The 144,179-nt window shown below is 42.6% G+C and overlaps 2 protein-coding genes and 1 long non-coding RNA gene across 3 annotated transcripts; 2 read left to right on the top strand and 1 right to left on the bottom strand.

Annotated features, from left to right (window-relative positions):
• Positions 1–12,431: 12,431 nt before the first annotated feature.
• Positions 12,432–14,038, bottom strand: LOC106612805 (uncharacterized). Its single transcript, XR_001330372.3, has 3 exons — positions 13,145–14,038; positions 12,974–13,047; positions 12,432–12,822 (listed from the first exon to the last, which is right to left on the bottom strand). It is a non-coding gene; the product is annotated as an uncharacterized LOC106612805 (long non-coding RNA).
• Positions 14,039–24,701: 10,663 nt separating this feature from the next.
• LOC106612804 (diablo IAP-binding mitochondrial protein) lies at positions 24,702–29,063 on the top strand. The gene is made up of 6 exons (XM_014214319.3): positions 24,702–24,828; positions 24,983–25,115; positions 26,909–27,034; positions 27,210–27,320; positions 27,631–27,727; positions 28,367–29,063. Exons 1-6 carry the CDS (start codon positions 24,734–24,736, stop codon positions 28,564–28,566), a joined length of 762 nt encoding a protein of 253 aa, XP_014069794.3. The 5' UTR covers positions 24,702–24,733; the 3' UTR covers positions 28,567–29,063.
• A 15,819-nt stretch (positions 29,064–44,882) lies between these two features.
• On the top strand, positions 44,883–124,883 carry LOC106612808 (nectin-3-like protein). Its single transcript, XM_014214320.3, has 7 exons — positions 44,883–45,101; positions 100,087–100,434; positions 108,983–109,167; positions 111,139–111,253; positions 112,703–112,820; positions 113,039–113,190; positions 121,858–124,883. The coding sequence occupies exons 1-7, from the start codon at positions 45,008–45,010 to the stop codon at positions 122,508–122,510; spliced, it is 1,665 nt and encodes a 554-aa protein (XP_014069795.1). The 5' UTR covers positions 44,883–45,007; the 3' UTR covers positions 122,511–124,883.
• The last annotated feature ends 19,296 nt before the right edge of the window (positions 124,884–144,179 follow it).

Below are 144,179 nucleotides of genomic sequence, written 5' to 3'. Positions count from 1 at the left end.
AGTTGACTGTGCCTTTAAACAGCATGGAAAAATCCAGATAATTATGTCATGACTTTAGAAGCTTCTGAATGGCTAATTGACATCATTTGAGTCAATTGGAGGTGTACCTGTGGATGTATTTCAAGGCCTACCATCAAACTCAGTGCCTCTTTGCTTGGCATCATGGGAAAATCAAAAGAAATCAGCCAAAACCTCAGAAAAAAATTGTAGACCTCCACAAGTCTGGTTCATCCTTGGGAGCAATTTCCAAAGGCCTGGAGGTACCAAGTTCATCTGTACAAACAATAGTACGCAAGTATAAACACCATGGGACCACGCAGCCGTCATACCGCTCAGGAAGGAGACGCGTTCTGTCTCCTAGAGATGAACGTACTTTGGTGCAAAAAGTGCAAATCAATCCCAGAACAACAGCAAAGGACCTTGTGAAGATGCTGTAGGAAACAGGTACAAAAGTATCTATATCTGTCGCGGAGCCTGTAGTGTCCCCAGTCCGGAGCCTCCAGCGACGGTCCGCAGTCCGGAGTCTCTAGCGACGGTCCGCAGTCCGGAGCCTCCAGCGACGGTCCGCAGTCCGGAGCCTCCAGCGACGGCCGGGCAGTCCGGAGCCTCCAGCGACGGCCGGCAGTCCGGAGCCTCCAGCGACGGTCGGCAGTCCGGAGCCTCCAGCGACGGTCGGCAGTCCGGAGCCTCCAGCGACGGTCGGCAGTCCAGTGCCTCCAGCGGGTGTTCCCAGTCCAGTGCCTCCAGCGGGTGTTCCCAGTCCAGAGCCCCGGCGATGATCTACGGTACGGTTCCTCCGGCAACGATCCAGGGTCCGGAGCCTCCGGCGACGATCCACGGTCCGGTTCCACGAAAGTGGGGGGAGCCCCAAGCGGAGGGGGATCTGCGTCCCGCACTGGAGCCTCCACCAAGAGGAGATGCCCACCTGGACCCTCCCCTATAGTTTCAGGTTTGCGGCCAGAGTCCGCACCTTTGGTGGGGGGGGTACTGTCACGCCCTGACCATAGAGATCCTTATTATTCTCTATGTTTGGTTAGGTCAGCGTCTGACTCGGGTGGGAAAATCTATGTTTTCTGTTTCTTTGTTTTTGGGCCGAGTGTGGTTCCCAATCAGAGGCAGCTGTCTATCGGTGTCTCTGATTGGGAATCATACTTATGCAGCCTGTTTTCGTCCTGTGTTTGTGGGAGGTTGTTTTCTGTTTCGCCTCTGTTGCCTGACAGACTACGGTTTGCAACTGCACATGGGGACAAAGATAGTACTTTTTGGAGAAATGTCCTCTGGTCTGATGAAACAAAAATAGAACTGTTTGACCATAATGACCATTGTTATGTTTGGAGGAAAAAGGGGGAGGCTTGCAAGCCGAAGAACACCATCCCGAACGTGAAGCACAGGGGTGGCAGCATCATGTTGTGGGGTGCTTTGCTGCAGGAGGGACTGGTGCACTTCACAAAATAGATGGCATCATGAGGTAGGAAAATGATGTGGATATATTGAAGCAACATCTCAAGACATCAGTCAGGAAGTTAAAGCTTGGTCGCAAATGGGTCTTCCAAATGGACAATGGCCCCAAGCATACCTCCAAAGGTGTGGCAAAATGGGTTAAGGACAACAAAGTCAAGGTATTGGAGTGGCTATCACAAAGCCCTGACCTCAATCCTATAGAAAATGTGTGGGCAGAACTGAAAAAGCGTGTGCGAGCAAGGAGGCCTATAAACCTGACTCAGTTACACCAGCTCTGTCAAGAGGAATGGGCCAAAATCCCCCCAACTTATTGTGGGAAGGTTATGGAAGGCTACCCGAACCGTTTGACCCAAGTTAAACAATTTAAAGGCAATGCTACCAAATACTAATTGAGTGTATGTAAACTTCTGTGATTTAAGAAATAAAAGCTGAAATAAATCATTCTCTCTAATATTATTCTGACATTTCACATTCTTAAAATAAAGTGGTGATCCTAACTGACCTAAAACAGGACATTTTTACTAGGATTAAATGTCAGGAATTGTGAAAAACTGAGTTTAAATGTATTTGGCAAAGGTGTATATAAACGTTCGACTTCAACTGTAGATGGGTCCGACCACCATTAGTCAAATAAGAACTGTCTTATAAATTACGGTTATTTTAGATGATGACACCTAGCTATATAGTTAGCTAGCTAGCACTATATAGCTACTGAAACAGATTGTCGTTTTGCTATGTTTTTTGGGAAGAACGGTATCCATGGGCTAAAAATGTCAGGAATTGTGAAAAACTGAGTTTAAATGTATTTGTCTAAGGTGTATGTAAACTTCCGACTTCAACTGCACTACTATACCTTGTTCAAAGGCACTTCACATTTTGTCTTGCCCCTTCACCATCTGAATGGCACACATACACAATCCATGTCGTTATTTCCCCACTATGGCCTATTTATTGCCTCACCTCCCTTATCTTACCTCATTTGCACACACTGTACATAGACTTTTTTTCTATTGTGTTATTGACTGTATGTTTGTTTATTCCATGTGTAACTCTGTGTTGTTGTTTGTGTCGCACTGCTTTGCTTTATCTTGGCCAGGTCGTAGTAGTAAATGAGAACTTGTTCTCAACTAGCCTACCTGGTTAAATAAAAGTGAAATAAAAAATAAAAATAATAATGGTCACAATTGTCTCAAGGCATCTTTAACCTGTCTCCTCCCCTTCATCTACAGTGATTGAAGTGGATTTAACAAGTAACATCAATAGCTTTCACCTGGATTCAAGTCAGTCTATGTCATGGAAAGAGCAAGTGTTCTTAATGTTTTGTACACTCAGTGTGGCATTTCGGCAACTTTGAAAAAAACTACTTTATATTGGAGTTGTGCCTGTTGTCATAGAGATAGAGGACTCATTATGGATATAACCAGTTTTAGCATGGACATTGGCATTGAGGGCTTCCACCATTTTAAAGTAGTCAACTGGGTGGGAATTCCTATGAATTGGGAGCAATCAGCCAATGAAGAAGAAGGAAATTGCCTACTTTAAAATGGAGATAGCCTCAATAGCACTGCCCATGCTGTCACAGACGCTATAATGACACAGATACAAAGAGGAGTCTTCCATATATCTCTATGGCCTGTTGTTCACATGCGTATCTGCCCTCTCATTGGCTAGAATGGGCCCACCTGATCTCGCCTCCTCCTGCCTGCCTTCCTTCTTTGAGGACATGTATTTCCATTGTTAGAGCAATTTTTGTTATTGACAAAAAAAATGGCCTACCAAAATGTCGGAAATTCTAACAATAAACAATGTATTACGCATTACAGGGCAATTTCTATCGTCCTATTTGCGTGTTAGGGATGGGTGCCGGCCTCAGATTTTCACTTAATCACATATAGTTGGGCGGTTGCAGACGGGTTATTAGCAGTTGCGGGCGTGTGCGGGTGTCAAACAGCTGGCCTGCGCATCACTAGTAGATAGCCCTTTGGGCCTCAATTGGGGGTTCTTATTCCTCAGACACATACAAACACAGAGGCAAGTTCTCTTCACTCACATGCAGCGTGTTCTGGATTTATGGTGCAAACTATCATGCTCTATAATAGTCAAAACAGGGAAAATAAACAATACATTCTGAATGCACTTTAAAAACTTTGTTTTGTTTCTTGCTGAGGCCTACTCCACTTCTGAATGGACTGCTATATGACTGCCTTGAGGGAATGTTATTTGGAGAATACACGTGTTAAAAGGCGTATGATGTCATTCTCAGGAACTGAACCTGCACAGTTTGTTGAGGTCACAACGAGCATGGCTGTGTGATCACCTGCAGCACAGATTCACAAGGCAGATTCTCTTGCCTTGTGCTCACTTTCCCAGAAAACAGTTTCAATGCTATAAACCAGAAGTCACCAAACTTGGTCCTGGAGAGCAATAGGGTGTGCATATTTTTGCTCTAACCCAGCAATAAAACACCTTAGGCTGGTCATATACACTACAGGTCAAAAGTTTTAGAACACCTCCTCATTCAAGGGTTTTTCTTTATTTTGACTATTTTCTACATTGTAGAATAATAGTGAAGACATCAAAACTATTAAATAACACATATGGAATCATGTAGTAGCCAAAAAAGTCTTAAACAAAACAAAATATATTTTATATTTGAGATTCTTCAAATGGCCACCCTTTGCCTTGATGACAGCTTTGCACACTCTTGGCATTCTCTCAACCAGGTTCATGAGGTAGTCACCTGGAATGCATTTCAATTAACAGGTGTGCCTTGTTAAAAGTCAATTTGTGGAATTTCTTTCCTTAATACATTTAAGCCAGTCAGGTTAAGCCCCCCCACACACATACACACAAGGTGTGTGTATGTGTGTGTGTGTGTGTGTGTGTGTGTGTGTGTTGGGGGCGGGGGGGGGGGGGGGGGGGGGTGTATAGAGAAGATAGCCCTATTTGAGGATAAGTTCATCAGAGTTACCAGCCTCAGAAATTACAGCCTAAGAAATAAATTCTTGGGCCAAGAAATACGAGCAATAGACACTAGACCAGTGGAGATTTGTCCTTTGATCTTCAGTCCAAATTTGAGATTTTTGGTTCCAACCGCAGTGTCTTTGTGAGACGCAGAGTAGGTGAACAGATGATCTCAGCATGTGTATTTCCCACCGTAAAGCATGGAGGAGGAGGTGTTATGGTGTGGGGGTGTTTTGCTGGTGACACTGTCTGTGATTTATTCAAAATTCAAGGTACACTTAACCAGCAGGGCTACCACAGCAGTCTGCAGCGACACACCATCCCATCTGGTTTGGGCTTAATGGGACTATCATTTGTTTTTCAACAGGACAATGACCCAACACACCTCCAGGCTGTGTAAGGGCTATTTTACCAAGGAGAGTGATGGAGTGCTGCATCAGATGACCTGGCCTCCACAATCCCCTGACCTCAACCAAATTGGGATGGTTTGGGATGAGTCAGACCGCAGAGTGAAGGAAAAGCAGCCACCAAGTGATCAGCATATGTGGGAACTCCTTCAAGACTATTGGAAAAGCATTCCAGGTGAAGCTGGTTGGGAGAATGCCAAGAGTGTGCAAAGCTGTCATCAAGGCAAAGGGTGGCTATTTGAAGAATCTCAAATATAAAATATATTTTGATTTGTTTAAGACTTTTTTGGTTACTACATGATTCCATATGTGTTATTTCATAGCTTTGATGTCTTCAATATTATTCTACAATGTAGAAAATAGTAAAAATAAAGAAAAACCCTTGAATGAGTAGGTGTTCTAAAACTTTTGACCGGTAGTGTAGCTTTGACCATGGGTTGATTAGTTGTTTTGGTCTTTGGCTGCTGCAACACAATGTCTGTACCATGCTGCTCTGGGACCAAGTTCGGTGACAACTCCTCTGCACATGTTGTTGATTATCATTTCTAATACACAGCTAGATGGTTTCCCATCCATCTTCCCATCAGCCAGCTGGGAAGACAACCGGCAAAACAACCTCTGACCAAAACATAGCCTGCTGTACCTGACTGTTAGTAGCTAATAGGCAGACATCATACTGTGACTGACCAAAACCTAGCCAAAACATATCCTCTCTGGGCCTGACTTTTGTTATCTTCACTGTTGATCTGTTTTTCTCCATGCTGGTCCCTCATAATGAGAATGGTGATGAAATACTTGCTAGAACTCCTTTGTGGCTAATTAGCTCTTTTTGAAAGTCATTAAAAATTAACATGAATTATTCATCATTCTGCAGTGCCTTATGATCATTGTTTGTTTTGAAAAGCAACAACAATCCGTTGCTGTACAGGGAGAGCCGGGGCTCAGTATTTGCTCTCTAATATAAGGTTTAATTAGGCGAAAAGTAGAGAGAGATCTGAGTTGTCCTAATGAGCCCCTCAGCCCCCAACCAGCTGGTGGTGATGATGCTCAATGGCCACACGTCTGACGCTCCTTCTCAGACAATAAGTCTCATAATGATATACTGTATATCTCTATAAAAAAATGTATCAACAACTACTAGGCCACTACTGTACATCCTATAATATGACCTCATACCATAGAGGTCAAGTTGCATTGCTCTTTTATGTATCGCCCATGTATTGTAAGCAAAATTACATTGAAAAAACACCTTATCCAGATGAACTTAGGCTCATTTTAGGTTCTGAATTAAAAGGTGAAAAGATGTATTTTCCGAACGTTTAACATACGTATTTTTGGACATTGAAAATACATATTTTCCAGATGTTTCAAATAAATAGTTTCCGGACGTTGAAATTAGGTTAATTTTCAGTTCTGAAGGAAAGTTAAAAATACGTATTTTCCCGACGTTGAAAATACATATTCTCCGGACATTGAAATCAGGCTCATTTTCAGTTCCTAATGAAAGTTGAAAAGACGTCATTTACAGACATTGAAAATACAAAATGTTTTGGTCATTGATTTTATGTCCACATTTCAACTGCACATGCATTCTCAATGAAGTAAGCTTCATATCACAATAATATTATTTTATCCATTTAATATAGGAAAGAGGAGCCAACAGAAGATCGCAACATAGAATATTTATTAGTGTTCCCAATGTCACAGGCACTTATGTTAGCTTTTTCAAATGCTTTAAAGGGGCAATCTGCAGTTTGAACTATAACAATGAGGCACCCGCCATTGATTTTGTAAACAGTTGAGGAATGGGCCTGGAAAAATGTAACCACTCTCAAAATCATGGACAGAAATATGGATACAAGGACTGACCATCCATATAAAATTATAGTTTTAACCATGTTTGAAGCAAGCAGTATTTGTTTCTATTTGCATTGTTTACAAACAACGGAGTAAAACAAGCTTATGTTTTGGGTTCTGAAGGGGAAGAAAGTTGAAGTAAGCTCCTGTGGCATTTATAAGTTATATTCTTCAAGAATCAATAGGTAATTATAATTAATTTAAAAGTCTTAAAATGGATGAAGAAAGTGAACATTTCCTCCCTTTAAAACTAGCAGTGATGACACCCAAAGTAGTACAATTTATAGAATAAACCAACAGACCACTTCAACTACAATGTTTTCAGTAATGGTTACAAAAATATTTTTTTCTTGCTGTGACTGTGATATGTTGTTGTTTATCTACTCTATGTAAGGACAGACGCTGGAGACGAGAAGCAAGTACAGGGACTGAACATTTAGTGGAAAACGGACATAAAATAAAACGCGGACAGCGTCTGGACAGGGGGAACAAAACGACATTACGACAATAATGCTGACACAGGGAACAAAACTGAGAAACAGACAGATATAATAGGGGGCAGGGGCAAAAATCTGATATCAACTTTGGAGGGGACAATTACATGACATTTTCTCAAGAGCAATTCCTGAGGGGGACACCAAAAGTAGTGCTGTAACACATAGCCTACATTGTAATATGGTAAATATATATTGAGGAACCAAAGAAATAAGGTGTTTGCCGTACTCCTAACTACCGGTACCCAAAACTACACAACTAATCACAACAGCAATACCATTGCCTTTAACAAATCTTAGTTCAGTCACCAGTTTAAGTTGAGAGTGGGGGTATCCATGGCATTTTCCAATTATGTTCCTATTTTACAAGTAAAAAAAATTGAGAACCTTTCATAATGTTGCCAAACAAAGACTCAACAAACTTACCTGAGACTCCCTGTCTCTGCCAGTCTGTCCCTGCATATCTGTACCCAACTCTGCTGTCTGTGTGCCATCTGTTGGCTGCTCTGCCTAATGACATCATTGTGAAACATTTCCATTAGAATTTAATTTCTTTCTTATGAACATTTTATCAACTAGTCTTTGAGATATTAGGCTACTAGGGTTCTTACTTTACGTTTTGGTGTACTGAAAAATACTCTGATGTCTGTCTTTTATTTTTATGCCATTTTTCTACCTGGCTGGCTGGCTACACACACACACAGTGTGTAGGTTATTTACAGTAGGAGATGGGCTTCTATCTTATCTTTTATCATTCTATTTGGGCTTCGATCTAAAAGATAGCTAGCAAATGTGAAACGGATTAAAATGACAAGAGTTGACAGCTGTATGAGTTCACCATTTACACAACATATGCTGCAACCTTTTGTAATTTTAATAGTTTGTTTCATATTGGCTGGCTTCCAACAATAGCTGAATTTGCAAAGCTAGCGAGCACCAATTCCGTTTCAGTGGTGTTTACTATAGTCTTTGCTACCCGGGTTAAATAAAGGTGAAATAAAATAAATAAATAAAAGTTCCCTTGCGACAATTTAGCTTTTGCAACGAGACCATTAAATATATTTAAGACAACGGTAGAAGAGAGTGTAGTTCTGTTCAGTTTGGACTTCAGTTTATCGCTAACCTTATCACAGGGACTTTGAAGCACTAACTTACATCATCTGCATGCTGATCTTGGAATAAATTGACGATAGCAAAGATTTCATCTTTGACGAGGCCACATAAATGGAATAGGTACTAACTAGCTTAATAGTTCATATTTGCGCGCTAGCTCTGCTAGTGTGTGTGCGCGATTGACTGGATTAACCTCACGTCAGTTACGTTCATTGAGTGCCTTTCAGACAGTGGATACGACCCCTCTGTTACCTTGCCAACTAAGGAACTGGCAGTGGATCAAACCATTGTGAGGCAAAGGGTTGGGGGGGTCGCAATCTTTTGAAACTTAAAAACACGCTATTAAGTGTCTATAATCAGCACAATTGCTTTCATTGCGTATTATTAATATTATTTAAATTACATAGTTATGTTTCAGTGATATATTGGGGGGGACAAATCATATTTTTCCCAGGATGGGGGGGTCGTGTCCCCCCCGTCCCCCCCGGGATTTCCGCCCCTGATAGGGGGCAATCAACAACGTGAAGGAGTCCAGGTGAGTCCAATGAGCGCAGATGCGCGTAATGATGGTGACAGGTGTGCGTAAAGAAGGGCAGTCTGGTGCCCTCGAGCTCCAGAGAGGGGAAGCAGGCGTGACAGTACCCCTCCCACTAGGGGCGTCACCCGGCGTCCCACCTGGGCGAGCCTGATGGGCCCGGCCGATGCATGGGCGCTGGACTAGCTGGCTGATGCGTGGGAGCCTGACAATCCGGCTGAGGCGTGAGAGCCTGACGAGCCGGCTGTGGCGTGGGAGCCTGACGAGCCAGCTGAGGCGTGGGAGCCTAACGAGCCGGCTGAGGCGTGGGAGCCTGACGGACTGGCCGAGGCATGACATGGGATGGGAGCCTGATGAGTCAGCTGAGGCGTAGGAGCCCGACGAGCTGGCTGAGGAATGACATGGGATGGCATACTATTCTACAATGTAGAAAATACCTCATAATGTCAAAGTAATGTCAAAGTAATGTCATAATGTCAAAGTGGAATTATGTTTTTAGATTTCTTTTAACAAATTAATAAAAAATGAAAAGCTGAAATGTTTTTGAAAGAAAAGTACTACGCGCAAAACACCAGTCTCAACGTCAACAGTGAAGAGGCGACTCCGGGATGCTGGACTTCTAGGCAGAGTTGCAAAGAAAAAGCCATATCTCAGACTGGCCAATAAAAATAAAAGATTAAGATGGGCAAAAGAACACAGACACTGGACAGAGGAACTCTGCCTAGAAGGCCAGCATCCCGGAGTCGCCTCTTCACTGTTGACGTTGAGACTGGTGTTTTGCGCGTACTACTTTTCTTTCAAAAACATTTCAGCTTTTCATTTTTTATTAATTTGTTAAAAGAAATCTAAAAACATAATTCCACTTTGACATTATGAGGTATTGTCTGCAGGTCAGTGACACACAATCTCAATTGAATCCATTTAAAATTCAGGGTGTAACACAACTAAATGTGAAAAAAGTAAAGGGGTGTGAATACTTTCTGAATCCACGATATGGTAGAGGCTGAAAAGCCATGACACATACATTTTTTCAACAACAGGTTATGGTAAATAATATCATAGGCTGCACTGAAATCTAACAGAATTTCATTCAACACATCATAAGTCATTTGTGTCAGTGCAGTACATGTTGAGTGCCCTTGTCTATAAGCATGCTGAAAGTCTGTTGTTAATTTGTTAACAGAGAAATCACATTGTATTTGGTCAAACACCATTTTTTCCAACATTTTGCTAAGAGATGGCAGCAAGCTGATAGGTCTGCTGTAAAGGCTGCTTTACCATTCTTGGGTAGTGGAATGACTTTGGCTTCCATCCCAGGCTGTGTCGTGACTGGGAGTCCCATAGTGAGGCTCATCCGGGTTAGGGGACGGTTTGACCAGGGGGGCTTTACTTGGCTCATAGCACTCTAGGGACTCCTTATGGCGGGTGGGGCGACTGCAGGCTGCCCACAGTTGTCAGTTGAAGAGTGTTTCCTCCCACACATTGGTGCAATTGGCTTCCGGGTTAAGCGGGCTGGTGTTAAGAAGCGCGGTTTGGGTTTCGTGATGACGTGGCAGGTGGCAGCGTGGTAGGCACAGCTTGTCCCATGAATGAATCACAAAAATTGAGGATTAGCTGATAACTACGAAACAAACATTCTGGATAATATAGAGAATCTGGAACAACTTATTGATCAGCATTTTGATATGCTCGAAAAATAAACATATATCGAAGAGAACAAGAGAATACCTTTCCTCAGGTTCTGGAGCGAAACGGGAGGGAAGCCGCCGTCTAAAATATCAAATTTAACATTGAAGGGGGACGTTTTTATAACTTTGTCTCCAGAAGATAGAGCATTGCTTACAAGCATGAGCGAGCAGTTAAAAAAAACTGGATCTATTGCCTGGGCTACTGGGGGAGGTTGAGGCCTTAAAAACAGGAATGGATTACAGTAATAAAATGATGGTAGAAAAATGAGCAGAAAATAATATATTGAAAACTACCGTGGACTCCTTAAAAGACACTACAGAGGCGCTACGGTATGATAATAAAAAAAATAAAAGCCAAATTACTTGATCTAAAGTGCAGAAGAATGAAAAATAATATTGTTATAATGGGAATAAAGGAGGATGAAAATGAAAACTATCAGTCAACGGAGGAAATAGTCAAGGTGTTCATGAAACGTAATCTCACGATGACAGACACACAGGACTGAGGTAAAGACAGTTTCAAGTAGGATATTCAACGGATATTAGCGCTTTCAAACCTCAATAGCTTTCAAAACACTTGAGCCACAGACTCATGTGTCATGTGTCACAAATAATGTTGTTGTGTTGAAGGGAGGACCAATACGCAGCAGGAATGTGGATACTCATCTTTTTTAATAAAACACGCGCAAAGCATCCACAGGAAAGAAAAAAAAAACAATAACCAATACTCCCGCCATGAACAGTGTAGCAGGCTAAACAAAAGCAGTGCTCACAAACAACTAACCACAAAGAAAAACACACACCTGTTTATAGGACTCCCAATCAGAGGCAACTAGAAACACCTGCCTCCAATTGAGAGTCCAGCACCCAACCTAAACATAGAAAACCTACCTAGAACCTACACACAACACAAACCCTCTGCCACGTCATGACCAAAACTAATACAATTACTCCCTCTGCTGGTCAGGACGTGACATCATGATGTTGGAAAAATTGCACACAACATTGCACAGGTCTTATTTTCACCATTTGGACATTAATTCACTTTCCAAAGCTAATAAACATGTGGAAATGTGAGCAGCATTTTGTATTCCTAGTTGAATTAGTTAGGGAGCATAAACAAGTACAAACCTTTTTTATATTCGAATTTCAATAGCTCCTTGGTCATGTGACCTACTTGACTCAAACAAGGTTCAGAATGTCCACTGACTACCCTTCTGTATTGCACACACTTTAGTTTCTCAATTTTCATCTCACACATTTTTACATTCATTTTTCAAACTTTCAAATTTCAATAGATCCTTGGCCATGTGACCTACTGACTTCAAACAAGGTTCAGAATGTACACTCAGTGGGCCTACACATTGCACACCCTTTAGTTTGTCCATTTTCATCTCACACGTTTTGCATTCATTTTTAAAACTTTCAAATTTCAATAGCTCCTTTGTCATGTGACCTACTGACTTCAAACAAGGTTCAGAATGTCTACTGACTTCCCTTCGATATTGCACACACTCTTGTTTGTGTACTGTAAAATCCCGTGGTGTAACGTACATTTTTCATAGTTTTACATTTCAATAGCTCCTTGGTCATGTCAATTACACACCTAAGAAGCGTGCCGTGGATATACACCCATATTGCATAACCTCTAGTCATGTATCTTCTATATTGTTGTACATTAATATTAGTTTGACAATTAGGGGGTTCAGTCCAGTGTTGTGTTAATCCTTTTCTTTAATATTTATCTATAATAATTGGTAGTTCTAAGTACTTATTTCCCTGTTTTTTATTTTTCCACAGAACTTAACAGCGGTACACAATAGGGGGAGACAGATATCTCCTTTCATCGTTAATATCAACCATAAAGGAAAATGACAAAGTACTAGAGTCATGTTATTAATTGTCCAAAGCAGGGATGGAGAGTGAGCTAGTGAGGTAGGCTGCAGTGGGTTTGCTGGTGAATACATATACTGAACATGTAACCACAGTAATGGTGGCCAGTAAATCAATGAATAAAAATGTAATATTGACAAATTAAACAGAAATTGTAGACCTTTAATCTTTTCCAACTTGTCAACAGACACTTTATTTCAAATAAGTACGAAACGTTTCACAGTGTTAACTTTCTCTTTATCCCTGGTTGATGTACATTTCAGAACCTCTTCAGTGTGGATGGGGTATAGCATACATTTTCAACAACAAAGACTGCACTTCCAGTTCATGTTCTTTACTCTGTTGAACTAGTTTGTCTTCATTCCTAGGCACAGCACATGGAACCACCGTTGGCATGCAAAACATTCAATCTAAAACAAAACAAAGAGTAACACTTTATAAATAATATCAAATATCAATGCAGTATGACGAATCAGACATCCATTGTGTTATATCATAAATTGTCTTACATGCTGTCACTGTTGTCAAAAGATTATAAACATGTTAAATAAAGTTACTAACCCAGTCAGTCTTTGGGCCACATCCAGGTTCTTTATCAGTGGCACACATGGAGCAGTTGTTGACTTTGTTGAACTCTGAAATCATAGGCATGAACTGAGTAAATGGCTGTCCCACAAAACTACATACAAATAAATAATTTACATTTACTTTGAATTAAATGTCATTACATACCAGCCATTTTTAGTATATCCTCAGCCATTTATTTTCGCAGTTGCTCCATGTGTTTTTGTAAAGGTTCTATATCAATTTGAGAGGGGATTTTGGGGAAGTTCTGTGCAATTTCCTTGGCCATCTACACCAAAAAATAAAATAGAGTTTTTGACCTAATTGTCACATTACAGCTAACCATTCATTATTGAAAATATAACTATCAAACCTGCATTACAAAGACCCCGCAGTTGAAGGTGTCCTGCTGCATGGTGTGAGTTATTTCCCCTCCTTTCCACTTTATATCCACCCAGTCGTCTTTTCCGTGGCATGAGCTTTTCATTTTGAAATATTCTCTTTTTTATGTAAACATAATGGAATTCTAATTAGTTATAGGCAAAATAATACACAGGCCAAAATTGTTTTCCTTATCACTATAATCTAGTAATTTCCTTTATGCCCCATTCTACACACAGCCTAAATTATAGGCACTGAACCATTTACACGACAATAATAAAAGTAGCATATAGGATCCAACCCTATCACAGAGTGAATACATTTAGAGCGTTTATAGACTTTAAGAAAAAAATATTAAGTGACAGTTTCATCAGTACGTGCTTTTAGAAAGTCATATCACAAAGATCACAGATGACAGTGCCCACCAAATCTATGACAATAGAGAATGTATTGTAAGCACCAAAGTGTGTTAAAGTGTGTTTGTCAAAATAATATCTGAAAATGTCAGTTGTTGAACAAATTGCAATAGCATTTCATGATATATGCAGTTATGGAATATTCCATGTACCAACACTACATGTAGGACGGACATTCCCACTTACAGTATACACATACATAGAGGCATTTTTCAGATATGATTTTACCACTCAGAATCCAGAATGGATATGACAATGTGGCCAGCACAGGACATAACAACAACAATCTACTTTTTGATCTTCTTATCTGGTAAACTGCTACTGTTTGTCAAGAAAAGAGCCCCAATTAGGGGTTAGTGTACTCCAGTAAAAAAAGGGCTGGTTTAGATTAAAAACTATTGCCCTGTGTCCTCGTTCATAGGGGCATGAGAGACTAGTCAGTGGTAGAATTGAGTTGGCACTTTATTGGCCCAAACACCAACAAGGTTGAGGTTACTCATGGACAGTAATTAGTAATTATTTTTTGTTGTTGCATTGATGCACTGTCCAAAAATAGGATCCAAAGTGTTAGGAAATATTTGTTCCCATAAATACAAAGGAGGATGTCTCTCCTCATACCTCTGGCACTTTAGTCAGACTGCCAGAATGTGTAAAAAATGTATGATGGGGCCGGCAACAGAGTTCCCATTCACTAAGCACCACAGAGCCAATCAGGAGAGAATACACAGGTCAAGGGTGCCAATTGAAAGTCAAGGGGTGTGCCTGTGCCTTTTGGATTACTCTCTCTTTACAGAGAACCCCTGCGGTTCAAGTCAAGAGCTACCCTTCCCCTTTCAGTCTGCTCTGCGCATGTCTGAAAGTGTCAATGGTGGGTGTAGCTGGTGCCTGGAAGTCAGGCGCAGCAGAGCAGAGATGAGTGGACAAAGCACTTTGCTTTGGCAATGATATGAACAGAACGTAACCGCGTCACAAAACAAATGCCCAAAGAACAAGTAAGGCAGCACAAAGTACAAAACCCAAGTATCGGCTGCCACAAAGCACGGGTATAAAACAAAACCCGGCGCAAACCAGCCGGAAGCGTGCCAACCTTGACAATAAACAATACCCCACACAGACATGGAGGGAACAGAGTCTGTTTTCTGCCTGAGCTGCCTGTTTTCTGTTTTGGAGTTGTTTCTGAACACACCCTGTCTGGTTGCCGGGCGACGAAGCTAGGCGGGTGATGTCTCGATTACCCGCAGCTGCATCTCATCAGCCATCTGCACACCTGGTCCTGATCATCACCTCTTCTCTTCATAAGCTCTGACCTGACATCCATTCCCTGCCGGATCGTTAGCAATGAACAGTATGTTGTGTCAGCGTATCAGCCTCATGTTACCAGAGTTCGTTTTGTTGTTCTGTACTTTTTGCTGGTTACTCACACCCGTTTACTCTGTCTACAGTCATCCTCCCGGAACATTCACCCCCCTTGCCTGGTCGGCTCTGGTTTCAGTGACATCATTGGATCTGCCTACTCACTCTCATCAACTCACCTCCGCTGCCGCTCCGTCTCCTGGATTATTCTATTTTCACCTCGAGTCTGTAAATAAATACTCACCTTCATTTTACTCACCTTGTCCTGGTCTGCTTCTGGGTTCAGCTTTAGAGAATCGTGACAGTAATGGTGATGAGATGAAAACCAGGTGTGCAGGAAAACAAGACAAAACAAATGGAAAATGAAGGTGGAGCGGCGATGGCTAGAAGACCGGTGACGTCGAACGCCGAATGCCGCCGAACAAGGAGAGGGACCGACTTCGGCAGAAGTCGTGAAAGAAAGTGACAGAGCCAGCAGCCAAGAGAGTTTTTCACAGTATGTCATAAAGTTTTTCACAGTACAAAAAAAAGATGCATGAAATGAAATGTATGCATTCACTACTGTAAGTCGCTCTGGATAAGGGCGTCTGCTAAATGACTAAAATGTAAAATGTAAAAAATAAATAATTATTACACTTATGAATGTATGTAAAATGCTAATATGTATTAGATCCAGTACAACGGAATAAATAAGACCTGAATTTGAATGCAGCGTATTCCCGATTCCTGCTTCTCTTTCTGTCCAGCAGGGTCAACCAAAAACACTTGGCCTGATGGTTCATGCAGATACTGGGGAAGCAATATAGAAATGAATTGATCCCTTAAATGATTTTACTATTAAATGACCCATATCACAACCCTCATACCCCTTCACAAAAATGTACCTAAATTAATTTTGGAAAAAGGATTTTACTCACAATGAACTTCCAGTGGTTCTGGTTCACATTGAAGAAACTCATGACAGCATTGTAGTTACTGAAGTTCACCTGAAATAAATAATTTCAAATGCTTGCCACTAAGCCAAAATGCAATTTTCGACCAAGCTTTAACTTCCTGACTGATGTCTTGAGATGTTGCTTCAATATATCCACATCATTTTCCTACCTCATGATGCCATCTATTTTGTGAAGTGCACCAGTACCTCCTGCAGTAAAGCACCCCCACAACATGATGCTGCCCACCCGGGTGCTTCACGGTTGGGATGGTGTTCTTTGGCTTGCAAGCTTCCCCCTTTTTCCTCCAAACATAACGATGGTCATTATGGCCAAACAGTTATATTTTTGTTTCATCAGACCAGAGGACATTTCTCCAAAAAGTACAATCTTTGTCCCCATGTGCAGTTGCAAACCATAGTCTGGCCTTTTTTAATGGAGGTTTTGGAGCGGTGGCTTTTTCCATGCTGAGCGGCCTTTCAGGTTATGTCGATATAGGACTTGTTTTACTGTGGATATAGATACTTTTGTACCTCTTTCCTACAGCATCTTCACAAGGTCCTTTGCTGTTGTTCTGGGATTGATTTGCACTTTTCGCACCAAAGTACATTCATCTCTAGGAGACAGAACGCGTCTCCTTCCTGAGCGGTATGACAGCTGCGTGGTCCCATGGTGTTTATACTTGCGTACTATTGTTTGTACAGATGAAAGTGGTACCTTCAGGCGTTTGGAATTGCTCCCAAGGATGAACCAGACTTGTGGAGGTCTACAATATTTTTTATGAGGTCTTGGCTGATTTCTTCTGATTTTCCCATGATGTCACGCAAAGAGGCACTGAGTTTGAGGTAGGCCTTTAAATACATCCACAGGTACACCTCCAATTGACTCAAATTATGTCAATTAGCCTATCAGAAGCTTCTAAAGCATGACATCTTTTTCTGGAATTTTCCAAGCTGTTTAAAGGCACAGTCAACTTAGTGTATGTAAACTTCTGGATCACTGGAATTGTGATATAGTGAATTATAAGTGAAATAATCTGTCTGTAAACAATTGTTGGAAAATTTCATTGTGTCATGCACAAAGTAGATGTCCTAACCGACTTGCCAAAACTATAGTTTGTTAACAGGAAATTTGTGGAGTGGTTGAAAAATGAGTTTTAATCACCTAAGTGTATGTAAACTTCTGACTTCAACTGTGTGTAAACAACCAAATGTTCGAGGTTTCAAAGATTACAACATGGCTGTGAGTGTCACAGTTGTCGTCTGGAAAGGACCAAAACGCAGCGGGTTGTATACTCATCTTCTTTTAATAGGAGAAAGAAGGAAAACGTATACAAAAATCAAAAAAATGATGAACGACGAAATACAGTCTTGTCAGGCATAGACAGCTAAACAAGCACAACCTCCCACAAATCACAAACACACCCTAATATATAGGACTCTCAATCAAAGGCAACTAGACAACCCCTGCCTCCAATTGAGAGTCCACACCCCAATTAACTAAACATAGAAACAGACAAACTAGAAAGAACATAGAAATAGAGCAGTGACCAAAAAACCCGGAAATAATAAATCAAACACCCTACTACATAAACCATCACCCCGAAACACATAAACAAAATGCCCTCTGCCACATCCTGACCAAACTACAATAGCAAATAATCTTATTACTGGTCAGGACGTGACAGTACCCCCCCCCCCTAAAGGTGCAGACCCCGGATGCACCTCATAAATAAAAAAAATAAAAAAACAACAACCAAAAAGAAAAATTCCCCCTAAACTAAAGGGAGGGAAGGGAGGGTGGCTGCCGTCAACGACGGCACATGTGCTACACCCCCCCTCCCCAACCCACCTATACTGGAGGTGGTTCTGGCTCCGGCCTACTGTCCTCCAGAATGCAGACAGACTTTATCAGTTTCGGGCCGTAGGCAGACTCCCCTCGTTCCGGATCATCGGCAGACCTCTTCCGTTCCATACTGAAGGCAGACTCATTCGATATACAGTTAATCATATCTAGTTCCGAATCGTCAGACTTACTCAGTTCCGGGTTGCTGATAGACTCCCTTGGTTCCGGGTCATAGGCAGACTCCCTCGGTTCCGGGTCGCAGGCAGACTCCCTCGGTTCCGGGTAGCAGGCAGACTCCCTCGGTTCCGGGTCGCAGGCAGACTCCCTCGGTTCCGGATCGCAGGCAGACTCCCTTGGTTCCGGACTAGACACTGTTGCCGGATACTCTGGACTGCACACCGTTGCCGGATACTCTGGACCGCACACCGGTGCCGGATACTCTGGACCGCACACCGGTGCCGGATACTCTGGACCGCACACCGGTGCCGGATACTCTGGACCGCACACCGGTGCCGGATACTCTGGACCGCACACCGGTGCCGGATACTCTGGACCGCACACCGTTGCCGGATACTCTGGACCGCACACCGTTGCCGGATACTCTGGACCGCACACCGTTGCCGGATACTCTGGACCGCACACTGTTGCCGGATACTCTGGACTGCACACTATTGCCGAACTCTCGAGGCTGGGCTGACGCACTGGAAGCCTGATGCGTGGTACTGGATGTGCCAGTCTGGGGACACGCACCTCAGGGCTAGTGCGGGGAGCGGGAACAGGACGAGTCGGACTGGGCTGACGCACTGGAAGCCTGATGCGTGGTGCTGGTACTGGAGGTATCAGCCTGGGAACACGCACCTCAGGGCTAGTGCGGGGAGCGGGAACAGGACGAGTCGGGCTGGGCTGACGCACTGGACCGTAGAGGCGTACTGGCGGTCTCGAGCGCAGAACTGGCATCGTTCTAACTGGCTGGATGCCCACTTCCTCCTGGCAAATGCGGGGCGCTGGTATTGCGCGAACCGGCCTAAAAATACTTGGCCTCGCCACAGTACCCATTACCCCGAAGCACGGGACCTGTCCATTCACTGGTTGCCCAGAAAAGGTACGGGGATTTGGCCTGGGGCTCAAACCTCGCCCAGCCAAACTACCCATGTGCCCCCCCAAAAAAAAATATTGGGGCTGCCTCTCGGGCTTAAACGCCAGTTGTGTTCCCCGGTAGCGTTCCCGGCCCTCACCAGACTTCCTCCATGGGCCCTCTCCGGCCAGAATCTGCTCCCACGTCCATTTCTCCCGACAGTCCATATTGAATTCCCCTTGCTCCTTACTCCGCTGCTTGGTCCATTTGTGGTGGGAGGTTCTATCACAGTTGTCATCTGGAAAGGACCAAAACGCAGCGGGTTGTATACTCATCTTCTTTGAATAGGAGAAAGAAGGAAAACCAAACAAACACGTATACAAAAATCACAAAAATGATGAACGACGAAATACAGTCTTGTCAGGCATAGACAGCTAAACAAGCACAACCTCCCACAAATCACAAACACACCCTAATATATAGGACTCTCAATAAAAGGCAACTAGACAACCCCTGCCTCCAATTGAGAGTCCACACCCCAATTAACTAAACATAGAAACAGACTAACTAGAAAGAACATAGAAATAGACTAACATAGCGCAGTGACCAAAAAAAACAGAAATAATAAATCAAACACCCTACTACATAAACCATCACCCCGAAACACATAAACAAAATACCCTCTGCCATGTCCTGACCAAACTACAATAGCAAATAATCTTATTACTAGTCAGGACGTGACAGTGAGTGATAGCTACCTCCTGTTGAAGTAGTCCCCGACACATATTTGCACAGCATCACACTATACAAATATGGATTAATTTCTTTTTTCCAAAACAAAATTTTGCCTGAACAACTTTTTTCATGTGGTATGGAACCATGGACTATGTGGACTTAAAATAAGGTTGGACTGATGGTAATGCAGAATGGGTATGATGAACTTATCCTTTTTCTATTTAGGCAATATGGAACTTTGGACTATATGGACGTAATATCAGGTTTTGAATTAGGGGAAGGAAATGATGGGTAAGGCTCACTTTTTTTTCCTTTATGATTTTTTATGTATTTAATTAGAAGATTGTACATTAGAAATACCAAGGTCGTTTTTTTTATGTTTACTATGATAGGGCCTAATTGTAGAGGTTGGGTATATTATGACTTAAAAGCTGTTATATAGTGCGGTCCCTGCTCGCCGATGTGAATCGGAAGGATTAGCTTTTAAGATAAAACTTAATAAATATGAATAGATTTATTATAGGGCTAAGATAAAGGATTATATAATTAAAAACCTGCCTAGGTTCTCTTTTGGAATAGGCCTATACGATCCTAAAATAAATCTCAATATGAAAAATGTAAAGGATGATTATTCTTCCGATACACACGGGTGAATGGATGGATTAGATATTGTCAACAGGGTTGTTGTCTCTAGTGTGTGTGGGCTGGTTAACACTGGGATAAAGTGATTCAAGTTAACGGTAGAACTAATACAATAATTGGCTTATGGAAGTACTTCTCAAAGCGAGAGAAAGGTATAGTATATATTTCTATATAAGCCGGCTCTGGCACAGCCATGGCACAAAACAACAGGATATAATGTGATACCTAAGACAAATTTTTAGTTAGTCATTAGCGGCTGTTAGAATCTTTCTTCCTTTTTATGTCGGAATACAACAGGATACAATGAGGACTACATGAAATATGTCTTGCATGTAATGTACATAACAAAGGACTGGTCTTACGATATATTTAGGTTGTTTTCTCTTCATCATTACAATTTTTTTTAACAATTGAATCCAATGAACTGTGCAGGCTGGACTGACATGCTTATAGACTTGCTAGGCCTTTCTAAATATGAGCATGCATTTATAAGATTGTGCTGTTATTATTTCTATTAATATGATCTATTATTGTTACTATTTATTTTTTCTGACTGTTTTCCATGTTATTTGGTTAGTTCTCTTAAGCATCCTCATGGATATTTATGTTATCATGGGACTGCTCATATTTGTCACATGCTCCGAATACAACAAGTGTAGACCTTACCGTGAAATGCTTACTTACAAGCAAAGGTGCGTCATGAGTCAGGGAGATGATCTGATAGTCTTAGTGACAACAGACCTAGATATGGGGGGAGGTTTTAGTGGGTGGAATATTAGGACAATTGGAGGTTTACAAAGTTGCAGCTATAGTATGCTTTACAGTGTAAATTATTATGGTACAACTACATGGACAATTAATAATCATGGTGCTTTTTAATGGTAAGTTTACAAACATTGGTTGTGGTAAGTATAATTGAAACTTGGGTATTATTATGGAAAGTGGGGAAATAAGTACATAGGTACAGCAGATCCCCTTATTGTATGGGACACTTTCAAATGTACTTTTAGAGGCCATTCAATACAATACTCATAATTAAAACAAAAGCAGTTTATCTCAAAAGAGATTAGACTAATAAAGGAAATAGAGGAAGTAACAGAGCAGGTAGATGGTAATGGAAACTGTACTATAGAGGCACAAAAAAGGATAGAGGAAAAACAAAAATAATTGGAGGTACTTATTCAAGAACGATCAAGTGTAATGTATTACAAAAATAAAGCGAATTTGATGGGATATGGTGAAAAATGCAGCATTTTTCTTGAATCTTCATAGAAATTCTACCAAAAAGAATTTACAGAAACTTGTTACAAATAATCAAGTTATCCATGATTCACCAAATTATATTTTGAAAGAGGAAGCAAAATATTTTAAGCATATGTCTCCTCCATTTCCACTGAATGATGTCAACTGTAAGGATTTCTTTCCTGATAATAATAATGTAAAATTAACAAATTTACAGAAAGACCTGTGTGAAGGCCAACTTACAGAAGAGGAACTTTGAGGCAATCAAATATTTTCAGTCTGGAAAAACACCAGGGCTTGATGGTATACCCGTAGAGGTATATCAGACCTTTTTGATGTACTCAAAGACCATTATTAGCATGTTTTAATTACTCTTATACAAATGGTAGACTTTCAGGTACTCAACAAGAACGTTTGATTTCATTAGTACTAAAACAGGACCCAGGTGGTAGTTATACAGATCCAGTCCATTTAAAAAACTAGAGGCCTCTAACATTTCAATGATGTGATGTGAAAATCCTGGCAAAATGCATAGCACATAGAATAAAAAAGGTTTTTAACAGATATTGTTCATCCTGATCAGACAGGTTTTTTACATGGACGATATATTGGAGATAAGATACAACAATTACTTGAAACAATTGAACATTATGAAACATCAAAGATACGAGGCCTGGTCTTCATAGCAGATTTTGAAAAGGCGATTGATAAAGTACGACTAGAATTTATATATAATATATAATATAATATTACTTTAATTTTGGTGAATCTCTTATACAATGGGTTAAAGTTATGTACAGCAACCCCAGATGTAAAATAGTAAATAATGGATACTTCTCAGAAAGTATTGAGCTTTTAAGAGGAGTAAAACAAGGCTGTCCATTGTCTCCACATCTATTTATTATGGCCATTGAAATACTAGCTATTAAAATTAGATCCAACAAGAACATCAAGGGGTTAGAAATCCAGGGGATAAAAACAAAAGTGTCAATGTATACCGATGACTCTAGTTTTTAAGTCCGCAATCTGGATCCCTGCACAGTCTAATTGAAGATCTTGATAACTTTTCTAGCCTCTCTGGATTAAAACCTAATTATGAAAAGTGTACCATATTACGTATTGGATGGTTACAAAAATAGTGTTTACACTACCTTGTAGTTTACCATTAAAATGGGTGGATGGTTAAGTAGATATACTTGGTATTCACATCTCAAAAAATATAAATGAACTTACCACAATTAATTTCAATAGAAAGTTAGCAAAAATAGATAAGATTCTACAACCATGGAGAGGTAAATACTTGTCTATTTATGGAAAGTCTTTGGTCTTATCACAGTTTACTTACTTACTAATGGAACTGCCTACTCCAGATGACCTGTTTTTTAAATCATATGAGCAAAGAATATTTCATTTTATTTGGAATGATAAACCAGACACAATTAAACCTGCCTATTTATATAATGAATATGAGGGGCCTAAATTATTCAATATTGAAGCTTTAAACCTCTCACTAAAAGCTTCACTCATACATAAATTATTCTTAAACCCAAAATGGTTCTCCAGTAGATTATTATGAAAGGCTCATATGTAAAACGTATATGTAAAAAGTATTTATATGTAGTAAAAAAGCTGTAAAAAAAAACCCTAAGATATTTGTCCTCCGAAGAAGGGGGGTGGTGGAGGGGTTAAAAAATTAAAAAGAAGCGTGGTTTGGCGGTCATGTTTCGGAGGACCCATTACTCGACCTTCTCCTCTCCCGAGCCTGTTGGGGAGTTGCAGGGATGAGACAAGATCGTAATTGGATCGCAATTGGATATCACTAAATTGGAGAGAAAAATGGGATAAAAAAAATAGATATAAAAAATAGATATGACAGGTAGGAATATGATGGCTCACTGTTCGTTGATGGCATTTCCTGCCTAAGTTTGCCAACTTTGTCAATGAAGAAATCATTAAAATAATTGGCAACATCAAATGGTTCTGTGATGAATAAGCCGTCTGATTTGATGAAAGATGGAGTTGAGTTTGTCTTTCTGCCCATAATTTCCTTTAAAGTACAAAAAAAAAATGTTTTCCATCATTATTTATATCATTGATCTTAGCTTCATAATACAGAAACTCATAATACAGTTTCTTATTATTATTGTTGAGTTGATTATTATTGTTGAGTCACATCATTTATCAATAGTTTGATCTACGATGTGTGTAGATCAAACTACTGAGAAATTATGACCAGAATAAGACCAAAAACACATTCCAATTTAATTTAGCAAATTAGAAAATATCTCAAACACAAACAAGATGACTCTCCTTATAGTATTCCAGCCTATATGTTTAACCATTATCTCTGGCTTTTGAAAACCAGTATAATGTTCATTGTCACTACATACCAAATCAATTTGGCCACACATAATGGTTGAGGTCAGGATCAGCCTGAAGTTGGGAGCACCATTTTGTGGATATGTATAGATCAAACCACCATTAAAAAATCAAATTACCATTTATTTGTGTCTGACATATTGTATAGATAGATCTACACAACAGATGTAGTGGGGGAACATGGACTCTTCTCAACATTAGATCACTTTTGATGTGAATGTCTAATACATTTTGGGGTGAACTGCCTGTCACTAATATTAATTGGAGGGACACTGATTCATCAGTAAATGAATCAGTAAAGTAACTCGAGGATGATATTGAAATATTTGTTTTGCCAGAAAAAAACTCTGTGTGGACGGATGAGTTCAATTTACATAACCTTGTGCTTGGGCCCCCTCCTTGAACTTCAGGCAATGTCTAGTTGGCACATTTCAGGAGACAGTAAACAAATCAGTACAACTGTGTGGTGGGAGGCTGCTTGTTCTGTGGCCTTAAAAATACCCCTGGGACTCTACAGGATTCAGTAAGCACAGTTGGGCAAAGGAATACAAGACTACAGCAGAAACACAGCATACAAATTTGAGTCTATTTTTTACCACTAGGTGACGACAGAGACTTACTTTTTGTCGTAAAGAATTCTGGTAAAGTTTAAAATTATTTATTGAGACTTTAATACATAACAAAAGTAACCTCATATAATTTATTTTAGTTGATGGGTAATAAACGACATTACAAGTAAAATGCAAGCTATTAGACAATGCTCTGTTTGTGCTACTGGGGGGCGGACTTCCTTTTGCTCCTGGCCAATATGGCCGCGCTCAGAAGAAGCATTGCATGTCTCAATTTCTTCAGGTAAATATCTTTATAATAACAACTGCATCATTGCACCCTAATGCATTGTATTCGTACGCAAACAGAACAGTTTCGTCTTAGATAAATATCGAATTGCTGTAATCACTATAGCTTGCTAATATCAGTGTTGTTGTTTACTCTCATTACCTTGCAGGAGCACAGCAGAGAGTGTCCTCAACAGTAGGAAACCCTTGCGCCAGAGGCTCGTGCGTTGCAGAGCTGTTACCAGAACGAGCTTGGTCTCTTTGAGTGTTGGCAGTGGACTGAGCGCTGTCCCCTTCATGCAGGTAAAGGACCATTTTCTCTCTCTTGCGCCCACGCGCAGGTCAGTCATCATTTTATATTAGTGTCATGGAATAATGCTGAACAACTTGAATAAGGCTGACATCATATAAAATGCATTCGGAAAGTATTTAGACCCCTTGACTTTTTCCACGTTTTGTTACTTTATAGCCTTATTCTAAAATGTATTAAATAAATACAAATCCTCATCAATCTCCACTCAAAAAGCTATAATGACGAAGCCAAAAGAGATTGTTTGATATTTTTGCAAATGTACAAAAAATAAAAACAGAAATACCTTATTTACACAAGTATTCAGACCCTTTGCTGAGACTCGAAATTGAACTCGGATGCATCCGGTTTCCATTGATCATCCTTGTGATGTTTCTACAACTTGATTGGAGTCCACCTGTGGTACATTTTATTGATTAGACATGATTTGGAAAGGCGCACACCGGTCTATAAAAGGTCCCACAGTTGACAGTGCATGTCAGATCAAAAACCAAGCCATGAGGTTGAAGGAATTGTTTGTAGAGCTCCAAGACAGGATTGTGTCGAGGCACAGATCTAGGGAAGGGTACCAAAACATTTCTGCAGCCTTGATGGTCCCCAAGAACACAGTGGCTTCCTTCATTCTTAAATGGAAGAAGTTTGGAACCACCAAGACTTCCTAGAGCTGGCCTCCCAGCCGAACTGAGCAATCGATGAAAAAGGGCCTTGGTCAGGGAGGTGACCAAGAACCTGATGGTCACTCTGACAGAGCTCCAGAGTTCCTCTGTGGAGATGGGAGAACCTTCCAGAAGGACAACCGTCTCTGCAGCACTCCACCAATCAGGCCTTTATGGTAGAGTGGCCAGACGGAAGCCACTCCTCAGTAAAATGCACATGACAGCCTGCTTGGTTTGCCAAAAGGCACCTAAAGGACTCTGACCATGAGAAACAAGATTCTCTGGTCTGATGAAACCAAGATTGAACTCCTTGGCCTGAATGCCAAGCGTCACGTCTGGAGGAAACCTGGCACCATCCCTACGGTGAAGCATGGTGGTGGCAGCATCATGGTGTGGGGATATTGTTCATTGGCAGAGACTTGGAGACTAGTCAGGATCGAGGGAAAGATAAACGGAGCAAAGTACAGAGAGATCCTTGATGAAAACCTGCTCCAAAGCGCCTAGGACCACAGACTGGGGTGAAGGTTCACCTTCCAACAGAACATCGACCCTAAACACACAGCCACGACAACGCAGGAGTGGCTTCGGGACAAGTCTCTGAATGTTCTTGAATGGCCCAGCCAGAGCCCAGATTTGAACTCGATTGAACATCTCTGGAGAGACCTGAAAATATCTGTGCAGCGACACTTCCCATCCAACCTGACAGAGCTTGAGAGGATCTGCAGAGAAGAATGGGAGAAACTCCCCAAAAACAGGTGTGCCAAGCTTGTAGCGTCATAATCAAGAAGACTCAAGGCTGTAATCCCTGCCAAAGGTGCTTCAACGGAGTGCTCAGTAAGGGTCTGAATACTTATGTAAATGTAATATTTCAGTTATTATTATTATAATTTTTTTTATAATAATAATCTCAAAACCTGTTTTTCCTTTGTCATTATGGGGTATTGTGTATGGATTGATGAGGGGAAAAAACAGTTTCATCCATTTTAGAATCAGGCTGTAACATAACAAAATGTGGAAAAAGTCAGGGGGTCTGAATACTTTTCGAATGCACTGTACATGAATGACTTAATTGTAAAAAAAAACCCTTTCAGCTCATATATTAAACTTTTTCTGTTTCCTTCCCTATCCAGCAAGTGGAGAACCTCTCTCATGAATCCCTGATCCGAAGCGCATCCTCTATGGTTACAGACAGTGCAAACACTTACCTCTCCCAGACCACTCAGGCTCTCGTAGACTCCATCACACAATATGCCAAAGTAAGTACCTGAAGGGGTCATAGTGGATTTTTGTTATCATGTATGCTAAGATGTACAGTGTGATAATTATATCCATAAATATCAAATGTGAATTTAACCAGTAAGGCAATGGCATCATGCTACCTAAATGACCCTTCATGTTTTTGACCGTTTGTTTTGTTTGCATTGTCCTCAGGCTCTCCATACCCTCATCTCTCTTCAGAGGAGATATCTGGCTTCACTGGAAAAACTCTCCACTGCTGAGGAGGATGCCATTTGGCAAGTGATCATTGCCCAGCGTGTTGAAGTAGGTGTATGAATTGTGTAATCAAAATAAACCAAAAATACACTGTTGTCTTAAGTCATCTTTCAGAAAAAATATCTGTTCCTGTATTTTTGTATCCAGCCATCTGGAAAAGCTATGTCTTTAGGGTGTCTTGTTTGTTTCCAAAGAACTTTTAACTTGATTTACAATCTAAAATAGTAAACGCTTTAGTCACTCCTGTTTGCCTTTCAATGTTTGTCATTGATGTTCTTAAAGTAAATATGGTTTGAGTTCTATAAACTTCTCAAGAAAGTAATGAAATGTTCTGATGGGTTTCTCTCTGTTCTGTCAGGTTGGTGACAGACTAGATGAATGCAACCGCTTCGAGTCAAACTGGATTAATGCCGTCAACCTTTGTGAAATGGCAGCTGAGGCAGCGTACAACACAGGTATGTTTATTACCAGTGACATTACTGAAAAGGTTGTGTTAAACACGTGTGTGACTGTCCATCAGTATTTTGTTACTTGTCATGTTTTTGTTTGGACCCGAGGAAGAATAGCTTCTGCTTCGGCAAAAGACAATGGGGTTCGAATAAACCAATACAACCTGTTTATCACTAAATTGAGGAACTTAACGACAACCTGATGCTCCTTGCTCCCCATGACAGTTAGCATTCCTCAGTCATTACTGTTATTCTCACACAGACGTTAACCTGTCAGTGCAGTAATAAACCTACGAGCTCTAATAGAGGCCCCCATAATGTTTGTTTTTCTCCGTCTCACTACTTTCTAGTTTGCTGTTTGTGCCCCCTCTTTTTCAAGAGCTGTCAGTCTCACACTTTGGCCAATGTATGGATCAGTAGCTGTTAGTGAATACAGCTTTGTGATGGTAAAGAAGAATAAAACCTCCAGGTCACCATGTACTCTAATTCCCATGATGCAGCACAATAGAGAAATGATGGACAAGGGCACCTGCTCAGTGTCACCCGTTATCATCATGGATTGAAGGTTTCATCTTTGGCCCCTTTCTCTGTTATGGTCAAACTGTTAAGTTTGACTAAGACCACCGTCTTATGTTTGTTTCCCAGGAGCTGAGCATGCATCCGTCACAGCCAAGACCAATTTGCAGGTGGCCAAGGTTCAGGTGGAGGAGGTCCGGCAGATATCTGTGGATGCTGAGAGGAAGCTGACTGAGACCCAGGCCGAGGAGATCCAGAGGATGGCGGAGTATGCCTTCATAGAGAGTGGCGGTGATGACGTGCATGAGGCTTACCTCAGAGAGGACTAAGACTAATCCTGAGAGTAAAACAAGTTTGAGTAATTTATTGTGGTTTAAATCCTCAACAAGTAGACAGTACACAGTCCATCATTTGAGAAGCTCAAGAGTTTTGAGTCATTGGGGTTGTTGTTTATATAAAATTATTAAGATAAACAAAAAACATGTAGAGAATTTTGTGATGAATTGAATACCACCAATCTTGTTTAATAACACAAAGTTGTTATATTTTAGTGAATGTAATGTCATGCTTCCTTGTTTATAAAGCTGAGTTGATTACAATTTCATGCACTTATTTGAACTGTAACACTAAATTATAATATTTATTTGAATACAGCTTTGAATAACAACTTCAAGTCTTTAAACTGAAAATAATTGACAATCAGGGTATCCTAAGTGAATTGTATGGACAATGGTCAACATAGCAGTACAGTATGGTGGCATTTGTTTATTTGTATTTGATGATATGTAAATTAAATAACTTTATAATAAAAAGTATATTTTCCGTATAGCTGTTTGGATTGTATTCTGTTTCTTTTGGTTTATTGGACATTTTCTCAGAGTGAATATACTTGTCAGTATGGATTTCAATACTCAAAGTTCACAATACAATTCAGCTGAAGAATAAAAAATAAAACAATTGTCTAACTTTTACAGAGGAGGAGGGAAGTTAATATTTATCTGCATGTTATAGGGTTGCCTGAGAGTCTGAGTTCTGTAAAAATGTGGTATTTGGCAGTAAGGATTTTTCTTCTTTACTGTTAATTGTGGGTGAGACTAGATGTCATAGTTGGGAACTGTGTCTCTGCCAACCTGGAGAGAAAAATACCACTTGTGGTCCTCTTGGGGACATATTTTGTTTACAAAAGTGGGCTGTTTTTCCCTCTTAACTCTGCATAAAACCAGTGACGTCATTTGAGACATACATTGACCAATCTAAACGAGGTGCCAACTATTTTTAGGGTTTCGGGTACTTTTTATGCCAAGAAGAACTTCATTTTTTGTGTGTTGTCAGAAAACCGTTTTTTATATATACATCTAGTAGTTGATGGCAAAGTGCTGTTTTTTTTCTTCCTCACTAATTTCTCAGGATTTCTGAAACAGGAAATATCAAAATGTTTCTTGGTACTTGGATCTGCCCCTCTACCATGTCTTTGTTAGTTATGTCTGCCCTTTCACTCAACACTTTTTATTCGTTGCTAATAATCCGCACACATTTCCTTCTCACAGCTTTTAGTTTATTTCGCTAACCCCTGCTGTCATCACCCAATCCACCATGTCACCTAATCCAAGGGCTCTGACAACACACAAAATAACATTAAGATACGAGGTCAATGGGTTTGGAAAACAGGTTGATACTTGAATTGGCTTCTCTTTTAGGTCAGTTTATGTTTATTTGACATGTTTATTTTGTTTTTAATATTACCTAGAACATAACGCAAACCAGTGATCGTGTGTGTAATGTCTGGTACTGTTTATGTTTTTGTGAAGAAGAGAAAGGAAATGGTACAAAAACAATTCTCAATCTATGAGAGTGTAATGTGTTGTCCATTAGACACACAGAAGGCTGGGGGGACATGTGAACAGGTGAATGAATGAGCTGAAGACAACTTGTGTCAGCTGTCAAAGTTCATGATGTGGGAAGCAATTTCAAAGCAAAACTCACTAGACTATGAAAGAGCTCTTTGGACTGCGTGAAACATTTGAGCAGCTTTACAGATTGCTCTGTGAATTCTAATTAGGCATTTTTGTATAGACATTTAGTGTTTTACTTTGTCTCATTGTGTGGTAATTGTATGGATTTATTTAATACTTGAAATAACTATCTTTATGAGGTTTTATGGAATCAAATGGAACTGAAACAGAAAATCCCCAAACATAGATAACTGTATAGCATGCTCTGCGTGTTCTTTACTGTTTGATCTTCATGTGTAATATTGTTTTAGTGTAAAAATGTACCTGTAGATGGCGGTCTAAATCTATAATAAAATACAATAAAAGGCTCAATTCAATCAATCCTGGAATTCCAGTATTTTCTGTTTTTCTCAATGGGGTGTGAGCATTTTTTTGGAACAATGACAGAACTCTGTCTTTAAACTCCTAGTAGATCAATACATTTTCTTTGCAGTCACTTCACACCAACAGCAAGGTGAAGAAGGTGGAACAGCACCTCTTCAACCTCAGGAGGCTGAGGAAATTTGTCTTGGCCCCTAAGACCTCACAAACTCTTACAGATGCACCATTGAGAGCTTGTTGTATGGATGTATTGCCGCATGGTATGGCAACCTGCCTGCCCACCAGGACAACTACAGCACCCGGTGTCACAGGAAGGCCAAAAAGATCATCAAGGACATTAGTCATAGCCTGTTCCCCCCACTACCATCTAGATTCTAGAAGGTGGAGAGTCTCAGATAGAACAGGAGCATCCAAGCTGGGACCGAGAGACTTCTATCTCCAGGACATTAGACTGTTAAACAGTCACCACTAGCCAGACTCCGTCAGTAGCCACCGACTGTAGCATGATGTACTACAGGACACATAATGCTCTGTAACGATATCCGGTGTTAACTTACTAAACAGTTTGATAAAGCTAACACTATGGTGTCCCGGCTCTATATTCTTACAGCTACCACCCAGTACTCTACCCTGAACCTTAGAGACTTCTCCGCTATGTACATAGAGTCATTGAACACTGGTCACTTTATTAATAATGTTTACATACCATTTTTCCCACTTTATACTGTACTGTATGTCTACTGCTGTACATATCATTCTTACTGTATATCTTGTGTAAATTAATCTGGTGTATATACGTGTAGATTGTATTTGTATTACTGTTACAGTGCTATTTGGTTTGTTAATTGGATACGTTACGAGATTTCTTGATTTCTTGTTGTTTTTTATCATTCTTTAAAATTATTATTATTTGTGCACTTGTTTGCCATTTTACTGCATTGTTCGGAGCTAGTAGCAGAAGTATTTCGCTGCACCCACTATAACATCTGCTAAACTGTGTACGCGACCAATAAACTTTGATTTTACTAAATCAAGAGGATAAAAAAAATGGAAGTATAACTATTACAGGCAGAATTATGGCTAATTACTCTTAATAAGCACATTGTGTGCAGAATTCCTCAATCGGTTTCATCACAATCCAAATCCATGTATTCAGTACATAGGCTGGTTTGCTCATAGTTTTGTAGACTTTCCATTGGCGCCCAAAAACACAGTCCATAAAAGAAATAAGGAAAGGTGAATACAATGGAGGAACACAACTGATATGAATGTATAGGCTGTAATCCACACCAAAACAAAGCTCTAAAATGGAAGGTCACAATGTTGGAGATGATGACAGTAGGAGTTAGTTAGACAGTAGTATTTATTGTTTGCCAGAAACAGTGAACACAATTTCACACATTCTTCTTCTGATGAAAACAATGTGTTAATATTCGTTAAACAAAACACTTAACAATGAATTTTGTATTCACTGATGACATTTGTATTTAAAGTTTAGTAAAAGGTGGTTTAAGATATGGAAGTCAGGTACAAAGCAAGTAAATTATCAGAAGTTCTGTAAGTCTATTTAAGCATTTGATCGTTGCCGTTCTGCTATAGATACGTTTCAACATAGATCACAAAATTGCTTGTATGAGATTGAGAAAAAGTGTAATTACATAGTAGTTTGACAATACTTTCTCATACCTCAGTAGAAAGCTGCACACTAAGCTCTGGACAGAGAGACATTTATGTGACTGGATAACGTCCTTATGTAGCCAGAGCTAACATAACACTTTTTTAACATGACAATCAATTGTTAGAGATCAGAAATACAGTGCATTCGGAAAGTATAACACCCTGACTTTTTCCACATTTTGTTATGTTACAGCATTATTTTAAAATGAATTAAATAAATAAAAATCTGTATAAATCTACACGCAATACCACATAATGACAAAGCGAAAACAGGTTTTTAGAAATGTTTGCAAATGTATTAAATATACAAAAACAGAATAGCTTGTATACATGTATTCAGACCCTTTGCTATGAGACTTGAAATTGAACTCAGGTGCATCCTGTTTCCATTGATCATGCATGAGATGTTTCTACAACTTTACCTGTGGTAAATTCAATTGATTGGACATGATTTGGAAAGGGTCACACCTGTCTATATAATGTCCCACAGTTAAAAGTGCATGTCAGAGCAAAAACCAAGCCATGAGGTTGAAGGAATTGTCCATAGAGCTCCGAGACAGGATTGTGTCGAGGCACAGATCTGGGGAAGGGTACCAAAGAATGTCTGCAGCATTGAAGGTCCCCAAGAACACAGTAGCCTCTATCATTCTTTAATGTAAAAAGTTAGGAAGCACCAAGACTCTTTCTAGAACTGTACGCCCGGCCAAACTGAGCAATCGGGAAGAAGGGCCTTGGTCAGGGAGGTGACCAAAAACCTGATGGTCACTCTGACAGAGCACTGACAGAGCTCCAGAGATCCTCTGTCAGGATGGGAGAACCTTCCAGAAGAACAACCATCTCTGCAGTACTCCACCACAGTAAAATGGCGCCGGAAGCAATGGCAGCAGTTTTACGGGCGCCCAACCAATTGTGCTATTATGTGGGGTTTTTTGCGTTATTTGTAACTTATTTTGTACATAATCTTTCTGCAACCGTATCTTACGGCAGAAAAGAGCTTCTGGATCTCAGGACAGCGATCACTCACCTCGGATTAGACAAAGATTTTTTCAACAACAAGCAAGACTCACATGATATTCTCCAAACACCCGGCAGGGCCAACATCCCAGTTATTCGCAAGAGGAAGCGACGCAGGTACAGGGGATGAAGAGCCGGATGCCTCGTCAGGACCCGCAGAAGGCAAGTAGGAAAGCTGCCGTTACCGTCAATATTACTCACCAACGTGCAATCATTGGACAATAAATTAGACGAGGTACGATCACGAATATCCTACCAACGGGACATCAAAAACTGTAATATTGTCAGGGATTTCTTCGTCTTCTGACGATATAACGAAATCATCGTCGGAAAAGGTAGACCAATACGCAGCAGGTATGTGATTGTTCATTTTGAACATTTATTCACTTCAAAATGAATACAAAACAACAAACAAGAAAACGAACGATTCACTAACAGTCTGCAAGGCACAAGGCTAACACAGAACAATCACCCACAAAAGCAAACACAAACACACCCTACTATATGGGACTCTCAATCAAAGGCAGATAGACAACACCTGCCTTCAACTGAGAGTCCCAACCCCAATTAATCAAACATAGACATACACTCACTAGACTCCACATAGAAATACCTAAACATAAACCAAAACCCGGAATTACTAAATCAAACACCCTTTTTACAAAACACACCACCCTGAACCACATAAAACAAATTCCCTCTGCCACGTCCTGACCAAACTACAAAACTAATTAACCTTTATACTGGCCAGGACGTGACAAATATCCTATGTTTCATGGAATCATGGCTGAATGACGACATGGATATTCAGCTAGCGGGATATACGCTGCACCAGCAGGATAGAACAGCACACTCCGGTAAGACGAGGGGGGGCAGTCTGTGAATATTTGTAAACAACAACTAGTGTATGAAATCTAAGGAAGTCTCTAGATTTTGCTCGCCTGAAGTAGAGTATATTGTGATAAATTGAAGGTCACACTACTTGCCTAGAGAGTTCTCAGCTATACTTTTCGTGGCTGTCTACATACCACCACAGACTGAGGCTGGCACTAAGACCGCACTCAGTCAGCTGTATAAGGAAATAAGCAAACAGGAAACCACTCACCCAGAGGGTGGCCGGAGACTTTATGCAGGGAAACTTAAATCAGTTCTACCAAATCTCTATCAACATGTTAAATGTGCAACTGGGGGATAAAAAATTCTAGATCACCTGTACACACAAAGAGATGCGTACAAAGCTCTCCCTCGCCCTGCATATGGTAAATCCGACCACAACTCTATCCTCCTGATTCCTGCTCACAAGCAAAAATTAAAGCAGGAAGCACCAGTGACTCTACAAAAAAGTGGTCAGATGAAGCAGATGCTAAACTACAGGACTGTTTTGCTATCACAGACTGGAACATGTTCCGGGATTCTTCCGATGACATTGAGGAATACACCACATCAGTCACTGGCTTTATCAATAAATGCATCGAGGACGTCATCCCCACAGTGACTGTACATACATACCCCAACCAGAAGCCATGGATTACAGGCAACATTCGCACTGAGCTAAAAGGTAGAGCTGCCACTTTCAAGGTGCGGGACTCTAACCCGGAAGCTTATAAGAAATCCCGCTATGCCCTGCGGCGAACCATCAAACAGGCAAAGCGTCAATACAGGGCTAAGATTGAATCATACTACACCGGCTTCGACACTCGTCAGATGTGGCAGGGCTTGCAAACTATTACAGACTACAAAGGGAAGCACAGCCGTGAGCTGCCCAGTGACACGAGCCTACCAGATGAGCTAAATCACTTCGATGCTCGCTTCGAGGCAAGCAACACTGAGGCATGCATGAGAGCATCAGCTATTCCGGATGACTGTGTGATCACGCTCTCCGTAGCCGACGTGAGTAATACTTTTAAACAGGTCAACATACACAAGGCTGCGGGGCCAGACCGATAACCAGGACGTGTGCTCCGTGCATGTGCTGACCAACTGGCAGGTGTCTTCACTGCCATTTTCAACATGTCCCTGATTGAGTCTGTAATAGCAACATGTTTCAAGCAGACCACCATAGTTCCTGTGCCCAAGAACACAAAGGCAACCTGCCTAAATGACTACAGACCCGTAGCACTCACGTCCGTAGCCATGAAGTGTTTTGAAAGGCTGGTAATGGCTCACATCAACACCATTATCCCAGAAACCCTAGACCCACTCCAATTTGCATACCGCCCAAACAGATCCACAGACGATGGAATCTCTATTGCACTCCACACTGCCCTTTCCCACCTGGACAAAAGGAACACCTATGTGAGAATGCTATTCATTGACTAGAGCTCAGCGTTCAACACCGTAGTACCCTCAAAGCTCATCACTAAGCTAAGGAACCTGGGACTAAACACCTCCCTCTGCAACTGGATCCTGGACTTCCTGACGGGCCGCCCCCAGGTAGTGAGGGTAGGTAGCAACACATCTGCCACGCTGATCCTCAACACTGGAGCTCCCCAGGGGTGCGTGCTCAGTCCCCTCCTGTACTCCCTGTTCACCCATGACTGCATGGCCAGGCACGACTCCAACACCATCACTAAGTTTGCAGATGACATAACAGTGGTAGGCCTGATCACCAACAACGACGAGACAGCCTATAGGGAGGTCAGAGACCTGGCCGGGTGGTGCCAGAATAACAACCTATCCCTCAATCTAAACAAGACTAAGGAGATGATTGTGGACATCAGGAAAAGGAGCTCCGAGCACGCCCCCATTCTCATCGATGGGGCTGTAGTGGAGCAGGTTGAGAGCTTCAAGTTCCTTGGTGTCCACATCAACAACATACTAGAATGGTCCAAACACATCAAGACAGTCGTGAAGAGGGCACGACAAAGCCTATTCCCCCTCAGGAAACTAAAATGATTTGGCCTGGGTCCTGAGATCCTCAAAAGGTTCTACAGCTGCAACATCGAGAGCATCCTGACCGGTTGCATCACTGCGTGGTACGGCAATTGCTCGGCCTCTGACCACAAGGCACTTCAGAGGGTAGTGCGTACGGCCCAGTACATCACTGGGGCAAAGCTGCCTGCCATCCAGGACCTCTACACCAGGCGATGTCAGAGGAATGCCCTAAAAATTGTCAAAGACCCCAGCCACCCCAGTCTTAGACTGTTCTCTCTACTACCGCATGGCAAGCGATACCAGAGTGCCAAGTCTAGGACAAAAAGGCTTCTCAACAGTTTTTACCCCCAAGCCATAAGACTCCTGAGCAGGTAACCAAATGGTTACCCGGACTATTTGCACTGTGTGCCCCCCCCAACCCCTCTTTTACGCTGCTGCTACTCTCTGTTTATCATATATGCATAGTCACTTTAACTATACATTCATGTACATACTACCTCAATTGGCCTGACCAACCAGTGCTCCCGCACATTGGCTAACCGGGCTGTCTGCATTGTGTCCCACCACCCGCCAACCCCTCTTTTTACGCTACTGCTACTCTCTGTTCATCATATATGCATAGTCACTTTAACCATACTGTAACGACTGTCTGAAAGAGTAGACCAAGGCGCAGGCGGGCGGCTCTGGCGGCGCCGGACAGGCGGGACTTGCAGTAGGCCTGCCTCTGGGCGCAGGCACAGGATTCACCAGGCTGGGGAGACTTGCAGGAGGCCTGGCTCTGGGCGCAGAGCGGGCGGCTCCGGACTGGCGGGACTTGCAGTAGGCCTGGCTCTGGGCGCAGGCACAGGATTCACCAGGCTGGTGAGACATGCAGGAGGCCTGGCTCTGGGAGCAGGCACAGGACTCACCAGGCTGGGGAGACTTGCAGGAGGCCTGGCTCTAGGCGCAGGTACAGGACTCACCAGGCTGGGGAGACATGCAGGAGGCCTGGCTCTGGGAGCAGGCACAGGATAGACCGGGTCTTGAAGACGCACTGGAGGTCTGGAGCACACAGCCTGCACAACCCGTCCTGGCTGAATTGTCACTGTAGCCCGACACGGGCGGAGTGCTGGCACAGGGCGAACTGGGCTGTGCTGAGTAATGATGGCTGCCGTGCGTAGAACAGGCACAGGGTAGCCTGGGCCTAGGAGACGCACTGGTGGCCAGATGTGCTGAGCAGGCATACTCCGCCCTGGCTCGATGCCCACTCTAGCATGGCACTTGCGGGGGGCTGGCCTATAGCGCACCGGGCTATGAGCGCGCACTGGAGACACCGTGCGCTTCACAGCATAACACGATGCCTGACCAGTACCACGCTGCTTCCGGTAAGCATGGGGAGTTTGCTCAGGTCTATTGCCTGACTCCGCCAATCTCCCTGTGTGCCCCCCCAAAAAAATGTTTTGGGGGGGACTGCCTCTCAGCCTCCTCTTGCTGTGCCAGCCGATCCTCCCAGAAACGCCGTTCTTCCTTCGCTGCCTCTATCTCCTCCGGCGGGCGACGATACTCCCCAGGCGTTGTCCAGGGTCCTGCCCCATCCAGGATCTCCTCCCAGGTCCAATCCTCAAGTCCACGCTGCTTGGTCTTCTTGTGGTGGGTGGTTCTGTAATGGCTGTTGAATGGAGTAGACCAAGGCGCAGCGTGGTTAGTGCTCATCTTTGTAATTTAATGGAAAAAAATGAACACTTTACAAATAAACAAAAAACGACAGCCAAACAGTTCTGTCAGGTAAGATAACTAAACAGAAATTAACCACCCACAAAACCCAAAGGAAAACAGGCTACCTAAGTATGGCTCCCAATCAGCGACAACGATGTACAGCTAGCTGTCCCTGATTGAGAGCCATACCAGGCCAAAACAAAGAAATACAAAAACATAGAAAAAAAGGACATAGAATGCCCACCCTAGTCACACCCTGGCCTAACCAAAATAGAGAATAAAACCCTCTCTATGGCCAGGGCGTGACACATACCTACATGTACATACTACCTCAATAAGCCTGACTAACCGGTGTCTGTATATAGCCTTGCTACTGTTATTTTCAAATGTCTTTTTACTGTTGTTTTATTACTTTACTTACCTACACACACACACACACACACACACACACACACACACACACACACACACACACACACACACACACACACACACACACACACACACACACACACACACACACACACACACACACACACACACACACACACACACACTCACTCACTCACATATACCTTTTTTTTGCACTATTGGTTAGAGCCTGTAAGTAAGCATTTCACTGTAAGGTCTACACCTGTTGTATTCTGCGCACGTGACAAATAAACTTTGATTTGATTTATGATAGAGTAGCCAGACAGAAGCCACTCCTCAGTAAAAGGCACATGACAGCCCGCTTGAAGTTTGCTAAAAGGCACCTAAAGACTCTCAGACCATGAGAAACAAGATTTTCTGGTCTGATAAAAACAAAATGTAACTCTGGAGGAAACCTGGCACCATCCCTACGGTGAAGAATGGTGGTGGCAGCATCATGGTGTGGGAATGTTTTTCAGTGGCAGGGACTTGGAGACTAGTCAGGATCGAAGGAAAGATAAACGGAGCAAAGTACAGAGAGATCCTTGATGAAAACCTGCTCCAGAGCGTTAAGGACCTCAGACTGGGTCGAAGGTTCACCTTCCAACAGGACAACAACCCTAAGCACACAGCCAAGACAACATGGATGTCCTTGAGTGGCCCAGCCAGAGCCCAGACTTGAACCCGATCTAACATCTCTGGAGAGACCTGAAAATTGCTGTGCAGCGATCCAACCTGACAGTGTACAACTGTACAACCTGACAGTGCTTGAGAGGATCTGCAGAGAAGAATGGGAGAAACTCTGTAAATACAGGTGTGCTAAGCTTGTAGCGTCATACCCAAGAAGACTCGAGGCTGTAATCGCTGCCAAAGGTGCTTCAAAAAAGTACTGAGTAAAGGGTCTGAATGCTTATGTAAATGTGATATTTCATTAAAAAAATATATTTATATACATTTGCAAACATAAAAAAAAACTGTTTTTGCTTTATCATTATTGGGTATTTTGTGTAAATTGATGAGGGGAATAAACAATGTAATCCAGTTTAGAATAAGGCTGTAACGTAACAAAATGTGGAAAAAGTCAAGGGGTCTAAATACTTTCCGAATGCACTGTAGCTGCTCATAGTAAGCCAGCTGAATAGTCAGTGATGATAATGATTTACAGTAAGAGATCCTTTTAGTGATAATCTGTGAGAATGCATATCTGTAAAGTGACTGAGGTATATTAGTCTAATTGTGTTCCCTCGCGTCCCCTAAGGTCAAGTTAAGTTGCAGAGAAAGTTCATTATAGGGGAGACACCACTCAAGCTGTAAACAACAGTGTGCAGCGTCAGCACTGGGGTGACCTCCATCCTCCCCAGACTGCTCTTAGATGGCCAAGCCTTAGAAGGAGAAGGAACAGCAGGGAGGCGGGTGTGGGACATGGGGGTTTGAGGTGTACTAGGGCTGGCTCTCTGGCAATCTCCCATACGACCGACTGGGGAGGAATGTCAAGTTTAACAAAGGTTGTTTTTACAGGCTGTAAAACCAAGTGCCTCGAACATCAGCCTGTGGATGTGCACCGACTGGTCACAGGAAAGGTGGTGCCAATACAGCTCTGACTGCCAGGGAGGAATTGTAATAACACAATCAAACTAAATGTTTAGTGGGGTCTAGAGGGAGGTCTCTCAGTGAGTCACCACTGTTACCAAGGTCACACACCATAAAGGCTCAATAAACCATTTCATTCTAGCACATGAGTTCCTTATTATGTTGATATTTTCCATAGGAAAAGTACTATGCTGCCAATGGTCCCACATTCTGACCAGATCTATGCTATACCACTACCAAATCCTATAAACTTAGTATAAAATTAAATGGAAATAGATTATTTGATTAATAATCCCATCAAGAAGCTACTATTTTAAGTATTTCCATTGCACTGAGCAACATTAACATAACATAAAATTAACTTATGAAGTGGTCTGGGGAGAGTGATTGATTAGGGTAAATGGGAAGATCTAAGAAAACAAATAATTTTTCAGATACAGCTGTTGTAGGGCCTCGCTATGGAGATGTCATACACGCCCCAGTGCATACAGAGGTAGAATGGACATATTTATAGATGCAGCCTGCAACAAAATTATAGCTCAGCTTCATATTTGTTTTACATTTACATTTACATTTAAGTCATTTAGCAGACGCTCTTATCCAGAGCGACTTACAAATTGGTGCATTCACCTTATAATATCCAGTGGAACAACCACTTTACAATACTTTGGAAGTATGCTTGGGGTCATTGTCCATTTGGAAGACCCATTTGCGACCACGCTTTAACTTCCTGACTGATGTCTTGAGATGTTGCTTCAATATATCCACATAATTTTCCATTCCTCATGATGCCATCTATTTTGTGAACTGCACCAGTCCCTCCTGTAGCAAAGCACCCCCACAACATGATGCTGTCACACCCGTGTTCCAAGGTTGGGATGGTGTTTTTTGGCTTGCAAGCCTCCCCCTTTTTCCTCCAAACATAATGACGGTCATTATGGCCAAACAGTTCTATTTTTGTTTCATCAGACCAGAGGACATTTCTCCAAAAAGTACAATCTTTGTCCCCATGTGCGATTGCAAACCGTAGTCTGGCTTTTTTATGGCGGTTTTAGAGCAGTGACTTCCTTGCTGAGCAGTCTTTCAGGTTATGTTGATATAGGACTCGTTTTACTGTGGAAATAGATACTTTTGTACCCATTTCCTCCAGCATCTTCACAAGGTCCTTTGCTGTTGTTCTGGGATTGATTTGCACTTTTCGCACCAAAGTACGTTCATCTCTAGGAGACAGAACACGTCTCCTTCCTGAGCAGTATGACGGCTGCGTGGTCCCATGGTGTTTATACTTGCGTACTATTGTTTGTACATATAAAATGTGGTACCTTTAGGCGTTTGGAAATAACTCCCATGGATGAACCAGACTTGTGGAGGTCTACAATTTTTTTTCTGAGGTCTTGGTTGATTTCCTTTGATTTTCCCATGATGTCAAGCAAAGCGACACTGAGCTTGAAGGCAGGCCCCGAAACACATCCACAGGCACACCTCCAACCGACTCAAATGATGTCAACCAGCCCACCAGAAGCCTCCAAAGCCACGACACCACTTTCTGGAATTTTCCAAGCTGCTCAAAGGCACAGTCAACTTAGTGTATGTAAACTTCTGACCCACTGGACTTGTGATACAGTGAATTAATTATAAGTGAAATAATGTCTGTCTGTAAACAACTGCTGGGAAAATGACCCGTGCCATGCACAAAGCAGATGTCCCAACCGACTTCCCAAAACTCCAGTCTGCCGACAAGAAACCAGTGGAGTGGCCGAAAAACGGGCTTCAATAACTCCAACCCAAGTGTATGTAAACTTCCGACGACTTCAACTGTATTTGGTGTCCAAGGGTGTTTTGACTGTACTTTGTGGGAGGTATGAGGACAGCAGCTCCGATCTTCATGAACTCACAGATGTTGTTTCAGACTATGTAAACTTCTGTGTTGAGTCAGTTGTGCCTACTAAAACCTGTCAAATCTTCCCTAAAAATAAGCCTTGGGTATCAAAACCTCTAAAATCCCTACTTAATAGGAAGAAGGCAGTTTATGCTGAGGGTGAAAGACAGGCTTTAAGAGATATACAACGTGAGGTCAAAAGACCTACTGGTGGACAAGGAGGCATACAAGCAAAGGGTGGAGAGGAGCCTCTCCTCAGGAAACTCAAGGGTGGCTTGGCAATGGATTAAATCCATGGCTAGTGCCCCCTACATAGGCAGGGGAAAAACCAGTGCTGACCTGAGGGACAGAACATGGCTAATGAACTGAATGTTTTCTTCTCAAGATTTTAATCTGACGACTTTGTGTCAGAGGTAAAACAAATGGAAGCATCATTACAAATGTTTGAGGGTTGGTGTTAAACAGGCCAATGTTTTGAAGTTGTTCAGGGGGTGTAATGCACACAGGCTCAGGAGTGTTAAAGCACTGTGCTGAACAATTGGCTTGGTGTTTTACAGACATTTTCCAATCCTCGCTCGACCAGCAACACGTGCCAGTATTGTGGAAAACCTCAATAATAATACCCATTCCTAAAGCATCTAAATCGCTCGATCCCTCTGTGCTGAATGACTACGGCCCTGTCACCTTGACATCGTTAGTAATGAAATGCCTTGAGAAAATGGATTTTATATATATGGATCCCTAATATGTCTCTGGTGCTACAAACTAACAAGTGACATATTTGCTGTGTGTCACAGAGAAGCTGTGCTCCAGTATGTTTCTGTTACTGGTTAGTGAGTGTGCAGGGTGAAGGCCTTACTGGTGTATCAGTGCCAGCAATTCTTCATCTGTGTGTGGAATGCCTTTGTGACATGTGACTGCTCTTTCTGCCTGTCTTGCTTGGCACTGTGACACTACACCAGTTTACTGCTCTAATTCTTCTGTGACACCGTGGGAGTTTGAACTGCCTCTTGAGGTTAATATTAACTCTGTCACTTACATTCCCCCAATTTAATGTCTGTGTTTTCGAGCCTGCACACAAGTGTTCATTTTCAGTCTGTGACTTTCTGGGTATATGTTGGTCTGAAATACTTATGTCATTGTTTGTAACTGCAGCCCACTGCTATGAAACAATTACTTGCTGATATTGTTCTCTCAATATAAGTATTCAAACTATTTTGCTCATATGACTAGGAATCATTGGGGTTTGTTATTTCTTTATTTGCCAAACAACTGGTGTTCCCTGACAAACATTTAGATTTGCCACTTTCTTGTGTTATCTTGGTATTTTTACAACACAGGAATGCACACAGGAAAACAGACAAGAAAATGCCACAGAAACATTGTTTGGAGAAACACCTTCTGAAATGTGTTGGTAGTAAAGGTGGGAAGTAGCCCAACATTCATTTTCAGGGCGAGTGGGGTATACAGTACCTTCAGAAAGTATTCATACCCCTTGACATATTCCGCATTTTGTTTTGTTAAAGTCTGAATAAATAATTGCTTAAATAAATTTTTGCTCACCCATCTATACATAGTACCCCATAATGACAAAGTGAAAATATGTTTTTTAGAAATGTTTGCAAATTTATTGAAAATGAAATACAGAAATGTCAAATTTATGTAAGTATTCCCTCCCCTGTGTCAATACTTTGTAGAACCACCTTTGGCAGCAATTACAGCTGTGTCTTTCTGGGTAAGTCTCCAAGAGCTTTCCAAAACTGGATTGCACAACATTTAACCATTATTCATTTCAAATATCTTCAAGCTCTGTCCAGTTTGTTGCTGATCCTTTCTAGACAAACATGTTCAGGTCTTGCCATAAATTGTCAAGTAGATTTAAGTCAAATCTGTAACTCGGCCACTCAGGAACATTCACCGTCTTCTTTGTAATAACTCCAGTGTAGATTTGGCCTTGTGTTTTAGGTTACTGTCCTGCAGAAAGGTGAATTAATCTCCCAGTGTCTTGTGAAAAGCAGACTGAATTAGGTTTTCTGCTAGGATTTTGCCTGTGCTTAGCTCCATCACGTTTATTTTTTATCCTGAATAACTTGACGCATGTTATGGAATATTATTATTCTGTACAGGCTTCCTTCGTTCCACTCTGTCAATTAGGTTAGTATTGTGGAATAACTACAATGTTGTTGATCAATCTTTAGATATTTTTCCTATCGCAGACAATAAACTCTGTAACTGTTTTAAAGTCCATTGGCCTTCCTTCCTCTATGGCAAATGAGTTAGGAAGGATGCCTGTGTCTTTGTAGTGACTGGGTCTATTGATACACCATCCAAAGTGTAATTTAAAATTTCATCATGCTCAAAGGGATATTCAATCTCTGCTTTTTATTTTTACCCATCTACCAATACGTGCCCTTCTTTGCAAGGCATTGTAATACCAAATGGAGACTTTAGTGTTAATTTAGTGGTAACCTGGCAATGGTGCTATGCTATTTGGTTGGACGGAATGTTAACTCCAGACATGCTATGTTTTCTTTAAAGGGGCTGTAAACAATCCCAACAGTTGTTTTTAGACTTAATTAACACTGGTTAAGGAATACCTAGGATAGGATAAAGTAATCCTTCTACCCCCCCCCCCCCCAAAAAAAAAGATTTAGATGCACTATTGTAAAGTGGTTGTTCCACTGGATATCATAAGGTGAATGCACCAATTTGTAAGTCGCTCTGGATAAGAGCGTCTGCTAAATGACTTAAATGTAATGTAAATGTTGACTGAGGTCTTGCCCTCTCCTAAATGTTTATTTGATTCATGTCTGTCAGACAAGCGATCATTCTCAAAGTGATCACAAACACAGGATCGACTCCATTACACAACTGACAGAAATGAAATACCCTATGAAAGTACAGTATCACAACAAAAATATGCCTAATTGTGAAATTATATTAGGGCTATTCTTGAATGGATGACTGATATAAGATCATTTACAGTGCACCATTTCAATTTCCCTTAGTCATTGGTCAATAATAAGGGGTTTAAGTCTAATAAAGGTCTATAAAGTCTTGACACATTAACTACTTAGCTATACACTGTAGAATGTATTCATGTATTTACAAAGTGCATAAAAAAAGGAATTTGTTGACTGATTAAGGCGTGTGCCCCTGTCAATCCCAGAAGTGGTACAGCTCACGCGCCCGGGCGGTCGCTATGGAGAGGAGTTGCTAGAGAAGCAAGCAAGCAATCAGCAGTAGAACAGACGTAGAGGCTGAGAGAGGTAAGGAACGAAAGTGCACTGGGAAATCATGGCGAAAAGATTGCTACTCGATTACCACAAGACTCTGCCGCTCAATGGACTGCAAGCCGCCACAGTTTTGCTTCTCATTTATGGGGTTACCTGTAAGTTATTAGTTTTCTTTAACTTCTGTATTTACGAATGTATTTTAAAGTTCAGGATATTGAAGTTGGCATTTGAAGTTGTTGTTGGTAGCTACGTGGTAAAGTACAGTCTGTAGCTAGCTAGCTTTGCTAACGGGAATGCTAATTATATGGCCGGAATGGGAACGACGTGTGTGTGCGTGTGCGTGTGCGCGCGCGCAAAGTCGCGAGTTACGGTTTTAGTCCCTCAGTTAAAGTATGAACACAATGCTAGTTAACGTTCTAGTATTTACTCCATTGGCTACTGTACGTTATTACTAACAAATGCAATGAAGTTCACTTTTTCCCCGGCATCTTTCGAATCGAAATTTGCCATCGCAACTACAGAAATGTTGTTTGATCTATTGTGTGGCTCTATTTACAGTAACTTACTACAACAAAATGAAGCTTTCTGATATCGTGTGCTGAAAACTAACTAGCGTTAGCTAATCTCAGGTGTCCGGCTATTTCGTTTGTTGTGCGCTTTAATTAAGTTTGCTGTTTCTATTCTTTCTTGAGTGGAATGACAGACCGTTCACTCGACTTGCGCAAGCTACTATATTTTTTTATTATTATTTTATTTATTTAACCTTTATTCAAGCAACTTTAGTGATAGAACAATGACTGAGACAGATATTTCACTGGACGTATAAATGTGAAGCATCCACTTGGCGTTTCCACTCACTGCCAGATATGGTAGTGAGAGGAAGCCCATTGCATTGGCCGGTGTTGCGCGGAAAAGCTCCCCCTGCCAGAAATTCTCCCCCTATCCTCGCGTGAATGCGCACTCACTCGATTCTTAATTGTTGCGACTTGCTTGCTAGTTTGGATTTCTGATGACTTTAGTCTGCGTTTAATTACATTTTTGTATGTCGGTTTGATCGCTGGGGAGGAACTAGTAATGTCTGCAGTTTTCGGTTTGGCTATTTGTTTCAATTGTATTAGTCTATAAATAAATCTCGAGCAATAAATTCGTCATCTTTCCCATGCCTTATTCGAGGCTATTTTCTTGCCTGCCGAAATACCCCCCCCCCCCCCCCCCCCTTATCTTGGGACTGCAAGGCCTGGCACACTTCTGAATGTTGGTAGCTCATATTGACCAGTAGTGTGTGCCACAGAAAGTATTTGACTAGCCACAAAATTTGGGAAAATAGGTGTGTGGGGGGGGGGGGGGGGGGGGGGATTTCGATCTTTGCATAATAAGATATAAAATGACAATAAATCAAACATAAAAAGACAATAAATAACATAAACAAATATTGGAAAGTTGCAACAGCTCGACTGAACATTTAGTCCACTTTTTATGGAATGTTTTCCAGGTGAAACCATCGCCTGGAACTCAAGCCTAACCTAGTCCTGACAGGCAGCACAGACATAATCCTCCAATGATGGGATGGTTTTCATACAGGACTGGTGGAACCATCGCGGGCAGTCACAACCAATCTGAAATTTATATGATTTTTAAAAATATATTTAAAACATTAAGTACATTTTCTTGAATTACAATTATTTCATTATCAGACAACTGCTTATACAAATTCGTACTCCTAAAAATGTGCCTTTAGAAGTGAACAAGCAATTACTCAGTTAGTGTCTTCCTCATTATTGTCCAACTCCCCACAGAAGTGGCACAGTTGGCGCAGGTCATCTAGCAAAACATAATGTCAAGTAGTTTATACATCTTGTCAGAAGTTGGATCAAAGATAACCTTGAAAGATCCATATAAATGTATTTTTTATTTTTTATCTACAATGATTTTAAATTAGAAATTGAACATACTAGTGTTTTGGAGGAGAGTGACTGCTATTTCTTCTCTCATGATGTTAACATCTTTGTCCCTATTTGAAAAGACAATTGACTCCTCCTTCAGGACACATTCAGCAAACGGGAAGAAATGTGTTTTCCCCAACAAAATTATGTTATACTTAAGATTCTAATTCGCAAGTATACAACGACACAGCTATAATATCATTTGACCGTTCTGTCTTGCCTTTTAGTCAGTATACTTTCAGTAGGTTAATTGTACATTACTTATACTCTCATACTTACTTTCAAGGCAAAGACCCCTCAAGAAGTAACATCTTGTTGGCATGGGTGAGGAAGGGTACCACATGCCCATCTGGAGATATTACACCGCTACTATCTCAGGAATGATCTGAACATATATGTTAATAAAAGTACAGCATTTTGAAACACTTTATTGATTACAATATAGAGATTAATAACAAAAGGGAATCTGAGAATGCAGGGATTCCAGCAGGGTGTGAGTTGAAGTAGTCAAATCTGGAGTTGACAATGGCTGGAATGTAAATGACATGTGATCATCTCGGATTATCTAACATCTGAGAATGGGCAGGCATTCCCTCGGATGAAGAGCATCTCCGTCTTGCTGATTATGTGCTGTCATCCAGGTGGAAATGTCACCTGCATATCTGATGTAGGAAAAGAGATAAGAGATAAGTTGAGTGTCCTGTCACTATGTACTGTACATATATATATTTTGGATTTTAATTGTTATTATTATTATCATCATTATTGTGTTTTGTGGTTGACGGGTGGGGGGGGGGGGAGGTTGATGGAGATGGTGGAGGTGCTGGGGGTGTCCTATTGGGGAGGAGATTCTTCACGGAGGCAGATTCAGTCATAGTTTTGTTAATTATATAATTATACATGTATTTTATTTTTCTATTATTATAACAGTTTACTGTGATTATGGATATGCACTCATGTTGACTTATATATTTGAATATATTTCTTTTTCAACCGAGTACACATTTTTCATTTATTATTGTTATTATTATTTTATTATTACTACTGTACCTACATTCATAAACAGAAAAAGTGTTAAAAAAATGTAGGAAACGCCATTAGAGGGAATAGCAAGATGGGATGGAGGATTGAGGGATGGGTAGAGAGAACAGTAGAGGGCTCTGAAAACTATTATTGCTGAAATAACCACTTCCTTTTGTGACTAGAGTCTAATACTTCTTGTGGCACACATCAGAGGGCATGGTAGGTCACCAAAAATGATTCTAAAGTGTGCCAGGCCTTGCAGTCCCAAAATAGAAGGGGGGGAGAATTTCGGCAGGCAAGAAAATAGCCCTGCAGAACCCCCCCCTCCCTCCCCCCTTCTAATTTCCTTAATTTTGTGGCTAGTATCAAATCAAATACTTTCTGTGGCACACACTACTGGTCAACATGAGCTAACAAAATGATTCTGAAGTGTGCCAGGCCTTGCAGTCCCAAGATAGAAGGGGGGGGGGGGAGAATTTCGGCAGGCAAGAAAATAGCCCTACAGATTTCCTTAATTTTGTGGCTAGAGTCAAATCAAATAAGCAATAAACATTTCAGAACTACTAGTCAAATAAGACATGGGAGAGATGACACATTTTGGCAAAGAGATTTATTTATAGACTAATACTTGAAACAAATAGCCAAACCGAAAACGGCAGACATTAATAGTGCCTCCCCCGCGATCAAACTGACAAAAAATAAAATGAAACACAGCCTAACGTGATCAGAAATCTCAACTAGCAAGCAAGTCGCGGTGCGCGTTCAAGCAAGTCGCAGCAATGAAGAATTGAGTGCGTGGGTGTTCACACGAAGGCAAGGGGAGAATTCTGTCAGGGGGGACTTTGGAACGAGATCGATTTTGGTCCATCATTCTGCAAATGTTCTCATTAATAAAACATTTGATCTCAATGCAGTTTTCTGTTACCAAAACTAGAATCTGTGCCGAAAAGAGTGGACAACGTTTTGTAGACTTTACCCTTTGCCAAAGTAAAAGAAAAATTGCAGTTGTTTAGAAGGAGTTCAAAGGCGAATTGAGTTGTGAAGTGCACACACCCACTTCAGAGTAGGTGTTCCCTAACAGAAATCGGCAAATGTTTGCTAGGTGTAGGCTTATCCTGGCATGACGTTTTGATAACCATGTAAATCTCTCTCAGACATGGTGACTTTTATCAATATATTCTGATTATTTACTCTCAGATTCAAAAACGCAAATTAGCATAAAAGTAGACATCATGCAAGATGGGCTCCCGAGTGGCACAGCGGTCTAAGGCAATGCACCTCAGTGCAAGAGACGTTTCTATAATCCCTGGTCCGATTCCAGGCTGTATCACATCCGGCCGTGATTGGGAGTCCCATAGTGTCACGCCCTGACCATAGAGAGCCCTTGGGGTTCTCTATGGTGTTTTAGGTCAGGGCGTAACTAGGGTTTTTTCTAGGTATTACATTTCTATGTTGGTGTGTGTGTGTATGGTTCCCAATTAGAGGCAGCTGAATATCGTTACCTCTAATTGGGGATCATACTTAGTGTGTCCTTTTTCCCACGTGCTATGTGCGATATTATTTTGTATGAGTGCCTAAGTGCGCTATGTATTTCAGGATCGTTATATCTTTGTTGTTTTGGAAGTTTCACTATCATTAAAATGTGGAACTCTACTCACACTTCGCCTTGGTCCAATTATTCATACGACGGTCGTGACAGAATATCCCACCCAGTCAGGACCAAGCAGCGTGCCCAGGAGGTGAAGGAGAGTTGGTCATGGGAAGAGATACTAGGTGGATGCGAGACCCTTCCTTGGCGGGAGTCGCCGAGGAGTAAAGGAGGACAGCGACGACGCCGGGGTCCGCGGCCACAAACAACCCAAGGGCAACCACAAGTTTTTTTGGGGGGGGGGCACAAGGGGCGGTCGGCCGAGGAGAGAGCCAGAGACCGTCTGGGAGTTGATAGAGCAGTTTGAGGAGGGATATCGGAGAGAGATGTTGGCTAGGAGTATGCTGCAGCGCAGGCGTTTTGAGGAGCGTGTCATCAGTCCGGTGCAACCTGTGCTGGCTCCACGCACCAGGGCTCCAGTGCGCCTCCCCAGCCCGGTACGTCCTGTGCCGGCTCCACGCACCAGGCCTCCAGTGCGCCTCCCCAGCCCGGTACGTCCTGTGCCGGCTCCACGCACCAGGCCTCCAGTGCGCCTTCCCAGCCCGGTACGTCCTGTGCCGGCTCCCCGCACTCGCCCTGAAGAGTGTGTCACCAGCCCGGTGCAACCTGTGCCGGTTCCACGCACCAGGCCTCCAGTGCGCCTCCCCAGTCCCGTACGTCCTGTGCAGGCTCCCCACACTCGTCCACCAGTGCGTGTGGACAGTCCGGAGTCTCCAGCGACGGTTCACGGCCCGGAGCTTCCAGCGACGGTCCACGGCCCGGAGCTTCCAGCGACGGTCCACGGCCCGGAGCTTCCAGCGACGGTCCATGGCCCGGAGCCTTCCTCTGCGACGGTGCCCAGTCCAGGCACGGCGTCCAGTCACGCTCCATGGCCGGAGCCTTCCTCTGCGCCGGTGCCCAGTCCAGACACGCCGTCCAGTCCCGCTCCATGGCCGGAGCCTTCCTCTGCGCCGGTGCCCAGTCCGGGCACGGCATTCAGCCCGACTCCATGGCCGGATCCACGGTCTGAGCGGGTGCCGTCACTGACGCTAGTTGCCCACCCTAACCCTCCCCATCTAGTTTCAGGTTTTGCGGTCGGAGTCTGCACCTTTGGGGGGGGGGGGGGGGGTACTGTCACGCCCTGACCATAGAGAGCCCTCGGGGTTCTCTATGGTGTTTTAGGTCAGGGCGTGACTAGGGTTTTTTCTAGGTATTACATTTCTATGTTGGTGTGTGTGTATGGTTCCTAGTTAGAGGCAGCTGAATATCGTTACCTTTAATTGGGGATCATACATAGTGTGTCCTTTTTCCCACCTGCTATGTGGGATATTGTTTTCTATGAGTGCCTATGTGCGCTACATATTTCACGATCGTTGTATCTTTGTTGTTTTGGAAGTTTCACTATCATTAATATGTGGAACTCTATTCACGCTGCGCCTTGGTCCAATTATTCATGCGACGGTCGTGACACATAGGGCGGCACACAATTGGCCCAGCATCGCCAGGGTAGGCCGTCATTATAAATAAGAATTTGTTCTTAACTGACTTGCCTATTTAAATAAAGGTTAAATAATATATTTATTGAAAGTCACATAGTCCTAATATATTTATAAAAGTCACTTAGTCCTAGAGAGATTTACACGGTTATCAAAACGTCACCCCAGGGTAAGACTACACAAAATTCAGCCCTTATTTTAAGTGTTTCTAAAATCCTCTATGGAACAATGTATGGTGGAAAAACGAATAAAATCAAAATCAAATTTTATTTGTCACATGCTCCGAATACAACAGGTGTAGACCTTACTGTGAAATGCTTACTTACGAGCCCTTAACCAACAATGCAGTTCCAGAAATAGTTAAGAAAATATTTACTAAATAAAGTAATATAAAAAGTAACAATATAATTAAAATAACGGGGCTATATACAGAGAGTACCAGTACCGAGTCAATGTGCGGGAGTACAGGTTAGTCGAGGTAATTTGTGCATGTAGGTAGGGGTAAAGTGACTATGCACAGATAATAAACAGTGAGTACCAGCAGTGTGCTCCTGAGTGGAGCATTGGTCTAAGGCACTGCATCAAAGTGCAAGAGGAGTAAATAGTCCAGGTGGCAATTTGCTTAATTGTTCAGCAGTCTTATGGCTTGGGGGTCTTATTGAAACCATTTCCTTGTTAGGTTTTATGGGTATCATGACTCCATACTATAATACTCTATATTAACAAAGTAAAAAAATGTAAAATCCCCCCTCAGATTCCCCACATAAAAATTTTGCCACTGTATCATGTTTCCTTGATATCAAGGGTGACAGTGATTTAGCGAACTACTGGAATCATGATATCCTAAATGACTTGCATTGATTTAACCTCACATGAATCTCCTAATAATACAGACTTTCATTTCCTCAATCTCATTCCACATGTCCGTGCCTATGCTGCTGCTTGTGGAAAAAGAGGGAGTTGAGACAGAATGATGTGAGGATTAAGGAGGCTGGTATACAATGGGAAATTGAGAAATAAAAACAGGAGAAAGGAATGGAACATGTCAGGAGCAGGGGAGAGAAACGGAGCCTCTTAAGGCTGGGTGTGTGTAGCGGCAGGGGAAATGAAGACATTTCAGTGACTGAGAGAGGAAAAGCACTGCAGCCGCAGAGTCTGGAAGTATTGACCTGCAGTTGGGCTCCATTCCAGAGCACCTTCCAGTTTCGCTGTCACAAACAGAGCAGCTGGGGAGGGAGGCATACTATACCCCACTCTGTGGTTGTGTCCCAAATGGCACCATATTCTCTTTATAGTGCTCTTCTTTTGACCAGGGCCAGGGCTCTGGTCAAAGATAATGCACAATATAGGGAATAGGGTGTCATTTAGGACGTAACCTACCATACCATACTATACCCCATACTCATAGCAGGACACAACACATACTGTACTACCATTTATTAAAGTAAAAAATTAACCAGGACAAACCTTAACCAAAGCAAATAACAGTAAATCACTGATCTGTATTATTGTTGTTTTAGTCTGAAGTAATCTGATATGACCCCATTATAGCCTAGGTTGGTAATAACTCCCCTTCCACACAACCACGCCTGCATGTATGCTGTCTTTCTCACTCTCTTTACGACCACATTATTTATGGGTTCATAAATCTTGACCGTCAGACAGTAGATAAACAATGCTTAGGAGCTATATTTTTGCAGTAAAATGTGATGTAGTGTGTAGACTAGTGTTGGACAGTGTGCTAGGGATTCCTCTGACTGATGGACTGTGGGGGATTTTAAGAAGAGCAGATTTGATAGAGTTGGAGGGTAGACAAAATTTCCTGAATGTGTCATTTTCAGCGCTCCCAGAGTATAGAAAGACTGAGGTTGACTGAGAAGGGGAGGGGATAGTCACAGGTGTGGTTCCACCAAACTGTGAGGTCTGTAATTGAAGACCGTAGTTTGGTGGTTTCTTCTCTCAGGGCTGTGTGGTTCTTTCGCAGTATAAATAAATAATTTAGTAATGGAGCAACCTAAATTACAGGCTTAAGATGAAAATAGATTTGAAAAAAGATATGCAAAGGACAGGTCTAATGCGCGGTACTACAGCATCAGTTTGGCCTTTCGTTTGTAGTAACTTTGAGGTATAAGGACATCACACTATCGAGCGCGCCAGCTTGTAGTCCTAAAAAACTGAAATGCGTGTAAGGGCTGTCTGAAGAGAGAGTGGACCAAAACGCAGCGGAGTTAGTGTTCATCATATTTAATTATAAAATGGAACACTATACAAATACAAAATGAGAAACTGACAGCCAACAGTCCTGTCAGGTGAAACACTGAACAGAAACAATTACCCACAAAACCCCAACGGAAAAACATGCACTTATGTGTGACTCCCAATCAACCACAACGAACTTCAGCTGTGCCTGATTGGGAGCCACACACGGCCCAAAACAAAGAAATACAAAAACATAGAAAAAGAGCATAGAACGCCCATCCAATGTAACACCCTGGCCTAACCAAAATAAAGAACAAAAACCCCTCTCTATGGCCAGGGCGTTACAGTACCCCCCCCCCCCCCCCCCAAGGTGCGGACTCCGGCCGCAAAACCTGACACTGAAGGGGAGGGTCCGGGTGGGCCTTCTTACGGCGGCGGCTCAGGTGCGGGACGTGGCCTCTGCCCCACCCTTGGCGTCGCCCTCTTAGGTGGCGCACCTGGCCGCGCCGAAGGTCTGGTGGGCGACCCTGACTTCGCCCGGCTGGCGGGCGACCCTTGTTGCGCCCGGCTGGCGGACGACCCTGGCTGCGCCTGGCTGGCGGGCGGCGATGGCTGCGCCCGGCTGGCGGGTGTCCCTTGCTGCGCCCGGCTGGCGGGCGGCGATGGCTACGCCCTGCTAGCGGGCGACTCTTGCTGCGCCCGACTGGAGGATGACCCTGGCTGCGCCCTGCTGGCGGGCGGCGATGGTTGCGCCCGGCTGGCGGGCGGCGATGGCTGCGCCTGGCTGGCGGACGACCCTGGCTGCGCCCGGCTGGCGGGTGGCGATGGCTGCGTCTGGCTGGCGGACGGCGATGGCTGCGCCTTGCTGGCGGGCGGCAATGGCAGATCCGGACAGGCGGGCCACTCTGGCAGCTCCTGACAAGCGGGCCACTCTGGCAGCTCCTGACAAGCGGGCAGCTCCGGGCAGACGAGACCCACTGGAGGCCTAGTCCTGGGAGGTGGCACAGGACGGACCAGGATGGGGAGACCCACTGGAGGCCTGGACCGAGGAGGAGGCACAGGATAAACCGGGCTGTGGGGGAGCACTGGAGTTCTGGTATGTACGCTCGACATGCTTACTCCAGGCTGAATGCCCACTTTGGCCCGGCACGGGCGGAGAGCAGGCATTGGGCGAACTGGACCCTCCCAGCGCCCTGGAGACACAGTGCGCAGAGCCGGTGCAGGATACCCTGGCCCGAAAAGGAGCACTGGAGACCAGACGCGCTGAGCTGGCACAACCCGTCCTGGCTCGATGCCTGCACTCACATGGCACTTGCAGGGGGCTGGCCTATAGCGCACCGGGCTATGAACGCGTACTGGGGACACCGTGCGCTTTACCGCATAACACGGTGCCTGACCAGTACTGCGCTGCCTGCCGTAAGCACAGGGAGTTGGCCCAGAATTCCTTCCTGGTTCCGCCACACTCCCCGTGTTCCCCCCCCAAAAAAATGTTTTGGGGCTGCCTCTCGTGCCTGTTGCGCTCCCTCTCTTCACACCAGCGCCTCTCAGCTATTGCCGCCTCGATCTCCCACTGCTTGCGGCGATACTCCCCAGCCTAAGCCCATGGTCCACCTTCGTCCAGTAATTCCTCCAGGAATCCTGAACGATCCTCTCCATTTTCTCAAAAGTCCATGAGTCCTTCTCCTGGTGCCTCTCCTTTCTCCGCTGCTTGGTCCGTTTTTGGTGGGTAATTTTGTAAGGGCTGTCTGAAGAGAGAGTGGACCAAAACGCAGCGGAGTTAGTGTTCATCATATTTAATTATAAAATGGAACACTATACAAAATGAGAAACTGACAGCCAACAGGCCTGTCAGGTGAAACACTGAACAGAAACAATTACCCACAAAACCCCAACGGAAAAACATGCACTTATGTGTGACTCCCAATCAACCACAACGAACTTCAGCTGTGCCTGATTGGGAGCCACACACGGCCCAAAACAAAGAAATACAAAAACATAGAAAAAGAACATACAATGCCCACCCAATGTAACACCCTGACCTAACCAAAATAAAGAACAAAAACCCCTCTCTATGGCCAGGGCGTTACAATGAGATAGCATTTTTTTACCTCGGGTTCATTGGCCATTCCTATGGGGAAAGAATGGAGTTTTGGGATAAACGCCAAAAATAAGGTTAACACAGGCTTAGGAGATCTTATACGTTTTGTTCTATGAGATATCAGTCAGGTAACATTTATGAATTATTAAGACTTTATGTGCTTGTTTTGATTACATACAGTGCATTCGGGAAGTATTCAGACCCTTTGACTTAAATATAAAATATTCCTCATAGAATATACATAAAATACCCCATAATGACAAATCAAAACCAGGTTTTTAGACATTTTTGCAAATTTGCTCAAAATAAAAACAGAAATACCTTATTTACATAAGTATTCAGACCCTTTGCTATGAGACTCGAAATGAGCTCAGGTGCATCCTGTTTCCATTGATCATCCTTGAGGTGTTTCTGCAACTTTATTGGAGTCCACCTGTGTTAAATTCAATTGATTGGACATGATTTGGAAAGGAACACATCTGTCTATATAAGGTCCCACAGTTGACAGTACATGTCAGAGCAAAAACCAAGCCATGAGGTCAAAGGTATTCTACGTGGAGCTCCAAGACAGAATTGTGTCTAGGCACAGATCTGGGGAAGGGTACCAAAAAATGTATGCAGCCTTGAAGGTCCCCAAGAACACAGTGGCTTCCATCATTCTTAATTGTAAGAAGTTTGGAACCATCCAGAGTGTCACGACTTCTGCCGAAGTCGGTTCCTCTCCTTGTTCGGGCAGTGTTCGGCGGTCGACGTCACCGGTCTTCTAGCCATCGCCGATCCATTTTTCATGTTCCATTTGTTTTGTCTGGTTGTCACACTCACCTGGTTTCAATACCCTAATTACATGTTGTATATGTTCCCTCTGTTTCCCCCATGTACTTGTCAGGAATTGTTTATTGTAAGTTCGTGTGCTTTATGTGACTGTTGCGATACGGGTTTTGTTGCCCATGTATTTTGTTATTTTTGTATGCCGGTACTTATGTACATTAAACGGCTCCGACTGTTTACCAAGTTCTGCTCTCCTGCGTTTGACTTCCATGCCACCAGTTACGCACCCCTGACAGAATTCCCGACCAGACTATGGAGTCAGCAGGAGCAGATGCCCCTGGTATAGGGGTCAACGAGCGCATCCAGGAGCAAGCGAACATAATCCACCAGCTCGGCGCCATCATGGATCAAGTTATCCAGACCCTGGACCGTTGGGAGAGACAGGGAGATCCACCAGCGCGTTCAACAACGCAACCCGAACCTCCACTACTCACTCCTTCTGCAACTGGTCCAAGTGGGATGCGTCTCGCCCTTCCCGGGGAGTATGATGGGACGGCGGCACGGTGCCAGGGTTTCCTGTTACAGCTGGACCTATACCTAGGCACCGTTTACCCAGCTCCCTCGGGAAGGGAGAGGGTGTCCGCCCTCATCTCGTGCCTCACAGGGAGAGCTCTGGAGTGGGCCAACGCCGTATGGGGAGAAGGAGAAGCGGCGTTGGAGGACTTCACCGAGTTCACCCGCCCAAGGGTAGAGCGGCGGGTGAGCGCCTCTTCCAGCTGAGGCAGGAGACGAGGAGCTCCCAATAGTTTGCCCTAGAGTTTAGGACCCTGGCTGCCGGCGCGGGATGGAACGACAGGACCCTGATCGACCACTACCGTTGCAGTCTGCGCGTGGACGTCCGTCGGGAGTTGGCCTGCAGAGACACCACCCTCACGTTGGATCAGCTGGTGGACCTGTCCATCCGTCTGGACAAACGGCTGGCTACCCGCGGAGTTCAGATCGGGGTCTGGTGGTTCCGTCCCCTCGCACCCCCTCTCCTGAACCTATAGAGCTGGGAGGGGCGGTGCGTAGGAAGATCAGAGGGGGTTCCAGTTCGTGCACCATCTGTGGCTGCAGAGGACACACTGCCGGTCGGTGCCGGGACTTGGAGACTAGTCAGGATCGAGGGAAAGATGAACGGAGCAAAGTACAGAGAGATTCTTGATGAAAACCTGTTCCAGAGCGCTCCAAACCTCAGACTGGGATTGAAAGTTCACCTTCCAACAGGACAACAACCCTAAGCACACGGCCAAGACAACGCAGGAGTGGCTTCGGGATAAGTCTCTGAATGTCCTTGAGGGGCCCAGCTAGAGCCTGGACTTGAACCCGATCGAAAACCTGTTTTTGTTTTGTTGTTATGGGGTATTGTGTGTAGATGGATGAGAAAAAAAAACAATGAATACAATTTTAGAATAAGGCTGTAACGTAACAAAATGTGGAAAAAGTCTAGTGGTCTGAATACTTTGCCGAATGCATTGTAAATGTGTCAAAATTCACAAGGGGATGTTGGCTAATAAAAATGATCTCATTGAACAACAAGTAAAGATCTCCTAAGCCTGTGTTTACCGAATACCTTATTTTTGTTGTTTATCCAAAAACCCCACAAAAAAACATGAATTTCCCCATAGGCTTTGTCCAACGAGCCATGCCAGAGTTAGCCTCCGTTAGTGCCTAAAAAAAGGCGCCATTGCTGATGCACTTTATTAGTCTCTCTCCAACATATATCTGTTAATAATAAATTACCATTCTTTTTCTTCCTCTTATTGGTTAAAGTTCAGAGCCACCCAAACTATTTTGAAGCAATTTCAATAAGTCTACACAGTACACACACAACAAACCAAATCTGGCCTTGCTATGTTTTGGAAAAGGAAGACGTAATTGCTATTGGTAAGCTTAGCTATACAAGGCTTCGAAAGAAGCTGTGTTTTGGGTGCACATCTATGATGTGCAGCTGTTGTATCCCATCTGATCCTCTCTTAATCTCACTTGTGAGGCAGCAGCAGACTCGGTCTGAAATCTCCCAATCACATTAAAAGGCTCTTTTGAAGGAAGACCCATCAGAAGATGAGTGTTGTGCTTTGTTGTGGGAAGTAGCGGCTGGCGGCTTGCTGTGTGGGGAGCGGGATGGCTGTGTGGGGAGTGGGCTGGCTGTGTGGGGAGCAGGGTGGCTGTGTGGGGAGCATGCTGCAGAGCCCCCACCCTCCTCCTCTGACAGATATGACTGTCAGAACAGAGGTAGCCATGCTTCCCAAATGGCACCCTATTCCCTATAGTGCACTAATTTAGACTATCCCTATGGGCACCTTTTGGGATGCAACTGCAGCCATGCAGGCTGTACAGCAGCACCCCGGCCGGTACTACAGTAAAAGTCCATTAGTGAATGTAACAGATTGACCTCCAGCCCTGGCATCATGGGACATCCGCTCTTGAACATGGCTCTAACTGGGATTAAACAGTAAGCAATGCTGCTGCCTATGAAGCTGTGACACAGCACTTTTTCCAGAGCTCTGTTTTCCTTTTAGGAAGGAATCACTATCAGGTTCAGTGACATGATGTTCAATTCATGTCTTTCATAACATGCTGTTGTTTAGGAAGTAGGCTATACTGTTGTGATGTGCTGTTTTATTTCTTCTATATTCAAAGCACTCTGTTGTTCTGGAATGAACAAAGTCAACTTGAATGTTTCAGTCGCTCTATAAAGTTGTACAGAATCCATTAAACTAGTTTTTTTTTTTTTTTTTTTTTTTTAAACCTTTATTTAACCAGGAAAGGCTCATTGAGATTTAAAATCTCTTTTTCAAGAGCGTCCTGGCCAAGATAGGCAGCGCCAAGTCATTACAAAAATTAGACAAACAACATGAAAAACTACAAGTAATCTAGTAAAAACCATAAAATTAACAAAGAATATAACAAAATCAAAAACAGCAAATTAAAAACATTGACAGGTCAGGGAATCAGTCTCAAGATCATTCATCAGTGATTTAAAAATACCAATCGGGACAAGTTCTTCCAGTTTAAAAGTATTTTGTAAGGCATTCCAAGACGATGGCGCAGAGTACATAAAAGCCCTTTTACCAAATTCAGTTCGGACATTTGGAACAGTTAGCAAGATAAAGTCCCTCGAACGAAGAGAGTACCCACCACATTTCTGAACAATAAAAATGCCCAAATAAAAAGGTAGTAAACCCAAAATGGCTTTGTAAATAAAAGTATACCAGTGACTGAGCCTACGAGTGACTAGAGAAGGCCAGCCAACCCTGGTATACAAAGTGCAGTGGTGCGTAAGGGTTTTGCAATTTAAAATAAATCTCAAAGTGCCATGGTAAAGGGTGTCAATTGATCTCAAACACTGAGCGGAAGCATTTATATATAAAATATCCCCATAGTCTAGTAAAGGCATAAATGTAGCTGATACTAGCCTCCTTCTGGCTTCAAAAGAAAAACAAGCCTTATTCCTAAAATAAAATCCTAATTTCAGCTTCAATTTTTTTGTAAGTTGTTGAATATGCATTTTAAAAGAGAGGCCATCATCAATCAAAATTCCAAGATATTTATATGAGGTTACAACCTCAATCTCCTTGCCCTGAAAGGTAGTAATAGGTGAAAGGTTCAGGGGTCTATTTCTTGCTTTAGAAAACACCAGAAGTTTAGTTTTGTCAGTATTGAGGATAAGCTTCAATTGAGACAAGGTATGTTGAACAGTATTAAAAGCAGTTTGCAAGTTCTGGAAAGCTTTTGTAAGAGATGAAGCACAACAGTAAATAACAGTATCATCAGCATAAAAATGAAGTTGTGCATTTTGGACATTTTTGTCTAAATTATTTATATAAATAGTGAATAAGAGAGGACCAAGTACAGAGCCTTGGGGCACACCATTTAAGACAGACAATTTAACAGATCTAAGCCCATCAAATTGAGTGCACTGAGTTCTATCAGACAGATAGTTAACAAACCATGCAACTGCATGCTCTGAAAGACCTACACTCGACAATCTCTGCCTTAGTATAGCATGATCAACTGTATCAAAAGCCTTAGAGAGATCAATAAAAAGTGAGACACAATGCTGTTTTTTGTCAAGAGCTTCAGTGATATCATTTAAAACCTTCATGGCTGCTGTAATTGTGCTATGCTTCTTCCTGAAACCCGATTGGTACATTGATAAAATAGAGTTAGTATATAAAAACTCTTTTAGCTGGTCACTCACAAGGGTTTCAAGTATTTTCACCAGGGGTGACAGCTTTGAGATTGGCCTATAATTATTTAAAAGAGTTGGATCTCCCCCTTTTAAAAGTGGCAGGACAAATGCTGATTTCCAGATCTTTGGAATTTCATTACATTCCAGGGTTAGATTAAACAGATATGCAAGTGGTTCAGCTATGAAATCAGCTGCCAGATTTAAAAAGCAGGGATCCAAAAGATCAGGACCTGCAGGCTTTCTCTGATCTAAGGATTTCAGGGCTTTATGTACCACCTGCACTGAGAATGGCAAAAAGCTAAAAGTTTGACCAGGTCTTACGTCTTCATTTTGTGGTGTGCGTTAGGCTATTTACATATAACTACACAGTAACAAAGCTAAGTTTGTAACTTACAATTCAACCATTAGGCTTTTTCATGTAGGTCTTATTTACCTAAACTGTAGTTTCATGCAAAGTAACTAGGCTACATGATGGCACACGGGCAACCTAAGTGTTGCCATTGCTTCTTAGGTTATATTCTGGCTTCTTGGAGTCTTCCATATTTATAACTGGGTGGCATAAATGGCTTCCAGATATTCGTCATGGTTAATGACCATACTGTGAATGAATAGAGGCAACCTTTAAACTATTTTGCCCACTGCTGCCTCGCTGTCAGGAATTTCGTTTTTTACACTGGGAGAGCAGATCATAGCAAACACCTGATGCAATTGGGGCATTGTGGTTTAACAGTGAGGTATTAAAGAGTGGCACAGGGCAGTGTAGGCAGGATGTGCACAGTCAGCAGAGTAGTCCCTCTAGGATAGGAGCTCATGGGTTATGGGAAACTAGTGCGGCTCCTTTTTCACCACTCAATCAACTGTCAGTTGTAATGAACTCGCAAACATACAGTGCTAACTCTGTCACGTAGACCTCGGTAACACCTGCAGACATGCTCTGTTGATGTATGTGATTTGAGGAGACAGTGCTTGTTAAAACATCAGACCTTTTGTTTGCAGCGATTTGATTTCCACATGCTAAAAGCCAAAAGTAAAAATACTTTTATTCTGGGATACAAAGGTGACACTTTCCAAACATCATAATCACGTCTTTACTCTGTGTCAGTTGGGACACCTTCAAAGTTCAATCAATTAAAAGTTGGCTAGCTTCTTCCATATTTTCGTATGTAATCAGCTCCTTTGAGTGACAGTTTATGTAGGACCTAGCAAATGTGAGGTATGTATCCCAAGCGAATGAATGACAATTGTACTCTTCTCTCCACTTCAGTTCTAGCTCACAAGTACTGGAGGGCCATGTGAATCAAACAAACTCGTCATGACTCGGGAGGGAGCTACTGTGTCCTCGTCCCTGTCACCAAGGACATTATACAAAGAGCTTGTTTGTTTGCAGTGCTCCTCTCTGTCTTTGTAGTTACGCTGGAAGTTTTTAACGAGTGGCTGCCGTGTGGAGGGAGCTATCTGGGGAGCAGAGCTGTAGGGGTAGCAGGGTACAGAGTACAATCTCAGTCTTGTTCTGGGGTCCCCTTTGACGTGGTTTCTCCCCCCAAATGGCATCCTATTCCCTACAGTGCACTACTTTTGACCAGAGCCCTATGGGCCCTGGTCAATGGTAGTGCACTATAATGGGAATAGGTTGCCATTTGGGATGCATCCATGGTCCTCATGACCTAAAAGTAGAGGCATGTGGGGTGAGTGCAGACCAGGATTTCCAATAGCCGGTAATAGCCAGCTTTTGGCCCCGGCCAATTGTCCGACAGAAGAAAAATCCCATTGCGAAATTATGCTTTTTAGCCTATTCATTGATGGGAATACCAGTTGATGGAAATACATTTGACTGGTCATGCTTGTCGGTCTATGGGTTAATTGGCATAATTTTGTGGAATTAAATTGCCGCTTGTGTGTATCTTATTTATCAAACGCGCACAACGTACAGAGCCTTTGAGCGGAAAATTTGTCAGACAGTGCTTTTATAAACCCAATCACTGCACAACAATTCTAAATGCAATCCTGTGTTAAAAATTTGTGATGCACCGATATTACATTTTTCCCCCCAAAAAACGATACCGATATTTCAAATTTGAGCGGCCTTTTAAGCATTCTAGTACAGTTAAATAGTTAACACACACCCACATGGACGCAGTGGTCTAAGGCACTGTATCTCAGTGCAAGAGGTGTCACTACAGTCCCTGGTTCGAATCCAGGCTGTATCGGATGGCTCACAGTTGACCCAGAATCGTCCGGGTTTGGTCGGAGTAGGCTGTCATTGTAAATAAGAACTTGTTCTTAACTGACTTGCCTAGTTAAATAAAGGTTAAACAAAAAAAGTATATAAAATCAACAAAAGACAATTTGTTAATTTGACAGAAATCTGTTGAAATCACACTGGATGTATTATACTTTGGAATTGCATTGGGGGCATACTTATTTCACTGTACAGCCTTACCCCATGTCATTGATCCACAATTCATAGGTATCAGTCTACTTAGTGACCGAGAACATTAGCGTCATAGCTCTGATACAACTATGAATTGAGCCACATATATTGTCAACCTATGTGTATTGAACACTATTCCAGAGGAAAACAATACTGCGTGGATGTTTTGGAGTCTGATAACTCTGAGGAGGACATTGGGAAAAAATATATTGGCTATTGAGTAGACTGATACCCCATTTCATTGATCCCCAATCCTTAGCTAAAGCTGTACAGTGCAATATGAATGTCAATACACACAATAGGCTGACTGGAGAGGTGATTTCACACAGTCACAATCCCACAATAAACAATCCCACTCTACATGCGTAAACTCTTCACAGTTGTGTTCTGTGGGTGTCACGGGTAGACTGATACCCCATTTCATTGCTTCACATTCCAACCTTGATTAACATTATCTAGTCTAAATATGGCATGATTCCACCAATTGTAACCTTCTGCATCACTTTCAAAGAGGTACTTTTATTTTGAAGGCTAACTGCAAATTGCACTATTGTGCCTAATCCTTATTGTGGCCAGCGTCACAACACATAACCCGTTCCGGTCAAGCCTCACTAGCCAGATGAAGCTAGCTGGCTGCTTATAACGTTAGCTTTGGGCAACAGGGTTAAGTAGCTGGCTAGCTATTTATTTTCATGAACTGAAGTTCAATTTCAATAGGCGAACAACAAGTGGCAACCTAGCTAATACTTACTCACAAGGATTCCTAAATCATTGCTAAGAATAATGAAAATGACTGCATTTTGTACTGGTCATTGTTTTCAGGCTGGTTGTATTGGTGCTAGCTAGGTACCAAGCTAAAGCTAGCTAGCTACCCCAGAAGTTGCGGTCGAACAAATAATGCTTTATTACCAACGTGGTATTGAAAACACATCGTTCATGGCCGGTGTTTGCTTGTTTGCAGACTTTTTTGTACAGCTTTGACCATGCTACTGATAATAGTGGTGGCGCTTGGCTTGCACGTGGAAATTCAGATCACACAACATTCTATAATAGAACTGTGTTATTTGACGTGTCAAATTTTTAAAACGTACTGTATTTAACGCTTTAAATAGTGTTATTGTCAAATAGTGTTTGACATGTATCTTTTTTGACACGCAAAGACCCAAACGGCGTTCCATAGTATGTCGTGAAGCTAATAGCAGTGACACAATTACTGTGTAACTCCGGTAGGGCAATATCTAAAAAAGAGCTCACTTGGTAGTCTGTACCAGTGCTCGACCAGTAGCGAAAGCCAACATCACCCACGACAGAGAACAGTTGATTGTCAAGGGCAATGAATTCCATTATCTTGGCGTTAATGGATTTCGCCTTTGAGTTGTCTCGCTGAAATATTCTTACTCTTTCAAATGACTGCTCGACTTGTTGACTGCTCGATCCACACAGCAGACATTGTGGGCTAGGTTAGGAATGCAGTGTTGCACGTGTAGCGCAGCATTTTACGTGGCGTCATTTAGAGGTCGACCGATTATGATTTTTCAGCACCTATACCGATTATTGGAGGACCGAAAAAGCCGATTACCGATTAATCGGCCGATTTATTCATTTAAAAAAAGGGGTTTATTTGTAATAATGACAATTACAACAATACTGAATGAACACTTATTTTAACTTAATATAATACATCAATAAAATCTATTTAGCCTCAAATAAATAATGAAACATGTTCAATTTGGTTTAAATAATGCAAAACAAAGTGTTGGAGAAGAAAGTAAAAGTGCAATATGTGCCATGTAAGAAAGCTAACGTTTAAGTGCCTTGCTCAGAACATGGGAACATATGAAATCTGGTGGTTCCTTTTAACATGAGTCTTCAATATTCCCAGGTAAGAAGTTTTAGGTTGTAGTTATTATAGGAATTATAGGACTATTTCTCTCTATACGATTTGTATTTCATATACCTTTGACTATTGGATGTTCTTATAGGCACTTTAGTATTGCCAGTGTAACAGTATAGCTTCCGTCCCTCTCCTCGCTCCTACCTGTGCTCGAACCAGGAAGACATCGACAACAGCCACCCTCGAAGCAGCGTTACCCATGTAGAGGAAGGGGAACAACTACTCCAAGTCTCAGAGCGAGTGACGTTTGAAACGCTATTAGCGCGCACCCACTGACTAGCTAGCCATTTCACATTGGTTACACCAGCCTCATCTTGGAAGTTGATAGGCTTGAAGGGGTGGGTATAATTTGGGGAACGTTCCAACAGGAATCTGTTCCAAAAACGTAAAGTAAAAGGTTGCCAACCAACAACACATACAAAGTAGCAACGCATACAAACCTAGCTAACTAGCTGCCGAATAGGCATCAACTCACCACGTAGCTTATTCTTAATGTTTGTCCATAGGCAACCAGAGTGAGGACAGACATTTTTCGGAATAAACGTGATGAGTGAAAAATCTTATTCTGCCGCTATACAACTTTGTATGCGTTGTTTTTTGGCAACCTTGTTATTTACGAAGTTTTTGGAATAGATTCCTGTTGGAAAGTTCCACAAATTATACCCACCCGGCTTGAAGTCATAAACAGCGCAATGCTTGAAGCACAGCGAAGGGCTGCTGGCAAAACGCACGAAAGTGCTGTTTTGAATGAATGCTTACGAGCCTGCTGTTGCCTACCACCGCTCAGTCAGACTGCTCTATCAAATCATAGACTTAATTATAATATAATAAACACACAGAAATACGAGCCTTAGGTCATTAATATGGTCGAATCTGGAAACTATCATCTCGAAAACATTTTTTTTTCTTTCAGTGAAATACGGAACCGTTCCGTATTTTATCTAACGGGTGGCATCCCTAAGTCTAAGGATTCCTGTTACATTGCACAACCTTCAATGTTATGTCATAATTACGTAAAATTCTGGCAAATTAGTTCACAACGAGCCAGGCGGCCCAAACTGTTGCATATACCCTGACTCTGCGTGCAATGAACGCTAGAGATGTGACACAATTTCATGTTAGCAGGCAATATTAACTAAATATGCAGGTTTAAAGATATATACTTGTGTATTGATTTTAAGGAAAGGCATTGATGTTTATGGTTAGGTACATTGGTGCAACGACAGTGCTTTTTTCGCAAATGCATTTGTTAAATCAACACCCGTTTGTCGAAGTAGGCTGTGATTCAATGAGAAATTAACAGGCACCGCATCGATTATATGCACACGTTAGATAAACTAGTAATATCATCAACCATGTGTAGTTAACTAGTGATTATGTTAAGACTGATCGTTTTTTATAAGGTAAGTTTAATGCTAGCTCGCAACTTACCTTGGCTTCTTGCTGCCCTCGCGTAACAGGAGCCATGCAGGCTCCTCGTGGAGTGCAATGTAAGGCAGGTGGTTAGAGCGTTGGACTAGTAACCGAAGGTTGCAAAAACGAATCCCCCCTGAACAAGGCAGTTAACCCCCGTTCCTAGGCCGTCATTGAAAATAAGAATGTGTTCTTAATCTGACTTGCCTAGTTAAATAAAGGTGTAAAAAAAATTATAATCTGCAAATCGGTGGCCAAAAATACTGATTACCAATTGTTATGAAAACTTGAAATCGGCCCTAATTAATCGGCCATTCCGATTAATCGGTCGACCTCTAGCGTCATTACATCATGTACCTACGTTATATAGGTATGCATGTCAGCTTTGACATCGGTTTTGCACATCGCCGTTAAACTAGACATCGGGCCGATACCGATGTTGGCATTTTTAGCTAATATCGTCCGATTCCGATATATCATGCATCCATATTAAAAATAGTTTTTTTGGCCACGATTAAAAATAGTTACTATTTTTATTTCTCAACTGGTCATTGAAACATGCTTCCCATTCGCCATTCAAATGCCTAGGCAACGGAAGACAGGCTTCATCAGCGTGTCACACACCACTTTGCAATGAGGTGGAGGCAGTATGCATTTTGAAAACATATAGCTTCTTAATTGTTTGAATCCTGAATGTTTTAATACATATTATGAGGCACATTTTACCTTGCTTGAAAGTAGCTTAGTCAAAATCCAACCATATCTGTAGTGGCAATTATTTTATAAGGACTTCCATATGCCATTGAAACCAGTATTGGTTTTCAACTTTCTTTCATTGTCCGGTAGCCAAATGCACATTAGCACGTAGTCTACTGCCTTGTGTGCATTGTTGCGCTAGTAATGTTAAGAAATAACAGTTTATCAACATTTTAAGCTAAATGTTCTGATCTGTTGCATCATTCATTGCGTTTTAAGTGTTGTTTAAAAAAAAAAAAAAGTATGTCGCTTAGGCCTAATGGTTGTGTGAATTTGGGATCTATCGTCCCACAGCTGTCCCAGAGCTATTTGTTTCTTACCCAGCTGACCAATAGAATAGGTCAACGTTTCTACTATGGGGATAGTAGATTGACGTATGCTCATAGGCGGCGCATCCATAAGGCTAGGGGAAGCTCTCCCTAAGTAAATTTAATTGCCAAAATGATATAGCTTAATTAGCATACTCCTGTCTATACATGAATAAATGAATCATTCAACATAGGCCAATAAAGCATGATTTGGCCACAGAGGATAATTCGTTTCCCCTAGCCTTAAAAAAATTAATTGCAAGCACACGCAATTTGGGGAACGCACGCTGCAAGTACCAAATAGATGATTGTTGAGTTGTGACTGTCAGTAAAAAGGAGAGGCCAAGCTAGGCATATCACAATATTTCTAAATTAAATTGGGGGAAAACATAGTTTGGAAAGCAAATGGCTATTGCTGGAAAGAGAAGACAATGAAAAGACTCTAATCTCTTTTAGTTATTAAAATTATTTATTTAATTGAGCTAACAGTCGGCCTATAGCCTGTCTTATTGGCACCAGAGGAGATCATTGGCTATATCTCCGGTGAGTGCGCACTGCACATAGTCACTCTTAATCATTGTTGGGTCAGTGCCTCTTAAGTTTGTTTTTGGACAATAATTTCCTCCTCCAGTTTAGATGAATGTCATTATTCTATTTGTCTCCCCTTCTCATAGGCCTATTACAGTGCCTTTAGAAAGTATTCACACCTCTTGACTTTTTACAGCCTTAATTTAAAATCAATTAAATTGAGATATGTTTGTCACTGGCCTACACACAATACCTCAAAGTGGGATTATGTTTTTCAAATTTTTTGCCAATTAATTAAAAATGAAAAGCTGAAATGTCTTGAGTCAAAAACTATTCAACCCCTTTGTTATGGGAAGCCTAAATAAGTTCAGGAGTAAACATTTGCTTAACAAGTCACATAATAATTTACATGTACTCTGTGTGCAATAATAGTGTTTAACATGATTTTTGAATGACTGCCTCATCTCTGTACCCCACACATACAATTATCTGTAAGGTCCCTCAGCCGAGCAGTGAATTTCAAACACAGATTCAACCACAAAGACCAGGGAGGTTTTCTAATGCCTCGCAAAGAAGGGCTCCTATTGGAAAGATGGGTAAAACATTTAAAAGCAGAGATTTCAGCAGGACAATAACCTAAAACACAAGGACAAATCTACACTAAAGTTGCTTACCAAGAAGACAGTGAATGTTCTTGACTGGCCTAGTTACAATTTTGACTTAAATCTACTTGAAAATGTATGGCAAGACCTGAAAATGGTTGTGTCGCAATGATCTACAACCAATTGAAAGAGCTTGAAGATTTTTGAAAAGAATAATGGGCAAATGTCACACAATCCAGATGTGGAAGCTCTTAGAGACTTACCCAGAAAGACTCACAACTTTAAGGTAATTCTACAAAGTATTGACTCTGGGGTGTGAATACTTATGTAAATGAGATATTTCTGTATTTCACTTTCAACAAGTTTGCAAAAATGTCTACAAAAGTTTTTACTTTGTCATTATGGAGTATTGTGTGTAGATTGGTGAGAAAAATATATATATTGCCAGTCAAAAGTTTGGACACGCCTACTCATTCAAGGGTTTTTCTTTATTTTCACTATTTTCTACATTGCAGAATAATAGTGAAGACATCAACACTATGAAATAACACATACGGAATCATGTAGTATCCAAAACAGTGCTAAACAAAACAAAATATATTTTATATTTGAGATTCTTCAAAGTAGCCACCCTTTGCCTTGATGACATCTTTGCACACGCTTGGCATTCTCTCAACCAGCTTCACCTGGAATGCTTTTCCAACAGTCTTGAAGGAGTTCCCACATATGCTGAGCACTTGTTGTAATCCTTTAATTATCAAGGTGGATTTTTATAGTGAAAATGATCTTCCCCAAACTTGAAACTCACACGGTGTGAATGTATGTCAGTTAGGCTCTACACCTGTTTGTAAACCAGATTAATTATTGTGCTTAATTTTAAGAAGTTATTTGGCCTCTTTAGTGTGATACAAACCTTGTCAAAACATATAGGCTAGGCTACATGAGGTGTGTGACTATGATTTTGAAAAGTAAAAAAAAGGCATGCGTTGTTTCTTCCCTTACTACACACACGCTGGGCATCATTCACAAGTGATAGGCTAATATTGTCACTTATCAGACTATTCTTGATTGAATATAATCTGACAGACTTTGATGGTGACATGGGGTGCAGACTGAGGCTTCTGTGACTGTCATTGTGTTGATGAATTAGGGCCATCTGTCAACAACCCCACTAGGCTACTCTTTACAAACAGGGGAGATGGATGATAGATGATTGCTCTGCTGTTTTACGACAAACATGATTGTCAGTTAGCTTTAGTTTTTATTGTGACTTTACTCTCTGGATTGTGAAAGCAAGGGATCAAAACAACTGACCAGTTCAATTTGAAGTTTAAAAAGGAATGCTGGTATATTTCTAATTAGGCTTATCCACAAATCACCCTAAGCAATGTCAAGGAGACAAGGAGGACTAAAGGGAAGATACGGCAGTAGTACCATCTGTGAATGGGAGGAGTAGTAAGCGTTTGGCTAGGCAGGATTAGGATAATAAATAGTCACTTGTCTTCCTGTGAAGTCATTCTGGAAATGTTTTAGTCCAGACAGTTTTGATTATTTAATATGTGTCCCAAGAGATAGTTACACATCCCTCCCTCTTACATCTAGACGTTCTGCTAGCGGAACACCTGCTCCAATATCCAATGATGGGCGTGGTGCGAAATACGAAGTCCTCGAAAATCCGAAAACTTCCATTTTTCAAACATATGACTATTTTACACCATTTTAAAGACAAGACTCTCCTTTATCTAACCACACTGTCCGATTTCAAAAAGGCTTTACAGCGAAAGCAAAACATTAGATTATGTCAGCAGAGTACCCAGCCAGAAATAATCAGACACCCATTTTTCAAGCTAGCATATAATGTCACAAAAAACAAAACCACAGCTAAATGCAGCACTAACCTTTGATGATCTTCATCAGATGACACTCCTAGGACATTATGTTATACAATACATGCATGTTTTGTTCAATCAAGTTCATATTTATATCAAAAACCAGCTTTTTACATTAGCATGTGATGTTCAGAACTAGCATTCCCACCGAACACTTCCGGTGAATTTACTAAATTACTCACGATAAACGTTCACAAAAAACATAACAATTATTTTAAGAATTATAGATACAGAACTCCTTTATGCAATCGCGGTGTCAGATTTTAAAATAGCTTTTCGGTGAAAGCACATTTTGCAATATTCTGAGTAGATAGCTCGCCATCACGGGCTAGCTATTTTGACACCCACCAAGTTTGGCCCTCACCAAACTCAGATTTACTATAAGAAAAATTGGATTACCTTTGCTGTTCTTCGTCAGAATGCACTCCCAGGACTTCTACTTCAATAACAAATGTTGGTTTGGTTCCAAATAATCCATAGTTATATCCAAATAGCGACGTTTTGTTCTTGCGTTCAAGACACTATCCGAAGGGTAAAGAAGGGTGACGCGCCCGGCGCGTTTCGTGACAAAAAAATGTCAAAATATTCCATTACCGTACTTCGAAGCATGTCAAACGCTGTTTAAAATCAATTTTTATGCGATTTTTCTCGTAAAAACGATAATATTCCGACCGGGAGTCATTGTTTTCGTTCAAAGACTGAAAATGTAAACATGGACTCTTCTTGTGCACATGCGCGCCAGTCTCATTGTTCTCAGATCGACCACTTACCAAATGCGCTACTGTTTTTCAGCCATGGCCTGCAAAGTCATCATTCAACGTTCTGGCGCCTTCTGAGAGCCTATGGGAGCGTTAGAAAATGTCACGTTACAGCAGAGATCCCCTGTTTTGGATAGAGATGATCAAGAAGGCCAAGAAATGGTCAGAGAGGGCGCTTCCTGTTTGGAATCTTCTCAGGTTTTGGCCTGCCAAATGAGTTCTGTTATACTCACAGACACCATTCAAACAGTTTTAGAAACTTTGGAGTGTTTTCTATCCAAAGCTAATAATTATATGCATATTCTAGTTTCTGGGCAGGAGTAATAATCAGATTAAATCGGGTACGTTTTTTATCCGGCCGTGAAAATACTGCCCCCTATCCATAAAAAGTTAAAAGAAAAATGGCAGAATAAACAAATCATAGCCGTCCTAACTGTTCAAACTAAGTGGGTGGTTCAGTGTATCAAGACAGATTACTCTACTAATCTGGAGGAGGAAAAGGGTGAGACCGAGAGAGCATGAGGGAGAGAGTTGTAGTGGCTAGAAAGTACACGACCTCTGGTAGGATGCCACGCTGACCAAACTAGTGCTTTTATGGAGCACTGGAGTACACACAGTTTACTGGCTTTGTTTTTGTTGTGTTGTGTTTGGTTTGGTTTCCCTTCCTCCTCGATTGTTTGTGCTGATTGCTGACATGGGCAGTGATGTAGACTGTTTGAGATTGCCCAGAGCACCAGGAAGAAACTCCTCTGCTTTGCTGTCAAGTGACTGACACAGAACAAAAAGTAAATCTACACACTGGTGTAATGCTCCCAACTTGTTTAATAGGACAATGTTTCAACCCCAAACTGGGTCTTGGTCAAATTATTGACACTGTGTACTGCAAGTAGAGCTGGGACGATAAGCCGAAAGTTATTGACACCGACCATATCAATCACTTATCGCAGGCATTTTGTTATTGTTTATTATGATAAGGAGCCTGTACTAGATAAATGTGAAGTTTGAAATGAAATAGGTTTGCTAATATGGGTGATTGTTAATGGGACAATTGATGGCTAGAACCATCACACTAGTAGTAGTAGTTTAAAGGATAATTAAAAAAAAGACTGGTGCACATTAATGTTAAACTTATCGTTATTGCATCAATTCAGGCAATTTATCGCAAAATGGAATCGCCCGGCCATTTCCTGGTTGGTAAATTTTTATAGTTAGCCTAATTTCAGTTTGTGTCAAAACAAGCTATGTAAGTGTAGAGCCCTCAAACTCAACTCTGGAACTCGAATCCAGATACATTTTTTCATTGTTCCCCTCTAATCAGGGACTGATTTAGACCTGGGACTCCAGGTGGGTGCAATTCATTATCAGGTACAACAGTAGAGCTCCAGAGTTCCTCTGTGGAGGAACTCTGAAGGACAACCATCTCTGCAGCACTTCATCAATCAGGCCTTTATGGTAGAGTGGCCAGACGGAAGCTTCTCCTCAGTAAAAGACACGTGACAGCCCGCTTGGAGTTTGCCAAAAGGCACCTAAAGGAGTCTCAAACCATGAGAAACAAGATTCTCTGGTCTGATGGAACCAAGATTGAATGAACTATTTGGCCTGAATGCCAAGAGTCACGTCTGGAGGAAACCTGGCACCATCGCTATGGTGAAGCATGGTGGTGGCAGCATCATGCTGTGGGGATGTTTTTCAGCAGTAGGAACTGGGAGACTAGTCAGGTTTTAGGTAATGATGAACAGAGCAAAGTACAGAGAGATCCTTGGCGAAAACCTGCTCCAGAGCGCTCAGGACCTCAAACTGGGGCGAAGGTTCACCTTCCAGCAGGACAAGGACCCTAAGCACACAGCCAAGACAATGTAGGAGTATTATTATTACTATCTGACCCTGCCAGTCATTTATGAACGTTTGAACATCTTGGCCATGTTCTGTTATAATCTCCACCTGGCACAGCCAGAAGAGGACTGGCCACCCCTCAGAGCCTGGTTCCTCTCTAGGTTTCTTCCTAGGTTCTGACCTTTCTAGGGAGTTTTTCCTAGCCACTGTGCTTCTGCATCTGCATTGCTTGCTGTTTGGGGTTTTAGGCTGGGTTTCTGTACAGCATTTTGTGATATCGGCTGATGTAAAATGGGCTTTATAAATAAATTTGATTGATTGATAGTAGAGGTCGGCCGATTAATCGGCATGACCGATTTAATTAGGGCCGATTTTCACGTTTTCATAACAATCGGTAATCAGCCTTTTTGGATGCCGATTATGGCTGATTACATTGCAATCCACGAGGAAACTGCGTGGCAGGCTGACCATCTGTTACACGCGAGTGCAGCATCAAAATGACTTTGTGGCTGCAAGGAGCCAATGTAAGTTGCTAGCTAGCATTAAACTTATCTTATAAAAAACAATCAATCTTCACATAACATAATGATATTACTAGGTTAACTAGCTTGTTCTGCATTGCATATAATCAATGGGGTGCCTGTTCATTTATCATTGAATCACAGCCTACTTCAACTTGTTGATTTAACAAAAGCACATTTGCGAAAAAAGCACAATCGTTGCCTTTCTTAAAATCAATACACAAGTATATTTTTTTAAACCTGCATATGTAGTTAAAAGAAATTCATGTTAGCAGGCAATATTAACTAAGGAAATTGTGTCACTTCTCTTGCGTTCAGTGCAAGCAGAGTCAGGGTACATGCAGCAGTTAGGGCAGCCTGGCTCGTTGCGACCTGTTGAAAGGCCATTTATTCCTAACAAAGACCGTGATTAATTTGCCAGAATTTTACATAATTATGACATGACATTGAAGGTTATGCAATTTAACCTCTATGGGCTAGGTGGGACGCTAGCGTGCCACCCGTGGTGCACTCCATCAACAGCAGGTGCATTTCAAGAGCGGCAAATTTGAATCCAAATAAATGTCAAAATTCAAATTTTTCAAAAATACAACTATTTTACACCATTTGAAAGATAAACATCTCCTTAACCTGTTGGGTCTAGGGGGCAGCATTTGCACGTCTGGATAAAAAAAATGTACCCGATTTAATCTGGTTACTAATCCTACCCAGTAACTAGAATATGCATATACTTATTATATATGGATAGAAAACACTCTAAAGTTTCCAAAACTGTTTGAATGGTGTCTGTGAGTATAACAGAACTCATTTGGCAGGCAAAACCCTGAGACATTTTCTGACAGGAAGTGGATACCTGATGTGTTGTATTGACTTTAAACCTCTCCCATTGAAAAACACAGGGGTTTAGGAATATTTTGGCACTTCCTATTGCTTCCACTAGATGTCACCAGCCTTTACAAAGTGTTTTGAGTCTTCTGGAGGGAGATCTGACCGAACAAGAGCCATGGAACGGTGATGTCCCATTAGACACCTGGCGCGCTACTTCATGTTGGGTACCCTCGTTCCAATACGTTATAAAAGGCTATGCATTCGTCCACCTTGAATATTATTCATGTTCTGGTTAAAAAAGGCCCTAATGATTTATGCTATACAACGTTTGACATGTTTGAACGAACGGAAATATATTTTTTCCCCTCGTTCATGACGAGAAGTCCGGCTGGCTTACATCATGTGCTAACGAGACGGAGATTTTTGGACATAAATGATGAGCTTTTTTGAACAAAACTACATTCGTTATGGACCTGTGATACCTGGAAGTGACATCTGATGAAGAGAATCAAAGGTAATGGATTATTTACATAGTATTTTCGATTTTAGATCTCCCCAACATGACGTCTAGTCTGTATCGCAACGCGTATTTTTCTGGGCACAGTGCTCAGATTATTGCAAAGTGTGATTTCCCAGTAAGGTTATTTTTAAATCTGGCAAGTTGATTGCGTTCAAAAGATGTAAATCTATAATTCTTTAAATGACAATATAATATTTTACCAATGTTTTCTAATTTTAATTATTTAATTTGTGACGCTGACTTGACTGCCGGTTATTGGAGGGAAACGATTTCCTCAACATCAATGCCATAGTAAAACGCTGTTTTTGTATATAAATATGAACTTGATAGAACTAAAAATGCATGCATTGTCTAACATAATGTCCTAGGAGTGTCATCTGATGGAGATTGTAAAAGGTTAGTGTATCATTTTAGCTGGTTTTATGGTTTTGGTGACCCTGTCTTTGACTTGACAAAACATTACACACAACTCTTGTAAATGTACTGTCCTAACATACTCTAAATTTATGCTTTCGCCGTAAAACCTTTTTGAAATCGTAAAACGTGGTTAGATTAAGGAGATGTTTATCTTTCAAATGGTGTAACATAGTTGTATTTTTGAAAAATTTGAATTTTGACATTTATTTGGATTCAAATTTGCCGCTCTTGAAATGCACCTGCTGTTGATGGAGTGCACCACAGGTGGCACGCTAGCGTCCCACCTAGCCCCAAGAGGTTAATCTAACCACGTTTTACGATTTCAAAAAGGTTTTACGGCGAAAGCATAAATTTAGAGTATGTTAGGACAGTACATTTACAAGAGTTGTGTGTAATGTTTTGTCAAGTCAAAGACAGGGTCACCAAAACCATAAAACCAGCTAAAATGATGCACTAACCTTTTACAATCTCCATCAGATGACACTCCTAGGACATTATGTTAGACAATGCATGCATTTTTAGTTCTATCAAGTTCATATTTATATCCAAAAACAGCGTTTTACTATGGCATTGATGTTGAGGAAATCGTTTCCCTCCAATAACCGGCAGTCAAGTCAGCGTCACAAATTAAATAATTAAAATTAGAAAACATTGGTAAAATATTATATTGTCATTTAAAGAATTATAGATTTACATCTCTTGAACGCAATCAACTTGCCAGATTTAAAAATAACCTTACTGGGAAATCACACTTTGCAATAATCTGAGCACTGCGCCCAGAAAAATACGCGTTGCGATACAGACTAGACGTCATGTTGGGGAGATCTAAAATCGAAAATACTATGTAAATAATCCATTACCTTTGATTCTCTTCATCAGATGTCACTTCCAGGTATCACAGGTCCATAACGAATGTAGTTTTGTTCAAAAAAGCTCATCATTTATGTCCAAAAATCTCTGTCGAGTTAGCACATGATCTAAGCCAGCCGGACTTCTCGTCATGAACGAGGGGAAAAAATATATTTCCGTTCGTTCAAACATGTCAAACGTTGTATAGCATAAATCATTAGGGCCTTTTTTAACCAGAACATGAATAATATTCAAGGTGGACGAATGCATACTCTTTTATAACGTATTGGAACGAGGGTACCCAACATGAACTCGCGCGCCAGGTGTCTAATGGGACATCATCGTTCCATGGCTCTTGTTCGGTCAGATCTCCCTCCAGAAGACTCAAAACACTTTGTAAAGGCTGGTGACATCTAGTGGAAGCAATAGGAAGTGCCAAAATATTCCTAAGCCCCTGTGTTTTTCAATGGGATAGGTTTAAAGTCAATACAACACATCAGGTATCCACTTCCTGTCAGAAAATGTCTCAGGGTTTTGCCTGCCAAATGAGTTCTGTTATACTCACAGACACCATTCAAACAGTTTTAGAAACTTTAGAGTGTTTTCTATCCATATATAATAAGTATATGCATATTCTAGTTACTGGGTAGGATTAGTAACCAGATTAAATCGGGTACATTTTTTTTATCCAGACGTGCAAATGCTGCCCCCTAGCCCTAACAGGTTTTAACAGTAATATTTAGATTTAGGGTTGCCACCCGTTCGAATAAGAAGAGTAAACGTTTTGTTTTCGGAATGATAGTTTCCGGATTTGACCATATTAAATTATCAAAGGCTCGCATTTCTGTGTGTTTATATTATAAATAAGTATATGATTTGCTATTTGATAGAGCAGTCTGACTGAGCGGTGGTAGGCAGCAGCAGGCTCGTATGCATTCATTCAAACAGCAGCTCTTAGCAATGCTGGAATGCACAGCGCTGTTTATGACTTCAAGCCTATCAACTCCTGAGATTAGGCTGGCAATACTAAAGTGCCTATAAGAACATCCAATAGTCAAAGGTATATGAAATACAAATGGTATAGAGAGAAGTAGTTATAGGAATTATAGGACTATAACCTAAAACCTCTTAACTGGGAATATTGAAGACTCGTGTTAAAAGGAACCACCAGCTTTCATATGTTCTCATGTTCTGAGCAAAGAACTTAAACATTTGCTTTTTTACATGGCACATATTGCACTTTTACTTTCTTCTCCAACACTGTGTTTTTGCATTATTTAAACCAAATTGAACATGTTTCATTATTTATTTAAGACTAAATTGGTTTTATTTATGTATTATATTAAGTTAAAATAATAGTGTTCATTGTTCATTCAGTATTGTTGTAATTGTCATTTATTACAAATATATATAATATACAAAAATCGGCCGATTTAATCGGTATCGGCTTTTTTTGGTCCTCCAATAATTTGTATCGGCGTTGAAAAATCATAATCGGTCGACCTCTAATTGATAGTTTCGGGTCAAGTCTCTGAATGTCCTTGAGTGGCCCAGCCAGAGCACGGACTTGAACCCGATCGAACATCTCTGGAGACCTGAAAATAGCTGTTCAGCGACGCTCCCCATCCAACCTGACAGAGCTTGAGAGGATCTGCAGAGAAGAATGGGAGAAACTCCCCAAATTAAGGTGTGCCAAGCTTGTAGCGTCATATCCAAGAAGACACAAGGGTGTAATCGCTGCCAACGGTGCTTCATCAAAGTACTGAGTAAAGGGTCTGAATACTTATGTCAATGTGATTTTACATTTTACATTGTAATTTTTAATACATTTGTAAAAAGTTTTTGCTTTGTCATTATGGGGTGTTGTGTGTAGATTGATGAGGGGGGGAAAAAATAATCAATTTTAGAATAAGGCTGTAACATATATAGTCCCACTGTAGCTCAGTTGGTAGAGCATGGCGCTTGCAACGCCAGGGTTGTGGGTTCGATTCCCACGGGGGACCAGTATTTAAAAAAAAAATATGTAATAAAATGTATGCACTCTACTGTAAGTTGCTCTGGATAAGTGCGTCTGCTAAATGACTAAAATGTAAATGTATATAATTTAAGTGGCTGAATATGGTCCCGCTATTGGACAAATTAGATGGTAAAACATATTATCATCGTTACTGGTGATTCCATGGAGGTTTGCAAGGAAGAATAGACAGCTTTGCTCAGCAGTTTGGTCCAGTTCACTTGGCTAGCTAGGAATTGATGCTTAAGTGAAGTGATGATCTATATCAACCATTTACTTTCTAAGTTTAAACAAGTTCATAGCTTCACTAGAATCCTCTTATTTAGAAATGTTTCTCTAAAGCAATGGCCTGCATGGATCCCATCAAGCATGGTATTATATCCTATATTTCTAGCCTAAACGATCAAGGCATTCTCAAGGAAACTTAAATGTACTGATCAACTGTTTTCTTGTACTTTTAGGAAACAATACATTCTGTGTCTCAGTCAGAGGATGCTTGTCAACTACAATGAGAGAAAAGACCGCTCCCTTTCTCCCTCGACACCACAGAGGAATGCTATTGTTGTCCCTTACGATAGAGTTGTCAACATAATGGATTTAGGACATGAAGCGAAATAAAGTAGCCTATTTCCTGATATTGTCTGCACAAGCGTGGACATGAATTTAATGACATCCTTTTTGAAATTGAACTAGTAAATTAATTTTGGTTATAGACACAAATCGGATGACTGACTTGTTTTCCTGCTCCTCCTCAAGCTGACTGGCCAAAATAAGACTTGAGGCATGGGAACGATTGTAATGTTTTGCTCGCTCACTAATCCCTCCCCATTGCCAAGATTCTTAAACACCATTTTCTAATTATAGCCAGGCACAGTTAGGGCAGACATCATTAATAGGCCTGTGAATTTAAGCGATTATTTAAAGTAAAAATTGTAGCCTATAGCTTGTCACAAAATCAGATCCTATCTCCCAGGACCCATTCCTCTGCTGAAATGACCATGCTGGATGGCTTCAATTAGGAAAGAGCGAAAGCAAATCATCCTAGCTCCAAACCCTGTATTCTGTCTTTGAATAATTTGGTAATTTCTTGTATAACAAAGTAACATGTCTGATACATCCTGTATCTAGCCTATGTACCATCGATTTAAAGTAATTGGTGAAACGCTTGTGTAGCCTTTATTGACATTTGTATTACTTTGAGACGGATAAAAGGACTAGAATCTGGCCTTTAAAAAAACATTTATAGACGTTACACAAAGACAGATGACACAGCTCTCAGAGTTGAGTTTAGCATAATGTTGCTGGGAGAAGAAATGCTCATAATGTACAAAAGATGGTGTAAGTCCCAAATGACACCCTGTTCCCTACAGTGCACTACCTTTGACCGGAACCCTATGGAGGGAGTATAGGGAATGGACCATAAGTTGCCATTTGGAACACACCCTTGTAAATGGAAACCCCCTTGCTCATAAATAAAATCACAGGAAATGTCTCTCTCAAATACAACGGCCATGCTCATTGTCCAAAGTGTTTGCATCCCCTTAAGATTGAATCATCATGTTTTCCTCCTATTTGATATCTCCCGTCTCCCCATCGCATGTCTTCAGTCTCTACGACTCTCACGTCTTTCTGTTCTGTTTTTGTGACTGCCTCCATCGTCATGTAGCAGTTTAGACTGAAGGAATGTCAGGACAGCTAGATTACTGATTGTTGAAAGAGTTTGTTAGCTACTGCTAACTAAAAATACAGGCAAAAACTGTTTAAGAAGTCTGAAAAGGGTAAGAAAAACCCCTGGGAATCATTTTAAAGCCAGAAGCCAAAAAATTCAATTTCCTCCAGGGTCTCTGTGGCATGTGGGAAACTGTGAGAAATTAATGAACCTACAGTAACATTATTTAGTTGAGGATGTGGATGAGTTTTTGTTTTTTCACATTAACTAATTACCAACTGCTGGGATTTGTATAGGCCACTGTCTCCCAGACAGTGAGTCCCCACCTATCCCCCTAAGACTCTGGCTTGATGTATTTCAGTCTATTTCTGTCTGCGTAATTGTGCATCAAGTTGAGGTTGAGGTAGTGATTTTTAAACTTAGATTGTGAACCAGAGAAAGTACCTAGTCCTTCAAAGGAGACTTTGTGTGAATTTTGGAAGGAAATCAAGTGCCCAACCCTTGTTAGCTCAGATAGTATACTGTCCCCTGGAGTGTCATTCGTCTGTCTGTGTTTCTAGACATGGTTCACTGCTAGATTTACACTTGAGCATTGTCAGAGAGACTGCATCCCAAATGGTACCCTAACCCTATAGTGCACTACTTTTGACGAGGGCCCATGTGGCTCTGGTCCAAAATAGTGCACTATATAGGAAAAAATGTTGCCATTTGGGATGCATTCAGAGACACAGTGCGTAGTGGGTGGGAGATGCTTGGTTGGTATAGTGTTGTTCAGTTTGTGGTATGGAAGCCTGCATGATCGGCTGGATTGTAATGAGTTTGCCAACAGCTGTGTATTACAGCCCAAAGAGCTCAGCTTACCATACCTTTTGTCTTGTCACGACTCTGTAATGTGATGTTTGGGAATGATTCAGTTATGGATTCAGGTAAATTGATCAAAAACAAACCATAAAGCACTTGTCTACAAAGACTGAGTGAATAGACGCAATTCAATTTACTGGTTCTCTCATATGTCGTTACAAAGAATTTCATGGCTGTCTGACTGACTCTGGGGTGGTGAGAGATTTTTTTTTTTAGGGCTTAGTAACGTCAGCTCCTGAGTTTCTGATTCTGAAAATAACAATAGCGAGGCTTTATACAGGGGGTACCGGTACAGAGTAAAACCGGTGTGGGGGCACCGGTTAGTCGAGGTAATTGAGGAAATATGTACATGTACACCACCATTCAAAACTTTGGAGTCACTTAGAAATGTCCGTGTTTTCCATGAAAACATACATGAAATGCATTGTAAAATGAATAGGAAATATAGTCAAGACGTTGACAAGGTTATAAATAATGATTTTGAATTGAAATAATAATTGTGTCCTTCAAACTTTGCTTTCGTCAAAGAATCCTCCATTTGCAGCAATTATACATTTACATTTACATTTAAGTCATTTAGCAGACGCTCTTATCCAGAGCGACTTACAAATTGGTGCATTCACCTTATAATATCCAGTGGAACAACCACTTTACAATAGTGCATCTAAATCTTTTAAGGGGGGGTAGAAGGATTACTTTATCCTATCCCAGGTATTCCTTAAAGAGGTGGGGTTTCAGGCCTTGCAGACCTTTGGCATTCTAGTTGTCAATTTGTTGAGGTAATCTGAAGAGATTTCGCCCCATGCTTCCTGAAGCACCTCCCACAAGTTGGATTGGCTTGATGGGCACTTCTTACGTACCATACGGTCAAGCTGCTCCCACAACAGCTCAATAGGGTTGAGATCCGGTGACTGTGCTGGCCACTCCATTATAGACAGAATACCAGCTGACTGCTTCTTCCCTAAATAGTTTTTGCATAGTTTGGAGCTGTGCTTTGGGTCATTGTCCTGTTGTAGGAGGAAATTGGCTCCAATTAAGCGCCGTCCACAGGGTATGGCATGGCATTGCAAAATGGAGTGATAGCCTTCCTTCTTCAAGATCCCTTTTACCCTGTACAAATCTCCCACTTTACCACCACCAAAGAACCCCCAGACCATCACATTGCCTCCACCATGCTTGACAGATGGCGTCAAGCACTCCTCCAGCATCTTTTATCTATCGATTAAAAGCAGCAATAGAAACACAGGGCTGACATTAACCCCTTTCCGCTTGTGTGGTAAAAAAGAATAGAGATTTAAGTTGTCCAAATGGAGAAGTAAAAACAAATGACACAAAAATCACTATCAAACAATTCGGCTGGACAGTTTTCTTTGAGGAATTGAATTAGGCTAATACTCATATCCCTGTTACTGCATATTTTCACCAACGTGTCCCACATTCTCCCTGTAACCAATCATAACACACGACCCAGACTTCTGAGCACTGGAGGGATGTATTGGATTGCTTAAGGACACTGGCAGACATCGTCCTTCACAAATCCTAGAGAGTATATAGTCCACTGTGTCGAGAGGTTGCAACCCACCCTGACACTGTACGCTAACACTATTGATTTCTATTTTCTGTTTAAGCGCTGATCTTTAATTAAATGTGGCAGGATGAGAGGGGCTGCAGTCAGGCGGGGTGCTCTGAAGGAGCAAGGAGAAAAGGACAGTGTCTTAAATGGCACCCTATTCTCTATAGTGCACTACTTTTGACCAGCGCCCTACGGCCCTGGTCAATAGTAGTGAACTGTAAAGGGAATAGGGTGCCATTTGAGACGCATCCAAGGATCCTGGAGAGGACTGACTGGGAATGTTGTTCTGAAAGAGTCAGCATACCCCTCTGAAAGCCCTGCCTTCCACAATGTGATTGTTTCTGCCGTGAATTAACTGGCTGAAACACCCTAACACCTTCTCCAAGTTACAATTCATGGAAGAAAGGAGGCAGATTACAGTTAGTGTTGGGCCAAATGGCTTTTTCACACTGCACAAATATGACCCGAGATAAAGACATAGTCATAAAAGCAGCAATAGAAACACAGGGCTGACATTAACCCTTTTCCGCTTGAGTGGAAAAAAATTATATAGATTTAAGTTGTCCAAATGGACAAGTAAAAACAAATTACACAAAAATCACTATCAAACAATTCGGCTACTCCGATCATAATTGGATCAGTGTCCTCTGGATGCAATGTGTTGAACATTGTTTTCCCAATCTCTGCAGAGCGCATCGGAGTATAATTATTGTAGGCCTGCATTGACAGGCATGAGCGGTCTTTCAATCATGCAGTCACAAGATGGATTATTTAGATCAAAGTGAGCTGCGTGTGCACATTTGTTGATATTCATTCCTAGTTAATGAGTTACTTTCCTAGTTAAAGCTCATCCTGGGGAATAAAAGTAATTGCGTGTGCATCACCTGCGTGTGCCATAGGGCCGTTGCCAGAGGAGAGAGCGAGTAAGAGAGACATAACTATACTGAACAAAAATATAAACGCAACAATTTCAACGAGTTTTACTGAGTTACAGTTCATATAAGGAAATCAGTCAATTTAAATAAATTCATTAGGCCCTAATCTATAGCTTTCACGACTGGGCAGCCATGGGTGGGCCTGGGAGGGCCTAGCCCACCAACTTGGGATCCAAGACCAGCCAATCAGAAGGAGTTTTTCCGCACCACACGAGTCCATTAGTGTGGTTAATCTTTTATGGTCCATTATTCGGCAGATATCTGTTTGAGACAGGAGTGGCCAAGTGTGGTGCAGTAGTATTGCAGGGCTTGACAGTAACTTTTTTAGCCACTTGTCCTTTGGACATGTAGAACAGATGTTTTACTTGTCTGAATACTCAAGTCACTTGTCCCCCCAAAAAAGTAACGGTCTGTAACACCATGGGCCAAAAAGGTGACTGAAAATTGTGTTGTATGACTCAAGGAACCACTTCACAAAATAACATTCCTTATTATCACTGGTATTGACAATGGAAGGCTGCTGGTGTCTAATCCCATGTATTATACAGTGTCTCCTGCCGTTGAGGCCTTGAGCAAGGAATGCACTTAACCCCACTCATTCAAATACTGAACTGATAGGCTACTGTATAAAACACATGTGGTCCATCAACCCTCCATCCCGAGAGCTACTGGGTGTGCAGGCTTTTGATCAAACCATGCTTAAACACACCAGAGTCAGCTTATCAAGGTCCTGTTGAGCAGCTGATTTTTTTACATTGTGGTGTGTTCGAGCAGGGCTGGAGCAAAAGCCTGCACACCCAGTAGCTCTCCTGGAATATCATGGAGGATGGTTGGCCACCCTGCAACATTACAATTACAACCAAATACTTTTCATGTCTTTATGAAATAATTCCCTCATTCAATGAACCAGGGATCAAATGGCAAGGCAGCTAACTAAGATGTTTATCTATTTGTAAGGTTAAAATATTCAGTGTTCAGGGGAGATCTTGACAGCATAGGAGTTACTTGTCAATTAGGCTTTTCTAAGAATATAAACTTTGTCAGCATTACATGGTCAGTATTGAATAGAGGAGAATCCTAGCCAATTTTGATTGCTTGAGAGAGTGTTTCACAACCGGAGTATGCAGCATTGGTTTCATCAACTGTGCACCCGTATCAACCGTGTGTCGGCCATTTGTTGTTATATATGAGTGCCGGTGGAAAGTTATTTTAGGACATTGGAAATGACAATACATGCAAATAGCTATACTGAACAAAAATATAAACGCAACATGTAAAGTGTTGGTCCCATGTTTCATGAGATCCCAGAAGTGAAAGATAAAAGATCCCAGAAATGTTCTGAATGCAGAAAAAGCTTATCTCTCTCCAATTTTGTGCACACATTTGTTTACATCCCTGTTCGTGAGCATTTCTTCTTTGCCAAGATAATCCATCCACCTGACAGGTGTGGCATATCAAGAAGCTGATTAAACAGCATGATCATTTCACAGGTGCACCTTGTGCTAGGGACAATAAAAGGCCACTCTAAAATGTGCAGTTTTGTCACACAACACAATGCCACAGATGTTGAGGGAGCATTTTGAGGGAGCATGCAATTCTGATTCTGACTGCTGGAATGTCCACCAGAGCTGTTGCCAGAGAATTGAATGATAATTTCTCTACCATAAGCCGCCTCCAATGTCGTTTTAGAGAATTTGACAGTACGTCCAACTGGCCTCACAACCGCAGACCAAGTGTAACCACGCCAGCCCAGGACCTCCACATCCGGCTTCTTCATCTGCGGTATCGTCTGAAATCAGCCACCCGGACAGCTGATGAAACTGAGGAGTATTTCTGTCTGTAATAAAGCCAGGGTTGGTTGTCTGTTCAGGTCCCATTTTTTTCCCTGTGCTTCCTACTAGTGTTTTTTTTCTATTCCATTCTTCTCCCCTCTGCTCCATGTACACAGGCTGCTCTTCCTTCAGAAAAGAACGCAACACAACTTTGTTCATTTGCACAATTTCTCTCATTCACCTTTGCTTGTAAATGTTCACACTCGCCAAAAAGGACATTTGGTAGCTACTAGATATGCTTGTATAACTTTATGAGCTGGATTTGCCTGTCTTTGCAAATAGTTTGTTAGTGTTCGTTCGTTAGCATTTATTTAACAGTGTCTATGTGATTACGCTATAATTTTGTTCACATTCTGGTCCTATGGGCTTTTCTTGTATTTTTATTGGCCCCTTGTGTGCTAATACCATAAATCTGGTAATACCGTAAATCCCGGGATAAGAGAAGGACGGTATGACAGTATGAAAATCTGGATACCAGCCCACCATTGAGAGCCATTTGTCTGGTACTTTTCGTTTTTCAAACTAGAGTCCACTAAAATTCAGTCAGAGGGAAAAAAAACTGACAAGGCCTAGCTAGCTACAGATGTTTGTTTTTTAATCTTTTATGGTCCATTATTCAGCAGATATAATTTTGAGACAGGAGTGGCCAAGTGTGGTGTGGTAGTGTTACAGGGCTTGACAGGTGTACAGACAACCAATCCAGAGCTCTTTGACTTCTGGCAGAAAGCCATTATAAGTTATACAATGGGTGGGTCTAATCCTGGACACTGATTGGTTAAAACCACATTCCAGCTGGTGTCTATTCCACCAGTTACCACCAGTTAAAGCTATAACATTGAAATGCCTATTTACTCTGTTCCATTTTACTGTGCAATCCACTGTCTCATCAGCCCAGCCAGACAATTTTATAATCTTGATCTCCACTGTAAAAAGCATCTAGACATCATCTCCCATTTCTTTTAGACTAGCAATTGGTTTTCAATAGCTGAGATTTGTCTAAAACTTGCAGTCTGTCTCTCTGACATTTGCAACATTGTTTCAATATTGAAATTCGATCTTCAGCTGTCTCATAGTAATGAGTAGGGGTCGAGTAGGGGTCGGGACGAGACAGACAAGACAGGCAGGCCGCTTTTCTCAGCCAGTCAACATCATTAATCAGCATAATTTTTATGGACATATACAAACAAAATTCAATAGAAAACAGATAAAACGAAACAAAAGCTTCTGAACAGCAGTGTCCTGACGAGAGCGCATATTTTCTATGCCAGGTGAAATTGCGCATCATTAGCTCATTCTTATCAATGTATCCAAATAAATGTCACTAGAAAACAGCTTAAACAAATGCAGCTACTTTGCTGTTATTCGGGCTGCACTGTTTGACATGACTGTAAGTTAGCCGTAGTTGGCTAGCTATCAAGCGAGGGATAAGAACGTTGCCAGCCAGTATGGCAATAGAACATTTAGAACGAATGACTGGGTCGCGTCCATAGATACAGAACAAAAATACTTAACGACTGGGTCGTGTCTCTGGCATCCGAACCGATAGAACGAGCGACCACCCGGCTTGTGTAGCAACCATAGATTTGTGTCAGGACTATATCTCGTGGAAGGATGAATTACTATGAATAAATGAATCAAAATAAAGTTTTTAATGAAAATATAATTATTTGAATATGTTGTTAACCCGTTGTATCTCATGGCAATCACTTAAATATCTCATGGCAAACATTTAGTAGTGAATTGCATACACGTGTAACTTCATCACCTCATGAGGCACTCCGATAGATATAGAATGCTATAGACTCACCAGCTCCCGCCGTTTCCCGTTGTGCTATTTACCAACAAACACGTGACTGGCTCAACTGTTCTGGAGAACTACGGTAAGCTTCATAATGTGAAATTCAGAATGCAATCTGCTTTATCTCCTCTAACGTATTGCACAAGTTAACTGAAAAAGGAGCTACAAATAATCACATTTATTGAAAAACCTCAAATGACAGTAAACCACCCTTAGAGATAAGTGATTATCTCCCACGTTTCTGCCTCTCATTCCATGGGGAGATTTTAGGGAGGTGGAAACAGGAAACATCAGTTAAAGGTTTTCCCAAGAGCATGTCAGCCATTTAGGCAGATTCTAAGTGTAGATGATCAATGGGAACAGTTTGCTTCACATTCATGCCCTTGACAACAGTGCACTAATGTCACCATCTTAGAATGTGCATCCTTCTACCTTTCCAACAGTAGGTTAATTGTTTGTTTAAACAGATGTTGTTCTGTATTGTTCCATTTCCTTCCTTTCCCAAGTTTGTGGAAACAAATTATTTACCTTCACATCAATAAATAATCGTGACTGTTTGTGACCACCTGGTGTTTCAGCACTAGGCCTAGTGTAGGGCGTATGTTTGGGGGACATGAAAAATGATAGGAAAATTATAGAATGACGGAAACTAGATAAAGGGGGAATTGGATGGTATTTGAAAAAGCTGGCACAGTGGTAACTGTTACACAATGGTCTGCCAATTATGTACTCTAAGAATTGAGTGAGTATACAGGAAATGGATGTAAGCTTCTCAGAGCTAGTGATTAATCGTGAGAGCTCTGTGCCTTGGTTAATAACTCACTGCCAGACAGATGGTGTCTGGTTGTAGAAGTTATTTATTTGCCAGTAGAGCATTCTCAGTTCTCACATTCTTTGTCTGAATTCATTAATGAATTGGTCTCTGTCATTTGAGCTAACCTATTGGAAAAAACTACTTTTTTCTTGTTTTTACTAGTGGGCCTTCTGTAAACTGTCTTGCGTTTCATCATACCCTCACAGGTTAATGTGAGTGAAGGGAGCACCCAACTTGAGTACTCCCCTACCCTGCTGTCCCTCTGATTCTCTCCACTCAACTCTCAGGGAGTGTGAAGTGTGTGTGTGTGTGTGGCATACAGATTTTTGGAGGACGAATTCAATCAGGACCGTAGAGCAGCTCAGCTCAATGGCTGATAATTGTTGTTCTTAAATCGATGACCTTCTCCATGTGTCAGTCTCTAGTGGGTCATTCATCAGTAATGTGAGGACATGTCTCCCAAAGCAAACAATGTGGGGGTAGACAGAATTCGGAATTAAAAAACTTGAATGGACATGAACCTCCTTATGATGGGATAAAGGTTAGCCATTTTGGTCAGGGAGTTTGTCAACCATGACTTGCCAGTGCTGTGATAAGATATTGTGTAAAATATGTATCTGCCCTATACTGTATGTTTGTTAGCCAGTTTTAGAGGAATGATTCCACAATTTTTTTCGAACTGCCAATATCCCAACATTCCATTCAAACAATGCAGTCAACCCACAGCCATACACTGGCTGAAATAAGTTGATGATAGGACTTAGACAAGTTGTAAATGCCAATTTCTCCATGATCAATATGGCTGCCATTTTTCCCCCATTCTGGAACTTTGAGGGTTTATTACAAACTCCTCTAGTAATTTAATAGGATATCTATGGGGGTAGGCCTACTGTATATGAAGGAAGAGGCTTATTTTACTTTAATACACATTACATGAATTATCTTTATCTTACTGTTCCCCATTTTAGTTGTGTTCTCCAAAGAATTGGAATGAGTGGAATGTTCGAGTGATTCTATTTCTATGGTGTTTACACTTTGTCTTCATGATTTTGGAACAGGCAAAACTGGCCTACATTTGTCCGGATTGCATGATGGCAACCAGGTTAGACTTGGAAGGTAGTGCTCTGCCACTGATTCTCCTTTTAAGGGCTCAACTTATGTTCACCCCTCCACACTCTTGTAGAGCTTGTACTACCAGCTAGAAGCTGTCTAACCTGTTAACGCATCATAAAATGTATGCAGGCATGTTCTAACGTCAAACTGGTAAACATCAACATTTTCTTCCTGTACTGCTATACTCATCATCACAAGGGTTCTAAATACAAACCGTATTGTATGATTTAACAACACAAGTTGTAATTCTGATGTTGCCATTTAGCCTAGCCAGTGTGTGTTCGCGTGCGGGTGTCTATCTGTGTCTGAGCGGTTTTATTTGGCATGACTGTATTTGACCCCACCTCTAATGCTGACTCACTGATGTGTTGGGCCAAGCTCTCACTATTATTGTCTTCCCTGCCTGTGACTCCATGCACAGCCATGACCTTGTTCTCCTCTCCTCTACTCTGACTCACTGCCTGACTGCCTGGCCAAAGCCACGTCTCTGTTGCCTCCTCTTCTCAAATCTTAACCCAACTCTTCCATTATTTCCTTTGTATAGCCTTTCCGTTGTATTGTCTAATCACCAATTCTGTCCTTCATCTCGCTCTCACTCTTCCTCTTTCACTCTTGCTCTCTCACTCTTGCTTCTTTCTTTCTCCTCACATTACACATTAGTTCCGTATAGTTTTTGTTTTAAACTCACTCCCGCCTGCACAGATTTAATTTGTCTGCATACCTCAACTGTGAGGTCTTTAGATCTAGTTCTGTCCTGCGTGAGTGTTACTTGACATGCTAATCGATTCATGGAGTTTACCCACATCTACATGGTGTGTTTATCCCATTGCTCATGTTTGTACTGCAGCTTTGGGTCTCTGTCTCTGTCTCTGTGCCGAGTCTCTCTTGCTTCCTCCAGACCAGACTGTGGAGAGGAGAGGACAACAACCCAGGGAACATGTAGGTTCTTTGGGGAAGATCAGGGCCGAGGCCGGGTCAGCTCTGTGTGGGCGGGGGATTTTGGCTCGTCAAGTGGCCAGTGTGGAATGTTTTAAGCTGGTTGCCAAGCAAACTGGTTTTGATTTACCATTACAGCGTTCAGAGCAGCTTGTCACAATTAGTGGTGTCAGGAGGGAGAGAAACAAACAGAAAGTGTACTTCAAAGGGCCAGCATAGCATATTCTTTTCATGAGTTCATTCCTACCCTGCCTGATGGGTTCTCAGGTTTTCCATCCATATAGGGACCTAATATCAATTTTAGTTCTGTTTCTTCTCTTTGTAATAGCCTGTCTTTAGTAGGCTTAGGCTATTCTCTGAGAGAGTCCTCATATGTTAGTAGTCATAACATTCATCAATTGATTGTTTGGCCTCTTTCCCTTAGTCATCTTGTTCATTTGATGCCAGGACTACTACCATGCATGAAGGCTTCAGTGTTTCCCCTAGTCTTTTTCCTTGGTCGTGCTTATTCAGGGCTGTAAACTCCAAAACATTCCATTGAAACCAATAGACACAACATACTAGGTGATTATTAGGGATGCACGATATATCAGTGAACATATCGGAATCGGCCTATATTAGCTAAAAAATGCCAACATAGGTATCGGCTGATGTCTAGTTTAACGTCGATGTGCAAAACCGATGTCAAAGCTAGTAGTTACATGATGTAATGACGCCACGTAAAATTTTGCGCTACACGTGTAACACAGCATTCCTAACTTAGCCCACAATATCTGCTGTGTGGATCGAGCAGTCAACAAGTCGAGCAGTCATTTGAAAGAGTAAGAACATTTCAGCGAGACAAAGGCGAAATCCATTAAAGCCAAGATAATGGAATTCATTGCCCTTGACAATCAACCATTCTCTGTCGTGGGTGATGTTGGCTTTCGTCGACTGGTTGAGCACCGGTACACACTACCAAGTGCGCTATTTTTCAGATGTTACCCTACCGGAGTTACACAGTATTAGCGCCACTGCTATTAGCTTCACAACATACATACCATGGAACGCCGTTTGGGTCTTTGCGTGTTAAAAAAGATACAGAAGCACTGTCAAAGCTGTACTAAAAAGTCTGCAAACTAGTAAACACCGGCCACAAACGATGTGTTTTCAATACCACGTTGGTAATAAAGCATAATTTGTTCGACCACAACTTCTGGGGTAGCTAGCTTTAGCTTGGTACCTAGCTAGCACTAATACAACCAGCCTGAAAACAATGACCAGTAGAAACTGCAGTCATTTTCATTATTCTTAGCAATGATTTAGGAATCCTCGTGAGTAAGTATTAGCTAGGTTGTCACTTGTTGTTCGCCTATTGAAAATGAACTTCAGTTTATGAAAATAAATAGCGAGCCAGCTACTTAACCCTGTTGCCCAAAGCTAACGTTATAAGCAGCCAGCTAGCTTCATCTGGCTAGTGATGCTTGACCAGACCGGGTTATGTGTTGTGACGCTAGCCACAAGAAGGATTTGGCAAAATAGTGGAATTTGCGGTTTGCCTTGAAAATAAAAGTATGTCTTTGGCAGTGATGCAAATCAATGACCCACCATTAATCAAATAAGAACTGTCTTATAAATTAGGGTTATTTTAGATGATGACACCTAGCTACTGAAACAGATTATCGTTTTGCTATGTTTTCGGGAAGAACATTGTTTGCATCCATGAGCTAGCTAGCTAGCTTTTTTAAAGACCAGCACTGTAGGTGCGCGAAACAACTTTACCAGCATCATAGCATACGTATCGATGAGTCGTTGTGACATATGAAATACGAGCGATAGTGTAATCAATGTGTAATAACTACGTAAAAATGAATGAATGCGTTAAATTATTATGTGACGTGCAGTCATCTTCAGGTCCTGATTAGTCAACAAACTTAATTGACATGTCAATTAAGTTTGTTCCACTGCAGTGCCTTAGACCGCTGTTCCACTGCAGTGCCTTAGACCGCTGCGTGTGTGTGTGTGTTAACTATTTAACTGTACTAGAATGCTTAAAAGGCCGCTAAAATGTTAAATATTGGTATCATTCTTTTTGGCAAGGAAAATATCAGATATCGATATCGGCCAAAAATATCATATTGGTGCATCACTAGTGATTATTCTCTTCCTACATTAAGGAACAGAGGATAATCAAAATGAGTGAAGTGCAGAATGCAGTAAAATATCAGCTGTAAGTAAGGCATAAAAACTAGGACTAGTAATAAAGACAATGGCTTTGTTTTAGTGAGATCTGAAATGAAAGTAGCCTACTTCTCCTAGAATAGAATAGTAAACAGATTATGTGTTTATAGAGAGGCAGTGGATTGGACAGAGACAATGGATGCGTTCCCCAATGGCACCCTATTCCCTATATAGTGCCCCTAGGGCCCTTGTCAAAAGTAGCGCACTACATAGGGCATAGGGTGCCATTTTGGACACAGTCCATCTTGCAGCCTACAGTGCCTCCACTCCTGTCTGGTCCACAGGGTGTCTGTGTTTTAAAGGTTCTCTCCCTCCCTGGTGGAACAGCATACCTTGTTTTGTTTAACGCCCAGTTCCCATTTACTTACCTCCAGTTTTTTTTTCAGATTCTATTTCATTGTTGGATTATTTGTTTTGATTGCGGGCCTAGAGCTGTTCTATAATACTTTTTACCAGGGCCCATAGGGCTCTTGTCAAAAACTAAATTAGTGCACTATAAACAGGGTAGGGTGCCATTTGGGAGACGGCCTAGCCGGCCAAACTCTCCTGGCTGTAGTATTGGTGTCCCAGGCAGAAGCCATCTGTCTCCTCTCCTGTGGTGGCGGGGGTGGGAGGAGGGGGGTGGGTGCAGCACTAAACTCTCCCCTCCCTCCTAAATGCTGTTCTGTAAAACAAACATAGATGGAGTCTAGTTTCCCTGTGTGCTTTGACAGGCCTGGACCCAGAGGCTGAAACCGAAAGACACACTCCCTTGATGCTTGCTTGGACTGCGGGGGCGTCCCAAATGTAACCTTTTTTTCTATAATAGTGCACTACTTTTCACCAAGGCCCATAGGGCTCTGGTCAAAAGTAGTGCACTATATAGGGAATTGAATTGGCAGTCCTAGATGCAGACAGACACACTGACTGTCTTGCTGGTTGCTTGTTGTAGTAGCCTAGCTATGTATGTAGGAATGGTGGCACTGTGTGGCAGGTACAGTATGTGGGGCATGCTGCTAGCCTAGCGGAGCATAGTGGCCCAGTCCCAGTCAGTCTGAGACGTGTGTCGTGTGTCATGCCTGTCACACATGCCAAGCATGTCAGGGTACTCACTCTCCTGCTACTGCTGCACAGAAAAAGCTGTATGTTTGTATGAGTTTCTTCTTATTCCAAGATGGTGTAGCAGTTCAGACGTCCTTTACCCTCCTCTTGTCGTGTCCCGTGTATATATATATATATTTACATATTTTTCTTTGCATTATCTTTTTAAATTTTTTCTTCTAAAACTCAACCTCAAAGCACTCTCCTGCAACCCGCCTCACCAATTAAAAAAATTAAGTATTATTTACCTCAAATCCGAAATCCACAACAGAAGCTAGCCAGAGGTTAGCCTTTTTCACTGGCTGACGTTGGAGTTCAGCTAGCCACGGTTAGCTGTCCTCAGCTGTCCATTAGCTTGAAAAGCTATCGCCAGTTTTTGTACAGCGCGACTCGGACCAGAGCACACCGGACCTATTCTCTCTCCTTTCCCCGATTTCTGCCGCAGGCTCTGGACATTTGCACCTGGATCTTGCAGCTAGCTAGCTGCTACCAGAGTGATTATTGGCAACGTCGGTCCCGGAATTAACACACATTATTCCGGAGCTAGCCAGCTGAGGAGTTCCGTCAGCCACTCGTGGGCTTTTCCTGAGCTAGCCAGCTGAAGTGTCTCCTGGGCTACAATCACCTATCCTGACCCGTTTTACTGCCGATGCGGAGCCCCATCGGGACTTCACGACTTTACCACCGACATTATCTGCCCGAGGGAGTTATCCAACTAGCCCCTCCGTCGCGACGTAACCTGATTGCCCATCTGCGGCCCACTAATCGTTAATCGTTAGCTGTCTTATCGGCTGCGATCTGAATAGGTCTATCGGACACTTTTCTTGGGCCACTATAACTAACTATTTTGCCAACTTGGACTGGTCCCCCCTTCCACACGGAACCCCACTAACCCACAGACGGAAACGCACGAGGTGGCTAAAAACAGACCTCCCTCCATCTTCCACCAGCTTGCTACCTATGGCCCGGCTAGCTGTCTGAATCTCACTGGACCCTTTGATCACTTGGCTAAGCATGCCTCTCCTCAATGTCAATATGCAATGTCCATTGCTGTTCTGGTTAGTGTTTATTGGCTTATTTCACTGTAGAGCCTCTAGCCCTGCTCATTATATCTTATCCAACCTCTCAGTTCCTCCACCCACACATGCTATGACATCTTCTGGTTTCAATGATGTTTCTAGAGACAATATCTCTCTCATCATCACTAAATGCCTAGGTTTACCTCCTCTGTATTCACATCCCACCATACCTTTGTCTGTACATTATACCTTGAAGCTATTTTACCGCCCCCAGAAACCTCCTCCTTTTTCTCTCTATTCTGGACGTCACAGACGACCAGTTCTTATAGCTTTTAGCCGTACCCTCATACTCATTCTTCTCTGCTCCTCTGGGGATGTAGAGGTGAATCCAGGCCCTGCAGTGCCTGGCTTCACTCCTACTCCCCAGGCGCTCTCTTTTGATGACTTCTATAACCGTAATAGCCTTGGTTTCATGCATGTTAACATTAGAAGCCTCCTTCCTAAGTTTGTTTTATTCACTGCTTTAGCACACTCTGCCAACCCGGATGTCCTAGCTGTGTCTGAATCTTGGCTTAGGAAGTCCACCAAAAACTCTGAAATCTTCATCCCTAATTACAACGTTTTCAGACAAGATAGAACGACCAAAGGGGGCGGTGTTGCAATCTACTGCAGAGATAGCCTGCAGAGCTCTGTCCTGCTATCCAGGTCTGTACCCAAACAATTTGAACTTCTACTTTTAAAAATCCACCTCTCCAAAAACAAGTCTCTCGGCGCCTGCTATAGACCCCCCTCGGCCCCTAGCTGTGCTCTGGACACCATATGTGAACTGATTGCCCCCCATCTATCTTCAGAGCTCGTGCTACTAGGTGACCTAAACTGGGACATGCTTAACAACCCAGCCATCCTACAATCCAAGCTTGATGCCCTCAATCTCACACAAATTATTAATGAACCCACCAGGTACAACCCCAAAGCCGCAAACACTGGCACCCTCATAGATATCATCCTAACCAACGTGCCCTCTAAATACACCTCTGCTATTTTCAACCAAGATCTCAGCGATCACTGCCTCATTGCCTGCACCTGTAATGGTTCAGCGGTCAAACGACCTCCACTCATCACTGTCAAACGCTCCCTGAAACGTTTCAACGAGCAAGCCTTTCTAATCGACCTGGCCCTGGTATCCTGGAAGGATATTGACCTCATCCCGTCAGTAGAGGATGCCTGGTTATTTAAAAAAAAATGCCTTCCTCACCATCTTAAATAAGCATGCCCCTTTCAAGAAATTTAGAACCAGGAACAGATATAGCCCTTGGTTCTCCCCAGACCTGACTGCCCTTAACCAACACAAAAATTCCCTGTGGCGTTCTGCATTAGCATCGAACTGCCCCCGCGATATGCAACTTTTCAGAGAAGTTAGAAACCAATACACACAGGCAGTTAGAAATGCCAAGGCTAGCTTTTTCAAACAGAAATGTGCTTCCTGCAACTCAAACTCTAAAAAGTTCTGGGATACTGTAAAGTCCATGGAGAATAAGAACACCTCCTCCCAACTTCCCACTGCACTGAGGATAGGAAACTCTGTCACCACCGATAAGCCCACTATAATTGAGAATTTCAATAAGCATTTTTCTACGGCTGGCCATGCTTTCCACCTAACTACCCCTACTGCATTCAACAGCACTGCACCCCCCACAGCTACTCGCCCAAGCCTCCCCCATTTCTCCTTCTCCCAAATCCATTCAGCTGATGTTCTGAAAGAGCTGCAAAATCTGGACCCCTACAAATCAGCTGGGCTTGACAATCTGGACCCTTTCTTTCTAAAATTATCTGCCGAAATTATTGCAACCCCTATTACTAGCCTGTTCAACCTCTCTTTCGTGTCGTCTGAGATTCCCATAGATTGGAAAGCAGCTGCTGTCATCCCCCTCTTCAAAGGAGGTTACACTCTTGACCCAAATTGCTACAGACCTATATCCATCCTACCCTGCCTTTCTAAGGTCTTCGAAAGCCAAGTCAACAAACAGATTACCGACCATTTCGAATCCCACCGCACCCTCTCCGCTATGCAATCTGGTTTCAGAGCTGGTCATGGGTGCACCTCAGCCACGCTCAAGGTCCTAAACGACATCGTAACCGCCATCGATAAGAAACAAGACTGTGCTGCCGTATTCATTGACCTGGCCAAAGCTTTTGACTCTGTTAATCACCACATCCTCATCGGCAGACTCAGTAGCCTTGGTTTCTCAAACGATTGCGTCGCCTGGTTCACCAACTACTTCTCTGATAGAGTTCAGTGTGTCAAATCGAAGGGCCTGCTGTCCGGACCTCTGGCAGTCTCTATGGGGGTACTACAGGGTTCAATTCTTGGGCCAACTCTTTTCTCTGTATACATCAATGATGTCACTCTTGCTGCTGGTGAATCTCTGATCCACCTCTACGCAGACGACACCATTCTGTATACTTCTGGCTATTCTTTGGACACTGTGTTAACAACCCTCCAGATGAGCTTCAATGCCATACAACTCTCCTTCCGTGGTCTCCAACTGCTCCTAAATACAAGTAAAACTAAATGCATGCTCTTCAACCGATCGCTGCCTGCACCTGCCCGCCTGTCCAGCATCACTTCTCTGGACGGTTCTGACTTAGAATTTGTGGACAAGCTACAAATACCTAGGTGTCTGGTTAGACTGTAAACTCTCCTTCCAGACTCACATCAATCATCTCCAATCCAAAGTTAAATCTAGAATTGGCTTCCTATTTCGCAACAAAGCATCCTTCACTCATGCTGCCAAACTTACCCTCGTAAAACTGACCATCCTACCAATCCTCGACTTCGGCGATGTCATTTACAAAATAGCCTCCAATACCCTACTCAATAAACTGGATGCAGTCTATCACAGTGCCATCCGTTTTGTCACCAAAGCCCCATATACTACCCACCACTGCGACCTGTACGCTCTCGTTGGCTGGCCTTCGCTTCATAATCGTCACCAAAGACATTGGCTCCAGGTCATCTACAAGACCCTGCTAGGTAAAGTCCCCCCTTATCTCCGCTCACTATCTCCGCTCACTGGTCACCATAGCAGCACCCACCTGTAGCACGCGCTCCAGCAGGTATATCTCTCTGGTCACCCCTAAAGCCAACTCCTCCTTTGGTCGTCTCTCCTTCCAGTTCTCTGCTGCCAATGACTGGAACGAACTACAAAAATCTCTGAAACTGGAAACACTTATCTCCCTCACTAGCTTTAAGCACCAGCTATCAGAGCAGCTCCCAGATCACTGCACCTGTACATAGCCCATCTATAATTTAGCCCAAACTACTACCTCTTCCCCTACTGTATTTATTTATTTTATTTATTATTTTGCTCCTTTGCACCATATTATTTATATTTTAACTTTGAACTTTCTTCAAATTATAAATCTACCATTCCAGTGTTTTACATGCTATACTTTATTTACTTTGCCACCATGGCCTTTTTTGCCTTTACCTCCCTTATCTCACATCATTTGCTCACATTGTGTATATAGTCTTATTTATTTATTTTTATTTTATTTTTTGGTCTACTGTATCATTGATTGTATGTTGTTTTACTCCATGTGTAACTCTGTGTTTTTGTATGTTGTCGAACTGCTTTGCTTTATCTTGGCCAGGTCGCAATTGTAAATGAGAACTTGTTCTCAACTTGCCTACCTGGTTAAATAAAGGTGAAATAAAAAATAAAATAAATTATTACCTTCATGTCCTCCTGTCTGTTTTGACTGATGTATTCCCATGTTACAGTAGCTTGTGTTTTCATGGTTATGTAATGCTCCTGCTAGTGTGTGTTTGTTTGTGTGCTCACGCTCCTTTTGTATGTGTGACATTGTTATGGTAAGTAGGCCAGTAGAAGCACATGGTGGTCCGGGTGTGTTGGTCCCAGGGATAGTCAGAGTGCAGGAGCAGCTGTTGTCCCGGCTCAGTGTTCTGAGTGGCGTGGAGACTGGCTGCATAGCATACACTGACCCTGGCACTCAACCACACCAATACACACAGAGGATACTGTGACAGCATGGCAAACTGACGCTAAACAAACACAGCACACCACAACTCAATGTGGTGCAACACACACACACACAACTATTTGGCCATGGAAAGCTCTTACAACCCCCCACCACCCCCACCACCAGCTAGGCTTGCTATATGATTCACATATTCACATTTGCTCCCGGGTGGCGCAGCGGGCAAAGGCACTGCATCTGAGTGCAAGAGGCATCACTGCAGTCCCTAATTCGAATCCAGGCTGCATCACATCCGGCTGTGATTAGGAGTACCATTGGCCCAGCGTCATCCGGGTTTGGCCGGGGTAGGCTGTCATTGTAAATAAGAATTTGTTCTTAACTGACTTGCCTAGTTAAATAAAGTAAAGGTAAGAAAATATCCTCTAAACAAAATGCCTGAATCAAATAAAATTGTATTTGTCACATGCGCCAAATACAACAGTAGACCTTACAGTGAAATGCTTACTTACAAGCCCTTAACCAACAATGCAGTTTTAAGAACATACCTCCCAAAAAGTAAGAGATAAGAATAACAAATAATCATACACACATGCTCAGATTGCTCACACATTCACCCTCAGTTTTTATAGTGGAAAGATGGCGTGTGTGTGTGCGTCTGCATGTACATGATCCCTGATATTGCGGGAGAGGGAGAGGGATAGCCTATATTCCCTCTTAGCCAGGATAGCATAGCTGTGGTTTACCACTCATATTCATGCCAAGGATCCCAACGTACCAGCCACTTTTATTAGGTTACTCCACACACATTTGTAGGTGGAAATTTAGATCTCCCAAATATAACTTTTTAAATTGCGTTAACAAAACTTAGACCTTACACTGAATGTTTTGAATGGCTTTCAGTTCATGTAAAAACATCAAGGCTAATGCAAGATTTACAACGAGGGGTGCTCCAAACAATTCAATCTAGACGACTGGGTTGTAAAAGTTCATATAAACTTAATGTTTAAATATAACTCATTGGTGTTATTATGTTTAGAGAAATTTGACTCGGGTCTTTTCCTTGTTGGAATAGATTTTGCCCATGATTCTAGATATAGGACTAACCTGTAATTTAACATTTATTTCAAATTCATATTCCCTCATTAAGTTGTAGGCCAGTGATTCATTCAGAGTTTGCTGCTTGTGGTGTTTCTAAATGTTACAGTAGGCATGTGTTGCTCAATTTCTTAAATGGTTAGACTAGCTTGTTATTGCAAACATTCAACATGAGACGTTAGTCCTATCTAGTAAGAAGTAGGCCTGCTGTAGGGCAGCAGGCGCCTACCGGTATCTCCTGTTTCTGTAACTTGATGTACAAGTACACCCCCTAGACAGACTAGTGTCTTATCTACTATAAATCAAATAAGCCTAGTAGGCTTGTATCATGAAACTTCTACTTTCCAAGCAAAGGAAAACAAAAGAGGGACACAATACTGTTGAATCATGTTGGGCGTCATTGCCTCATTTCCGTCAATTGAAGCGGCTGATTCCCACTGTTGACAGCATTGTGCCATAATCATGTGCTCATCCTCTCTCCATTGGCTTTCTGCACCTTTACTCAATCACAGCATCCAAACCAGCCAGCCCCCATGGAAATCTCACGTTTACATGTTACAGCAAGCTGAAAATAACTTCCTAATAAACATGTGGTGTGCATAGACACAGATTAAAGGGACTTTCAAAAACAGGGGTAAAAATGTCAAATTGCTTGTTATGTTCAATCTCCTTCCATAAAAAATTGTTTTTCTTGTTAATGCTTTGACTTTATATGGCAAGGTGCTCTAACAATTAGCAGCAGGGACAGTGAACAGGGAGGCTGAATGTGTGTTGTTCGTTAGGAGTGAACACACACTGAGGGGTTCCAGACCCAGACACCTTTCCCTGATGAACCCCCTCAAAAAGCTTAAATCCCAGCCCTTGATACACTGTTGAAATACCATCTTAATATCACAAACATACAGCACGATTAGTTGTTCCAGAAAGAAGTCAGGTCAGCCCATTCCCATAGGAAGAGTAACATGAGAGGGAATTGACGTGATATAGTATTTTTCATAATGTAGGATGATCTCATCAAGGCGGTTTGGTTTCTATGGTTTGGAAGGGGTGGTTGTTTCTGAATAAAAGCATGAAAGAGGAATAAAAAAAATGATAATAAAAGTTGAAAATAAGTAAGACTATGCTGTTCTCCTTTTTGACTGATTAGTCTTTCTTTTTATGACTGTTCTCAACATGGATCTCTCCTGTAACTGTTTGTGTTTATATCTAGCTGAGTGTGTCCCTCCCCTTCCCCCTGTCTATAGGTGTGAGCAGTAATGAGGTGCTGGTCCCAGAGAGGGTGAGTGCTGTGCTGGGTAAGAACATTACTCTGGGCTGCAGGGTGGAGGTGGGCACCAACCTCAGCCTCACCCAGAGCTCCTGGGAGCGTCGCCTGCCCTCAGGCACCATCACCCTGGCCGTCTTCAACCCCCAGTTTGGCATCTCCATCTCCCCAGACTACGCCAGGCGCCTGTCCTTCATGAACCCCTCTGTGCACGATGCCACCATCATCCTGGAAGGCGTGGGTTTTCAGGACATTGGGTCTTACACGTGTAAAGTGGCGACTTTCCCATTGGGAAACACGCAGGCATCCATCACCGTCAATATACTAGGTACGTGGAACTCTTTAGACTGCGTCGGCCCTGGTCAAAAGTAGTGCACTATAGAGGAAATAGGGGGACATTTTGGATGCAGCCCCAATGGGCCCTGGTCAAAATGAGTGCTCTAAATGGGGAATAGGGTGCCATTTGGGATTTGGGACACAGACACTCTGCATCCACCATGAAGAATACAGCACCAGCTCCATTTTACCTGAATGTCCTTTCTCAGAAAATCTTCTCACTGGGCCATGAATAATCGGAGGTCAATTCAGACTTGTCCTTGATAAATATTCATACAGCTATTACTGTAGGAGCCAAATGCCTCATAGATTTACAGACTTAATATAAACAAATCCACACGTAAAGGTTCCAACTCGTCTGGAAACATTAACTGAAAAGTGGAAAGTGAACTCAAAGATTGTTATGCGGTCAGCATGTTTCCATCTCTATATAATGGTTGATTGGACTGTGCACAGTGATGAAAGCAGCAGCCAGGCTTCATGTGTATCTTCATGTGTATTAATGAGTCCCAAATAGCACCCTATTCCCTATTTAGTTCACTGCTTTTGACTGGTGAAAGTAGTGCACAATATAGGGAGTAGGGTGCCATTTTGAGACTCAGATGACTAATGAGGGCTACATTAAGTACTGCTGTGACTGGACGCTGCCTGACTCGACTCAGTGTCTGGGCCTCCACAGCCTTCCATTAGCCCACATCTACCTTTACTCTGTCTGAGTCCCAAATGGCACCCTATTCTCTAGTGCAATCCTTTTGACCAGGGCCCATGGGCAATAGTGTAATTTGGGACTGAGCCCGGGCTCCCACGGCCATCCTTTACTGTGTTGTTGTTTATTGGGGGTGTTTTATTTCTTAACACTGTGAGTGGGTACGCTCCGCTTCTGAGAATAATCACTGTTATAAAAACTAAAAGCTCATAGCAGTAAAAGAAAAATGCTTCCCTTTCTTACAACGTTTTTTAGGACTCTGACGGTTGTAAGAATAAGTAGTCTGGGACAGATATGAATCTAATAAGAGGAGTGCAGTCTACTATCAGGTAATACACCCCCCCCCCCCCCCCCCCCCCCCCTCTTTCTCTCCCACCCCCTTCCTCCTAACCACACAAAAGGCACAGGGTTACATTTTAATGGTAGGAGGAGCTTTGCTACTTCAGCCCCAAGCCCCCACCTGTAAATAATGGAAAAGGAATAATACACCACCACCGAAACTCTGAAAATTAGAATTACCTTTTGTTTGGGATTTTTATTGCTGGCGAGGAAGTGAGAAACCTTCCGCAGTTTTCTAAGAAACTGATTTTCTGCTAAGATTTCTAAGCGTTAACAAGACAACACTTAAAAAGCTGCATTAATGAAGATGCCAACTGATCCTACTAGGCCTGACATTGCGGCAAACTCCTCAGTCTGGCCCAGCTCCACTTTCACTTTATGAGTTATTATTATATCATCAAACCATAAGCGTTCTTCTACTCCGGCCCAGATCTCTCTGCATAGCTCACTGTTCATGACATCAATCAATCAAATGTATTTATAAAGCCCATTTTACATCAGCCGATGTCACAAAGTGCTATACAGAAACCCAGCCTAAAACCCCAAACAGCAAGCAATGCAGATGTAGAAGCACACTGGCTAGGAAAAACTCCCTAGAAAGGCAGGAACCTAGGAAGAAACCTAGAGAGGAACCAGGCTCTGAGGTGTGGCCAGTCCTCTTCTGGCTGTGCCGGGTGGAGATTATAACATTACACGGCCAAGATGTTCAAACGTTCACAGATGACCAGCAACGTCAAATAATAATAATCACAGTGGTTATAGAGGGTGCAACAGGTCAGCACCTCAGGAGTACATTTCATAGCTGATCATTCAGAGTTAGACAGCATGTGCGGTAGAAAGAGAGAGTCGAAAACAGCAAGGTAGCACGTCCGGTGAACAGGTCAGGGTTCCATAGCCGCAGGCAGAACATTTGAAACTGGAGCAGCAGCACGACCAGGTGGACTGGGGACAGCAAGGAGTCATCAGGCCAGGTAGTCCTGAGGCATGGTCCTAGAGCTCTGGTCCACCGAGATGCATTTGATGTGGAGCAATAACATCTTCTCTTTTCAGCTGAGTCATAAAAGCTAAAGAGAACATAACCTTGCAGAAGTGCAGTGCCATTGCAAGACTTGTTCAGGGTCAAATTGTATTGTTTTATTGTTAGAAGTTGTTGCATTAGATAGTCAAAATATCCATTCCCTAGGATTTACTTGATCATCCAATGAGCCCCATAAATGCAGTGATTATTTTAAAGTGTACTGATTGATTGATCTGTCAAAACTGTGGCGATAATGCATGGTTTGACCACTGGCCATAAGGTTCAACTGTAGTCCTGGTTGGCTCGCTTTGTCAGTTGCGCTCATAGGGCTGGGCGATATGGCCAAACTATTATATCACGTATTTAGAAGAGAAAAAAAATGATGGTAGGCCGGGAATTTGGTATTTGGTATTTTTATGTTTTTTCAATAATATAAGTTATACATCTGCTTTGAGTAGTGCGTGACCGTAGGGTAGAAACTAGGGCTGTGGCGGTCATGAAATTTTGTCAGCCTGTGATTGTCAAGCAAATAACTGTTGGTCTCATGGTAATTGACCCGTTAATTAACATAAACACATTTAGGATCTCCTGTCTTCCACTCATAGCCTACAAGCCACCGATGTAGACCTTTGGAACATTTACATTTTAAAAAGTATAATAAATCCATGTAATATAGACTACACCATCACAATAAATACATTATTTATTTTAGACAAGTCTAAAGAAACATGATATGAAGAAAATGTAGTCAATTTCAGAAGAACAGAATAGCATATACCTGATATGGCTATGCCATATGGCAGTGGGCTACACTAGTTCATTTAGCAGACAAGATTTGCTTAGAATTCCATAGCATTATTTTAAATGATTTTATAGTATGAAGAATACAATTGAACATAGCTTAATAAAATAGAAAGGATATTTTCTCCAAATTATTTGAAGGAGTGCTCACATGCAGCTATTCTGTGTTGAGCGGTTAACAAAGAAACAGGTACTCCTATATGCTTAATTTAGAATTATTTATGTGACTTTAGTTGTGATACAAATGTTGGGATATATATTTTGATTTTTAATACATTCTAAGTAGGGTTGCACATTTTGGGGAATATTCAGAGGTGGAAACTTTCCATGGGAATTAATGGGAATTAGCGGGAATATATGGGAATTAACGGAAATATATGCAAATTAATTATTTATACCATTTAAATGTAGACGTTTTTTGCATTGGATATATTTACCATACAGTATCATATGGAGACAGAAACATTTTACCTGCTCATAGGTAGACATAATTGCAAATGATTAAAAAACTATTTAGTTACCAACTGAACTTTAATTAAATGGGTTGATTCTTCACATGGGATGATTTCACTGAACAACAAAAGGGAATATTGAATGATCCCCATCGCATCTCCCAAAAACGTTTTCAACATACATCTGTAAAATGATAGTCTAGAAACTAAAGCTTGGATTGTCTTCCTCTCAGACTTCCATGTCTTCTTCCTGGACCTCCTCAATGTCCACCTCTTGAACATCAGACTCTGAGGCCTCATGGCTTGTTGTCAGGCTAAAAAAAACTCAAATTTGCCCGGATGGCCACAAATTTTTCAACCCTTGTATTGGTCAGCCTGTTGCGTGCTTTGGTGTGTGTATTCCCAAACAAGGACCAGTTGCGCTCTGAGGCGGCTGATGTTGGTGGGATTTGGAGGATGATGGAGGCAACAGGGGAAAGAGCCTCAGGTCCACAAAGTCCCTTCCACCTGGTGGCTGATGAGATATGTTGGCACAACTGCCATATTGCATCTCCATCCCAAAGCCCTTGCTTGGAAGTGTACTTCGCCAGAACTGCTAAGAATCTTGCCCTCATCCAGGCCAAGGTGGCGAGACACGGTAGTGATGACACCATAGGCCTTGTTGATCTCTGCATCAGACAGGATGCTCTTGCCAGCATACTTGGGGTCCAACATGTATGCTGTGGTGTGTATGGGCTTCAGGCAGAAGTCTTCATGCTTTTTGATGTATTTCAGAACTGCAGTTTCCTCTGCTTGGAGCAACAGTGAAGTGGGCAGGGCAGTATGGATTTCTTCTCTCACATCTGCAAGCAGAGTCTGAACATCAGACAGGATGGCATTGTCTCCCTCAATCCGTGCAATGACTACTGCTATAGGTTTCAGGATTTTCAGGCTGCTTACCACTCTCTACCAAAATACATCATCCAGGAGGATCCCCTTGATGGGGCTGTCCATATCGGCAGACTGTGATATGGCCATTTCTTGGAGAGACTCCTTCCCCTCCAGGAGACTGTCAAACATGATGACAACACCAACCCAATGGGTGTTGCTGGGCAGCTTCAATGTGGTGCTCTTATTCTTCTCACTTTGCTTGGTGAGGTAGATTGCTGCTATAACTTGATGACCCTTGACATAACAATTTCCTTGGCTCTTGTAGAGTGCATCTATTGTTTTCAGTGCCATGATGTCCTTGAGCAGATTTAATGCATGAGCAGCACAGCCAATGGGTATGATTTGATATGATATGATATGATTTGGCACAGTATTTGTAAATGTACACAGCTTTTCCTTCTACATTAGCTGCAGTGAAATGTCTCCACACATCAGATAGTGCCCGTGGCATTTTCCTGTAAAGATGAGAAAAAAATGAGTAAAAAACAAATACAATTCCTATGTACAGTTAAATGGTTAAGCAGTTAGATTAAACAACTCCTTTGTAATGTTTTAACCTCTATGGGCTAGGTGGGACGCTTGCTAAATGATTACTAAATGACTAAATGATCACATGGAATTTGACTGCCATCATGACTCGTGACCACCGGTGTGGCGGTAGTACGGTCACCGTAACAGCCCTAGTGGCAACACATACATTGTAAGTGATTGCAATGGGTCTTTTTCCATTCTGATTGTTTTATACTGTTCAATTCAACCCCAAATTGTATTTTTGCATTTTCATACATTTTCTGCATTTCCTGCACTCATTTGAGATCATTTCCATACTGCGACGTAGGGCTGCACGATATGGGCAAACACTCTAGGCCTTATTTTTAACCAAATGTTGCAATTGCTATTTGACTTGTGATTTAGAGCAAAACCCTTGGGTGAACTGTTGTAATTATTGAATTACAACGATTATTCTAATTATATAGTTAGAATATAATAGTGGGCACTTTGAATACAGTGTTGTTTGACATGACAATGTATAAAAATGCCAGGGAGGAGTTATTGTGACAGGGTAGGATCCAAAGTGTTTATAAGCGTTTCCTAGGGGACCCTATAATCTTTGGCTACATTGCATGTTTTCTCTTAGCTACTTCATGCAGCCCAAAGCAGGTGGTAAACTCCATCTAATGCAAAAATAATTGGTAACAGCTATTTGATGTAGCTAACATATTCATACTTTGCGTATTCCTCTTTGATTTAGATAATGTTACACAAACAACATGCTGATTTAGGTCTACACCATCACTAGTATTATCAGGCTGTATGTATGTATAGCTAATTACATTTGTTCTGACTCAGTACATTTATTAGCTAGCTAGCTAACTAGCGATTAGCATTAGAGGCTAACAAGATTTAGGCTCAACTTGCTAAAAAAAAGACAAACTCGCTATTTGTAGATGTAAGAAACACAATCTAAAAGTGTAATTATAGAACGCTAGTGGATTTATATAAAGAAGCATAGTGAAAACAGCATTGTTTTCATCAACATTGTTGCATATGCTGTATTGAATATGTAGACTGAACGCAAGTGTCTGTCTCGCATTTGAGGAACAATAAATGCACTCCTTGAGGGATGGGGCGAAGCTTGGTTTGTGTGGAAAGCGGCATGGAGAGAGATGATTCAAGTAGCGAAGTAAACTATGAAAATGGATGTTACACACGGCGTATCACATTTAACAAACCAAACATTCAAATACCTTTTACAGAAGGTAAAGTAAAAATCCAAACCAGTCCTTGCATCAATACTGGTATATCTTAAAATATGGTATACCGCCCAGCCCAGAGCCTATAGGAGCCGGGCAATGGGACGGGGCCGACACGGCTCCCACTGCCTACTCTGCCTGTCTGACGGAAAGTCATTATCTGCAAGGGGATAGGGGTGTGGGCTATGGGGTGTCAGGATGCCCCCCTAACAGAACAGAGCTTCTGTGCACGCTCAGTCGTATATTTTTAGAAGAGGGAGTCTCTGGGGTGTGGTTACACTGTGAGGAGGGGTATGGCAGATGTCTGAGGGTGATGGCCTTGTCTGGAGGATCTGTGTGTGTGTGCCATGCTGTCACTGTAACAGGAAGTCCAGCAGCTGTTAGTGCCCTGCCCTCTGCAGAGCGAGGGGAAGGAGAAATGGACATGGCAAAGAGAGAGCAGGGTGGGGGAGGTTCAGTAGCCTGACAACGCACTCTAAATTATTCTGCTGCTCTGTCGTTCGCTGCATACTTTAGTCTGAGACTGCCGTCATTGAAGTTATTTGTGGTGATGAGTGGCACGAGGGGCTTTGTACAAAACAAAGTCGCCTCTAACCAATCTGAGTATCAAAGCCAATGTCAATTTTTAAAACCACCGCTTTACCCACGTGTGTTTTGGCTCTGGCCCAACCCATTGGTTTCTGGACCAATCAAACTCCCCCAAATGTGTTCACATTCAGTGAAGGGTTGGGCAGGTCTCAGATCCAGACTCATTGCAGAGAAGAAACTAACGTCAAAGGGTGTGGCATAGCGTTTGGCTGAAGCAAGGTGTCTGGGTAGCCAGGCAATAGATTCAGATGAGTAATGATGGAAAAGAAAGGCAGCCTGGCTGCTCCCTGAATCATAGATTTAACCACTAGAGCCAATTTGTGAAGTAGAGTAGTGCTTTCCAGCCTCTCTCCCTCACCTTCCTTCTCCTGAACCTGTGGAATTGCACTATTGCAGTTCCACAAATACACAACATGCGTAGCATCAATTTAGCAAAACATTTAATTGCACATTATCCAAACAGATTGTTGCATGGAAGCCTTTTGTCCTAGCGTATTTACTTCACACAAAGTCGCCATAAATTCAAAGTGCACACATAATTGACACTGCCGGACTGCACACGGAACAAAAATACAGGAAACGCCTACAGTATAGACTATCCAAGAACATGTCTCTTTGAGCAGGCATTGTGACTCTTCAGACAGTCACAAATTTGATAGGCCTATACACAATTCACTACATGGGTATCTCTGTCACAGACATGAAGTCTGTTAACAATTCAGAGAGGCATGAGAAAAATTCAGTCTTCTCCTGTCCTAGAGCATAGGCTATTGAGGAACATGATAACGCTCAGAATTTATGAACGGCCTGTTTTGCAATTCACAACGTCATTGGCGATCAAAGATAGTTGCTCTATCATAACTAAATATCATCCGTTTAATTTGCTCTTATTTGGAGAGAACTTTGTCATAGTGACCATATCTTGGTTTGAAACACTTTAAATGGGCACTTCCGATTTTTGCGGTATTTCCCGGGACTCTCGGGATAAATATGAATTTTTCCCGGTATTGGAACTTAGTAGGAAATATTAACTCCTAGTGAAAACCCTACTGGCTGTCAGCGTTGAGAGGTGTGCTAATATTTAGTATGTCTGTCGGTGCACTAGAAAAGTTCAAGTAGTGCTTTGTGGAACAGGTCGAGTGCTATGTCACAGAGGTCACTTTCCTTTCACGTGGATCTAAAGCACTGAATAGCAGCATGCATTAACAGCAACCCACCTCCCCTGCTCAGGACAGGACACCACACAATGAAACAGAGACACACAACAGCACTGAGTATTATGTCTGACATTGGTCTGTGTTAAACTGCTTTCCAGGTCATTATGAACCATATTAGCAAGCCATGAGTAGTAGGAGCAGTTTGAAAGTACAGCATTTACAACACAAAATCCATTGTTTTGGTTTAGGAGGAAGGGAATGGAGTTCAAACAGCTTGATGGAGATGCTCCAAAAGTCACTCTAATAGAGATGTCTTGGTCGATGCTGCACAATAATATTGCTTTCACAAACATCTCTCGCAAACATCTCCAGCACAATAACAATAAAAAGAGTTGAGTTCCCTCCAAAGTGCTGCTATAGTATCAGATTGCTTGGCTCATCAATTTTTAATAGATATCTGTGAAATGCAGGAAATCAATCTGAGTCTGGCAGCAGCGTGTGTCTATCGTGGCCACTTCCTCCTGTCTGTCCACATCTCCGTCCCTGTTTTATGTTGCACATTATTTATTAATCTTTATATACAAAATATCAATACTCATTTTGTAATCTATTCTCCATTCTGTTTTGTCATCTCTCTGCATGCCCTTTTCTCTCTCTCGCTTGTTTTCTTTCTCTCCTTCTGTCTCTCCCTCTCGCTCAATTTTTTGTTGTTGTCTGTATGTATATTGTCAATGCTGCGAAAGGAATTGCAACATTGGGAACATTCTACTGTTCTCATCTCTCTCTTTCCCTTAGTGGAGCCCAAGGTCTACGTCTCTGCCGGCTCAACGGCCCTGGTGGATGGTGGTAATGAGTCGGTGGCGGCCACCTGCATAGCGGAGCGCAGCCGGCCTGCAGCCGAGGTGTCCTGGGAGACTGAGCTGTTTGGCCGCTCTGAGGTCCAGATACAGGACGAGCCCAACGGCACCTATACCACCCAGGTACAAACAGAACAGAGCTCCTGCTTTGACAATACACCACAGTACTGTCATATTGTGTTCCAAATGTCAGCCTATTTCCTATATAGTGCACTACTTTTGACAAAGACCAGTTTTGGTCAGTTTTGCCCTTGGGCTCTAGGCAAAAGCCAAATATATAGGGAATAGGGTTCCATTTAGGACACAGCCATGGTCTCACACACAATCACCCTCCTCATGGGATGGATATACAGTGCCTTGCGAAAGTATTCAGCCCCCTTGAACTTTTTGACCTTTTGCCAGATTTCAGGCTTCAAACATAAAGATATAAAACTGTAATTTTTTGTGAAGAATCAACAACAAGTGGGACACAATCATGAAGTGGAACGAAATTTATTGGATATTTCAAACTTTTTTAACAAATAAAAAACTGAAAAATTGGGCGTGCAAAATTATTCAGCCCCTTTACTTTCAGTGCAGCAAACTCTCTCCAGAAGTTCAGTGAGGATCTCTGAATGATCCAATGTTGACCTAAATGACTAATGATGATAAATAGAATCCACCTGTGTGTAATCAAGTCTCCGTATAAATGCACCTGCTCTGTGATAGTCTCAGAGGTCCGTTTAAAGCGCAGAGAGCATCATGAAGAACAAGGAACACACCAGGCAGGTCCGAGATACTGTTGTGGAGAAGTTTAAAGCCGGATTTGGATACAAAAAGATTTCCCAAGCCTTAAACATCCCAAGGAGCACTGTGCAAGCGATAATATTGAAATGGAAGGAGTATCAGACCACTGCAAATCTACGAAGACCCGGCCGTCCCTCTAAACTTTCAGCTCATACAAGGAGAAGACTGATCAAAGATGCAGCCAAGAGGCCCATGATCACTCTGGATGAACTGCAGAGATCTACAGCTGAGGTGGGAGACTCTGTCCATAGGACAACAATCAGTCGTATACTGCACAAATCTGGCCTTTATGGAAGAGTGGCAAGAAGAAAGCCATTTCTTAAAGACATCCATAAAAAGTGTCGTTTAAAGTTTTCCACTAGCCACCTGGGAGACACACCAAACATGTGGAAGAAGGTGCTCTGGTCAGATGAAACCAAAATCGAACTTTTTGGCAACAATGCAAAACGTTATGTTTGGCGTAAAAGCAACACAGCTCATCACCCTGAACACACCATCCCCACCATCCCCACTGTGGCAGCATCATGGTTTGGGCCTGCTTTTCTTCAGCAGGGGCAGGGAAGATGGTTAAAATTGATGGGAAGATGGATGGAGCCAAATACAGGACCATTCTGGAAGAAATCCTGATGGAGTCTGCAAAAGACCTGAGACTGGGACGGAGATTTGTTTTCCAACAAGACAATGATCCAAAACATAAAGCAAAATCTACAATGGAATGGTTCACAAATAAACATATCCAGGTGTTAGAATGGCCAAGTCAAAGTCCAGACCTGAATCCAATCGAGAATCTGTGGAAAGAACTGAAAACTGCTGTTCACAAACGCTCTCCATCCAACCTCACTGAGCTCGAGCTGTTTTGCAAGGAGGAATGGGCAAAAATGTCAGTCTCTCGATGTGCAAAACTGATAGAGACATACCCTAAGCGACTTACAGCTGTAATCGCAGCAAAAGGTGGCGCTACAAAGTATTAACTTAAGGGGGCTGAATAATTTTGCACGGCCAATTTTTCAGTTTTTTATTTGTTAAAAAAGTTTGAAATATCCAATACATTTCGTTCCACTTCATAATTGTGTCCCACTTGTTGTTGATTCTTCACAAAAAATGGCAGTTTTATATCTTTATGTTTGAAGCCTGAAATGTGGCAAAAGGTCGAAAAGTTCAAGGGGGCCGAATACTTTCGCAAGGCACTGTATATATATATAGAGAGAGAGTGAGATCATGAAGCAGGCATGCAGAGCACACACTGAAACACTTTTAAAAATGCTTAAATATTTACACGTCTAACAAAATGTTGCTTCCACCACCCAGGTGCGCTATGTGTTGGAGCCACGGAGACACTCCCAGGGCCACACCCTCACCTGCGTGGTGCGCCACCCGGCCCTGCAGACTGAGATCAGGATACCCTATGTGCTCAATGTGCAGTGTGAGTGTTGGGGGGGACCAGGTAGTACAGGACAGCAGAGCAGTAGGGTCATTGAAATAGAACAACTAGATCAGCTTTTTCATGGTTTGTATATAGAGATGGGTGCCACCATTACAAGGAGAGGGGTAGCTAGCTATCTTTGTGTTCTGTTTGAGAGGGGTTGCTGTGCTGATAGGTGGGCTTTATGGCTAATGATTTGTCTTGTCTGTTGTCTGTCAGCGACAGCTGCTGCTCATGTTGTTTCAGCATGTTCTCTCTGACTACATAAACATTTAGACAACTGCCACATGTATCAGTGAAGGGATGCTGTCTGTATCTGATCTATGACCTATCATATTGATAGCCTGATTTACAGTACAGTTTGCACAGAGAACGGACCGACTCCCTGTCTTCCCTCTTTTGCTCATATAAGGGCCATTAAGGAGTAATCTTCATTTTATAATCATTGATGCATGCTTCCTTGGCAAGCTGAACTGGTGAATAGTGGGTAGTATCTATTTTGGACTATGTGAGTGCAGGCTAATGAAGGGATTGTATGAAATATTGATCAAGCCTCAGCAGCAGCAGGTGGAAGAGAGGTGGGGGCAGAAGGGTGGAGATGCAGAAAGCCGAGGTTAGGAAGAGAAAGGCTTTGTAGCTCAATAAATCGTGTCAAATGCAGAGGCAGGGGATTTTAAGTGCCAAAGAAGCACAATTTCACCACGAACAGAGTGCAAAGGTCAACATGACACACTGATAACGTCTTGTTCCCTGCCCGGTCGTGTACTGTAATACGTTTTGCCTGCTCACTCTCCAGAGAAATCAAAAGGGGGAAATTGGATACCAGAGTCATTGTTTACAGTTATTACAGTACAGTCAGTGGTATCAGTAATACCTCTGGTAGTGTCTGGTTGTGAGCTGCTGGAGAGAGTGGATTATTACCCCTATATCTCCACGCTCTGACCTGTCTGAGGTAGGCTGTGTCTGTCTCTCTCTGTCTGTCTGTCTCTGTCTCTCTCTGTCTCTCTCTCTCTCTCTCTCTCTCTCTCTCTCATGCGTTGTTTGTTTTCTAGGTTTCACACAGCCAACTGTGCAGTAGAATTCTTCAATTCTGCTTTTTCATTTTGATTATCACTTGTTTTGTTCGTATATTGCTTGCTTTTTTCTCCTGGGGGGAAAGCTCATTTGTCATCACTGTACTGCTAGAGGTCACATTGGCCATTGTGTAGAATGTACAATGCACTCTAGGGTATTTTCTTTTTTAAATGAATCTCCTGTTTGTATAGAAGAATATTGTGTTATTAAAGGATCCTGATCAAAGTCTATCTTGTACAATAGGCCTATATGGTATGTACCCTAGTCTACTTTATTACAAAGTAGCTACAGTAAGTAACAAATAATACAAAATTATAGGATTGTAGAATAAAGAATCATAGCATTATTTTCATAGATATTGTGCTTCTTTTCCAGTTGCTCCTGAGGTGACGGTGGTGGGATATGATCAAAACTGGTTTGTTGGTCAGGAGAATGTGAAGCTGGACTGTGGAGCCAAAGCAAACCCACCTGCCCACCACTTCTCCTGGACCAGGTCAGGGTCCTCTAGCTAGCAGCTTACCCACCCACTACACCCCACAACATGCTATACACAAACCGCATCACAAATAGCACCCCATTGTTCAAAAGTAGTGCTCTATAATGGGAATAGGGTGCCATTTTGGACGCACGCCTACTGTGATCATTGCTGGCTACTAATATCCAGATAATGTTTGTATCCCTGTGTTTGTATATGATCTCATTTCTTAACAGGTTGGATGGGCCGATGCCTGACGGTGTGGATATAGTGAACAACACTTTTAGTTTCACTCGTCCTCTGGAGAGAAATGACTCTGGACTGTACAGGTGTGAGGTGTACAACGACATCGGTCCACGCAGTCATGACGTTCACATCTGGATACAAGGTGAGAGACTATGGCCTTTGTTAAACCCTTCAAATAGAGTTCTCCCACCATGACACCAGAGGAGAAAACAGCAGCATAAACACACACTATCAGCACCAAAGGTTCAAACTGTTGTGTTATGACAACATTAGATATCTGTGATAAGAGAGTGAGTGTGTCACGCTGTTTGTTTTTGGGAACTCAGTATGCACTAATATGCAACAATATGCCTGCTTGTCAATGGGACCACGGGGTGCAGACATTTAGCCCTTTTTTGTTTATCTTGTTTGTTGTCCAAGGTTATTTGTCAGGGTTGGACACAATGAATTACACACAGATACAGTAACAGACGCTAGTATATTCCCTCCTCATGAAATAGTGCTCCATGCTCTGCTGTAAGAGCTGCATGGAGTTTCCGTTCACTCATCAAGAGATTACTAATTATATTTACTTTAATTTAATACACATTAATTAATGTCTGACTCGCTAAACAGACAGAGGATTTCCCCCCCAAAGCTCTCGAAACATAGTTTTTCTAAATTTGGCCTCACTTGGCCACAGTACTGGGCTGTTCTGATGCAAGTGAACACTGCTTGGAGAACACACAGCCAGCAGCTTTCCCATCCCCCCTCCTCTCCCTCCTCTCGTCTCCCTCTCCTCCTCTTTTTACTTTTGGCTCCTCTATTATTCTTTAGGTATGGAGCATGAGAACTGTGCTCCCCATTTGCCTCTTTCTTCTAATCTATATCCAAACATAATGACTGCTACTCTTAGACACATTCTTCCAAGGTACACGATCTCTCCGGTTTCTCACTGAGAGGACAGCGGGAGAGCAGGTTGGAGGAGCCTCAAACTAAAGCAGGCAGTCAAATCAAACTGTAATTGTCACATACAGATGTTAATGTGAGTGTAGCAAAATGCTTGTGCTTCTAGTGCCGTGCAGTAATATCTAACAATTCGACAACAACTACCTAATACACACAAATATAAAGGGGTGGAATAAGAATATGTACATATAAATATATGGATGACCGAGCGGCATAGGCAAGATGCAATAAGATACAGTATATACATATGAGTAATGTAAGAGATGTAAACATTAATAAAGTGGCATTATTTGAAGTGACTAGTGATCAATTATTAAAGTGGCCAATGATTTGAGTCTGTATGTAGGCAGCAGCCTCTCTGTGTTAGTGATGGCTGTAACAGTCTGATGGCCTTGAGATAGAAGCTGTTTTCAGTCTCTCGGTCCCAGCTTTGATGCACCTATATTGACCTCGCCTTCTGGATGGTAGCAGGGTGAACAGGCAGTGGCTCGGGTGGTTGTTGTTCTTGATGATCTTTTTGGCCTTCCTGTGACATCGGGTGCTGTAGGTGTCCTGGAGGGCAGGTAGTTTGCCCCCGGTGATGGCGTTGTGCAGACCGCACCACCCTCTGGAGAGCCTTGCGGTTGAGGGTGGTGCAGTTGCCGTACCAGGCGGTGATACAGCCCGACAGTACAGTTGTGGCCAAAAGTTTTGAGAATGACAGAAATATTAATATCCACAAAGTTTGCTGCTTCAGTGTCTTTAGATATTTTTATCAGATTCTACTATGGAATACTGAAGTATAATTACAAGCATTTCGTAAGTGTCAAAGGCTTTTATTGATAATTATATGAAGTTGATGCAAAGAGTCAATATTTGCAGTGTTGACCCTTCTTTTTCAAGACCTCTGCAATCCGCCCTGGCATGCTGTCAATTAACTTCTGGGCCACATCCTGACTGATGGCAGCCCATTCTTGCATAATCAATGTTTGTAGTTTGTCAGAATTGCTTGGTTTTTGTTTGTCCATCCGCCTCTTGAGGATTGACCACAAGTTCTCAAGCTTTTTTCCGGATGCCCAAACAATCGGAAAGGGGATTCATCAGAGAAAATTACTTTACCCCAGTCCTCAGCAGTCCAATCCCTGTACCTTTTGCAGAATATCAGTCTGTCCCTGATGTTTTTCCTGTAGAGAAGTGGCTTCTTTGCTGCCCTTCTTGATTCCAGGCCATCCTCCAAAAGTCTTTGTCTCACTGTGCGTGCAGATGCACTCACACCTGCCTGCTCTGTACTGGTGATGCCCCGATCCCGCAGCTGAATCAACTTTAGGAGACGGTCCTGGCGCTTGCTGGACTTTCTTGGGCGCCCTGAAGCCTTCTTCACAACAATTGAACCGATCTCCTTGAAGTTCTTGATGATCCAATAAATGGTTGATTTCGGTGCAATCTTACTGGCAGCAATACCCTTGCCTGTGAAGCCCTTTTTATGCAAAGCAATGATGATGGCACGTGTTTCCTTGCAGGTAACCATGGTTGACAGAGGAAGAACAATGATTCCAAGCACCACCCTCCTTTTGAAGCTTCCAGTCTGTTATTCAAACTCAATCAGCATGGCATAGTGATCTCCAGCCTTGTCCTCGTCAACACTCACACCTGTGTTAATGAGAGAATCACTGACATGATGTCAGGTGGTCCTTTTGTGTCAGGGCTGAAATGCAGTGGAAATGTTTTTTGGGGATTCAGTTCATTTGCATGGCAAAGAGGGACTTTGCAATGAATTGCAATTCATCTGATCACTCTTCATAACATTCTGGAGTATATGCAAATTGCCATCATACAAACTGAGGCAGCAGACTTTGTGAAAATTAATATTTGTCTCATTTTCAACTTTTGGCCACGACTGTATGCTCTCAATTGTGCATCTGTAAAAGTTTGAGAGTTTTAGGTGACAAGACACATTTCTTCAGCCTCCCGAGGTTGAAGAGGCGCTCTTCCGCCTTCACCAAACTGTCTGTGTGGGTGGACCATTTCAGTTTGTCCGTGATGTGTACGCCGAGGAACTTAAAACTTTCCACCTTCTCCACTACTGTCCCGTTGATGTAGATAGGGGGTTGCTTTCTCTGCTGTTTCCTGAAGTCCACGATCAACTCCTTTTTGTTTTGTTGACGTTGAGTGAGAGGTTGTTTTCTGACACCACACTCCGAGTGGCTGTCTCCCTGTAGGCTGTCTCGTCGCTGTTGGTAATTAAGCCCACTACTGTGGTGTCGTCTGCAAACTTGATGATTGAGTTGGAGGCGTGCATGGCCACGCAGTCATAGGTGAACAGAGAGTACAGGAGGGGGCTGAGCACGCACCCTTGTGGGGCCCCAGTGTTGAGGATCAGCGAAGTGGAGATATTGTTTCCTATCTTCACCACCTGGGGGCGGCCCGTTAGAAAGTCCAGGACCCAATTGCACAGGGCGGGGTTGAGACCCAGGGCCTCGAGCTTGGAGGGTACTATGGGGTTGAATGCTGAGCTGTAGTCAATGAACAGCATTCTTACATAGGTATTCCTCTTGTCCTGATGGGATAGGGCAGTGTGCAGTGTGATGGCGATTGAATTGTCTGTGGACCTGTTGGGGCGTTATGCAAACTGAAATGGGTCTAGGGTGGCAGGTAAGGTAGAGGTGATATGATCCTTGACTAGTCTCTTAAAGCACTTCATGATGACAGAAGTGAGTGCTACAGGGCGATAGTCATTTAGTTCAGTTATCTTTTCCGCCTTGGGTACAGGAACAATGGTGGCCATCTTGAAGAAAACTGGGGAAAGGAGCGATTGAATATGTCCGTAAATACACCTGCCAGCTGGTCTGCGCCTGCTCTGAGGGCGCGGCTAGGGATGCTGTCTGGGCCAGCAGCCTTACGAGGGTCTACACGTTTAAATGTCTCACGTCGGCCACGGTCCTTGGGCCGTGTCGGTGGCACTGTATTATCCTCAAAGCGGGCAAAAAATGTGTTTAGTTTGTCTGGAAGCAAGAAGTTGGTGTCCGTGACGTGGCTGGTTTTCTTTTTGTAGTTCGTAATTGCCTGTAGACCCTGCCACATATGTCTCTTGTCTGAGCCGTTGAATTGTGACTCCACTTTGTCCCTTTACCGACCTTTCGCTTGTTTGATTGCCTTGCGGAGGGAATAACTACACTGTTTATATTCTGCCATATTCCCAGTCCTCTTTCCATGGTTAAATGCGGTGGTTTGCGCTTTCAGTTTTGCGTGAATGCCGCTATCTATCCACGGTTTCTGGTTAGGGTAGGTTTTAATAGTCACAGTGGGTACAACATCTCCAATGCACTTCCTCATAAACTTACTCGCTGAGTCAGTGTATAAATCATTGTTATTCTCTGAGGCTGCCCGGAATATTTCCCAGTCTGCATGATCAAAACAATCTTTAAGTGTGGATTCCGATTGGTCAAACCAGCTTTGAATGGTTCTAGTCACAGGTATATCCTGTTTGAGTTTCTGCCTATAAGACGGTAGGAGCAAAATGGAGTTGTGGTCAGATTTGCCGAAGGGAGTGCGGGGGAGGGCCTTGTATGCATCGTGGAAGTTAGAGTAGCCAGTGTATTGGTCCAGTGTATTGCCCGCGCGAGTGCTACAGTCAAATATGCTGATAGAATTTAGGTAGCCTTGTTCTCAAATTTGCTTTGTTAAAATCCCCAGCTACAATAAATGCAGCCTCAGGATATATGGTTTCCAGTTTACATAGAGTCCAGTGAAGTTCCTTGAGGGCCGTCGTGGTATCTGCTTGAGGGGGGATATACTAAGCTGTGACAATAACCATCGAGAATTCTCTAGGGAGATAATATGGGCGGCATTTGATTGTAAGGAATTCTAGGTCAGGTGAACAAAAGGACTTGAGTTCCTGTATGTTGTTATGATTACACCACGTTCCATCTGTGAGTAGGTCTGATTCAGACTAGAGTCCTGCTCACTCTAAAACTAAGAGTGCTCCCCAAATTATACCATATTCGCTATTTAGTGCACTACTTTTGACCAGAGCCCTATGGACCTTGGTCAAAAGTAGTGCACTATAAAGGTAATAGGGTGCCATTTGGGACGTGGTCTAAAGCTTGCTTGACACCCTGTCCAGGAAGGACTTGCACTGAGCAATTATCTAGCCTCTCCAAGCCAACAACATGGAGGAGTCCGGCATATGCCACTTCTCTCACTCTAAGCCCCAATGGACATGGATGCATCTAGGCCTAAGCCGCAGTAGCAGGCAGAGCATGTTGTATCATTCCCCTCCCTTCTCCTTCGTGGCTGTCTCAGATACACTGTGATGTTTTCACATTGCCCTGCATGGCGCTGCAAGTGTTTCTCCCCACAAGCAGCATCTCATTGACTGTGTCCCAAATGGCACCCTATTCCCTATACAGTGCACTACTTTTGACCATGGAAGGTGTACAGTGCATTCGGAAAGTATTCAGACCATTTGACTTTTTCCACATTTTGTTATGTTACAGCCTTATTCTAAAATTGATTAAATTGTTTTTTTCCTTATCAATATACACACAATAACCCATAATGACAAAGGAAAAACTATTTTTTAAACATTTTTACAAATGTATTAAAATAAACTTAAATAACAAATTTACCTAAGTAGACCCTTTACTCAGTACTTTGTTGAAGCATCTTTGGCAGAGAATACAGCCTCGATTCTTCGTGGGTATGACGCTACAAGCTTGGCACAACTGTATTTGGGGAGTTTCTCCCCTTCTTCTCTGCAGATCCACTCAATCTCTGTGAGGTTGGATGGGGAGCGTCGATACACAGCTATTTTCAGGTCTCTCCAGAGATGTTCGATTGGGTTCAAGTCCGGGCTCTGGCTGGGCCACTCAAGGACATTCAGAGACTTGTCCCGAAGCCACTCCTGCGTTGTCTTGGCTGTGTGCTTAGGGTCGTTGTCCTGTTGGAAAGTGAACCTTCGGTCCAGTCTGAGGTCCTGAGCGCTCTGGAACAGGTTTTCATCAATGATTTCTCTGTACATTGCTCCGTTCATCTTTCCCTAGATCCTGACTAGTCTCCCAGTCCCTGCCGCTGAAAAACATCCCCACAGCATGATGCTGCCACCACCATGCTTCACCGTAGGGATGGTGCCAGGTTTCCTCCAGATGTGATGCTTGGCATTCAAGCCAAAGAGTTCAATCTTGGTTTAATCAGACCAGAGAATCTTGTTTCTCATGGTCTGAGAGTCTTTAAGGTGCCTTTTGGCAAACTCCAAGCGGGCTGTCATGTGCCTTTTACTGAGGAGTGGCTTCCGTCTGGAAGTGCTGCAGAGATGGTTGTCCTTCTGGAAGGTTACCTTATCTCCACAGAGAAACTCTGAAGCTCTGTCATAGTGACTATCGGGTTCTTGGTCACCTCCCTGACCAAGGCACTTCTCCCACTTTTGCTCAGTTTGGCTGGGCGGCCAGCTCTAGGAAGAGTCTTGGTGGTTCCAAACTTCCTCCATATAAGAATGGAGGCTACTGTATTCTTGGGGACCTTCTATGCTGCAGACATTTTTCTGTACCCTTCCCCAGATCTGTGTCCCGACGCTCTACGGACAATTCCTTCGACCTCATGGCTTGGTTTTTGCTCTGACATGCACTGTCAACTGTGGGACCTTGTAAAGACAGGTGTGTGCCATTCCAAATCTTGTCCAATCAATTGAATTTACCTCAGGTGGACTCCAATCAAGTTTAAGAAACATCTCAAGGATGATCAATGGAAATAGGTTGCACCTGAGCTCAATTTCGAGTCTCATAGTAAGGTGTCTGAATACTTAAGTAAATAAGGTATTTCAGTTTTTATTTGTAATAATTTAGCAAAAATGTCTAAACCTGGTCCTTATGAGGTATTGTGTATAGATTTATGAGGATTTTTTTGATTTAATACATTTTAGAAGGCTTTAACGTAACAAAATGTGGAAAAGTCAAGGAGTCTGAATACTTTCCGAATGTACTATATATTGTGCCTATTGGAGCCTATAAAGTCCTCTGGTGCTCAGTGATCCCCATCATACACCATGTCCCTCTCTAGCTACCAGGATGAGATGGCATGGCAGTGGATAGCTGCTGTCTTACGGGCTCCTCACCAATTCTGCTATTTTGTGTTTTTCTTTTTTACGTAAACTTTTTTTGTACATAATATTTTCGCCATCATTTCCTATGACCCCTACATATCGACTCAGTAATGGTACCCTGTGTATATAGCCAAGTTATCCTTACTCATTGTGTATTTATTCCTTGTATTATTATTTTTTTTATTATCTATTTTTCCTCTCTGAATTGTTGGGAAGGACCCGTAAGTAAGCATTTCACTGTTGTTTACAAAGCATGTGAAAAATTTAATTTGATTTGATATGAGGAGGTCCAGCCGTGGAGGTTGGGGGGGGTTGTCTTAAGGCTAAGGAGGAGGCGTTATATATCAGCTCACTGACCTTGAGCTGCATCTCCCCTCCCCCTTATCCCCCCTTTACATTATCACTGGTCCCTTAGTCACTGCTTTATAATTGCAGGTTAGTTTGATTCTCACTCAGTCAGGTAAATTGCAGCCATGATGTAATTAGCTGAAGGCTATGCTTGCTGTCATCCTGGTTGCATTTGATCAGTCGTAGCTAAGACTCCAGTGTTAAGGGGAGATACAAAGCTGTCCTAGTGCAGCTTAGACTCCAGTGTTAATTGGAGATACAAAGCAGTCCTAGTGCAGCTTAGACTCCAGTGTTAAGGGGAGATACAAAGCTGTCCTAGTGCAGCTTAGATTCCAGTGTTAATTGGAGATACAAAGCAGTCCTAGTGCAGCTTAGACTCCAGTGTTAAGGGGAGATACAAAGCAGTCCTAGTGCAGCTTAGACTCCAGTGTTAATTGGAGATATAATGCAGTCCGAGTGCAGCTTTCAGTGTGTCTTTGTAGTCAGGCTCTTCATGTGTCTCTAGAGATACAGGCTGCTTTTTGTCCTGAAGGGAGGTCAATATTCAGACACAGTAATCCTCTCTCTGGCTCTCTCTCTGTGTCTCTCTTGTCTGTCTTCTCTGGCTCTGGGTGTCATCACAGTAACTAGCCACTGAAATCAGAGGCAGGAACCTCGCATCGATCACACACTGCTTCATACACTGCTTCATCTTCTCACATTACTTCCCAGAGAGAGGGGAAGAACAAATCACACGCATGGACGCGTGCGCACTCACACACACACACACACACACACACACAGTCGTCTTCCCCTCTTAAATCCCCATTTTCTCTTTACTTTCCACCAGTCACTCACTCCTTTACAGAGCCCAGAGTCACTCACTCCTTTACAGAGCCCAAAGCCACTCACTCCTTTACAGAGCCCAAAGCCACTCACTCCTTTACAGAGCCCAGAGCCACTCACTCCTTTACAGAGCCCAAAGCCACTCAACTCCTTTACAGAGCCCAAAGCCACTCAACTCCTTTACAGAGCCCAAAGCCACTCACTCCTTTACAGAGCCCAGAGCCACTCACTCCTTTACAGAGCCCAGAGCCACTCACTCCTTTACAGAGCCCAGAGCCACTCACTCCTTTACAGAGCCCAGAGCCTTTGGTGTTTGTCCAGACACGTTACTTATTTAATTAATATGCTCTTTCAAAACGTGTAAGAATTTCAATTAAGCTTTTTTGTAAACTGTCATTTTCTAACAGGTTATAAACATTTGTGAATTCTATTTGTTCTGTATTCGATGATTATACTGTGTCACCAATCAGATTCATACTAAAGACATTGATTCCTACAGATTATTAACTGACATTCCAAAATAATTCTGTCATGTCATTCCCTCCCTCCATTAAACCTCATCATTAAACCCCTCTCTCTCTCTTTCACACCCATCCTTTATCCATCCATCAGATCCTCCCCCCACCACGACACCAGTCCCCACCACCTCTACTCCCCTCTTCCTGGACACCAGCATGGCCCCCAACAAGCGGCGAGGAGCAAGCGGCCACTTCACCTCCCCCACCCTGGCCTCCCTGTCAGACAGCAGCATGGGTACCATAGTGGGCGGGGCTGTGGGCGGGGTCCTGCTCCTGGGGTTGCTGCTGATCCTGGGTGGAGCTTGCTTCATGCGCCAGCGGAGGACCTTCAGGGGTGACTACTACACCAAACAGTACCTGGGCCCCTCCGACATGCAGAAGGAGTCCCAGCTGGACGTGCTCCAGCCCCACGAGCTGCAGGAGGTCGACGGGGACGCGCACAACTCTACCTGCAAGGACAGCCAGGAGCTGAAACCCAAGCCGGGACTGGGAGGGGACATCATTTACCCCAATGACATCAAGGACAGGGAGGACTGGGGCGACGGCCACAGGGGCCTCCGGGAGGGCAGCTACTACCCTGTTGAAAACCACAACATCCACCACCCCAAAGGGCCGCTCGTTCACACTCCCACTGTGACCAATGGCTCCCCCTACCTGCCGGAGGACTGCTATGACAATGGCACAGACAGCGAGTATGTGTCCCACATGGATGGGTCTGTGATCTCACGCAGAGAGTGGTATGTCTGAGAGCTACAGGGGAGCGGGAAGATACCTTTTGGCTCAAAATGACTCGGTGAGACAATAATTTAACAGGTGTTGAAATAGATATATTATAGAGAATTTGTCAATTCAATAAACAGACTCTTCTAGACAAGAATGAACATTCCCGGCTCATTTGTGTGCTCTGACCCCAAGGACTTCCATATGACTTCCATATGGAGTGTGTTATAATGTCGTAGCAATCTCAACAGATGATCTTAGGCTGGGAATGGCAGTAATCTGCTGTCATTATCCGCTTAACTTTAGAACTAGGGTTCATTTGGCAAGGGTTTCTCTGTACTACGTTGTTTCAACAGATGTGAGCGGTTCACGTTGTGTCGTTCTGCTTTTATGTATGTAAACACCTGTCTTACGTCATGAGCCTGGCATTTCAGCCCTCATTAGTGAAATATTTCTATCCCTTTTGAAAATTCTAAACTATGTGCCCATATGTTGCATCAATTCAAACCCCTCATATTCAATGACATTTCCCAAAACAATTGCCTGTAATCATATGACTTTATGACTTTTTCATAAAGGTTACATTCTGATTGCTTGTTGCTGTTGAGAGCACCTAAATCAGATTATATTTTAGTTTTCAAACTGTTATACAGATGTGAAAGGGAAAAGGATTCAACAATGTGACAAAAAGGGAGCAATTTGCCAAGTTTATGGTTCTAGATGACGATAGAATATATCCACATGTTGTGAGCAGGATGTACAGTGATACTGTCAGGACTATGGGACGTGATAAGACTCTTTTAAGCACATCGGAGGAATACATCTCAAGGTTTGTATCTATTTAGGACAGTGTATTGCACATGTTCTTTAGCATTGGTGGCACATTCTAGATTGTGTCCCAAATGGCACCGTATTCCATATACAGTTTATTAGGTACACCCATATAGTCCTGACTGCCATCAGCATGACGCAATAGGAACCGGGATTTGTCGGACCAGGCAATGTTTTTCCACTCCTCAATTGTCCAATGTTGGTGAACACTTCTTCTTGTTTTTAGCTGACAGGAGTGAAACTCAGTGTGTGTCAGTGTGATCTGTGATGGATTCTTTCCAGTACACAACCAGGCACCATGACATGGTCTTTGTCCCAAGTGGCAGCCTATTCCGTACATAGTGCACTACTTTTGAACAGAGCCGCATGGACCGTGGTCAAAAGTAGTGTACTATATAGGGAATTAGGATTCCATTTGGGAATGAGTCCATGACATGAGGTTGTAGCTACTAAAGGGTTGACATCACTAGTGATCCCATCTCCATTAGCTGGTATTGACCTTCCATTTCCTGTTCCTGCTCAGCCGGTAGCTTCGTTCTACCTGAGAAACTAAAGGATTAAAGTGACCTCTCCAAAGCCTCGCCGTTAAAGGAAAGATCTCTTCAGTCAATTGGTCGGGTGGAGGAACACTTGCGTATCACACACACACTCCACATGCTACCTGCTGCCTAGGCCACTCCAACCCTGCCATGTTCAAAGCCCAGCCCTCACCTCAAAGTTTTAGCATTTTAATTAACTTCTCTTCCCTGGATGGACTTGGTGAATGTTTGACATCGGTGATGTATAGAGCATCTGTGTATGCAAGCACACTCATGTGTTTTTATCTGTTTGATTCAAGGCTTCCAGCGTGTGCCTGACTAAAATGGACAAAGCCCCTCGGTGAAAACTTTTCTTAGCTTAGCTACTGCTCAGACATCCACCCAGGGGTTGTGGGCACGTAGGCTAGATACAATGCAGGGATAGATTCTCATGTCTTTGACTGTTTGTCTGTACACACAATGTGAGGTTAGCTTGGTCTTACTCCCTGTTTTGAACATTTGTCCAAATACAGGCTGGCCTTTGACATGTAATTTCATTGGGAGTGGAAGAAAGTGATTGAATGTTTACTTTGGCAAAGATTTTGTTTTCAACTTGACCTTCTTTGGAATGGAAAGAGATTAAGTTATTGTTGTGCCTATACTGCCTTCATTTCATTTGAATTCTTTATGGTTTATTCTTCTGCTTATGTATATATGTTCATGGTTTTTATGTGTGATGATTCATGTGTTGATTTAAGTCCTCAAGGCCTCTGGAGAGAAAGGTTGGTGACTTATGCCTTTTTATGTCATTCTTTTTAATATTTATGATTTTGTTGCTTGTTTTTAAACCAGTACAGTTGACTTAAGGTGAATTGTTTAGCCTTATACACACAGACTCTTGTAGCAGCTTAAGTTACAATGTACCTGAAAATTGTATTTCACTGGAAAATTACATGGGTAGTACTAAGCAGGCCAGAATCATAGTCAATGTTATTGTTTTGTAAATATGGTGGCTTTTTTTATTCTTTATTAAAAAAACAAATGTTTTGAATTTTGTTGGTCTGAAATTGTCACAGTGCATTAGATTATTTTATTTTTTTCACCTTCATTTAACCAGGTAGGCCAGTTTACAACTGCGACCTGACCAAGATAAAGCAAAGCAGTGTGACACAAACAACACAGAGTTACACATGGGATAAACAAACGTACAGTCGATAACACAATAGAAAAAATCTATATACAGTGTGTGCAAATGTAGTAAGATTAGGGAGGTAAGGCAATAAATAGGCCATAGTGGCGAAATAATTACAATATAGCAATTAAACACTGGAGTGGTAGATGTGCAGAAGATGAATGTGCAAGTAGAGATACTGGGGTGCAAAGGAGAAAAAAAAGAAATAACAATATGGGGATGAGGTAGTTGGGTGGGCTATTTGCAGATGGGCTGTGTACAGGTGCAAAGATCAGTCAGCTGCTCTGACAGCTGATGCTTAAAGTTAGTGAGGGAAATATAAGACTCGAGCTTCAGTGATTTTTGTAATTCGTTCCAGTCATTGGCAGCAGAGAACTGAAAGGAAAGGCGGCCAAAGGAGGAGTTGGCTTTGGGGATGACCAGTGAAATATACCTGCTGGAGCGTGTGCTACGGGTGGGTGCTGCTATGGTGACCAGTGAGCTGAGATAAGGTGGGGCTTTACCTAGCAAAGACTTATAGATGACCTGGAGCCAGTGGGTTTGGCGACGAATATGAAACGAGGGCCAGCCAACGAAAGCATACAGGTCGCAGTGGTGGGTAGTATATGGGGCTTTGGTGACAAAACGGATGGCACTGTGATAGACTACATCCAATTTGCTGAGTAGAGTGTTGGAGGCTATTTGGTAAATGACATCGCCGAAATCAAGGATCGGTAGGATAGTCAGTTTTACGAGGGTATGTTTGGCAGCATGAGTGAAGGATGCTTTGTTGTTGATTTTAATTTTGGATTGGAGATGCTTAATGTGAGTCTGGAAGGAGAGTTTACAGTCTAACCAAACACCTAGGTATTTGTAGTTGTCCACATATTCTAAGTCAGAACCGTCCAGAGTAGTGATGCTAGACGGGCGGGCGGTTGCGGGCAGCGATTGGTTGAAGAGCATGCATTTAGTTTTACTTTCATTTAAGAGCAGTTGGAGGCCACGGAAGGAGTGTTGTATGGCATTGAAGCTTGTCTGGAGGTTTGTTAACACAGTGTCCGAAGAAGGGCCAGAAGTATACAGAATGGTGTCGTCTGAGTAGATGTGGATCAGAGATTCACCAGCAGCAAGAGTGACATTGATCTATAAAGAGAATTGAGTCGGCCCGAGAATTGAACCCTGTGGCACCCCCAAAGAGACTGCCAGAGGTCCGGACAGCAGGCCCTCCGATTTGACACACTGAACTCTATCTGAGAAGTAGTTGGTGAACCAGGCGAGGCAGTCATTTGAGAAACCAAGGCTGTTGAGTCTGCCGATAAGAATGCGGTGATTGACAGAGTCGAAAGCCTTGGCCAGGTCAATGAAGATGGCTGCACAGTATTGTCTTTTATCGATGGCAGTTATGATATCGTTGAGGACTTTGAGCGTGGCTGAGGTGCAGAGTGTCTCCCCCTTTGAAGAGGGGGATGACTGCGGCAGCTTTCCAATCTTTAGGGATTTCAGATGATACGAAAGAGAGGTTGAACAGGCCAGTAATAGGGGTTGCAACAATTGCGGCGGATAATTTTAGAAAGAGGGTCCAGATTGTCTAGCCCAGCTGATTTGTAGGGGTACAGATTTTGCAGCTCTTTCAGAACATCAGCTATCTGGATTTGGGTTAAGGGGAAATGGGGGCGGCTTGGGCAAGTTGCTGTGGGGGGTGCAGGGCTGTTGACCCCGGTAGGGGTAGCCAGGTGGAAAGCATGTCCAGCCGTAGAAAAATGCTTATTGAAATTCTCGATTATCGTAGATTTGGTGGTGACAGTGTTTCTTAGCCTGAGTGCAGTGGGCAGCTGGGAGGAGGTGCTCTTATTCTCCATGGACTTTACAGTGTCCCAGAACTTTTTTGAGTTTGTGCTACAGGATGCAAATTTCTGATTGCAAAATCTAGCCTTTGCTTTCCTAACTGCCTGTGTATTGGTTCCTAACTTAGCTGAAAAGTTGCATATCGCGGGGGCTATTCGATGCTAATGCAGTACGCCACAGGATGTTTTTGTGCTGGTCAAGGATAGTCAAGTCTGGAGAGAACCAAGGGCTATATCTGTTCTTAGTTCTACATTTTTTGAATGGGGCATGCTTATTTAAGATGGTGAGGAAAGCACTTTTAAAGAATAACCAGGCTACTGACGGAATGAGGTCGATATCCTTCCAGGATACCCGGGCCAGGTCGATTAGAAAGGCCTGCTCGCTGAAGTGTTTTAGGGAGCGTTTGACAGTGATGAGGGGTGGTCGTTTTACTGCGGACTCATTACGGACGCAGGCAATGAGGTAGTGATTGCTGAGATCTTGGTTGAAGACAGAAGAGGTGTATTTAGAGGGCAGGTTGGTCAGGATGATATCTATGAGGGTGCCCATGTTTACGGATTTAGGGTTGTTCCTGGTAGGTTCCTTGATAATTTGTGTGAGATTGAGGGCATCTAGCTTAGATTGTAGGACGGCCAGGGTCTTAAGCATATCCTAGTTTAGGTCACCTAACAGTACAAACTCTGAAGATAAATGTGGGGCAATTAATTCACATATGGTGTCCAGGGCACAACTGGGTGCTGTGGGGGGTCGATAACAGGCGTCAACAGTGAGAGACTTATTTCTGAAAAGGTGCATTTTTAAAAGTAGAAGCTCGAATTGTTTGGGCACAGACCTGGATAGCATGACAGAACTCTGCAGGCAATCTCTGCAGTAGATTTAAACTCCACCGCCTTTGGAAAATGTTGTAGTTGGGGATGGAAATTTCAGAATTTTTGGTGGCCTAAGTCAGGATTCAGACACGGCTAGAACATCAGGGTTGGCGGAGTGTGCTAAAGCAGTGAATAAAATAAACTTAAGGAGGAGGCTTCTGATGTTAACATGCATGAATCCAAGGCTTTTACGGTTACAGAAGTCAACAAAAGATAGTGCCTGGGGAATAGGAGTGGAACTGGGGGCTTCAGGGCCTGGGTTAACCTCTACATCACCAGAGGAACAGAGGAGGAGTAGGATAAGGGTACGGCTAAAGGTTATAAGAACTGGTCGTCTAGTGCGTTGGGGAAAGAATAAAATGAGCAGATTTCTGTTCATGGTAGAATAGATTCAGGGCATAATGTACAGACAATGGTATGGTAGGATGTGAGTACAGTGGAGGTAAACCTAGGCGTTGAGTGACGATGAGAAAGTTTTAGTCTCTGGAGGCACCAGTTAAGCCAGGTGAGGTCTCCGCATGTGTGTGGGGTGGGACAAAAGAGCTGTCTAAGGCATTTTGAGCGAGACTGAGGGCTCTACAGTGAAATAAAATAATAAGAACTAGCCAAGAAAGCAGTAGACAAGGCATATTGACATTAGAGAAAGGCATAAAGCAATCACAGGTGTTGATCAGGAGAGCTAAGACAACGGGTAAATGGCGATGAATGGGCAGAGCGGGTTAGTTGGGTACATACAGGACCTGAGTTCGAGGCTGGGGCCGACCGGTAACCAAAATGAGGTACCGTGTTATTGGAACAGTCCAGGGGGCATCAGCTGTGTAGCCGAGTGATCATAGGGTCAAAAGAGCAGCAATAGGTGAGTCAGGGTGCCGTTCGGTACAGGGGAAACAGCGTTCAGAAAAGCTAGCAGGCTGGGGCTAGTAGATTTATACAGATATTTGTGCTCGAAGGTTTGTGACTAATTATTTGGTTGCCAAATAATTAGTTATCTGTTTGTAATAAGAACATCTTATCTGAATCATACTGAACTGTGTTGACCCATAGGTTTATATTCATATCTCTGTTGCAGTGATAGTCAGCAATATCTTTAACCTCAAATCACATATCAGGAACAAACAAGAGCTTTATGGGTATAATAAGAACAGGTTGTTTGTTTTGCTACTAATAGTTTTTTTTCTTGGCCCATAAAGTGTAATCTGATTGCATTGGAAGAGGTTGAACTGTGTGTCTCAAATGGCACCCTATTCCCTATGTAGTGCACTACTTTTAACCATTGCCCTATGGGACAGAAGCAAAGGGTGGAGGGTCAAAAGTAGTGCACTATATAGCCTTCCCTGTGGCTCAGTTGGTAGAGCATGGTGTTTGCAATGCCAGCAAGGTGTGTGCAACGCCAGGGTTGTGGGTTTGATTCCCACGGGGGGCCAGTACACAAACAAAAAAAATGTATGAAATGTATGCATTCACTACTGTAAGTCGCTCTGGATAAGAGCGTCTGCTAAATGACTAAAATGTAATGTAATATAGGGAATAGGGTTCCATTTGCATCCACTTTGAAGGGACAAAGGTGTTCCCCTCTCTCAGACCCTAACCCATCTGTCTCTGTCATCCTCAGCAGCCTCCACTGCCCACTCAGTTGCTGACCCATCACCCCTCTCCCATTCAGCACCCTCTCAATCACTGGCCTACAGAATTGGCCCACCCTCTGATGGATAAATGGATCACACCTGTACTGGGATAGGTGGTTGGGTTTGTTTGCTGGCCACCCACAATCCTAGCAGGTTTTCCTCCTCATTTATTGACTTGAACCTGTCCCCAAGCCCATTAGTCACTAATGAGGTCTTGAGTGATTGCTGTGAGATGAGTCCCATTCTTTTATTGACCTTGATTTGGTGAAAAAATAAAGCCTTATTCCATGAAGTTTCAGAGTGGGCGTTTCCTTTGCACTTTGGATTGAATTCAATAGTGTCACGTCCTGACCAGTAAAAGGGGTTATTTGTCATTGTAGTTTGGTCAGGGCGTGGCAGGGAGTGTTTGTTTTGTGTGTTTCGGTGTTTTTGGTTTACGTCTAGTTTTCTATTTCTATGTTGGGTTTTTGGCAATGACCTCCAATTAGAGGCAACTGGTTGTCATTGTCTTTAATTGGAGGCCATATTTAGTTGTATTTGTTTCACTTGTGTTTTGTGGGTGGTTGTTTTCCTGTATAGCCTGTGTTGCCTTACGGAACTGTTTCGTTGTTTGTTTATTTAGTTTAAGTGTTTTCTTTAAATAAATTAAGAAGATGAGCATTTTACCCGCTGCGCCTTGGTCCAATCCTTACGACGGCCATGACAAATAGAATATGGTGTAATGTGTTCATATCCCACTTTTATTTACCATGTTAAATGCTAAAGTATCGTATCAAACTGCATGATGTTCACAAAGGGGCCCCTTTGTTACATAATCGTTCTGTCATATGCCAGCTCAGATCTTCAGTTTGGCTTCTTCTTACTCTAAGTGTTGGTATCTAATCCTCTGTGTTAACCTGCTTCTGGAGGTGGCATGAAGAGTATCATTGTCTGTTATTCAACTTAGCCAGAGTGACACTCACTCCCCTCCAGCCCAGATAAAGAGAGAAACCAGATCTAGTATGTCAGACTGAAATCTCCCCTCTTTCAGTCTTGGAGTCCATCCCAAATAGCACCCTATTCCCTATATAGTACACTATTTTTTGACCAGGGCCCACTACATATGGAATAAGGAGCCATTTGCGATACAGCCTAACTCTGCGTTCATCACTTGACTGGCCACAGTGGCCCCGGCCGTTCCAAACACACCCGCTCTATTACCGTCACGTTACCTGACTGGGATAGCCCTGGCCTAATTCATCATTGTTACTATCTGCATGTTTGTACAGGCTGCAGGAGTAAATAGCTCTGTTGGTGGGCTTCAGTTGTTCTTTCTCGCTCAGTCTCTGTCTTGCAGCTGTCTGGTTTGTGTTTTTTTCACGCTTAATGAATCTGTCAGCGAATGTGTTTTGCTTTTGTTAACTTGTTATACAGCAGCCAAAATGTTCAACATTCTTGGTAGACCCCACCCAATGCTTGAGTCTTGCCATAAACAACCCAACAACTATTAGCTAATTAACACAACCAGAGCACCAGGGAGAGAACATCAAAGGCCACAGCTGACATAGCTGAACAGAGATTGTTTGAGCTCATGGGCTCAGAAATAACTAAATGCTGCAGAGGGTGGGAGAGTGCAGCGCAGTTACAACAAAAATGTTGTCAAGGGCCGCCGCCGGCCGGGCCAGCTCTTCTTGGTGTGATGTAACTAGGACTGCAGAACACCTACAGCAGAGATGTCATGGCAGAATGAGAAGCAACTCTCTGCTGTCTGTCAGATGGGTGTCGTGATCTGGTCATACTGCCCAGTTTGGAAAGACTGCCTCTCAGTCCCAGATGGGTCAGTGCTGCACCTCTGACCGTGAGAGAGTGACGGGGCGCCAGACGAGGGGGAGAGCGGGGCGAAAAGGTTCTCCATACATCAGCAGTGGAGTGCTGTCTCCACGGCGACTTGGTTCAGTGCACTCCATAAAGCAGGCCAGGCCATGGAGAGGGTTAAGGGTTTACTTCTGAAGCCTTTGTTTTTCACCATTTTCCTCTCTTCTCTATAAAACTGCCATTTCTCTTTCTTTACGTGTTTGGCAGACATCATGTAAGCCTGGAAACATGCAGTATCTAATGTTTCTATACTCCCCTAGTCACTTGACCTTTTCAAATCATACATGTGGCTGAATGTGGAGTACATTAAGTAATTTGCATGCGTGAAACTTCTTTGACAAATACCTGTGAAATGAACAGGGCAATTTAGGAAAGAAAGAAGCAGACGTTTTTGTTTGAATGAATCAGTGGATATTCATTGTTTTCGGCTAAAGGGTTGTATTTGGTAAAAGACTAGGTACAACAAAAGCCCTTTTGTACTGAGCACCTCCTCTGAGACTGGGAGCAAAGACAATGAAGGTTTTCAGACTGAGGGCCTTTCACAGATTATACTCTACCGTAGCTGTGCTGTTCCAGCCTGCTCTCTCTCTCTCTCTCTCTGCTGGATGAGAAGATAGCTGTGTTTGTCACAAAGTTTTAAAGAGAGGGTGGAGAGTGATGGGAGCTCTCAGTCGTGGCCAAAAGTTTTGAGAATGACACAAATATTAATTTCCACAAAGTTTGCTGCTTCAGTGTCTTTAGATATTTTTGTCAGATGTTACTATGTAATACTGAAGTGTAATTACAAGCATTTCATAAGTGTCAAAGGCTTTTATTGACAATTACATGAAGTTGATGCAAAGAGTCAATATTTGCAGTGTTTTTCAAGACCTCTGCAATCCACCCTGGCATGCTGTCAATTAACTTCTGGGTCACATTCTGACTGATGGCAGCCCATTCTTGCATAATCAGTACTTAGAGTTTGTCAGAATTTGTGGGTTTTTGTTTGTCCACCCGCCTCTTGAGGATTGACCACAAGTTCTCAATGGGATTAAGGTCTGGGGAGTTTCCTGGCCATGGACCCAAAATATCGATGTTTTGTTCCCCGAGTCACTTAGTTATCACGTTTGCCTTATGGCAAGGTGCTCCATCATGATGGAAAAGGCATTGTTCGTCACCAAACTGTTCCTGGATGGTTGGGAGAAGTTGCTGTCAGAGGATGTGTTGGTACCATTCTTCATTCATGGCTGTGTTCTTAGGCAAAATTGTGAGTGAGCCCACTCCCTTGGCTGAGAAGCAACCCAACACATGAATGGTCTCAGGATGCTTTACTTTTGGCATGACACAGGACTAATGGTAGCGCTCACCTTGTCTTCTCCAGACAAGCTTTTTTCCAGATGCCCCAAACAATCGGAAAGGGGATTCATCAGAGAAAATGACTTTACCCTAGTCCTCAGCAGTCCAATCCCTGTACCTTTTGCAGAATATCAGTCTGTCCCTGATGTTTTTCCTGGAGAGAAGTGGCTTCTTTGCTGCCCTTCTTGACACCAGGCCATCCTCCAAAAGTCTTCGCCTCACTGTGCGTGCAGATGCACTCACACCTGCCTGCTGCCATTCCTGAGAAAGCTCTGTACTGGTGGTGCCCCGATCCCGCAACTGAATCAACTTTAGGAGATGGTCCTGGCGCTTGCTGGACATTCTTGGGCGCCCTGAAGGCTTCTTCACAACAATTGAACCGCTCTCCTTGAAGTTCTTGATGATCCGATGAATGGTTGACTTAGGTGCAATCTTACTGGCAGCAATACCCTTGCCTGTGAAGCCCTTTTTGTGCAAAGCAATGATGACGGCACGTGTTTCCTTGCAGGTAACCATGGTTGACAGAGGAAGAACAATGATTCCAAGCACCACCCTCATTTTGAAGCTTCCAGTCTGTTATTCAAACTCAATCAGCATGACAGAGTGACCTCCAGCCTTGTCCTCGTCAACACTCACACCTGTGTTAACGAGAGAATCACTGACATGATGTCAGGTGGTCCTTTTGTGTCAGGGCTGAAATGCAGTGGAAATGTTTTTGGGGGATTCAGTTCATTTGCATGGCAAAGAGGGACTTTGCAATTAATTTCAATTCATCTGATCACTCTTCATAACATTCTGGAGTATATGCAAATTGCCATCATACAAACTGAGGCAGCAGACTTTGTGAAAATTAATATTTGTCTCATTCTCAACTTTTGGCCACGACTGTACAGTATCCCTCAGTGGACAGTACTACCATAATCTACTTCAGGCATATTGTGTCTATTCTCAGAGTCCAGATGTGCAGTATGGTCGGTACTGTCTTTGGATACCATAGGTCTGTATATCAGGGTTTTATGACAGCCATGGGCCAAATGCTCCTTTTAATACAACCCAACACTATGCATATCTACATCCCAGGCCTGCAGTAGCTAGCTTGAGTGCCAGTCTGTTTGTGCTATCATGCTAAATCCTTGTCACTTGGAAAGAGCACAACAAAATCTGGGACCAGGCTAAGCTACTTCTACACAAAAACATTGACATGCTGCAATGACGGCAGGCAGGGGCAGAGAACTGCATGCTTTCACATAGGTCGGATTAAGCCCCTTATGGATCAACCTCTAATTGCCCTCATGGTATGCAAGGGGCTGTGATTAGAATGGGTGGGCAGTCATCGCACTGGGACATTACAAGACCCCCACATCCCGACATTGTTCTCCAGTGCTGGAGCACATATAATCCTCAATGGATTTAAATCCTTCAGGCCCAAACACTGCAATGGTCCCTGGGAAATAGCCTACAAAAAAATAACAGAACAAGGGAGAGCAGGTGGAAGTGGAGGCTCAGATACTACTATAGTAGTAGGACTGGCCTGGTGTCAAATATACTGTCCATACCGTACATAACTGGGTAATGTGGGGGTCTCCTCCCCCCCCCCCCCCCCCTCCTCCCTCTCTGCGGATGACTTCGTCAACCATTTTGAAAAGAAGGTTGACGACATCCGATCCTCGTTTGCTAAGTCAAACGACACTGCTGGTCCTGCTCACACTGCCCTACCCTGTGCTTTGACCTCTTTCTCCCCTCTCTCTCCAGATGAAATCTCGCGTCTTGTGACGGCCGGCCGCCCAACAACCTGCCCACTTGACCCTATCCCCTCCTCTCTTCTCCAGACCATTTCCGGAGACCTTCTCCCCTACCTCACCTCGCTCATCAACTCATCCTTGACCGCTGGCTACGTCCCTTCCGTCTTCAAGAGAGCGAGAGTTGCACCCCTTCTGAAAAAACCTACACTCGATCCCTCCGATGTCAACAACTACAGACCAGTATCCCTTCTTTCCTTTCTCTCCAAAACTCTTGAACGTGCCGTCCTTGGCCAGCTCTCTTGCTATCTCTCTCAGAATGACCTTCTTGATCCTAATCAGTCAGGTTTCAAGACTGGGCATTCAACTGAGACTGCTCTTCTCTGTGTCACGGAGGCTCTCCGCACTGCTAAAGCTAACTCTCTCTCCTCTGCTCTCATCCTTCTAGACCTATCTGCTGCCTTTGATACCGTGAACCATCAGATCCTCCTCTCCACCCTCTCCGAGCTGGGCATCTCCGGCGCCGCCCACGCTTGGATTGCGTCCTACCTGACAGGTCGCTCCTACCAGGTGGCGTGGCGAGAATCTGTCTCCGCACCACGTGCTCTCACCACTGGTGTCCCCCAGGGCTCTGTTCTTGGCCCACTCCTATTCTCGCTATACACCAAGTCACTTGGCTCTGTCATATCCTCACATGGTCTCTCATATCATTGCTATGCAGATGACACACAATTCATCTTCTCCTTTCCCCCTTCTGACAACCAGGTGGCGAATCGCATCTCTGCATGTCTGGCAGACATATCAGTGTGGATGACGGATCACCACCTCAAGCTGAACCTCGGCAAGACGGAGCTGCTCTTCCTCCCGGGGAAGGACTGCCCGTTCCATGATCTCGCCATCACGGTTGACAACTCCCTTGTGTCCTCCTCCCAGAGTGCTAAGAGCCTTGGCGTGACCCTGGATAACACCCTGTCGTTCTCCACCAACATCAAGGCGGTGACCCGATCCTGTAGGTTCATGCTCTACAACATTCGCAGAGTACGACCCTGCCTCACACAGGAAGCGGCGCAGGTCCTAATCCAGGCACTTGTCATCTCCCGTCTGGATTATTGCAACTCGCTGCTGGCTGGGCTCCCTGCCTGTGCCATTAAACCCCTACAACTCATCCAGAACGCCGCAGCCCGTCTGGTGTTCAACCTTCCCAAGTTCTCTCACGTCACCCCGCTCCTCCGCTCTCTCCACTGGCTTCCAGTCGAAGCTCGCATCCGCTACAAGACCATGGTGCTTGCCTACGGAGCTGTGAGGGGAACGGCACCTCCGTACCTTCAGGCTCTGATCAGGCCCTACACCCAAACAAGGGCACTCCGTTCATCCACCTCTGGCCTGCTCGCCTCCCTACCTCTGAGGAAGCACAGTTCCCGCTCAGCCCAGTCAAAACTGTTCGCTGCTCTGGCACCCCAATGGTGGAACAAGCTCCCTCACGACGCCAGGACAGCGGAGTCAATCACCACCTTCCGGAGACACCTGAAACCCCACCTCTTCAAGGAATACCTGGGATAGGATAAAGTAATCCTTCTAACCCCCCCCTTAAAAGATTTAGATGCACTATTGTAAAGTGGTTGTTCCACCGGATATTATAAGGTGAATGCACCAATTTGTAAGTCGCTCTGGATAAGAGCGTCTGCTAAATGACTTAAATGTAAATGTAAATGTAATGTATTTGACCAAAAGGAACATAATACATTCCGATATCCTTACACATAATTGTCCTGACTGACGCAACAAACTAGCCAAGATAGTCAGAATTAGTGTGCATCCCAAATGACACCCTACTTTTGACCAGGACTCATCTTTGTTCAAAAGTAGTGCACTACACTGTAATAGGGTGCCAGAGAACACCATCTGTCCAGTGATTTCCCCTGACTGCCTGAGAGGTTGTCTGTCGGCCATGTTTACATTTACATTTTAGTCATTTAGCAGACGCTCTTATCCAGAGCGACTTACAGTAGTGAATACATACATTACATACATTTTTTTTTTGTACTGGCCCCCCGTGGGAATCGAACCCACAACCCTGGCGTTGCACACACCATGATGGCGTTGCAAGCACCATGCTCTACCAACTGAGCCACAGTTCAGCTGCTGTTATCCTTAGCATTAAAGCTGTGTTTATCCCACCTGTCCTCTGGCTGCCTGCCACTCAAAACAGACAGGCACTCCTCCTGACAGACAGCTGAGGAGCACCAGGAGTAGACACCACACAACACACTCCATGTCTCATCCCTCCTCTCAAACATAGTGCTCTGCTGTCTGTTTGCTTGCAGACTGACAGTATTGTCTCCATATAGAACACTTGTTATAGTGTCTATGATTGTCTCCTTGCTCTTCTCTACTGCCAGCTGTGCCTTTGTACACTTGACACCACACATCATATGACTTCTGCTTTGATGAAGAGGCTCACAGCCAAGAGAGTTGTTGGTTTTGTTTGAGCACCACTTGAGATTGTTGTCTCAGATATCAGTTCAAAACCCTAATGCACTGACAGTGCTATATGCCTCCTTTCACTACTCAATGACTGCTTGGGACTTGCTCTCTTGAACTACTTTTGTTGGCCTTGTATTTTAGGAAAGTTTGGCCTTAAACATACGTACTAGTTTTAAGGTTTGTCCGTTGTAAGACAGAGGCACTTTTGACTTAATTTAACACAATCAGTACTGTATCCAGCATGGTAGATGATAAAATACGAAAATCAAACTAAGGGAGCAAAGTACCGTAATTTCCGGACTATTAAGCGCACCTGAATATAAGCCGCACCCACTGAAGTAAATATATATATTTTTTTTTAACATAAATAAGCCGCACATGTCTATAAGCCGCACATGTCTATAAGCCGCAGGTGCCTACCGGTACATTGAAACAAATTAACTTTACACAGGCTTTAACGAAACACGGCTTGTAACAAAAATAAATAGGCTTTAACGAAACACGGCTTGTAACAAAAATAAATAGGCTTTAACGAAACACGGCTTGTAACAAAAAATAAAAAATTTGCAGTAAGCTTTAGTTGTCTTTTTGCACTGAGTCAATTCCTCACGCTGCTGTTTCCAACGTCATCGACTCATTAACCTGTTTGGGATAGGGAGCAGTATTTTCACGGCCGGATAAAAAACGTACCCGATTTAATCTGGTTACTACTCCTGCCCAGAAACTAGAATATGCATATAATTAGTAGATTTGGATAGAAAACACTCTAAAGTTTCTAAAACTGTTTGAATGGTGTCTGTGAGTATAACAGAACTCATATGGCAGGCCAAAACCTGAGAAGATTCTATACAGGAAGTGCCCTGTCTGACAATTTGTTCTCCTTCTAGGGCATCTCTATCAAAAATACAGCATCTCTGCTGTAACATGACATTTTCTAAGGCTTCCATTGGCTCTAGGAAGGCGCCAGAAAGTGGAATGAGAGCTCTCCAGTCTCTGGGCGAAAAACAGCAGGGGTTTTTGTGAGTGGTCCTTCTGAGAACAATGACACTGAGGCGCGCCTGCACGACAGGACTCCATTTTTTCTTTCAGTGTTTGAATGAACACAACGTCGCCCGGTTGGAATATTATCGCTATTTTACGAGAAATATTGCATAAAAATGTATTTTAAACAGCGTTTGACATGCTTCGAAGTACGGTAATGGAATATTTTGAATGTCACGAAATGCTTGTCATCCTTCGGATAGTGACTTGAACACACGAACAAAACGGAGTTAGGGATTATTTCGAACCAAAACAACATTTGTTGTTGAAGTAGAAGTCCTGGGAGTGCATTCTGACGAAGAACAGCAAAGGTAATCCCATTTTTCTTATAGTAAATCTGAATTTGGTGAGGGCCAAACTTGGTGGGTGTCAAATTAGCTAGCCGTGATGGCCGGGCTATGTACTCAGAATATTGCAAAATGTGCTTTCACCGAAAAGCTATTTTAAAATCTGACACCGCGATTGCATAAAGGAGTTCTGTATCTATAATTCTCAAAATCATTTTTGGTTTTTGTGAACGTTTATCGTGAGTAATTTAATAAATTCACCGGAAGTTTGCGGTGGGTATGCTAGTTCTGAACATCACATGCTAATGTAAAAAGCTGGTTTTTGATATAAATATGAACTTGATTGAACAAAACATGCATGTATTGTATAACATAATGTCCTAGGAGTGTCATCTGATGAAGATCATCAAAGGTTAGTGCTGCATTTAGCTGTGGTTTTGGTTTTTGTGACATATATGCTTGCTTTGAAAATGGCTGTGATTATTTTTGGGAGGGTACTCTCCTGACATAATCTAATGTTTTACTTTCGTTGTAAAGCCTTTTTGAAATCGGACAATGTGGTTAGTTGGGGATCGAGGGTAACCTAATCCCACTGACGGGATTGCTAGCAAGGCAGGAAATTTAAAACATCAAAAATCTAATAATTTCAATTTCTCTAACAATCAACTATTTTACACCATTTAAAAGATAAACATCTCCTTAATCGAACCACATTGTCCGATTTTCAAAGAGGCTTTTCGACGAAAGCATAAAGTTAGATTATGTTAGGACAGTACATAGCCAAAAAAGTACACACATCCATTTTCAATTCAAGGACAGACGTCACCAAAAGCAGAAAACCAGCTAAAATTATGCACTAACCTTTGACAATCTTCATCAGATGACACTCCTAGGACATTGTGTTAGACAATACATGCATTTTTGTTCTATCAAGTTCCTATTTATATACAAAAACAGCATTTTACATCGGCGCGTGTCGTTGAGAAAATGTGTCTCCCCCAAAACTGCCAGTGAATTTACAAAAAATACTCATTATAAAACGTGGTTAAAGTATTAAACTGTTATTCAAAGAATTGACAGATTTCAAAATAACTTTACTGGGAAAGCATACTTGCCAATAATCTGAGTACTCTGGTCAGAAAAATACACTAGGCTATACAGATAGCCGCCATGTTGGAATCATCTAAAACCATAAATAACATTAGCAATATTCCCTTACCTTTAATAATCTTCATCAGAAGGCACTTCCAGGAATCTCAGGTCCACAACAAATGTTTTTTTTTTTCGATGAAGTTTATAATTTATGTCCAAATAACTCCATGCTGTTCCGTGTTGTTAGCGCGTTCGGTAGGCTACTCAAAATGGGAGGGAAAAGTCACGACGAAAAGTCAAAAAAAAAATCTATTTACGTTTGTTCAAACATGTCAAACGGTGTTTAGCATCAATCTTTTGGTCCATTTTTAACGTGAAACATCAGTAATATTTCAACCCGTCCTCTCCTGTGTCTTGAAACAAGTTTTGAAAAATGTCGCGCCTCACATGAACGCGCATGTGCGCGCAATAATGAAGTGACGACCTCCCAGGGACGTCAACTTCCCTTCCTTCTCATTCGGTCTCTGTTCATCATAGACGCTTCAAACAACTTTATAAAGATCGTTGACATCTAGTGGAAGCCATAGGAAGTGCAAAATGAATCCTTTGTCACTGTGTGTTTTATTGCCAATGACTTGAAAATAGTACAGCCACAAAATGTTCATTTCCTGCTTGTATTTTTTCTCATGTTTTTGCCTGCCATATGAGTTCTGTTATACTTAGAGACACCATTCAAACAGTTTTAGAAACTTCAGAGTGTTTTCTATCCAAATCCACTAATAATATGCATATTCTATTTTCTGGGCCGGAGTAGTAACCTGTTTAAATTGGGTGTGTTTTTCATCCGGCCGTGAAAATACTGCCCCCTAGCCCCTAGAGGATAAAGGAGAGTCTTGTCTTTAAGATGGTGTAAAATAGTCATATGTTTGAGAAATTGAAGTTTTTGCATTTTTGAGGTATTTGTAATTCGCGCCACTCTATACCCTTGGATATTGGTGAGTCGTTCCGCTAGCGGAACGTCTGTCCCTAACATTAAGACCAAGCTCCCGTGCAGCAGCTCTATTTCCTTTTCCAACAGCCAGATAAATCGCCTTCAACTTGAAAGCTGCATCATATGCATTTCTCCGTGTCTTTGCCATGATGAGGGTGACAAAATGACTACCGTAATCAGAATGATGGGAAGTTTGAGAGCGCTCGATTTAATCTAAACAGTAAACAAAAAAGTTATTTGACCTTAACCCGTTCGGCAATTTCATTGGTCTAATGAAAGCTTCATGCCACCAAAAAACTGAGCACGTCACAGATAGTGTTTTTTTGGAAAAAAAAAATTGAAAGTGGGAAAAATCCATATATTAGCCACGTCATTGTTTAAGCCGCAAGGTTCAAAGCCTGGGAAAAAAGTTGCGGCTTATAGTCCGGAATTTACGGTAATACCATTGTTCCACAACAAAACACAGACGTGTGTGACAGCGGAGGGGAAGATGAGGTGAAAACACAACTGATGTCAAACTAATAAATGACATGACATATAAAGGGAGGGGATGTGAGAGGCCCCATCTAGAGGCCTTTAAAGGTGAGCAGCGTGAAGTCCTAATTACAGGGACTTAACACTGGCCTACGCTGTGCTGGTCTGGAGTTTAGACCTGCTGCTCCCGCTGCTAGGAGGAAGGAGAGGAGACTGACTGACCCTTCTTCTGCAGGCAGTGGATTTGTCCCTAATGGAACCCTATTCCCTATGTAGTGTACTACATTTGACCAGAGCCCTATGGGCCGAGGTCAAAAGTAGTGCACTACAAAGGAAATAGGGTGCCTCTCAGGTCTGAGACTTGGGGCATAACGGGACGTTATAGAGGCAGATATAATCCATTGTCTGGAACGTTAGGTATAATCAGGTTAGGCAATATTCTGACCTTGACTGGTCCAGTCTGAGGGAGAGAGGAGGGGAGGACTAGAGAGGAATATTCCATCATCAAATCAGCTACTTTCACAACATTACTCCTGTCAGGTTGAACCTTCATGCTCACTGAGTTTACCTGCAATAATGATCCCAATTTACTCCCCGCTGACCAATCACATGGCACTGCCTGCTGTTCACACTGAGAGAAGAAAATTAACTTGGAAAAGGACCAGAGATTGAGAGAGAGATGAGCTGGTCAAGGCTTACTGTGACTGTGTCCCAAATGGCAGGCACCCTATTTCCTATGTAGTGCACTATTTTTGACAAGAGCCCATAGTGCAGTATATAGGAAATAGGGAGCCATTTGCGCTACATAATACAGTACCTTATAGAGGGCATCATGAGGGTTAGATGTTTACCATGTGAATCAGATTGGACATTGTTAACCTTGGCCCTTGTCTCCTCCCTCGCTGTGCTGTCAGGGTTGGAACCCTCTTTTAGACCAGTTAGTGCTTGTTTTTATCACACAACTTCAAAAGGAAGTTGTGGAGTATATTCACATGATCCAAGAAGATGAAACGAGACAGATTCGTATGGTGTAATAATGCCTATTGAGAGATGACTTAGGTGACTGTTACCGTTAGTTACTGTGCATAGAGTAAAATAACAAATCCTTTTAGATTATGCCTCAACTAAAAATGGCTTGCAGACACAGACGGTTTTATATGCCCTCAAGGGTGACTAACATCATAAAGTTATTGAGCTCTTTCAATTAGCTACATCTCCAAGTGGCTCCCGTGGTGACAGCAGAACAAATGCTATGTGGCAGCTCTCTTTTGGCCACGCTGCCGTTTGGACCCTTGGCTTTGTTTTTCAATTCACCCCTGGCTGTGCTACATGGAGAGGAGGGATCATGAATGTGTGTCACTCTAGCAATGAGGATCAGAGGACTGGTAGCTAGCTGGTAACCGTGACGATGCACTTTAATTTTTCAGCCTGGCTTCTATAATCCCAGAAGGCAATAAAACCATCTGGCCACCATGTCTGGCTCCAGACCTTTTTTATTGACTGAAAATGTTGAGCCCCTAAGATTATTAGGTGGAATATGTGGCAAAAATTTGACTTTTTAGTGCCTATTTCTTTCTCTTTTTACTTGATGTTGGACGTCATTAAGCAGACACTGGACAGGAGTGAGTCACTAATTATAGAGGAGAGAAAGTCCTAAGACTGTGTCCCAAAAGGCACCCTATTCCCAACATAGTGCACTACTTTTGAACAGATCCCTATGGGCTCTGGTCAGAAGTGCACTGCATAGAGGAATAGGGAGCCATTTCAGATGCAGCCCATGTGTTTTAATGAGGTTCTGCATGTCTAGTGTACCAAACCATGACTCCAGTAACTATGTTGCTAGGAACACAGGTCATCCCAGTCAGACTCAATGGCCAATAGAGCAGGGTTTCCCAAACTTGGCACTACACCGCTGATTCAAATAACCAACTCATCAAGCTTTGATAATTTTAATCAGCTGTGTAGTGCTGGGGAAAAAAACAAAACTTGCACCTAAGGGGGACCCAGGACCGAGTTTGGGAAACCCTGCAATAGAGAACAGGCTTTATGCAGATGTGTGTCTCTGAGTCTGAATGTGGAGTCATTATTGATATATTGTGAGAGGGAGAGAGAGAGGCGTGGAAGTGTGGACACAGCGGTCAAGTAAAGCCAGAGTAGCCAGAGGAGGTTGGGGTGCCAGGCCAGGCAGGGCCACCCAACTGTGACAAGGTCTGCTGTTTTTTCAGAGCTGGGGGATGGGTGTTGATTCCTCCTCAACATGATTCTCCTGGGTGACTAGTCATTTCACATCCATATGAACAAAGATTTGATAGGACTTTAGTCTTTAGTTATGACCTAATTAAAGTTAGAATTCTTAAATTAAACAATAACAAAGCGGACTCCACACCTCTGTTTTGGTAAAAATCTGAAAGACGTGCCTGGGTAAATGTAACCGTTCTCAAATTCATAGACAGAGATATGGAGGCAAGGACTACTGTAATCATCCAAGATATAGACATTTGAGTTTTAACCATGTTTTGAGGCCATACAGTGTTTGTGTACATGTACTTTGTTTACAAACAAGCTTATGTTTTGGTTTCTGAAGGGGTACAACAGTTGAACTAAGCTCATGAGGCATTTATAAGTGATATTCTTCAAGATGGATATATATTAATTTATAAGTTCAAAAATGGATGTAGCAACTAAGGATTCTAGCTTTAAAACTCTGCAGCACTTTTTGTCTCCATTTTATAGCTATGAACATAGCTGTTTTTTGTTTCCAGTGACATATTCATTTAGACCAGTCTTTTACAGTAATTAGTGGTTCTAAATTGTTATGGGGATAATTCAAAGCCTTTAGTTAATAGTCAGCACTAGAACAACAACGTCTTCGGTTGATGTTTCCTTTCGTGAGTTTTTCTCAAGTACAATAAAACAAAGCCATTTTTTTATTGGTTGCCACTTTTTGAAATAGTTGCTAAGTGGAAAATACATTTTTGTTACATTTTCGTTTTACATTTCATTGTTTGTATTAGTAAGACACATCCAATTCTTTGATAAAGTGCAATTTCCTGTTTCACATTTAAGTGGTTTTCAAGTTGTTTGAGAGAATTTAGATGCAATCCAATGCCACTGGAATGAATCTCATAAACTGTGTCATGACGTTGGCCTGTGGGTAAGGTTTATGACCCCCCATAAATACCTTTCTCCCTTCCCCTCTCTCTCTGACCCTACTGAAGGACTGTTGAATAGCCTTTGTTAAATATAGAGAGTCTGGGAACATCAAACAAATGGGGAAAAGGAACCATATTTCGGTAATAAAACCAGTTGGAAATATGCGTTGGAACTTAATGAGTATGGATGTCAGTTCGGTTGTCATCTGAGACATTATGACTGATGACAGGATGACATAAACTCTACCTGGGAAAGTCTACATATTCTAGTTATCAAATTCACATGGAATTGTTGTGCAAGTTAAATGTTTGATATTGAGATTTTTGTTAGGAGATTAAATGTAATTTTAGCTTCCAAATGAGAGAATTGGGTTTTCATAAGAAAAGT

The sequence above is a fragment of the Salmo salar genome, chromosome 09, assembly GCF_965601325.2.
Source record: "Salmo salar chromosome 09, fSalSal1, whole genome shotgun sequence".
Lineage (NCBI taxonomy): Eukaryota > Metazoa > Chordata > Actinopteri > Salmoniformes > Salmonidae > Salmo > Salmo salar.
This window is presented reverse-complemented; position numbering and strand designations above follow the sequence as displayed.

Bases quoted from the DNA above. Each gene is read 5' to 3' on its own strand.
- LOC106612804 (XM_014214319.3), top strand. From the start codon at position 24,734: ATGCTCTGTTTGTGCTACTGGGGGGCGGACTTCCTTTTGCTCCTGGCC. The intron at 25,116-26,908 runs GTAAAGGACCAT...TTCCCTATCCAG, and splicing joins GCGCTGTCCCCTTCATGCAG to CAAGTGGAGAACCTCTCTCA. The intron at 27,728-28,366 runs GTATGTTTATTA...TTTGTTTCCCAG, and splicing joins TGAGGCAGCGTACAACACAG to GAGCTGAGCATGCATCCGTC.
- LOC106612808 (XM_014214320.3), top strand. From the start codon at position 45,008: ATGGCGAAAAGATTGCTACTCGATTACCACAAGACTCTGCCGCTCAAT. The intron at 111,254-112,702 runs GTGAGTGTTGGG...CTTCTTTTCCAG, and splicing joins CTATGTGCTCAATGTGCAGT to TTGCTCCTGAGGTGACGGTG. The intron at 113,191-121,857 runs GTGAGAGACTAT...TCCATCCATCAG, and splicing joins CGTTCACATCTGGATACAAG to ATCCTCCCCCCACCACGACA.